This window comes from Equus caballus, chromosome 2, assembly GCF_041296265.1.
Source record: "Equus caballus isolate H_3958 breed thoroughbred chromosome 2, TB-T2T, whole genome shotgun sequence".
Lineage (NCBI taxonomy): Eukaryota > Metazoa > Chordata > Mammalia > Perissodactyla > Equidae > Equus > Equus caballus.
The window spans coordinates 11,802,156-11,943,644 of NC_091685.1; the positions used below are offsets into that span (position 1 = coordinate 11,802,156).

The following is a 141,489-nucleotide window of genomic DNA, read 5'->3' on the forward strand; positions in this document are numbered from 1 at the left end:
GAAACTCTTTAGAGTCTCCTCTACTCATCTAATAATTTCATTCAGTGAATGGTCCCTGAGGTCCCTCTAGCACTGGACCCTGTTCTGGGTGCTAAAGACACGGTTGATAGATGGAGAAAATGAGACTTCCCCGAGGCACACAAAGCTTGCAGCAACTCAGAGGAGGCTGTGTCTGGACTAGAAGGAGAATCCCAGGGGGGGCAACCGTCTCCCCGGCCCACAATAATGCTGGGAACGAGTTGCTGCTTCCGGCTGCCTGCGACCCATCCAGAGAGAAACCATTGTTTAGCTTGGAGCTTGGCCCCTTTCCTACCACCTAATCCTTCCCCTTCCCATTGTCCTTAGGCCTCTTGTCAGGGTACAGGATGCAGCTGCCGGCACAGCAGCGAAAAGGATGGGGAAGGGGCTGGGGGAAGCAGATGAGGCCATCCCAGGAGAGGTAAGGTGCTTCAGCTGGTGTTCCCTTCCCAGATGAGCTACAGACAAAGGCCCCAGGCAGCAGGCTCCACCAGCAGAGCGCTGGCACCGGGTGCAGAACTCAGGCTTCCGAGGTAGACAGATCCAGATTCAAGCCCCAGCATCTGCCACTGATGTGTTGTGTGTCCCTGGGCAAGCCTCTTTCAATCTCTGAGCATCCATTTCCTTCTCAGTTAGAGTAGGGATAAGATGCTTGCCTAGTGAAGATTACCTTACTGCAGTGAGGGTTAACACAAAAATGCCTGATGCTTAAGTATTCTTAAATGTTCATTTCTGTTCCTTCCCTCAACTTTAACCATAGCAAAACACCAAGAAAGATGATGGCAAAGAAGGTTCTTGGAGCAGATGGAAGCAGCATTTTCTATTAGGTAAGTGAAGATGTATTATCACAACTGGGTCATCAAAATCACATTTAATAATTAATAATCACATTAATGGACCACTGACCTTTATTGAGAACTTACTATGGGTCAGGCACATTACTTCTTCATAGCTACTCTGTGAGCTAGGCATTATCAGGGCAGATCCACGGGCGTGTGCCCAGTACAGCTGCACAGAGCCCCTAATCAGAAGGGTGCCCCACGATGGGGGTTTGATGTTCTGCTATCACTATATTGGAATTCTTAATAATTTTATTTTTGAATTTGTGTTTTGTAATGAAGTCTGAATGAACCATGGAGGCTGCGCTAAGGACTTCGGAGCCTCAGCTCCCACGTAGTCCAGCCTCTGGTCCCCTTCCCACTTCCCTTTCCCCAGGATGGGTTCTCCGCTGCCTGTCTCCCACCCCACCTCGTCCCAGGCAGGGGCCTGGATGCAGGCACAGGAAGGGGCAGGTTCGGAGTGTATGCCAAGTCAAGAGGCAGGGCCCATGCCCCTGTGAGTATCTTCATGCCCAAGGGAGCACAACATAAAATAGTGAACAATAAACATGACAGCTTGAGCAGGAAATCACGGAAGAAAGGAAAAGGTTTTTTCCTGCTTTTTGAACAAGGGGCCCTACATCTTCATTTGTGCTGGGCCCCACAAATTGTGTAGCTATTATTAGCACTGTTTCACAAAAGTAGAAACTGAAGCTCAGAGAGGCTCAGTAATTTGCCCAAGATCATACAGCTGCCAAGTGGCAGAGTTCAGACATGGACTTAGGTCCCAGAGGAAAGAGGACTCTGAGATCTTAAAAAGCTTCAGCCCAGGAATTAGAAGCCCTGGATCTGACTTCCCATCACGATCCTGGGCAAGTTTACCCTCACTCTATAGCTCAGTTTTCCCAAGTGAAAGTGCTGTGTAGAGTCTTCCAAGGTAGCACAGGGTGTCAAGATTTGGCTTTGCCACTTACACAGGCTGGGACTTTGAGCACAGGAAAACCATCTTTGCTCACCTTCCCCACAAGAACTGCTAGGAGGATTCAACAGGCTTCTTCCACCCTGCATGACCCTTCATGGCATATAAAGCACTTTCATGCTGCTTCCTCCCATAAAAAGCACTCGGCAGAAAGCTGGGCAAGGAATATTCTTATTCTTACTTTAAAGACAGGAAAGTTGAAGCATCAGAACTGTAAAGCGATAAGCTTTGATAGGGTAATATGGCTTCACAGACTCAGAGTCATAACATAGACATCCCCAAATGAAAAGATGGGTCACTACCTTGGGCAGTCCTAGTGTGGAAGGGCAACATGGGTTTCTCAGTGTAGGAGCCCTTGCTCTGAGAGGGTTGACTTAATCTCCAGCCTTGAGGGTCCCAGGTCTGAGGGAGGAGGCCAGAGAAGTACCCAAGAGCTCCTGAGAGAAGAGAAACACGAGGCCAGCAGCTTTCAAAGGGTGACTCAGCAGCCAATGGGATGTTTACCCAACACAGGAGGGGTGTTATCTATAGACCAATAGACATACAGGCAGACAGAGGGACTGAATGACAGATCCAACAGAAGCATCCCCTTAGCTCTCACCTCTACTCCTCCAGCCTGCCCACCCATGACCAGCCCACTGGTCAGTCCTAGGGGAGGTCTTGACCTGCAGAGAGGGTAGGGTCTGGCTGACCAGAAGTCACTGCAACTGGGTGATGCATCCTTGGCCCTGCCTCACTCCCCTGGGTTCCTCAGTCCCTGGTTTCCTTGGTGAGGATGTGACACCTACAACACAGGAGGGCCATGAGATGGGCTGTCCTGGGCCAGGGCCCTCTCTTCCCAAGGCTTCTCATGATCACGGGATATGTTTGTGAAATGGTTCCTGAAATCAGGACCCTTTCCTGTCCATGCCAGACCTACAGGGAGGTGCTAGTGCAAAGTTGTCCAATAAAACTTTCTATAATGATGGAAATGTTCTGTTCTGTGCTGCCCAATGGCCACTAGCCACAAATGGCTATGAAGCACAGTGGCCAGTGAAACTGAGGAACTAATTTAAACTTTTATTTAATATTAATTAAGTTAAATGTAAGTTTAAATTGCCATTCGTGGCTAGTGGCTACTGTATTGGGCAGTACAGCCCTAGAAACAAAAGGAGACAATAAAAACAGAATAACTATACCATGCTTTCGGACTTCAAAAGCACTTTCACAAGCATCTTCTCACTTGTCTGCCCTGTGAAATAGATGTTTATCCCCATTTTACAGAAGGGAAAACTGAAACTCAGATAATTTAAATGGCTACCATGCTGACAAAGATAATAAGTATTAAAAGATGATTTAATCCTGGATCTCTTGATTCCAAAACTCCGCCATACAACTCTGCCCACTTATGCAAACATCGCATAGTTATCAGATCATTATTTTTAAGTGCCTACCTCTGGGACAGACACACAAAGACAAATAAGAGACAGGACCTGGGTGGGTATCCCTAGACAGTGTGATTGCCACAATGAGAATGTAGGTATAAAAACTACTTTGTGACTTTCTTGCAAGTAGCTCAAAACACTTTGCTTATAATACCGTCTACATCTGATGACTCTTAAATTTATATTCCAGACCCCAAACTCTACCCATAACTCCGAATGCATACACCAAACAGTCCATGTGACTATTGAATTGGCTTCTCAACTTTGCTCCAAACCTGCTCTTCCCCATCTCAGTAAACGGCAATTTCCTTCTGCTAGTTGTTCCACCCTAAAAGCCTCACTCCTCTTTTATTCCCACCTTTCATCTAATCCGTCAGCAGGTATTGCTAGCACTATCTTCACAAAGTATCCAGAATGCTCACCGTCTCCACTCTTGCCACCCTGGTCTATCATCATCATCATGTCTACCTGGACTGACACAAACTGCTCTCCTTCGTCCCTCACCCTCTCCTCATTCTCTTTTCACACAGTAGCCAGAGTGATCTTTTTAAAATCCAAGCCATAGAATGTCTCCTCTCAACTTAAAGTACCAATGGTTTCCCCAAGTCCTTACTGTGGTCCACAAGGCCCTTCACTGTCTGGCCCATGATGCTTGGCTGACCTCATTTCCTACAGCTCGCCTCCTTCTTGCTCTTCAGGTCCAGCCACACCAGGTCTTCCAGGTCACTCCTTCCTGAAGACCATTGCACAACTCACTCCCTCTCTTCCTCCCAGTCTCTAACCAAAAGTCCCTTTATCTCAGAGGCACTCCCCATCCCCTTATCTGGTTTTAATTTTCCTGATAGCACTTATCACCTCAGAACATTTGAAATGCTTGCCTGTCGTTGCTCTCACTAGAATATAAGCTGTAGGAATAGGGTTGGCAGATAAAATACACCACACCCAGTTAAGTTTGAATTTCAGATAAAAAAAAAAAAGAATTGATTTTTTCAGTATGAAGAGGTCCCAGATGCTGCATGGGATATACTTATACTGAAAAAATATTCGTTGTTGATCTGAAATGCAAACTTTACTGGGTAGCCCGTATTTTTATTTGTTAAATCCGGCAAGCCTACGCAAGAACGCAGGGACGGTAGTTATTTTGTTCCTTGCCGTATCCCCAGCGGTGGAACTGCTCCTGACACGGAGTAAGCTCTCAGTAAATATTTATGGAATGAATGAATGTGCTCAACTGAATCATTAATCTGTAACACGCCTAAAGTTTTAATAAACAGCATGTGACTCAGAGGGGCGGAACACCCAGGCTGGCTAAGTCCAGGTCACAACTGGGGACCCGGACGCTTAACAAACTTTCCAAGTAGGTCGAGCAGCTGAGCGCTTCGCCCACTCCGCCTCCCCGCTCGTCGGAAACGAAACCCTCGTCCTCCTCAGGCGAGCGGCGCGGCTCAGGTGGCCTTCTGGGGGCGGAGCCTCCCCAACCGCCTCCCCGCCGCCACCCTCTTCCCGGGTGTGACGTCACTCGCCAGGTGACCAATGGGAGCGCGGCTTACTGGCAGGCGGCGCCGGCGGCCGCTGCCAAAGGGGAAGTGAGCTGGGGCTGGAGCAATGGCCCGGGTCCGGAGCCCGCGGCCGCCGCCGCCGCAGCCGCCAGCGCGTCAGGAGCAGCCGCGGCCGCAGCCGGAGCGGGGGCCGGAGTCGCGGCTGGAGTGGAGGCGGCGCATGTGAGTTGCCGAGAGTCGCCGGTGCCGGAACACCTCAGACTCTAGGTGGGAGCGCTTCAGGTGGCTGAGCCGCCGTCGCCCCTCCGCACCTCACCCCCAGGCCCAGACAGCAGGGCTGGGGTCTCCCCGGGCGCAGGACTGGCTCCTCTCAGCCCGTGCCCTCCGAGCCGGGCTCTGGGTCTTCCTCGGTCTCAGGCTCCCTTCAAACTCAGGACGGAGGACGGCGATCACTCCAGACCCGGGCATCTTCTCGGCGTCCAGGCTGTGTCGGGGTTGTAGCGACTGGGAGCCCCCTCCTGCTGCCACCTGTCCAGCTAGGGAGGGACTAGCGCGTTCCTTGTCTCGCTGTGCACCTCCCCCTCTCCTCCCGTTCAAGAACAAGTTTCTTTTCCCTATCGATTGGGAATCCTGCCCCGGAACTCCAAAACACTCATCTGTGTGTCCTTCCCCAATTCCTGGAGCACGCTTAGAAATATTATCTACTTATCAGGGCTGAGAATCTCTCGTTCTTGACTTGGCTTCTTATCCCCTTTGGGAGACAAAGGTTGCCCCCCCCCCCCCTTAACACCCTCTTAACTAACTGACACTCCATGCTCAGGGCCTTATCCGTTTGGATCACCAGCTTCTTGGCCATCTCTATGTGACTTCCCCCACCCATCTGAGTTCCAGTTTCCTCTGGGCTCCAATCTCCAGCCCTCAGCGGATCTGGTCGGTCCCACCCCTGGGTGGGAGTGACCGGTGGGCTCTGGCCCAGGATCCCTCACCCTGGAAGGCAGCTCCAAGGCAGCGAGAGAATTGGGCTTCGGGTACGAACCTGGCAGCTCCGGAGTGGGTGCTCCACTCACCCCACACAAGAAGATGAAAAAGCGCAAGGAGCTCAATGCATTGATTGGCTTGGCTGGGGACAGCCGAAGAAAGAAGCCCAAGAAGGGCTCAGGCCACCGCCTGCTTCGCACTGAGCCTCCTGACTCAGCCTCTGAGTCCAGCTCAGAGGAGGAAGAAGAATTCGGTGTAGGTGGAAATCGCTCCCGCTTTGTCAAGTAAGTGATGTGAGGAGCGGGATGGGGAAAAGGCATCTCCTTGCACCACCAGGGGCACAAATGGAACGGAAGAAGGGGGTTCTTGGGAAGAAAAAAGGTGTAGACCTTGGAAGGCAAAGAGGGAGAAAAGATGTTAAGGAGAAGATGAGTTCAGATTCTGAATGAAGGATAAGTAGAGTTCTGTCTCCAGCCGTACAAAGAAGAGCTCTGAATCTAGGGTGGTAGTGTGCGCTTGGGGAATGTGCCAAGAGCCCAGAGAGACCAATCTGGGAGGAGCAAAGAAGCTAAGAATAGGGACATAGGAGCAGAAAAGCTTTTAGAACCAGCCTTTTTTTTTTTTTTAAGTAGAAGAGAAACAGGGACCTTAGGACCTGCACATTATTTACTTTTTGCACTCTTGATGAGTCTGAATCTTGGTGATGGGAGAATGTGGTGAGGGACATACTGTAGAAAGTATGAACCTTGAGAGTCATGAAGGGTGGGGGACAAAAAGAAGAGACAGCTTTTCTCCAAACCACTTGTAGGTGGTGCAGCCACTAGACAAATGCAGTAGTGAGCACTGAGGACATTGGGAATTGGGGCTCAGGGTGGGAAAGGGCTGAAGGGACCTTGAAGGTGCCCTTGGACCCTATCAGGGAGTAGATTAAAAGAAAAGAGTATTCTGCTGAGGATGTGGACGCAAGGTTGGAAGCAGAAGTTTGGAGTGCTGAAGAGATTGAATGCTTTGTTTGAGGTTTGTTTATTTAGAGTGTCTGTGTCCCTTATTTTGTTAAAGCAAGAGTTTAGCTTCTAATGAGCTTTGCCAGATAGGTAGTTAAGGGCAATCCTAGTTGTGAAGATTTGATGAAGTAGAATAGTTCCACTGGAATAGTTGTCCTGTTGGGTTAGATAAGACCCCGAGTGCTGGTTGAAGTTTGCTGTGAAATCTAACCCCTTTCTGTGTTTCCTTCCTTCTGAGCCGATAAGCTAGAGTGCACAGGTGTCCACTTAAACCTGCAATTCCTGTTTCTTTCATTCCATTTGCAGTAAAACTTGCTCAAGTTTATGAAGTTTCTATAAACTGAAACAAGGTCCCCTGGAGTGAGTATGTATCTGAGAGAGAGAAATAGATAGGTAAATCCCAGTACCCTGATGGAACTGCAGAGAAGCTGTGGTCTTGACACTTTCCTAACCTGAGCTTGTTTCCAAAGACCTGAATTGATGATGGTGGCAGTGAACTGCGGTGCCCACAGGTGCCTCCTGTGGCCTGCAGGAGCTGCCTCTGTTTCACCTAAGGTTTGAAACCTTTGTACCCAATAGATGAACACTTCATAGGTCATATTACTTAGTCATTTTCAACTTGCTGTTCGGATGTAAGCGTGTTACCCTGTCTTTCCTGGAAAATCAGCTGGTTATTCATCAGAGAAGATAATTGCATGGCAACACATGTGTGCTATTTCTGATAAAGCTGTACTCATAATCACGTTTGTATTCCTGGTTGAATTTGTTCTTATGACCAGGGGAGACTATTTACGATGCTGCAAGATCTGTTATCCCCTCTGTGCTTTTGTCATCCTTGCCGCCTGTGTCGTGGCCTGCGTTGGCTTGGTGTGGATGCAGGTTGCTCTGAAGGAGGATCTGGATGCCCTCAAAGAAAAATTTAGAACAAGTAAGTGGTTGCCCATTTCAGAGTATAATCTTGGATTCTTTTCCAGGTTCTAGGACAAAGTAGATTGTGCTGAATGAAGTTGCCTGCTGATGAAGCAATTATACATTTTTCCAGCATTTGTATGCTCTTTCTTAGCCATCAGTTTCAATGGGGTAACAGTTATTTGTTTTTAAACGCGCAAAGAAAAAAACGGTGCTTATGCACCGTCAGGACAAATAGTGTCTGAAATAATGGCACTATTGTCAATGCTTGAGGTCCAGAAGGGAAGCGCTAAGCTCCAGGAGTTTAGAACCTTGGTTAACCTCCACCTGTTGTCACTTCCCCTAGTATAAAGTAGCAATAGGAACACTGGACTCTTTCCTTCCTCCCCACAGGGTCATTTGAGAAAGAATGTGGGAGTGTGTCAAACAGTTTCCTCCTTGAAAACCATATAAGACCATAGGAATGGGCAATAATAATAATGACATTTATGGAAGGTATACCGTGTGCCACATCACAAATAAATATTTGTCTCATGAGTGAGTTTTAAAGTTTGAGACTTTTCTTGAGCTGAAGAATTTTATATGTTCTAAATTAAAAAGTTATATTTTCACATCCAAAGTACTTTTTCTGAAAAATGTGTCTGCATACTAACTTCTGCCAGATTTAACCTAACCATCTTCCTTTAGCAACACTGAGATCTTTGGTTCTAGGTCTCAGTGAGCTAAGGAACCAGTTTCAAGTTAATCACAAATACTCTAACCTTTAGCAGTATTAGCACACCAGGAAACTGACCACTAGGCTTTCTCAAGGTCATAAGGAAGTCTGGCCCCAGAACTGAAATTAGAGTTGTTTACTTCTCATCTTAAGCCTTAGGAGATCACAACATCTTAGCTTCTCTTCACTCCAGCTTCTCTTTGCTGCCTGCAGTTATTCAAGTTCCGAACTGACCTGGAGACAGCTAATCCTCCTTAGTGTCTTAATGACATTCCTAGTGATGTTGCTTGAAAAGAAATGTTGAAACACTAACTTTGGTTTTCTTCTGAGCTTCTGATTCAGGTAATAACATTGGATAAGCCATAATTCTCTGACAGAATCATCCTGACCTATACGTTTTATCAACTGATGAATCAGAGTACAGTATAAGAAAGCATGGGATTTATATTCTAGTTATTTTCCCTCTAATGGTTGTCCTTAGCAGTATTGCCAGGTGTTTTTAAGGTTAATATTTTCTTTGTAAGTAGTGAGCATGACTTGGAAATGAGGTTCTCAGAAACAATGTTTAATTGTAACTAACCTCTGAAGACACCCATCTGTGCCATCATCTCTCTGTAATTAGTTGGGCTTTCTAGGTTTGCGTTACAGCTTGTTTTGATCACATATAGCAATTATTTGTTTATACATTTCAAAACATTTCTTAATTCTACCCTCCAGGGATTCCTGTCTCTGACTGCTCTGTGCCTATGTTTGCAGGACACTCATGTAATTTATACCTCAGCTGAGCTTTTCAGGGAATTTGTTTAGAAATGCATATTTAAAATGTATACATGTAATAGACCTGGTAATTAATCAGTCAACAAATATTTATTGAGCACTTGTTAATACCAGTCCCTGGAAATACTATATTCAAGAGATGCCAGGAATCATACCCAGGACTGTGAGACCTGCTTTCTATCAGTGAGCAGCATTCTCCTGAGACCCTGACTGCATTTGTCAACCAGCTGAATGAAGCGGATTTAGAATTGTTAGTCCAGCTGATTTTTGGCTTTAGTCTGCTACAATAGAAATTCCAGCACCTGTAATGTGTAAAGCGGAACTTCCTGAGGGAGATGGGAGTGGGGCCTGGGGCATAGTCAGTCCATAGGCTGAACCATTTTGGACTACTTGCTCAAGAGATTTTAGTGAAAACCATTATGTTGACTAAATGAGGTCAGTCTTATTAAGCTTAAATAATCTTTCTTTGAATTATGCTTCTGCTTTAAATATATTTCAACAAGTTAATTTTTATTTCTTGTTTTTCAAGAGGACACTGGAAGTCCTCTTATTGGATCACTCCAATAAGACCATCTGCTGATCTGGCTGTAATTCCTTTTTAAGAAATTCAGATCCCCTTGTTCTTATTGCAATAAATTTTCTGAGACACTTGTGAGGAAAAGCAGGCAAGATTGCTGAAATATGTGAAATAGGAAACAAAGCAGATAGGCTTGATATTTTGCCTTGTGGTCAAGAGTAACTTGATTCTTAAGCTAAAAGTACTGGCTGGCCTTGAAACTCTTAGCTCAGTATTCTTTTTCCAGAACCAGGTACTTCAAAACACCTCCACAGTTATTCTGAGGAAGATTCTATTTCCAACCATCTATCTCTGTCACTCAACTATGAAATTCTAGAGTGAAGGAAAAGAATTTGGAAAAGAAGGAAAGTATTACTAAATCAGGCATCTCCTTTTCTGGTCGTACAGGCAGAGTATCAGGTGGGTCATTTAGTACAGAACTTAAAAATGGTCTTCTGCTAATGAGGACATTAGGATGTACATGTCTGTGACAGCTGGAGCATGCTACAAAGAGTGCTGGTCCTAGAAGCAGAAGATTTGACTGTTAAATCCTGGCTTTCTCATTACTAGCTGTAAAACTTGGACAAGTCGCTTCTTCTTTCTGCACCTTCATTTTCCCATCCATGAAACATAAAGATGTATTTGTGCTACCAAAGCACGTAGAACATTCCTCTGTCGTAACATCTGTCACACTGTATAGTAATTGTGTCACAAGGCCTCGCTTCCCTCTAGACTGAGCGCTTCAGGGTCTTCTGTATGCACTAGTGCCAGATACAGGGCCGGGCACATGGTAGAGGCTCCATAACAAGTGGAATAATTACGTAAAAGTTTATTGCAAACTATAAAGACGTATAAATATGAAATCTTGCTGTCAGCATCGTATGTTCTGTCTGAGGGATGTATGCAGAAATCTCCATTTCCTTATCTTGAAGATCAGGAAAAGAGTTAAGTAAGTTCTTTTAAATGAGTTGCTTTCCATGTTGAAAGAACATGAATTAGTAATTGTAAGTTGTTTGTTTGCTGTACTTCCTCCCGTTTATGTAATCAAAGTGTCTTTACTGGGCTTATCTGTCCTAAAAAGCCCCAAATCAGATAATGACTATGATCCCCTCTTGGCTCATACAATCCTCAGGATCCAGAATGTTTTCAGGGCTTATCAGCTTTATATGTTTATTAGTTAATAATTGTAACCTAAGTTGTTTATGTATTTCTTACTTCGTCTTCCAATTCTACCTTCTATTAATTCATATACACTGCAGGAAAGAGAGAGGCTCTCCCTTGGGATGTTTGACCACCTGAGAATGGCAGACATGTGTGGGATAAGTTTTTCTGTACAACCTAACTGAAGATGTATAGGAAATTCAGTGAAATGCTAAGTGTAGCGTTAATTTAGACTGACGTAAAATGTTCTTACTGAATGAGATAGATATACTCCTGCAAACCATGTGTAAATCAAATGTTACATTAGAAGCACTTAGAGAAGTCTACTATTTATAAAGAAATCCTTTAGCATGTATTTTTGAAAAGTGAAAATATCAAATTTCTTTTAACGCTGAGTTTTCAGATAGTGAGTTTGCTTGCAGTAAGGATACCACTACCACCCCCAATTCTCGTGGGGATTTTTTTTGTTGTTGAGTTTATTTATTTATTTGTTGAGTTTTCTTTGTTTGACTTAATAGGTTAACATTAACTCCATTTCATACCCTGCAGTCGTTTCACTGGACAAGCATTTGAGTGCTTCTGTGTACCTGGCACTGTGCTGGGCCCTGGGAATGCATAACCAAATAAGACCTGGTCCTAGTCCTCAAGCAGCTGTTAGTCTGGTGACGACTAACACCTAATTACAGCACAGTGTTAAATGATTGGTAGAGTTAGGAGTGATAAAGAGGCGGTAGTGGTCCAAGGTAGGCTCAGCTATTTGTGCTGAATCTTGAAAGGAATTAACTAGGCTACGGTGGCAGAAATGAAGAAGGGGCAAACCAAGGGCATCTAGGGAGAAAAAATAGAATGTGCAGGGTCACTGAGGCTTAAAGAGGCTGGTGTGTCAGGAAAATCCACTTGGCTGAAAAGTAGATTGAAGAGGTAGGTAGAGTGATGAGAAACAGGTTTGAGAGGTAAGCAAGGGCCAGGATTATTCAGTCAGTAATACTTACTGAGTGTGTAAAATGTGCCAGGTATATTCTAAGTGCTGACCATACAGAAATGGACAAAAAACTCTTGGAGCTTACATTTTAGTAAATTGTTTTATATCTGTCCTTTATGCTAATTTTTGGTTTTAAAGAAAGCATATATAACTAATCAGGCAGTCTGTGGCTTTCAGAAAAATTATGTAGGTTTTATTCTGGAGGACCAGCCATTATCAATATTTTATTTTCCATGAAAAAGAAAAATAGTCTTTAAAGAAAGAAGAGGAAGCCCTCTTTCAGGCCTCTGCCTTCAAGCTATCAAATCTCCAAACCATTCAGGAGATATTATTTCCCAAAGGAAAGGCCAGATATCACTCTATACCTCACCCAACGTGTTCCTTTATCTTCTATTTCACTTTGAGCTTTTGGGTTGATTTAAGATTTAAGAAAAGATTGTTTGCTGTTTATGAAAAAGATTAAAATCTTAGTTTTCATAACAGTATTTGAAAGGTAGTAAGAACCCACCTTGATTTAACCAATTTGAGATAGAAAAAAATTGATGTCAGCATTTAGAAATAGAACTTATGCTATCACCTTGAGCATCAATAGAGTGAGATTCATAAATCTTCATTGACTAATCAAAAAGCTCCTTAATTGAGTTGGTCAATACTTAAATTTGTTTGTCACTTATTATATGCCTGGCCTGTGTATTTAGAACTTTACAGCCGGTCTTTCACTTAATTCTAAAAGTCCTGTAAAGTATAGTTAACTCTGTATTACAGATGAGGAAACTGAGCTTACACAAATAAAAGAACAGTGTAGTTGATTGATATGTATTCACTTACTGTCCTCCCAGAATTAACTTTTATTAATCTATCTTTTTCCTACTACATGATCATTTTTTCTTCTTGGAGCCATGAGGGAACTTTATGGCTATTTATGATTATTCTTGTTTTTGCCTCTAGTGGAATCTAATCAGAAAAGCTCATTCCAAGAAATTCCCAAACTTAATGAAGAACTACTCGGCAAACAAAAACAGCTTGAGAAGATTGAATCTGGAGAGCTGGGCTTGAACAGAGTCTGGATAAACATCACAGAAATGAATAAGCAGGTAGCAAAAGTGTGATTTTATTGCTATGTAAGCTATGAATAGTTTTGTTTGTTTAGTATGAATTTGTAGGTATAGGGAACTCACTTCAGATTGTTTTACTTTTTGAAATGGTGTTTTGCATATTATGATCCCAACACGTTAAAGTCAGGTAAAATTAAGGTAATAGTTGTGCATTTACCAAATATTTAAAACATTAGCCCTTTCTGCAAAGGAACAATTGTACCACGTAGAGTTGTTTAGAGGGAGCTGGAAATTCTTGAGTAAACTCGTCCTAAGGAGCAGTATTAGTATCAAATAAAAAGAGAGTGTCATCTAACTCCCAAGAAAAGTAAGTAGCCTGTTTTTATTAGGTAATGAGAATTATTTTGTTTAATAGAGTTTATAAACATACAGATTCAGCCTTGCGGTATAGTGCTATACAATATACTAAAACAAATCTGGAAACCATCAACAGCTAATCATAGTTATTCTAGAATAGGATAGGAGGAGGTGACAGAGTTTGTTAAATACCTTGGCCAGGCAAGCAAGCCTAGAGCAAAAACTTTTCCAGTCCCTAAATTGGCCAGATCTCAGTAGGTATTGATTCCTCTGACTCTGCCAGAGGAAAAGGGCTTATTTAAAGGATGTTAACTGAGCATCTTGTATGTATAAGGTACGGTGTTGCTGCTGGGTAACTATAGTCCCTGTCCTCAGTTATTTCAGTTTAGTTAGGAAAGATGTGCATTGCAAAGAAAACTCAAGTACCAAATGGGTGGTATACTTGCAAAGGGCTTAAAAATAGACATGCCATCCTTGTTGGGGCTAGGAGGATATTCTCTTCTTCAGAATGGAGTAACAAAGTTCAGAATCAGTCAGTGGCAGGGAGCACTGTGCTAAAATCAAGTGCTTACAGATATTTCCAAAGCTACCCTCCACCTTCCAGTGGTAGTGCAGGAGTAGAGTAGCTCTTAAGATCAGAGGTCAATGGCTGGGTACAGTGGCTTTCAGATTTTTGCCTGGAACTCACAGTAAGAAATGTTTTACATCATTACCCAATAAACACATCCATATATATGTGTATCTGAAATAAAAGTTTCTGAAAACAATTGCTTACCCTTAGTCTTATGATGCCTTATGATATTTTCTATTCAGTTCTATTCATTGTTTTAAATTATTCATGAAATAATTGATGGGTTATACCACCTAGTATTTACTCATTATCATTTATCTTTGGGCTCTCAGTAATGAGGGAAAATCAGATATTCACTCCTTTTTCAAAAAGAATAGGATAAACTGTGGCCTTTCTTGTATTCACAGAGCAAATGAGCAGTTTGGCCAGAGATTACATCAAGTGAAAATAGACCGCAGTGAAGCAATGAGACATAATTAGCATCTTTGACTGGGGCAAACCATGGATTCCATTTCAATAGTCAGTCATGGAGTTTACTGTTCTGAGGCGAGGATGAGACCTTTCAGGGTGAAGAGGGAAAGTCAGCTATTTCCCATCTGCTTGTAAATCCGCATTATGGGAAGAGTCAAAGGGTAAATTGCTATTTGGTGTGACAGGACACACAGGTTTTCAAATCTTTGCTACATATTTTGGTTCACGTTCGCCTTGACCAGGAATCTGGAAATGAAAGAATCATTTTTTTCTTGGCCTGGCTGTTATTTTTAATGCAAGAAGTACCTGGTAAAATAAGTATACATGAAAGTTTACTTCAATTCTAGGGTTTCATCTATAAACTGGGAGAGATTAAACTGAAACCCTTTCCATTTTAGCTTCAGTAGATCTTTAGAGATGATGGAACTGATTGATGAAACCAACCTGATGCAGAGGAAGTCTCTGCTGGCGTGGGTGCAAAAGGAGAGGTGGTGATGAAGTAGAACTTTGTGTTGGTCCAAAGGGAGCTCATCACTCTCTGTTTGAGTGATTCTCTAAAATTGACATTACACATCTCTGATGGTCTATTCAAGTAAGAGGCATTTGTCCAAACCAAAATAGGTATAAAAATAAAATTAATATTTAACCGTGTTTCTATATCTAAGGGAAACTCTGTCAATTAAGATGCTTTTAGTGGCAAATTTTTTTTTGAAAAAGCAATTCAAAGTGGCTTAAACAAGAAAATGTATTATATCACTTAACAAGAACTATCCTTATCACTTAACGAGAACTGTCCTTATCACAGTGTGAGTTGAAGTTAATGCAGCCTGGAAAAAAAGCCGTTAGTTTGAAATAAGTTAAATCAAATTTTGCATTGAAAATCTTTAAACTAATAGTTAAAATCTCATTTCCTTCTCTGTTTTTTTCATGAAGCCTCTGATTTCATACCCATACCCATTCTCAACCATTGTAGGGAGTCTCATCTCCCTTCTTTGAAGACCGTTAATTCAACAAATTTTTAATGAGCTGCTTTTATGGAGATAGGCCTTGGATTCAAAACCAAAAAAAAAATGTGATTCCTGCCCTCAAAGCTCTTACAGTCAAATGGAGGAGATGGAAAAGTAAACAATTGTAAAACAGACTGATGAGCATTGAGAAGCAGGCCCATGTGAGGACCATGGGGGCATTTATAGGTGTGTATCTGACCCAGACAAGGCTTTTCAGATATCTTGAGCTGAGTCCTGAAGAGCAAACAGGATTGGCCAGGTGAATTCTGCAGAAAGAGAGAAGGGCGTTCTAGGTAAAACAGTACAGTTGATGCTCATCATTTGCAGATGCTGTATTTGTGAATTTACCTACTTGCTAAAATTTGTTTGTAACCCAAAAATCTATACTTGTGGCACTTTCAAAGTCATTCACTGACAGTCATACAGTAGCAAAAAATTTGAGTCACCCAACAGGAACATTTCCAGTTGAGGTCAAACAATGCAACACCCTGCCTTGTTTCAGCTCTCGTACTGTAAACAAGTTTCCTTTTCACCGTATATTTAGTGCCACATTTTTCGCAATTTTGTGCTTTTTGTTGGTGATTCCACTGTGTAAAATGTCCCCTTAGCATAGTGCTGAATGACGTACTATCTGGTATTCGGAAGTGCAAGAAGGCTATGATATGCCTTACAGAAAAAATACATGTGTTAGATAAACTTTATTCAGGCATGAGTTCAGCAATAGATATTAAATAAGATATCTTTAAACAGAGACAGATGTAAAACAAGGTTATATATTAACTGATCAGTTGACGAAAATGTTGTGACCAGAGGGCTCTCAGGAACCTAACCCTGTACTTCCCTTAGGAGCAATGGTTCAGTATTCACTAATGCAATGTTTGCTGCAGCTTTCTAGAACGTAACTACTGTGAATAACAAGAGTTGACAGTATGTGCAAAAGCATAGACAAATGAAAAACACAGCATGTTCAGGGAATTTTAGTAGTTTATTTGTGATAGCTATAGTTTGGTAGAAAGAGGCCAGAAGTAAGGCTGTGTCAGCAAGAGCCATATCAAGAAGGACCTTGAGTGCCCTTCTACAGTCTGCTCTGTATCTCTTTTTTGGCATTTGTCCAGATACCTTATGTGATAGTTATTTGTGTATGCATCCTATTACACTAAAAGCTTGTACACTGTACTCTGAGCTTTGAGCTTGATGATGGCAACAATGATAATGGTAATTAAGATGATAACTACCATTCATTAAATGCAGGCCATTCTTTGCGCAGGCCACTGTTAGATGCACTACATATAAGATCTCCTATTTTGCTTCTATAGTCCTATGAAGTAGGAGATGGTGTCCCATTTTACAGATAGGAAAACTGAGGCTCAAAGAAGTTAAGTAGGGGCTGGCGCAGTGGTGTAAGTGGTTAAGTCCACGCACTCTACTTTGGCAGCCCAGGGTTTGGATCCCGGGTTCGGACCTACACACTACTCATGAAGCCATGCAGTGGCAGTGTCCTACATACAAAATAAGGGAAGACTGGCACAGATGTTAGCTCAGGGACAATCTTCCTCACTAAAAATAAAGACGTTAAGTAGTTTGCCCAAGGTTACACAGCTGTGTAGTCATGCTAGTATTAAAATATTCAAGTCCTGGGAGCCTGTTTTCTTTCCAGTTTTCCATGCTGCCTTCCATCTTTATATCCTCTATAGGATGCAGTATGTGCTTAGTAGATAAGGTTGAAAGGATGTGATGTCAGGTTTCTAGTAGGGCTCATAATCATTCGTCATTGATGAGTGTCTGTTTTAGTAACTTTTTTACTTACTTACTATTTAAAGAACACTTAATTTTAACCCAAAAGCAAAAACGCAGCATCTCAGACTTTATAGTATAAAACAGTCTAATAAGCAAATGGTCTACAGGAGCTATTTTTAATTTTGCTAATGAAAAGTCATGTAATATGCATAAAAGTCATGACTCATCTTTTGGATGGAATGTGGGGTTTTTTCATAATGTCTTCTCCTTAATTCAAATTTTTAGACTCTTTGAGATGCAGTGTGTAACTTTTAAAGATAAGTTCTGTAATGCTTGAATCCAATCTGACATTCTACAATGTGTCTATCGTAGACCAGAGCAGTCCCAGAGATAGTAATGGGGGAGTGCCCCTTGTCTCTCCGTTGTAGTTACACATGTAGCTTTGCTGTACTTTTCCATAGATTTTGGCATTATTCCATTGCTAAGAGAAGCATGCTAAAAGATGGAATCCAGCTTTGTGGTTTATGGGAATGTAACTGAGTCCTAGTGACGAGTGTGTGGTCCATGTCTTATAAGTGACTAAGAAGTGCTGAGCAATGTTTGGTAATTAGGGAGTTAATGGTCAGCTCTTCAGGGTGTACTCTTTCAGTGAGGCAGCTGTTACCCTAGGTGTGGAGTGTTGGGGATGGGGAGAAGTGAAGCAGACCTCACCTTACCCTGTATGCATTGGCTCTCAACTGCTCCTCTGATTTGGGGTGAAATGGTATCTGCCAACCAACTACACTGGCCATTTGTGAAACCATTACTAGTCTTGAGATACTTCTGATTAGTATCCGGCTCTGCCGTAGCCTCAGGATATTGCAGTGCCTGGGAGAATAGTTTCTACCCAGATCGTTCCACCTAGAACAGTTTGTTCCTTTAAGGATCTGGCCAGTTATCAGTGAAAGGAATTTATTCCCTCAGATGGCCAAGAGGTAACCACACAATTGATAGGGCATTTGGAATAACCATATTCTTGCCCATCAAGTTGGTCTAGAGCCAACTATGTACATACTTGAGGCCACTGAGTAAAACATACCTGGGGCAGGAACCCCTTCCTAGCACTTTATCATTGAGCATGTTAACGTAGTCTTAGGAAACCCAGTAGAGGGCATGGAAGAAAAGGCCAGACAAGGAAATCTGTCAGCCCTTTTTAAAGTTTTGTGATATGTTTTACTTATGTGTATGTTCCTCTCCCATCTTTTTCTTTAAAATTTCATGAGTGATATGTGAATGTATTCTTATATAAGATTTAAATAATAAAATACACATAGAGCTTTATGAAAATTCCCCCTTTACCCTCTATATCTCTGTATGTGCCACCATCTCTCACACATATACATACACATACATACACATTCCATGTCCCCGTAGGTATCCTCTGTCAGTAGTCTGGGCTGCATTCTTTTGCTCACCTTTCTCTGCATTTACAAAATCATAGTAGCTTTTAATATGAATTAGCTAATGGGTTAGTGTGTGTAAGTGTAACTAAATGGAGTCGTTCTGTATATATTATTCTACCGCTTGTTTTGTTCACTGAATATTTCTACATCCTTAGTGGTAAACGTTTAGATTGTTGCTAGTGTTTTGTTGTCACAGATAAGGATGCAATGAATAGTCTTGTGCATATGTCTTTGTGTACACGAGCAAGTAATCTTTAGGATAAATTTCTAGAAATGAAATTGCTGAATTAAAATATATAAATATTTCAAATTTTGACAGATACTCCTAGATAACCTTCTAACAAGTCTTCTCCAATTTACATTCCCACGATCTATGTATGAGAATGCCTATTTCCTTATGTCCTTTACAAACCTTGATAGGCATATCTTTTTAAAGTTAAAAAGAGGTTAAAACCTTGATGTAATCGCTACTCTTAAGAGGCTTATAGTTTGCTGAGAGTATCTCTCTGTGGGCAGAGGTTTCTCACCCATTTTGTTTTTAAGTGGGTAGAGTTGGAATGTTGAAGATGAGTCTGAATATTTTGGAGCACTTATGGAGAACTGCATGTTTAAGTGCTTATTAAATTTCACTGTTAAAGAGCTAACACCTATTTGATATTTTGTTTATACCAGGTACTGTGCTAAGAGCTTTAGTTATATATCTCATTTAATCCTCATAGCCTGTTTTAGTCATCTGTTGCTGTGTTACATTTTTCCCAAAACTTAATCACTTAAAACAGCAAACATTTATTATCTGATAGTTTCTGTGCGTTAGAAATTTGGGAGCAGCTTAATTGAGCAGTTCTGGCCAGGATCTCTCTAAAGTTGCCTACGATATAGGCCAAGGCTGCGTAATCTGACGGCTAGACTGAGACTGGAGGATCCTCACTCACATGGCTGTCGGCAGGAGGTCTCAGTTTCTCCCAATGTATGCTTTTCCATGGGGCTGCTTGAATGTTCTCACAACATGGCAGATGGCTTTCCTGGAGCAGTGATCCCAGAGAGAGACAAAGAGGAAGCCATAGTGTTTTTTTATGACCTGGTTTCCAAAGTTGCCCATTGTCACTTCCATTCTGTTCTGTGGACTAAAAAAAAGTCACTAAATGCAGGCCACACTCAAGAGAAAGGGAATGAGGTTCTACCTCTTGAAGGGAGGACTATCAAAGAATCTGTAGGCATATTTTAAAGATTTTATTTTTTTTCCTTTTTCTCCCCAAAGCCCCCCGGTACATAGTTGTATATTCTTCGTTGTGAGTCCTTCTAGTTCTGGCATGTGGGACACTGCCTCAGCGTGGTTTGATGAGCAGTGCCATGTCCGCACCCAGGATTTGAACCAACGAAACACTGGGCCGCCTGCAGCCGAGCACACGAACTTAACCACTCGGCCACGGGGCCAGCCCTTGTAGGCATACTTTAAAATCATCACACATTCCTACGAGATGGCTGTTGTTAAACAGTTGTTATTATTCTATCCATTTTACTGGTGAGAAAAATGAGTTCACTACTTATCTAGCCTTATCACCTACTTCCTGGCCTCTACCCTCTGCTCTGCTTGGATTGGCCTTCGCAATGTCCATCCCAGACACAGAGTGTTCATTCTCGGCCATTCATTCATTCAGTAAATATTTATTGAATGCCTGTCTTTGTGGCAGGCATATTATGGAAAATAAAACAGATATAGTCCTTGATGACATGGAACATACAGTCTAGTGGAAGAGAGAAACCTTATTAATCACACAAATAAACAAATCATTGTCACTTTGAGAAATACCTTGAAGAAAAACTATTCCTGGGCCTGTTCATGCTGTTGCTCCCTACCTGTTCCCCCATGCCACACTCACCCTTCTAACCTAGAAAGAATACCTGCTTTATTTTTATATCTAGAACTCTGTCTTCTCCATCGGAGTCTAATTTGAGTCCTGCTCCGGTGAAGCCTGTCCCTTTCAGCCTGCACTAATATTCTTTTCTGGGAGCTTTATTCAGTATCACATTTAGTACTCAATTGTTTCTCTACAGTTACCCACCTACCTCTACCCTCTCCCTCCCCATCCTCGCCCCTCTGCCTCTCCGTTCTCACTCACATTATATGCTCTTGCCACCAGGCCTTCTTTCTGTTCTTCAGATATGCCAAGCTCTTCCCTGCGCTGGGGCCTTTGCCCTAGCAATTCCCTCTGCCCTGAAATGTACTTTCATTCAATCATTGTTTGATTATTTCCTTCCTATTATTAAGATCTCAGTTTAAATTTCATCTCGTTATAGAGGCCTTCTCTGACCATCCAATCTAAAGTAGCTACCCAGTCACTTATCAAATCACCTTATTTTCGTTTTCTTCTAACATAGCACACTGTCTGATATTTTTCTTATATAAAATTGTCGGTCTCCTTGCAATAAAATGTAACCATCACAAGATCACTGACATCTGTGTTGTTCGCCACTGGTATAAAATAGGGCTCAGTAAACATTTGTTGCTGGAATGGAATGAATGAATGAATGAATGAATGAAAAATGGTCTTCATCCCTCCTAAAAGGAAAGAAGGAGAAGAGAACCTGAGTCCCTGAGTTCCTGGCCTCCTCACTGGACTCCCTTTTTCAGAACACACTGCGGCTGCTCTAGGAGCTCAATTTAAATTCTTTGTGTAGTACTGATTACTACCCGATACTTTACTTCCTTTTTTTTCTGTCACCTTCTGCTAGGGTGTAAGCTCCATGAGAGTAAAACCTCATGGTTTTGTTTGCCACTGTCTCCTCAATCCCTGCACAGTGCCTGGCGCAGGGAAGAAGCCAAGCGTTTGCTGAAGGAAAGAGCAGGGATCGAATTGACTTTGTCTTATATCTGTCTGGTGCCTACAGCAGTGTTCAACATGTAACAACTGCCCAGAAACTTCAGTGGTTACTCTGTGAGGTCACCTTGAATACAATTGCTGTTGGCAGATTTGTGTCCTCATCCTAGAATTTGGGACAGGAAAGCAGTTTGGAACTAAGACTCTTTTAGGCATGTTTTGAACCAAACTGCAAGGTTGTTAGAATATGATCTGCAGCCTGAAAGTGCGTATTATAAAGGTTCCCTCAGTCCCCGTTCAGGAGAGAAGTCCAGCTATTTAGAATTCTACCCCTAAATAGCAGAAGAGAAGACACATTTTATTTTGATTCAATTCCTATTTTAATACAGTCAGTGCATCAGTCAGCAAGTCAGTGGGTATTTATTGAGCCCCTTCAGGGTACAAAGTAGTGCTTTGGTTGAGCTATAGAGTTTGAAATATTAATCACATTGTTAAACCAAAACTAAATCTCCAAGTAGTTGAAAGTGCTGCTCAGGTTGTCAGGGTGCAGTTCCTGTAGACTGTATTTTGTGGTGATGGGCTTTTACTTTCTAATATATGTTCCCACTTGGGCAGGAACAAAAGTTCAGTAAATAACTGAGGGGTTATTTTTTACTAAAATGAAATCTTTCAGGGGTCCTTGATCATTAGTTTTCTTCCTGTCAATTGTTGAAGGATTGTGTTGTAATCACTGCATCTTTTGGGTAATTTAAGATTTTTGGATCTTGTAACTGCCAGGAGTAAAATAAAGAATAATCCTTGCCTTTCCCTCTTTGGCACTAGTGTTTAAATCGGGCAGGGAAAGAAAGGGTATTATTGCTGCCTCCCAGATCTCAAGTCTATCCAAGGTACTGTAGTTCCTCTGCTGCTGTGAGCTAACGGGTATAATGTCTGGATCACAGAAACACGTAAAAGCCAAGGGTGCTTTGACATCATCAACTGTAGAGTTTGTGAAGGAAGCATTCACTCTACAAATTCTATTTTCATTCTTTGTTACTCTTTTCCTTTCAGATTTCTCTGTTGACTTCTGCAGTAAATCACCTCAAAGCCAATGTTAAGTCAGCTGCAGACTTAATTAGCCTGCCTGCCACTGTGGAGGGACTTCAGAAGGTAAGTGATATGTGTGGGCGGTGAGATTAACCTACTGTGGTAATTCTAGATTCTTACAAGTTTTCTTTGACAGCCTGGCATTTGAAATCAACTGTTCCACTAGGGTAGTACTAGAGCATATCACTGTGTTCTGGAGAGTTCATCTGTTTTGTTCTGGTTAGTTGGGCCTTTCATTTGTAACAGGTGACTTTAGCTGTGGTTTGAGATGGACTCAGACCTTTTTATTTGGCTCTGCAAGTTCCAGGATTGCTCTGCTGGGACTCTGTCTTAACATATACGGGTTTGCTTTTCATCACTCGCTTTTTCAGTTCATCATCCACAGTATCTTCATGAAAACAGACCAGTTGTACATGAGAGTTGCTCTAAATTGCTTTTCTTTTCCATGATTGAGAAAGAGGTTTTTTAAGAAAAAATTAAAAGGATAATTTGAGGAAATGCAAAAATTAAAAATTCAGGATATAAGTATTGGCAAGGATGTGGAGCAAAGGAAACCTTCAAACACTCCTACTGGAGTATAAATTGGTAAAAAGCATTTTAGAAAACAATATATATTATTTTATGAAGGTAAAAGTGCACATCCTCTAAGCAAGTCACTCCTACGTTACATACCCTACAATCTAGGGCCTAGGCAAACAATAATTTGGAATTTCTGTTTGTTTGATCCCTAGAATTCAGGCCTAGAGCAAGAGGCAGTGACCAACCAGATGAATAATACGTAGAGCCGGGTGGGGTGAGTGGATAAGGTAGGAAGGAGAAGGTGCCTAATTGGAGCATAAGCAACACCAGCCCCTACAGCAGGAAATGGAAGAAGGGATTCTGGAGCAAGGGAACCCCAAACAATGGGTATCAAATCTAGGATCTTTGACTTTTAAAAGATAGTGTGTGTTAAGTTTGATTTGACTATATGCCAGGCTCTCTAAACATATAAATTGTTTCCACAAGGGAGTGAGAAATTCCTAAGGCACAATCAGAAACAAAACTTGCTATTTTTATAGCCACACCTAGCTGTGTGTTCTCAGTCTCCATAGTTTGCTATTTGTCCAATATGGTCATCTGCTTACAGCTTAAAAAAAAAAGTAGGGACAACTTTGATGAGGCCAAATTCTCCTTGCCATTGTTCCCAAGGGCCTAGTGGGAAAAGGTAGGCCTGTGTAGCCTTTAATACAGAAACAATCCTGGTGGTCTTGCATTAGAAAAGGAAATGGGTTTATTCTTGCATTCTTTCATTCAGTAAACATTTGTGGAGGTTCCTCCACTATGTGCCAGGCACGTTGCAGTTGGTGAGAGTACTAGTTTCAGGATTTGCTCTAAAGTTCACATGGCTCTGTCAGCTGCTTCCTTAAAAAAAATCTTAAACAAGAGCTTACTATCTTCTTGCATCCCAGTTGGCTCATACATCCAGCTAGTGAGGCTTCTCTAACAGTAGGTGTCTTTGAATGCCTGTAGCTTCTGTAACAACAGAGCTGGCATAGATAACATCCCAGCTTAGAGCCTTCTACCCAGTGTGTTGTCTCTTTGCAAATCTGTGCATTTATAGTGTCAGGCACTACTTTTATTACAAGTGGCTCAGTTTTGAAGTGGTAAGTCATCTCAAATACTACCTAACTTCAATGTTGTTTGTTGTTAGTGCCGTTGAGTTGATTGTAACTCCTAGCAGCCCTGTGTACAGCAGAGCTGAACCCTGCCTGGTATTTTTGCACCATCCTCTCATCTTCTGGCACTATATCAGACAATGCTCTGCTGCTATTTGTAGGACTTTCTTGGCCAATTTTTTCTTAAATGGGTGGCCAGGTCCTTCTTCCTAATCTGGAAACTCCACTGAAACCTGTCCACCATCAATGACCCTACTAGTATTTGAAATACCAGTGGCACTGCTTTCACTGTCACGGCAACACCCAGCCACTACAGTATGACAACTGACAGATGGGTAGTATGGTTCCCTGACCTGGAAACGAACCCAAGCCACGCAGTGAGAGCACTGAATCTTAACCACTAGATCACCAGGTCTGGCTAACTTCAATGTATCTCATGTAATTTTTTTTAAATGTTGAAAATGTCATCTCTTATTCTCTTGGAATCTTGACTATCAGTAGAATAAAAAGGACATTGGTTAAAAATACTGAGTGACACTATAAAATTGTCAGTATATCTTAATAAAAGGCCAACACCCACCAAATAGTAACACTCTTTAGAATATTCCCTTAGGACAGGTCTTTGTTTTTGAGGAAGATCAGCCCTGGGCTAAGTACTGCCAATCTTCCTCTTTTTGCTGAGGAAGACTGGCCCTGAGCTAACATCCATGTCCATCTTCCTCTACTTTATGCGTGGATTGCCTACCACAGCATGGCTTTTGCTAAGTTATGCCATGTCCACACCTGGGATCCAAACCAGTGAACCCTGGGCCACCAAGAAGCAGAACGTACGAACTTAACTGCTCCGCCACCAGGCCGGCCCCAAAGGACAGGCCTTTTTTAAGAGATGGTCTCTGAATCATATTCCCAAGTCCCCAGTCCGCTTGAGCTCCTTGGGCCTAATAAAAGCAAAGTAAGCTATCACCCATGTTTAACTCTGCTCAGTAGTTACTGATGGAATTCTAAAGTAGAAGAACAAAAAATGCTGCCAGGTGGAATTTTTCCTTTTTCTCTGCAATGCTAGATTTCCCAGAGCCAAAAATGGTTCCACCCATTTTCACTCAAAAGTCATCATTTGCTCCTGGCATAGTGGCAGTCTTCATCGTTAGCTCTGGCCATCTGCCTGCCTACAGCAGGGGTAGTAGAGGCAGTCTGGGAGAACCTTATCTGTGGGTCTCAAATTTATAAATTAGTATCTTTGTTTTTTTTAAGGAAAGATTTGGTTTTCCTCTAGGGAAAGTCTTTTAAATTGGGAAAATGGCTTGTGATTTATTGACTGATTGATAGGTAAACTGTGTGTGTGAGTGTATATATGTATATACACATATATGTAGTTTCCTGTTAATTGTGTCAGTATAAGCTATATGAAATTCATAGTTTGAAGATAGTTGAAATAATTAGGAACACTGACCTCCATTAGATCAATGTTTAATGTAAAGTAAAATCATGGTGCAATACCACTACACTCCTGCTGCAACGGCTAAAACTGAGAAGACTGAGAGTACTAGTATTGATGAGAGTATGGAGTAACTGGACCCTCATATGCTGCTAATGGTAATTTAAAGTAGTATAACCATTTTAGAACATGGTTTGGCAGTTTTTTTCTTAAAGTTAAGCATATATCTACCACATGATGAGTCATTCACCTCATAGGTATTATGATGATGAGAAAGCTTATAATGAAGAGAAATGAAAGCATATGCCCACATAAAGACTTGTACATGAATGTTTATAACAGCTTTATTTGTGATAATCAAATACTGAAAACAACCTGAATGTCCATCAGCAGGTGAATAAACAAACTGTGATTTATCCGTATAAAAGAATGCTACTCAGCTACATGCCAAGTAGGTACGGCATGGATAAATCTCCAAACAATTAGGCTGAGTGAAAGAAGCCATACCAAAAAGAAAAGTACCTGCTCACTCACCAGTTCTATTTATATAAAATTCTAGAAAATGTAAATTGATACATAGTGACAGAAAGCAGATCAGTGCTTGCCTGGGGACAGGGAGGGAAAAATTACAAAGGGGCATGAGGAAACTTAGGGGTGATGGATGTTTATTATCTTGATTGTGGTAATGATTTCACAGGTGTATACATGTCAAAACTTATAAAGTCACGCATTTGAATATGTGCAGCTTGTTGTATATCACTTATATCTTAATAAAGCTATTAAGAATTTTTAAAAAGAAGGAACACTCACCTTACTACATGTTTCCGTTCAGAGTGTAGCTTCCATTGGAAATACTCTAAACAGTGTGCACCTTGCTGTGGAGGCAATACAGAAAACCATGGATGAGCACAAGACAACCATGGAGTTGCTGCAGAGTGATATGGTGAGGAAATGTACAAGTGCTACTAGAGTCCACGTTCTCCTGCCCACCGTTTTCGCTGTAACAGTACTGATGCCAACTTTCCAATTATCCACACAGACCCAACTATGCCCCTTTTTAAAAGACATAATAAGCAAAAGTTTATTGATTTTTCTACAGTCTGTAAATTAAGCAGCTAAGGTGGATAGAATTAAAAGCTGAGTCCTTTGCAAACATGCTGGAAGAGATGCGGCATTGGGACACAGTTCCTGAGGGTGGAATGGGTAGGAAGAAAAATGGAAAAGAAGGAAAGGAAAGTAGAGAAGTGTCTCAGTTATTTATTGCTAAAGAACAAATCATCCCAAAACTTAGTGGCTTAAAACAACACATGATTTCTCACTATAATTTCTTGTCTGTGGGCCAGGAATTTGGGCAGGGCCCTTAGGCTGTAGAATGATGAGAGGCCAGATGAAGAGGAGGTCTAGAGGAGGAAAGGCCATCTTGGATATTCTGGTTCTACCGAGCTCCCAATTGAATGCAGCCAGATGTGTGACCTCAGCCTACACCATGTGGAACACAAGCACGCCCACACCCCCCTGAGCCAGGTCAACCCACAGAATCATGAGAAATAATAAATTGTCGTTTTAAGCCACAAAGTTTGGGGATGATTTGTTATGTAGCAACAGATAACTGAGACAGGAGCCAACCCCTGTAGTGCCCAGGAATTGTTTTCAAGTGTTTCTCAATGCTGTGCAGATGTAAGCTGTCTGCAGTCAATCAGAGGCCTTAATTAATCACCTAATGAGTACTCAGCTCCATGAAGGTTTTATGAAGAGTAAAAATGGATGGCACAGCCCTCGCTGTCTTGCTGGGGAGATGAGTTACATGTACGTGAAATCAGGACTCTTCAAGGCACATGGAAGTTCCCTAGCTTCTCCACTAATTTCTAGATCATGCTCTTTTTAAGCTTTGGAGTTTCAAGTTTAAACTGGGTAAATTGTACCAGAGATACCTGGGCTATGTTAGAGCTCTGGAAGGGAGGGGTTTTTATTTTCTTCAAAACCAGTACTGCTCACTCTTATTTAGTGGGGCTCACCCAGAGGAAAAAGCATTGATCTAGGTGTCCAGACACCCTGGATTGTAGTTCCAACTCTGCTGTTGAGTAACTATGTGATCCATAAGAATAAAGACCTCTCTAACTCAGCAATTCTTTTATTATTATTTTTTTAATATCTGGAGCATTTGCTCAAGTAATTAAATATTTTCTAAAATACATTATTTCCTAAATCAAAAATTAAACTTTATAAATTTAAGCTTAAAAAACCATGGGTTTTTTCCCCTCTACTCCTCCTTTTCTCTTTATTGTTGCCTTTTGTTTCTTATAAAGGCAGGATTGGTGAATGTCTAGGATTTCAGATTTCAAGGAAAACAATTTCTTTTCACCAATTGCGTTCTTTTTTTTTTTTTTTAAGATTTTTTTTTTTTTCCTTTTTCTCCCAAAGCCCCCTGGTATATAATTGTCTTTTTTAGTTGTAGGTCCTTCTAGTTGTGACATGTGGGAAGCCACCTCAGCGTGGCCTGATGAGTGGTGCCATGTCCGCGCCCTGAATCTGAACCAGTGAAACCCTGGGCTGCTGCAGCGGAGCACACAAACTTAACCACTCGGCCACAGGGCCAGCCCCAATTGCATTCTAATTAAATCTACCACTTTTAGACTTCCATGGCTACCAGTGTTAATCCTCCTACTGGCACAATTTATACCAAATAAGTTGTAGTTATGGGCTCTGAAAGATTAAGCCATACAAAATTTTTTTCACTAAAGGGAAAAAGTGTATAGAAACATGTTATTCTTCAGTCTCATTAAAGAGAGACTTGAGCAGTGAGGAGGGAATGGGAAGGGAAGGATGACTCTCAAACATAAATCATGGCACGTGCTGTTAAAACTGAAAAGCTAATAATATGCATGAGTGGTGGTTGTGCTCAGTGCCCAAAGCCAGTGATTACATGACTGGCTACTCCTTGAATGTTCAAACCTCTTTAGTCTTGGGGACATGATGACACTAGCCAGGTTTAGACTGAGTTGGTTCCTGGGAAGTTATAGTGACTCTACAGTTTCTGTGGGAGTCCAGGTAATGGGGGAGAGGAGGACTGGTTTCTGGGGAGTTCATTCCATTCGGAGGCTGAGAAACAGACCAGGAAGATCCCAGTTTCCCAAGGTCATCTAGGTATGCTGTCCAGCCCATGCTTCATGCTGGGCATCCCCAGAGGTATCTGGTGCCCTCAGGGCCTAGCACAGAACTGGTCACACTGTAGGTTCCCAGGAAATCATTGTTGATAAATCTGTGGATGCTCCCTGGAAGAGGCTGCAGTGTTCTGAGACCGTCCCAGATGGTTAAGTAGAACTAGTAATTACTTATTGCCTATACTAACTTCCATTCCTGTTAACAAATCAGCAGTTCTTGAAGGAGACCAGTGGAAGCAACCAGATCATTCCATCACCTTCAGCTACATCAGAACTTGACAATAAAACTCACAGCGAAAATTTGAAACAGGTACTTTTTGTCTCTGGCTTAACTCCCTGTGACCACAGTGGACTCTGGAGGCCACTTGAGTAGTTTGGGCTTAGTGTTGTGGTGCCTTGGCAGGCTTCTCTACATATATTTGCCTGCCTAAGAACTGAGCAGAAAGGGATATGTGTTACTATCTTAGGAAACAAGATGCTGTCCTCTCTCTTCTTTGGCACTCTGCTTTTTTTCCCTGCATGTTGATCAGTGGAGTAAATTCCTTCTCACCTCTTGAAAGACATAGAACAACCAGATTATCCTGAAACTCTTTATGAAAAATAGCAATCTGAGCAAGTTAAAGGTGTCTGGATAGCAGATTAATTCAGAGTGATGGCTAGTTTGAGCCATAGTAAATTCTAAGAATATTAGAAAGCATACCCTTGAAAATCAGGATTTTCTAAAGACTAAAGACAAGAGGGAGGAAAAGGATATTGAATTCAAAGTCACATTAAAGAGAATAAAGGAAATCTTCACTAAGAATTCCTGTCCTGAGTTTAATGTCCTTTAAAACCTATAGTCATCATTCCTTTTTAAGTAGCAATCAATACTAGAGGATGTCAATAAAAAGAATTGAATCTTGTACTAAATAATGCACTACTTGTTATGGTTTTGCCACACAAGCCAATTCAGTAATTGGTATTGCTCCTAAGGTAGTTTTGTTCTGACAAATTAGGTTGATGAGCATTTCAGTTAATAACCCAGCCAGCTCTCCCGCCAGCAGGTGAGGTAAGCATTGGGAAATCAATTCCCACGCTCTCAGCTTTCTGGGACCAGAGAGTGAATCATGTAGGTAGTCCTCTTCCCTCTTTCCCCCTCCTGTCTAGCTGAGGTCAAACAATTCCAGAGGGAGTAAACTGGGAGCAATTTAGAGTGGAGGGACAAAGCAGAGACAGACAATCAATGGTCTAAACTAGGAAAAAGACTTCACTTCAGGAACTTGACATAATTATGGTTGTTCAGTGCTGCTGGCCTGCTTGTCTAGTATACATCTTTAGCTGGATTCCACAACTTGATTTATTTCTGCTCCAGCATAGCCTGTACCTTAACAACTCTTTAGAGGAGGGAAACAGTGCCCTAGTAGGATACCAGAGACAGAGTGATCTTAAACTCGAGGGGATGAATGAGACAGTCAGTAATCTTTCCCAGAGAATCAACTTGATAGAAAGAGATCTGGTTGCTATGGGCAAGGTAGAAAAGCAAGTGAACCTGTCCTCTCACTTTCACTAGAAAGCATGGTGAGCCTTTTCCCATCTTCTGTGACATGTTCTGTGTTACAGTGTGTTCTGTGTGTATCTAGGTGACATGCCACAACCTTTTCAGACGCAGTCTTCTGGCATATTTGAGAGGCTGCACATTTGTGTCATACTTAATCCTTGTCTCCTTTAATCCCTACACTAGCTCTGTGATGTGAATGGCACAGGCGGTGTTAGTCCTGATTTGAAAGGGAGATGTAGAGAGATTCATTTGCTTGCCAAGACCTCACCACAAGTTGTTGGCAGAGATGACAAGCCTCATATTATGTTACCAGTGCCCCATCTGGTAGGGAAGCTCTGGCGTGTATTTCCAAGTGAGATCTTGATCTTTTCTTTTTTAAGTTGTTATGGGTGGGAGCAATGATAGTGACAATAACTAAAGAATCTTTTGTTATTTCTTGAAGCCTGAACTTGGCTTTCAGATTTATCCTGATTCATCTGCATATTAGGGGGATCCTATTGCATATAATGTCAGGAAAGCCATTTAAAACTGATCAGATCAGACCAGCTCCTGAACTTGAGACTCTCCATTGAGTCCAGCCTCTCATTTTACATGAGGAAACTGAATGACCCAGTAAGTCACTAACACTGGCAGACCATAAAATATACTGGTTTTCATGTTGTTGTGAAAAAAATGTGGCGTTTTCTTATCAACATTCACATATACGTTGTGCTGAAATCCATATGGATTATTTTTTAATAGTTGCAAGCCTTACGCTTAAAGATTTCATACAACAAAGACACAGGCATATATAGAGAAATACAAATACAGGAAAATTGTACTATAAATTCAAGTAACCACCAAAGCTGGAAGCAAGCCCACAAATAAAGTCAGACTCTGGCACATGGAAAGCAGCGTTTGAACTGGCTGTGCCGCAGTGGAGCCTTGGCAAGTTGCCTCGACTTGGCTTTGAGGATGGAGTAAGAAGACCTGTTCCTCCTCCTGCTATGCAGGGTGTGTAATTTACTACAAAGCTGTGAAGATTAAAGGAGCCTTATTGTAAAAAGCCCTTTTGAACTCAGCTGAACTAAGTAGAGGCTAGGAATTTGGGATGATTTGATGAGTAGGAGGCCTTGAAGGTTTTAAGGCTTATTGTGAAAACTTGCCACCCCCAAACTCCCTGTACTGTCCTGCCCCTCCTCACTTATTCTCCAGAAGAGGAAATTGTTAATAGTACCATCTGTCCTACTCTTTCTTTCCAACAGCATCATACCCAGCATGTTTCTTGGTAAAAGTTCTCTCGCCTTTTATACTTCAAGTTCTAAAGTTTGTGACTGAAACCACTGGAAGCGCTAGTTTCAGCTTTGTGTCTCAGTGGCCTCCCTCCCTCCCGCCTACTGATATTTCTGTTGAAAGTGTTCTGAGACCCTTTAAATAAGTTTGACCAGTTTATTTCAAAAGTGCGAGATGTTCAAGTTTTAATATTTGCCTTTAATCTTCTCTTGTTCTTTTTTCTCTTTAAGATGGGTGATGGAGCTGCCACTCTCAAAAGAGAGTCTTTGCATCAAGTAACCAATGGAACTGAAACAGTAAAAACCCAAAGCATAAAGGTAAATAACAGGAGACTCACTCTGAAGTAAAAATAGATGCGTCAGCATCTTTGTGCTTTTAAGCTATTGCGTCTTTCTCAAAAGGAGCACTTTGGTCTCATTTGCTGAAGCTTCAAAACAAAGTAATTACTAAATTAGTATATTAGTGAAAACTTTATCAGGCACCTCCCCTGTGCCAAGCACTTTGCTGGGAGCTTGGGTGACCACAGTGAGCAGGATAGACATGTGACCCCTGTTCTGGTGGAGCTCAAAGTTCATCAGTCAGAAAACCATTAACACATAATTGAACACATAATGACAAGTATGATAAGTGCTACAGGGAAAAGTGTAGGGCTCAATGAGGGCATTAACAAAGATCAGGAATGCTTCCCTAAGGAAGTGACTTTTAATCTAAGTAAGTTATCTGTACTAATGATGAGGAACGGAAGCATAGATGATCTAAAAATGGTGTCTAACCTAAAAGTGATTTATTTTTAAGATTGCAGTCTCTTGGGTGATGGCGGGGGGATAACAGGATTGTAGTCTCAGTACATACATTGTCCCCTTATGCCTCAGCCAGTTCCCATCACCTTGTACTTTCCTATTTTTTTGTTCTTCCCAGATATATTGTCAAGATAAGACAAGCAATCTGTGATATACTTTGATATCCCAGGAAAGAGAGTTCATTTGCAACTTCTCTGTGATCAGAGTGTTGTTTAATATTATAAGACCTGGGCTAAGATAAAGGAAAAGCCAGGAAGACTGTGACTGAGTGGCTAAAACATCATCTCAGATGCACATTGCATTTGAGAAGTTCAAGGATATGAGGTTCAGAGGAAATGAACTTGGAAATGAACCATAGTAGAGGCAGTTTTCAATGTAATGTTTTCCATCTATATTTGTTCTTCCCTAACAATTTTATATTGTCTAGATAAAAATCATATATATTAAGATTTAATGCTTTATAAGCTAGGCTTTTGTTGAGTTTTCTAACTGCTTCTGCAAAGAAGAGTTTTTTTGAAAAAAAAGCTCACCTAGAGAATGACAAAAAAAATTTAAGATCCAGGTATAAATGTTGAGCCCAAAAAAAGTAACAGGTGGTTACTATTGGGAAGTACTAGTGATTTCAGGAACAAGTCAGATTTTGACAGTAAATATCAAAATAAAATACAGCTAGTACACAGAAAGCCTGAATTTCTTGGCTTTACCTTCAGACTCTGTGTTTTTAACTGTCATCCCAATGTATTAGTCCCTTTATCCTACCTCATTGAAGCATCCTAACCAGATGTAATTTCTCCTTACCATACATTCTTGAAGCATTTAGTACCTAGTTTTAGTTACATATGTTTGTATTTTACCTTCCTAAATAAACCAAAAGCAATCTACTATGCAGTAACTGTTAGGGTAGAAATAAAGATAGGAGAGCAATAAGTAAATATACGTTAAATAAAAGAAATGTGTAATGAGTTATGTTCTACTTAAACATAGGATCAGGTCTTTCACCCTAGCCTAAGTAGTTAGAAACTGGCCTCATAGAAACCAGACTTCTTTCATTTTATAATTAAATGTATTTTTATATGCCACTCTACATCATCCCAGGAGTGAGGCAGGATATAGGGAAAAAACTTTTTAAGAAGACTTATGTAAGTAAGACTTTGAATTAGAACTATTCCAGCTCCTTCATGTTCCTACCACCAGTTGCGTCATCCCCATGGAGGCAGAGAAGGAGGATCAGGGAACACTTCTGGTTTGATTGGGTTTTTTTTAAGATGATAAGAGCGTAAAACTTTACCTAAACTAGTCCCAGGTGAAGTAAGATATTCAGGAACATTAGTTAGTGTGAAATAGTTCCTAGAAAACAACATCCTACTCCTTTAGGAAATGGGCGTCGCATAGGCACTTGAGCATGGGTACATTTTCTTTACTGCTGACACATGCATGCCTTCCCCATCAGCCAAATGTTCACGGTGAATCAGATCATCTGAAGCATAATGTTCCCTTAATGGTCAAGCCTCAAATCCAGCTAGGCCCTCATCAGCACTGATACCAAAGATCTCTCTAGTATTTGTTGGGTCATGCCTTCATTGCATTTATAGGGAACCTACTGGGGGCCAAGCACCACGTGCTAAATAGGCTCTGGAAATATAATGAAGAATCAAATGAGGTCTGACTTCCACCTTAAACCTTCTGTGATCTTTGTTTTGAGCAGAAAGAAGATAGTTCAGATTCTCAGGTATCCAAGCTAAGAGAGAAACTACAGCTGATCAGTGCTTTCACAAACAAACCTGAGAGCAACAGGCCTCCAGAGACCGCCAATGAAGGTGAGATATTCAGGGCTGGCTTCTGAATATTTCACGCAGGCTTGGGCAGCTTGCCTCCCACACTGGGAGTGGGGAAAGGTGTTCCAGCAGGACTGATCGAACTGAGTGATGCCTGAGCGCACTGAGATGAAGCTGATACACTTTGCTTTCATTTAGAAAAAGCCCATTTTGTACATGATTTGTACTCCAGTCTATTAAGGGAAGAATGGGTAATGTTTGGCTGGAAATAGACTTCTCCATGCTGTCTGCATCCAATTATAGGCAAAAATGTTACTCTCATATTGTATATTAAACCAGCCCTAAATGTTGTTTATGGGCATCTTTTCATTTCTGTAAGTGCATAAAATTTACTTAAAAATAAATATTAGTTCTTGTGAAAAACCATTAACAAATAATCATGGTATTATTGGGTTGGAAGGGCCCTTGGCTTTAGATAGGGACACCTAACCAATATTAGCAGATGCATCAACCTCCACTGGTTTAAGCTCTGTGAAGACGTAACCAAGGCATAACCACGGCACTGGACTGCATTGGCTTTGACCCCTGCCCCCTACAAGTATTTTTCATTTGGGGAAAACAATACAACCTTTCTTATTCTTTTTTGGGTGGGAGACAGACTACAACAGGAGGCCTTATAGTACATAATCGTGTGGTAGCACTCTTTCAGCACCAGCTGGTCAAAGAGCACTTACCCCCACATCAGGCTTATAGCATGGCTCCTAGGATGTCAGATATCCAATGCTGTCCTCACTTGCGACTTAAACTCTTACCACCTAAACAGGTAAAATGCTAACTTATACATAAGATCTTCCAGTGGGACCACAGCTTCAAACCTTAATGTTATCTACTACTGATTGATCTTCCCTTACCCGCAAAACATATCTCAATCCAAGCCTTTAACCTCACATTAGTCACTCTGTTACTTAATTCTCAGCTGTTTCTCTTAAATTAAGTATGTATACAATTGCCCTAAAAGGTGACCTTCAATACTGGTTTAGTTTGGTGTCAGATTTGATAATACTAAAATTGTATGTGTTTGTTACAGAGCAAGTACAGAGTTTCACATCAAAGCCATCAGCATTGCCAAAATTTCCACGATCTTTTGGAGACCAGGTTGAGAAAGCTGTCCAGCTAAGACCTGTCTCCCTGCCAGGAATTTCAAGCATCAAAGGTAAAGTTTTATACCATGAGGTAATTGGGGAAATGTTCAGAGTTACAACTTTTTAATATTTTTTAACTTTTAAGAAAAAGAGTTGTATCTAACATTTATTGAGCTCTTCCTATGGGCCAGATACTTGATATGCATTTTATCATGTAATCCTGAGAACATCAATATTCATGTATTATACCCATTTTACTGAGAGGGAAACTGCCTAAGTCCACACAGCACATAATTGGTTGAGGTAAAATTCATACCAAGGCAGTATGACACCAAAGTTTGCACTCTTAACCAATGTACTGTGTTATCTCTCTATTAATGTTTTTTAGAGTCTTTGTTCATTCACTGTGTGCCTAATTAGACCCAGTGCTAAGCAATGAGAAAACCGTATAAGATCCAATCTCACTTTCCTCGTGGATGTCACAGTCTAGTGGAGAAGGCACACTAGTGGAGATTAGCAACATAAAGTAAAAAGTTGATTGTATTTGTCAGGGGCCTCCAAAAATGAGAGGTCCTTTGGCTGAAAATCAGCAAGATAAACATTGGTAGGAAAGATATGATTCACAGAAAAATGTTTGCCTCGCTTCCAACAATGTGTCTTCTCGCCCTCCTTGTGATGTTTAGAGACTCTTGATATTGCCTGGAAAGTCACCCCATTCCTGGCCACCTACCTCTGCCTGACTCTCTACCTCAGCTTAGGTATCATTCCACCAGGAAACATTTCCTTACCTCCTGGGTCTGGATTAGATTCCTCCTGAGTCTGTACTCTTACAGTATTTCGTGTTTGCCCTTGTTTAGCATGTGTCACTCTCTTCTAATTTCCTGGGGAGATAGAAAATTTAACTTCACTCCCAGCCTCTAGCAAGTGCCCGGTACATGTGAATATTTGTTAAGTGAATGAGTTATCTGCAGGCTGTAGAAGATTTAAATTTATATTGCCATTTAAATGCATTTACTGTTTTTCCCTATCCTCAATTGTTTCTTTCTATTTTCTGGAGGAAGCGACAGAGTATTGGGTTGTGTTTATTGGCAACACAGTTGCCTCCTCTGACTCTCCATTGTCACATCAAGAATTGATGAGAAAGAATGGAAGACAGACTGTGAGAGAAGATTAAGAAATAGCCATGTTAACATTTGTAGTTCAGTCCCCAACATGGGCCTTATACACTTTTGAATGATTACACTTTGAAATTACCTGAAACAGCAATCAGATTTTTATTCAAATACTGCTGCCAAGTGCATTTAGCACATTTTATAAATTCATGCCCCATATACACACAAAAAACATTTTCCAGCTAGCCACTTGGTGGCAGCCTTTGGGAACAAGCCTCCCACCTGCTTTTCTGGCTCTCAGAGAACTCTTGAGACTTATTGGCTGCTTTGGCCAGGGCTGTCTTAGGAGTAAAAGTAGGGCGCTATTCAGAGGCTTGTCTACAAAACTTCTGGCTGGACTGTACCTTGTACTCTATGCCCTCTTACCTTCAGCCATTTCCATTCTTCCTAAGTAGCAAACAGCAGGAGGCCTTTGAATCTAGGTGTGGAGTTGAATAAATGAAGAAAGGAAAGGAATTTAGGAAGATTTTTAAAGAAACATGTCTCATTGACCATATTCTGGTATTAGAGACTAAATCTACTAAGTCGTTCTGTGGGGACACAATTAAGTCCTTTTTAAATGTTATGTAAATAATTAGCTCTCCTAAGTATTTATTATGGGGCCCTTGAGAAAATACCAGGAGAGACTGTTGGTAGAAATTCTCCAATCCTATTGGCTTAAATAATATCTTAGAAATAAAAAAGAAGATACAGAACAGCTGGTGGTATTGCTCTCTCTCTTAGCTGAGGAAAAAGATAGCTAGCTAGCCTGGCTGCCTCCCTCTATATTTATATAGCTTTGAAGAGATACAGTCCTCTGGTTCTTTTTTTTTTTTTAAGTTAAGATATAATTCACCTACGATAATAGTCACGCTTTTAAAATGTATAATTCAGTGGTTTTTAGTATATTCACAAGGTTGTGCAACCATTACCACTATCTAATTCCAGAACATTTTTATCATCCCCAAAAGAAACCCTGTATCCATTAAGCAGTCACTCCCTATTTCCCCTTCCCCTATTCCCCGGCAACCACTAATCTCTCAACCACTGTCTCTTTGGATTTGCCTATTCTGGGTGTTTCATATAAATGGAATCATGCAACACGTGGCCTCATGTGTGCTGCTTTCTTTCAGTATGCTTTCATTTAGCATAATGTTTTCAAGATCCACCCTTGTCGTAGCGTGTAGCAGGATTTCATTCCTTTTATAGCTGAATAATATTCTGTTGTATGGATATACTACATTTTGTTTATTTCTTCATCAGTTGATGGATATTTGGCTTGTTTTGGCTGTTTGGCTATTAGGAATAATACAGCTATGAGTCTTCGTGTATAAGTTTTTGTGTGGATATATGTTTTCCTTTTTCTTGAGTATATACTTAGGAATGGAATTGCTGGGTCATATGATAGCTCTGTTTAACTGACAATATGCCGTAGTCAGTTTTATAGGCTCAGCTCCTATCAAGCGGTTCTTTAGGCCTCTACAATCCTTTTCACCCCTTCAACATAAGAATACAGTCTGGAAAATTTAAAAGGTAGGCCCTGGGCAAACAGAAAGCCAGTCCATTAATTTCTCTTGTGATTCTCTGTCACTGCTTCTGTTTTGGAAGGATAGTGCCATACGTTATTCCTCTCATTCTTAAAGGATTAAGAATTAGTCTTTCTTATTTAGTGAGATCCTAAACTTTACCTTTTGGAAACAAAGTTTACAAAAGTAGCTTTTTAAAATTCAGTTGAGACTAGTTTTTTAACTGTTAACTAAATTTAGCTATATGTATAGACATATATATTTTTTGTAATTCCTTCTTAACAGATCTCCAGGATTTATTCCACAAGAATGACCAGGACGTGGATGGGAAGCTGACCTACCAAGAAATCTCTAACTCCTTAAGTTCTGCTGTGCCAGAACCAGAGAGCTTGAGAGCATATGATTCCGATGGAGATGGAAGATACTCATTCCTGGAGCTAAGAGTAGCTTTAGGTGTCTAGCTTCATCAGGCATATTTTAGAAATTGATATATACCCTGGACTACCTAATATCTACTCACCTAACGAAAACAACCCTTTTACTTACCCATCAGTTCTCCAGACTACTATAGCAGACACATTGCCACCTTTTAACTTGTTTGAAAAAGCTATATAAAAGTTATTTTTTTAAAAAAGAAGACCATTTTATGTAGAATATGATATTCAGAAATCTCTAATTTCCTGACACCAAGAAGATCTTAATTTTAAAATTGCCAGAAAAAAAGTCAAGCCCTCTTTTTTTCTCTTTTCCTTTTTTTGAGGGGAGGAGACCTTATCTTTTAAAACTGGAAAATGTGTATATAGAGAGAATAAGCCACCTTTTATATTTCACATAAATTTGCCTTAAATTAGCTGCACTTTATACAGAGTCAGAAAATGTGTTTCCTTTAAAAGTTAGACCTTTTCTGTTTGTAAATATTTAAAATGAAAGAAACAATTGTGCATAATTGTGGGAAATAGAATGGTTTGAAACAGGATGTGAACAAATGACTTGTTATTAAAAATCACTAATCTGAGGTGGTAGCAGCTGAAACTCTGTCCACTCCTCCCTAAGGCATCTCCTTTAGGTGCTGCCAGGGGGTTTGGCCTGGTGGCTGGGGGAATAGATTTAGAGAGTGGGCCCAGTGGGGACAGTGTCCTCTCCAGGCTCAGGAAAGTAAAATTCTGGCTCTTTGTCCCTTCTCCTTAGCTAATCCCAACCTGTGAACCAGAGAAGTCTTGTCGGGGATTTTTTTCTCGTTTTTAATCCTATTTTGGGGTTTATGAGCATACAAAGTTATCTAGCAGGGAGCTATATTTCCCCCCTGAGTGAGCTACGTTATCTTCCCCGCCCACCCACTCAAGTCTATCTTAAAGCTGTAGCTGATTTCCACCTCTGATACTGTCTTCATTCTGAATGACAGAGCTGAAGACCCTCGGTCACTGTTAGCCTGGCTACCTAGGAGCTTTAGAGGAGAGCTATGCCTCTAACTTTGACCCAGGAAACTCCTTGAGACTTTACCTGGAGGCTAACCAAGAATCTAATGTATCCCTCTTTTGGCTAAGGCCAGAAAGGTTGGGAAATGAAACACAGGAAACCATATTAGGTTTCCTTACAATTACTAGCCCAGGAGTAGCTAGAGGCTTTCTGTCCAGAGGATGCCAGACGATAGCGGGCAGGCTTGGAGCCGGGGGCTTCATGTGATGGTAGGAAGTTTTTTCAAATCTCATATAAGCAAGTGCAATACTTCTTCCTTTAAACACTTCTGTAGGCCTGGTACTAAAGGTCCCTGGACTGGAAGGAATTATACCTCCATGTCACCTATGTGTGTGCTGTGTTGCTGTTAGAAGCAGTGTTGGGGCATCACAAAAGGAAAAAACTTTGCAAGACTTAACTGTGCTGGAGGCCAAGTCAGGGAGAAACCAGAGAAGCTTTCATGGCACAGACTTCTTTAGTAGAGCTCATTTACATTTTAACTTTTCCCAAGTTGTCCTGTTAGCCACAAATGCAGTTGAGCACCCTTAAATATTTAAGGGCTGGTGTTTTTCTTTATATCATGTTCAGCTTGGTGTTGGCTAAGCTTTTAGAAGCTTTTTTTCCTAGAAGTATTAAAATTTAATTAAAGCAAGATGAAGTCTTTTCCCATGAATGTGTCTGCTTACCTCATTATGGCTTATGCTTCTCTTTCTTTTAAAAAGAAAATTTCCCAGCCCACCTGAGCTTTCTCTTTCTTGGAAAGGTTAACATATAGTGTAAAATTAACCTGGCACTTTAGGTAACTTGAAGATAACTCTTACTCTTCTGGCTGCCTTCCATGCCCCTCCTTTTTTTAATATATATGCCCTTACAGATTTTGTAACAACCAAATAAAATTCTAGCAATAAATTGAATTATACTGCTATATTTGTATATACTGTACCATAAATAGTATGTCTGTACCTGGAAGGTATTTTTTTGAGAACTGATTTATATGAAATATACTTGAGGGTAATGTAGCTTGTCCTTTTTACTTTCAAATTCTTATTCATAGGCAGATACTTTGAGAACACCTTAACTCTTTGTTGTATGTACTTTTCTTTTGCTTCAGACATCTACACATGGAGAAGGCAGTTTTGTTCTTTGTTATCTGTTCTTCCCACCTCGAGCTTGTCTGGCTAGCCTCATCCCTGAGCCAGCTGTATTAGCACCATCCTTTCCCCTTCCCAAATTTGGCAGAGGTGTTCATGCTACACTCTTAGACTGGTGAATACCTTGTCATACTGCCTAAGAAAGTATCCCATGTCCCAGGCAGAGCAAGGGCATCTTGAACTCCTTGGTTCTAAGTTGAGCAGACTCGTTGGCTTAAGAAAAGAACTCCGTAAGCCTATTATCCAGTGTTAATTTGGGATCTTTATTTGTATGTGGCTTGACTTACCCAACCTGTGACTTGAGCTGTAGTCAAGCCTCACCTGCCACATCTCAGCTCTAAGAGGGAGGTTGAGTCGTGGCGGTGAGTTTGATTTTGGTTTTCATTTCAGATACTTTTACTTTTTCACTTTGGCAGCTCCTGCTGCTGCTTTCCTAAGTTATCCCAATCACTGCTTCTGGGTCCTTTTTTCTTTTGCCTTGTACTGTTATACTGTTTACTTAAAGAGCCTCTTCATAAATCAGAGAAGCAAAAAGGAGAAGAACCAAAAGAAGAGAGAACCTGGTTTAGGGATGACTAGTGTCATCTTAAGGGCAGAGAAGGGCCTGGCACTTAGGAATATGTCTGATACAGCAACACCGAAGAGTGGACGCCCTTCATCTGCTACCGGTTACCGTCTCTTCCATTGGCGCTTCCTCACTTTACGTGGCTGGACTTAACCCAGTCAGCCCCCCTCATTGGTCTTGCTGGTCACAGTTGAAGATTTTGACTGTGATGGGCTCACACTCCTAATGACCTGCTGTTGAGTTGTTTTTAGTGACAGCTTTTGTTTGCTACACACCTCATTGGCTTGCTTGCCAACACCAGCTAGATGTGGTTTCTCCTCTCATATCCAAACCAGAACACATTTGGGTATTCCTGAGATTTTACAGAGCGTGTATTGTTTGTTATACGAACCTAAGCTACCTTGTTGTTTTCTCATATTAAGAAATGTAAATCTACTTTGCTTTAGTGGAGCTATTTTGGTAATGTATAAGCAATTTTGGTTCTATTTAGGGAGTGAATTCAAGGTTTCCATGACTTGATTTGAGCTTTGCTTAGTTCATATCAGTAATACAGACATTTTAATTTATCTAAATAAAACATTTTCTTTTTCTCCCACTGTGTCTGTGACTAAGAGCTCCCCGCCCCCACCATTACTAAGGAAAAAAAACTTATCTGCTTTGATCCATATTTTTATGGATTCCTTCCTCCTTTTGAAAGCAGGGACTAACAGGTGGTGGGCACAAAGCAATGTTGAAGAATGTGCCTGAAGAACCACGGGCTTTGGCCTGAAGAAGTGAAGCCCGTTTCTCTGGCATCTGCAGGGTGGGAGGGGGCAGGCTGAGGGAAGAGTGAGCCCCTGCCCCTTATCAGTCAAGCTCCACTTAGGCATGCTATGTATTTTGAGATTCAGTATAAGAGCATGTTTACAAGAAATGTTCCACTGCATTTTAAAAAACAAAAAAGCTTGAAGTCCATTGCAAGAGGAGTCCTTTGGGTGCTGGGGCTTAGCTCTACCTGTTTGCTAGATTCTGGGATTACACACACACACAATTTGGGTGGCCTTTCCTTTCAGGGACGACTATACATAAAGCTTACTCATCTACCTATGGTAAGATGATTTCCTCATTCCTCACATTTCCAAAGTAAAAGAGAAAAATTTATATCCTGGGGCAGACCTGGACTTTATCTTTAAACTAGAACCAAATAGCCACTATTATCTTTGTCTTTCCTTTTAGGATTGTTTCCAGAAGGTACAAAAATTAATACTCCCATATAGTGTATCTTAACTTGGAGGGGCCATGAATCCCTTTGGTGAAGATTTTAAAAACTGGATCTATTTCGGAGTAATTAAAGGGTGTTCACTGACCATCCCTTCCCCAAAGCCAATCTGTGGAGCAAGTTAATTACACCCTACACACACACACACACACACACACAATCTTGCCAAGCGTTTCCTAGCAAGACTTATCATTAGGGAAGGGACACCATGGTGTATGGTGGGGAGATCAGGAACTTTGAAGCCAGGCAGACATAAATTTGAGAACTAGCTCTGTAAAATAAAAACAATATGGCAAATGCCCTTGGAACCTTGTCTCATCGTCTGTAAGAGGGGGATGGTGATAGCCATTTGGCAGCTTTCTTGTTAGTGTTAGGAGTAATGTACAGAGACAACCACGTAAGAACTCAATACGTCAACAAAGATGTTAACAAAGAACGTGATTCAGCCAGCAGTGCAGCGTGGCTCATGGGTCTCATGATGACTTGTTTTGCCTGCAACATGGCCACTATGAATCGCCATAGTTCATGCACCCTCAGCAGCTATCACTCTTGTAGCAGCTGTGCTCAACATCCCACAGAAGGGCAGTGCCTTTGGGTACCTAGCCCAGGGTCTGGCACATGTTTTTGGTCTTAAACTCTAGACAGAGAGATGTTGAGCCCATCACGAGTACTGGTTCAGTGTGTCTCCCCACAGCCAACCCTCCAGTTCTCACTTGTGACTCGGCAACCTTCAGCTTCGTTTGGAAAGTGCCCCCATCAAATGGGAGGAACATTTGCCCTGCTAACAACAAATGAGACACAAGGAAACCTTGAACTTTTTTAATCTTTAATGATGTGACATCCAGATGGGCCCTGGCCTCTGTATCAATACCACCATCCTGAGGTTAACTCCATTTCCTGTTCTGCCCCTGATACCTCCAGCTCCCACCTTCAGTGAGAGGAGGCTACAATTCTGAAGCAAAAGGCTTGGCATTGAAGCAGTGGTCCCCAAGGGCCAGTGTGGGAAGGGAATAGAAGTAGGCGTTGCCTTCAGGACAGGTGGCCAAAGGGTAGGAGGCCGAGTGATTCAGCATTGGGGGTATATGGCACAGAGAAAAGTCAAAGGGAAGCTCCTGAAAGATGAGAATTGGGAATGGAGAGCTGGCCTGGGGCTGCAGCATTGGGGAAGGTAGGAGCTGCTGTGGGCCCACCTGCAATTCAGGTTGCAGGGGAACAGGGGCCTCCACCTTGGGGCTGCTGCCTTGAGCTGCATAGCTCCCACTCTCGGAGATGTCCAACTCCCACAGAGGAGCTGAATTCTGGACCTCAGTCTCAGTCTTGATGACAGCAGGGGGAGGGCCTGTGTTAATGGCTGCATTCATGCCATAGTGCCGTCTCTTGTTGATCCAGTACAACAGCGGGCTGTAGGTGAACGCAGTGGTTCTCATCACCTCCATCCACTCCTGGGCACGTTCTTCCCGCCGCAAGTTCTTCCTCCAGTGCAGAAGGAGAATGAAGCCGCCGGTTGCCACAGAACACAGTCCCAGGAATCCAAAGTACAATGAAAGCCACACTAAGGCAATAAGAAAGAAAAAGAGGCAAACTGGCTGATAGCCCTAGCTTGAGGCCTGAGCTGTTTCTCATTCCTCTCCTTAACCCATTCATCAATCATTCCATCCACTTAACCACTCTCTCCATTCCTTCCTTCCCTCCTCGTTGACTTGCCTTGTCATTCTCTTATTCAGTCAAAGCTAGATTTCCAGGGAGCTTAAGAGGCCACCTTTTGCCCTTTGCAGATAAGGAAAGCAAGGTCTAGAGAGGGGATGACCTGCCCCGGCTTAGTCAGGCCTCTGGTTCCCAACCCTGGACACATCCAATCTATCAGATTGAGAAGCCTCACTCAAGGCAAGATCCATCAAGGAAGTAAAAGTTTACCAGTTGACAGGGACACCAATGTCCCATCCCATTCCACTACAACCCCTAACCATCCAGCTGTGATGGTCCTGAGGTATTCATAGTGCCCCTTTGGTTGGGCAGAAAGACATGGTCTCTGCCCGCAAGGAATCCTTAGTTTTCTAGAGGAAACCATATCCTAACTGCTTAGCAACCTCTATGCGAGCAGCCACCACCCCATCCAGGTAAAAGCTCTTCCCTGAGTATCTGCCCCCTACCTAAGGGCGCAAAGCAATGGGCAGGGATTGGTGGGACATTTACCTCCAGGGAGGCTCATGTCCTCCTGTTGGGAATCCATAAGGCTGAGCTTCGGTACCCAACTGATGGCTCTGGGGAGAGGGAGCTCAATTATCTATCTGTCCAGCCAATAGGAGTCCCCAGAATGCCCAGGCCCATTGTTCCCTAAAGGCAAAGTCACTGGGTTCTGAGCCTTGAGTATTCCAGGGGCAGTGATTGTGAAGTCTTAGGTTAATGGAAGGAAGGGACTCCATCCAATGGTGTCTCATGGGCATAGTGTATCTCTACTGCTTCTATCAGGGACTGACCCACCCACTGAATTGTCTGCCCCTACCCCGTCATGGTGAACCCACAGAAAAGCCCCAAGGAAAGGGCTCTAGGTCCCTCAGGGCTTATTTCTGTTGCTGAACTTTAAGGAATGGTTGATGGATACCTGGCCCCAGTGGCGAGTGGGAGCACACACAGCTTTGGGCAGCCCTGCCCTCAAGACATCTATGACCAAGTTGTCAGGAGAAAACCTGCTCAAGAGAACTAAGTGATCAACCCCAACTCCCTCGGCTCTTACAATCTCCCTTTTGTTTCATTACCTTCCTTCAGCAAGTGCTGGCAAGTGTATCCTGGGCATCAAGTCCTGTAGGAGCTCCCTACCATCTGGCCCTACATCTCTTTCCAGCCTCACCTTCCTCCCCATCCTTCACACACTTTCCCTTCTGACCAGGCCAGACTCCTTAACAGACCCTGCTTGTTCACATCTCTGGAGTTTTGCTCACACTACTTTTCCACCTAGGAGTGCCCCTCCCACTTTTCCCCCCAGGGAACACCTGCTTATTCTTCAAGGTTCAGCTCAACCTCCTACTCTGTGACAGTTGTTTCAACCTGTCAACTTGTCAAACAAGCAGTTGTTTCAGTTGGCTTCCCAGAATCACATCATCTCCAGTTTGAAGGGACTTTGAGCGTTGTCCAGTCCAACTCCCATGAGATGCTTGAACCCTGGAGGTAGATCTCCCCTACCTGGCAACCAATCCCTGGGATGCGACTGGGTCAGGGACTGCTCACACCTCCTGAGGCAGCTCCATCCATTTATGGGCAGCTCAGTGAGAAAGCCCATCCTTAATTAAGCCCAAGTCAGCCTCCCTGTAGGTTGCACCCCCGGGGCTAGCCCAGCTTCTTGGCATCATTTAATTACTTCCCTCTTTGTGGTCCCCCAGCATGTGACTTGGGGCCCTATTTAGTACAGATTTTTCTCCTGATTCTACTTACCCTTAGCTCTCCTCCCACCTCTCTGGCTCCTGCTTTCCAGTCTGCTTTGCTGGTTTCTCCTATTTTCCCCCATCTCTAAATGTTTGTTTTGGTTTTGGTTTTTTTTTTTAACATTGGCACCTGAGCTAACAACTGTTGCCAATCTTATTTTTTTTTGTTTTGTTTTGTTTTGTTTGTTCTTCTCCCCAAAGCCCCCCAGTACATAGTTGTAGATTCTAGTTGTGAGTGCCTCTGGTTGTGCTATATGGGACGCCGCCTCAGCGTGGCCTGATAAGTGGTGCCATGTCCACACTCAGGATCAGAACTGGTGAAACCCTGGGCCGCAAAAGCGGAGCGCCTGAAGTTAATAACTATTCAGCCATGGGTCCGGCCCCTCTAAATGTTAATAATGTGCCCTAGAGCTCGGACCTCAGCCCTCTATCTACAGTCATCCCCTCAGTGATCTCATCCAGACTCATAGCTTTAAATATCATATATATACTAACAACTCACAACTTTTTATCTCTGTCCCAGACTACTCCTAAGAACTTTAGACTCATTCACCCAACAGCCTGGCTGACATCCCTACTTGCCAGTCTATTAGCTCAAACTAACACATCCAAAACCAAACTCCTGATCATCCATCCTCCGAAAGCTTCTCCAGCCTTCCTCCTCTCAGAAAATGGCAACTCTATCCTTCCAGTTGTTCAGGCCAAAAGCCTGTAAGTCATCCCTGACTCCTTTCATTCCCTCTCACACCCACATTCACTCCATTAGCAGAATCTTTAGGCTTTGCTTTCAAAACATACCCAGAATCTGACCACTTTCCGATCACTCTCACTTTATTCTAAGCACCACCATCCCTCACTTGGATTATTGGTCTCACTGTAGAGTGGCAAACCATCCCAGTTTGCCTGGAACTGAGAAGGTTTCCAGGACATAGGACCTTCAGTGCTAAAACCAAGAAAGTCCCAGGTAAACCAGGACAAATTGGTCACCTTGGGAGAGCTTCCATCCTTGCCCCTCATGCCCTATATTCCACCAGCGGCCAGAATGATCCTTTTTAAAAGTAGATCATGTTACTTCTCTGCTCAAAACTTACAGCGACGTCTCATCTCACTCAGATTTAAAACCCAACTCCTTAACCAAGACCTACAAAACCCTGAGTGATGTAACTGCGCCTCTCCATACCTCCCTCACACCATAACCTCCTTGCCGTTCCACTAGCGGGGCCAGCATGCTCCCGCATCAGGGCTTTAGCACTTGCTGTTCCCTCTATCTGGAAGGCTCTTCCCCCAGATATCCATACAGATCACTCCCTCACTTCCTGCAGGTCTCTGCTCAAGTGCCTCCTTACTTCTGTCTGTCTTAGCCTCCTTTGTTTTTTCTTCATAGCACATACCATCACCTAACATTATATATTTATTTATTGTCTGTCTCACTCCACTAGAATGTAAGCTCCATGAATTAATGTCAACAAGGAAATAAATACCTAAGAATTTCAGACAGTCATAACTGATATGGAGAGAATAAAATAAGGTAATGGGATAAAGGATATAAAGGGATGTGAGGTACATCAAGAAAAGTCCCTTTGAGGTGCCGACTTGTAAAGTGAGCCCTAAATGAGGAGGAGGCAGCCACATGCAGGTCCAAGCGAGAGGATCAGCCAGTGCAAGGATCCTGAGGTAAGTACAGGCCAGCACCCTCAAAGGACTTACTAATTTCAGCGTCCACCACACTACTGCCAGCACAGTCCAGGGCTCCGGGCCCATCTCCATGATGGTAGGTTGGACTGAGCAGAGTTGAAGGCTCTGTCCCTGCCCCTGAGGGGTCCACTATTCAGGAGGGGTTTCTATCAGGTAAGATGCATACAGGAAGGATTTCCACGAAGGCAAACTGATCAGTCCCAGGCAGAGGGCATGCTCCAGGCCTGGCCCTGTCCTAGGAGCAGGTGAGACACAGAGATGTTGATGTCACTGTCCCTGACCCCAGGAGCTCACACCCTTTTCAGGGTATTGAAGAAGATGGCGGCATCGGGTGGAGAGAGAGGAAGGACAGAGCATTGCGGGGATCAAGAATAAAGACTTGTCAAGGACAAATCGAGGTGTCCCTTTGGGGAGGAGAGTAGTTCAGTTCAGCTGGAGCTAAAGGTGGATGTCAGGAAGCAGAGAGAGACAAGGCTTTAGAGGGAGCCGGCATCTTAAAAGAGTTCAGCCCTCGGGCAGAACTAGGACAGGTCTCTTCATGACTCTCAGCCTCAGTTTCCTAATCTGTAAAATGAGGGGAAAAAACCTGCCTCACAGGGTGTGAAGCCGATAGTGTCCCGCACCGAGAAACGCTCAGTAAAGAAAGGCTGCTACTGTGAACATAGCTGATGAAAGGGCCTTCGATGCTGAAAGACGAGCGCAGAGTGTGCAGAGTTTAAAAGGGAGCAAGCCCCGCGAGGACCAGTAGGTCCGAGAGGCTTTCAAGAGGCCACTTGGAGCGCAGAGGCTGCTGGTCCCGAGTAGGAGGGCGTGAACCTGGGCAGGCTCGGGGAGGAGGCGGGCAGCGGCACACCCAGCGGCGGAGCGCGCGGGGGCGGGGCCGGGGCCGGCGCAGCAGCCCCCTCCTCCCCGCCCCACCTTTCCCCGGCGCCCGGAACCTTGGGGGCGCGGAACCTCGGTGCCGGAGCGCGGGCGCGGCGGAGCCGGAGCGTGATGCAGCGGGCGCGCGGGCTGCGGGCCGAGGCCGACGCGCCCGAGGAGGAAGCGGAGGAGGCGGCGGAGGAGGAGGAGGCCATGGCGGCCGTGGCGGCGGCGGCGGGCGGCGCGGGCGCGGCCGTCCTGCAGGTGGCCGGCCTCTACTGGGGGCTGTGCGCCGTGCGCAGCCGCGCCCTGGGCCTGGGGCTCGTGTGCCCCGCGCAGCTGCGCGTGTTCCCGGTGCGCCGCGGCTCGGGCGGGCCCGCGGGGGGCGCCGACGGCAGCCGGGCCGGGGCCGAGCTCGAGGCCAACCCCTTCTACGACCGCTACCGCGACAAGATCCAGCAGCTGCGCAGGTGCGGCCCGGCTGGCGGCGGGCGGGAGCGGGCGGCGCGCCTTGTGGTGTCTCGGGCGCTTTCCGTGCTGCCCACTGTCCGGCGAGGCGGGCGCCGTTTGTGTCCCCGCGCTGCAGGTGATGTCTGTAGGCCCAGAGAGGCAGGCCCCTTGGCTAAGATCACACAGCTAGTGTCCGAGCTGAGAGTCTCTGCAGAGCTCTGGCGCTTTCCCGGCTGTCTGTCTTTGTGCTTTAGTTCTCCAAACGCTGAGGTGGACCCTCCGGACAGCCCTTATGAAGCAGGCAGCTCCAAGAGACCTGGGCTTGTTATACAAATGGGAAAATGGAGCCTTCCAGAGAAGGGACTTCACTTGCTCACGGTCAAATATTGAGTCAGCCGAGGCCTGGCCTGGAACTCGGGTACCCAGGCTCCTAGCTACAGTCGTGACTGCAAGGAAAGGAGATTGGGGTGGGAGCAGGGCATCAAAGACTGACAGTGTCAAAGCTGGATCGTCAGTTGCATCCTTGATTTAAGATGAGGAAACTGAGGGTCAGAGAGAGTAAAAGACCTGCCAAAGGTCACACTGCTGGTTGGGATCCATCCGACTTGGAATCCGAGTTCCTAACACCACCCCTCAGCTTCCAGAGGGAAGGACCTGGAGATTAGAGGGAGTTGAGGTGGATGTAAGGGACCATGGGAATGTCTGAAGAGTTCAAGTGGAAAGAGCTGAAGGAGACCAAAGGTGAAAATTAAAGGGCTTGGGTGAGAATTTGGCAGGGTAGGCAGGCAGTTGTCTTATGAAAGGAAACCAGAAGTGCGTACTGTAACTTCTTTTCGAGTTCTGTCTCTTCGCTACTTCCACACCTTAATTTACTCCTCCATCAGCTTTGCCTGGACTCCTGTGGTCCTCCAGCTAGTCTTCCCACTTCCGGTCTTGGACCCCTCCACCCACAATCATCCCACTGCTACTATAGTGATCTTTCGTCTCTTTTTGAAAGAATAACAGAATAAATGAATGACTATTTTTGCTCTCCTTCCAACTGCATTCAGATATACTTGAGTATTTGTCATCTTAAAAACCTTTCCTTGGCTTTCATCCCTCTTTAGGCTTTTCTCGTTGATCCCTTTCACAGACAAGCATCTCAGAGTTGTCTACTCATCTTCTGAATACTTGACAGCTGCCATTCATCCTTACTCATGAGCAAATGAGTGACTGGTTTTACTCTCCTTCCCTTCTAGATCATTCCTATCAGCATTTACACATGCTGCTACCTCCTGAAGAGTGAGCTTTCCAAGGCACCCCACTGACCTCTGGATAATGTCCATATTCCATAGTGTTCCACACAGGCGTTGAGTCTTGCTTCTCTAGCTTTGCCTATTACCAGAACTTTCTTGGGTTGAGGGAGGATGTTCCAGATAGGGGCAGCAGCAGCAGCAGCAGCCAAGGTACAGAGGCATGAAACCACCTCAACCATTTGGGAATGTTTGAGCAAATTTTCATGATCATCCCTGTAGCCCTTTAATGTACTTATTTACATGTCTGTCCCTCCCACTAGATAGTAAGCTCCTTGAGGTAGGCCCTCTGGCTTGTTTACTTTTGTATCCCCAGAGTCCAGCAAGGTAGCCATCAGGCAGGAGACAGCAAGAAAAGTTTGCTAAATGAATGAAAAGGAGAAGGGAAAGGGTAAGTCCTAGAAGAAGCTGAGTGAGAGAAGAGTTGGGGAGGTGAGAGGGAAAGCTGTGTGGATACAAAAAAAGAAAAGAGCATGAGGTTGAGGTAGATGAAAAGGGAGATTCGAAAGCAGGACCAAAAAAGGGTCAGTTAGGGGAAGATGCAAAACAGGGCCTGGACTTCGGGCCCAGGACCAAACAGGTAGGTTATCATGAGATATTTTTAAAGGCATTACAGTCCTGATTGGTTCCTGCTGGGGCATACGCACTAAAAGCTGAGCTCTTGAGCACCGGCAGCAAGTTCGGTGTGAACCAACAGCAGGACAAGGCTCTGTCCGCTGCTGACCCCATTCCAGTCCAGTGTCTGGGGTTTTGCATCACCTCTCATCACCAAGGAGCTGGAGTCCCTGTATAATGTCTTCACCAAAGTGTACATTGTGTTGGTGGGTTGGGAGGATTTGAGCTAGTTTCAGGCCCACTCTATCTAGAGTGTGGACAAACGAGAGTGTGCAGAGAGCAGGTGCGCAGTGAGGAAAGAGTCACCAATCACATATATGGAAAGGAGCCAAGAAAACTAAGGAAATTTAACCTAGAGAAGAGAAATCTAGGGGGTGACTTAATAATGATTTTCAGGTGCTCATATAAAAGGAATTAGACATTTTCTCTTGTTCCTGAGGGTGAAAGATACAAAGGGATAAATTTAAGCTCAGAGAATTTTAATAATAAAAGATGTCCAAGGTGAGAATGCACAGACTCCACTGCCCAGGCCGCCCCTCGCTCTCTCTGTCCAGTCTCCATGACAGGCCCAGGTGTGGCTGTAAACATTGGCAGCACTGACCCTGGTCCTGGCGCTAGCAGCCCTGGCTGGGCAGGTGCCACACTCCACCAAGCAGGACTCCTGGAGCAACTCTGTACTGAGGAGCTGGCCTGCTATGGAGGGGAAGAAAAGATCTGTTCACATATGTGGCAGTGAAGGGAGTAGTGTTTGATGTCACCTCCGGAAAGGAGTTTTATGGAAAAGGGGCCCCTACAGAGCCTTGACCAGAAAGGACTCAAGCAGAGAGGTGACCAAGATGTCCTTGGATCCTGCACACCTCACTTGTGACACAACAGGCTTCTTCGCTGAGGAGCTGGAGTCCCTGTATAATGTCTTCACCAAAGTGTACAGAGACAAATATTGCATTGCCAGCTACACAGCCGGAAGAATTCTTAACAAGGGCAGCAGCCCCAACCTGGACTTCAGGCCCGAAGACCAGCCCATTTTGACATAAAGGACAAGTTCTGATGTTCCATCTGCAGGAGCAGATTCTTTGGAGAGAGGGTTAGGGAGCTATTCAGGTGCTAAATCTTCTACAAAATAAGCTGCCTGAAGCCTCTGAATCACCTGCATCTGAATAAACACATGTTCTGCCTGGGTCCGGGGAGAAGAAGATGTCCAAGAATTAGATGTGTTCAAGTAAAAGCTTAATACCTAGTAGGAATGCTGTTGGATTCCTGCCAGAGGAAGTGACTCAGGAAGATGACCTCAAAGTCCCCTTCCCATCTTGAGGATTTGAATTCCAAGTACCCAGAGTGTAAGTGCCTGAGGGACCAAGCTCTTTGTCACCTCTAAGGAATGTCCTGCAGGAGAAAGATACTACACAGGCCCTTGAGGTTTAACAATAGTGGAATAACTGAATTTCTTTTTCCACTTTCTTGATTTCTAGGCCTGTGCTCAGGCCTGATGAACTAAGCGAATCCTTCAGCCTCTAAATGCCTGTGTCCTCTCTCTCGAAGTGGAACATGATGCTTTGTTATTTCCAAATCCAAAAATTCCCAGGTGGTTTAATTTCTGGTTTACCTTTGAGCAGGTCTGACCCAGCTGTTTTTGAGTCCCGACTGGAGAAGCGCATTGAGTTTCGAAAGCAGCCAGTGGGGCACTCCAGGCAAGGTGACTTTATCAAATGTGTGGAACAGAAGGTAAGACCTGCCCCTTGGCTCACCAGTGCTCTAGAGCCCCTCAACTAACCCTTATCCTGGGAGTGGGCTGATTGATGGGTCAGCTGGATGAAGTGAGCATAGCCTCTCTCTGTTCAGTTCAGTCTCCACCCATTAATGGTATCCTGCTCTGTCTGGCAAGGTACTGTGGTCATAGTGGAGATAGAGAGGGATGAAAAGAGTAGTACCTGCTCCCAGGAGGTGCAGTCAGGTGGTCAGAGCAAGACACACATGGCGGTGGGCTGTAGAGATCAGGGGGCCAGAAAAGTGCTCAATAGCTATTACTATCCTTAAACAAGAATCAAAGCTGGGGAGAAGCATGTTGAAAGCTGCATATAGGAAAACTTATCTAATGCAGTGCTTTTCAAACTTTGTGACAACGGCCCACATTAAGAAATAGATTTTACATTGCAGTTTAGTTCATACATATGTGTATGATTTAACCGAAACAAAATTTTTGCAAAACAATGCTTATTTTTACTACATGCAGTGCACACTTACTATTTTTCGTCTTTTAAAAAACCTCAGCCACAATCCACTAAATTGATTTCATAACCTATGATTTTAGAAATACTAATCTAGGGTGGTACACAGAACAAATTGGAGTGGGAGAGGCTGAAATCAGGGAGAATATGCAGTAATCCACGTGTGGGCTGCATGGGCCTGAAATAAGGTAGTTACAGTGGAAAATTGGCATTCTACATTGTGTTTTAAAATGAGAGATGTTTATTTTATACTTGGGAAATAATTTTTTTTGCCCTGAGTATCCTAAATTTTAAGAGAATCCACTCAGTCTTTTCATAACTGGTTGAGTTAATTAGAACAAGACCAATAGTCAATGCACTGATCGTCACAAGGTTGGGGAGCAAATTCAACCTCCTGTGACAAACATAGTTTACAACTTTATGTGACCAAACAACTCTCTACTACAAATATTTTAACAAATGCAATTTCCTGTAATAAACATTTATAGTGTCAAGGTTACAAGTCAATAGCTTTTCGAAATATTACTGTATTGTAAACTTTCAGTATTACATGGGAAATCTCTTTGCCCCTTTTTGTAAACAGACTTAGAAATTCAACTTTATGATGACAAGATGCAGAATAAGTGAAGATTTAATTTAAATTATGGCAACACTTGTGTAAATATTCACTTACTGTCTGTCTTGTGTAGCTAGATAGAGGAAGGCTAATGGCTAATGACTCCATTCCCAAAGCCTTCTCTTTTCTTTGAGTCATTGGTTCCCTACCGCATGAGACCCGACATGCCCTTTTTATAATAAATTTTAATTACACCTTTTCTACCCTGAAATGAAATGTAGACAGTATAACCCACCTACACACATAATTTCAGGAGGAAAAAAGTCAATATAATGCCCTAATGTAATATAGAGGAAAGTATTTTTTTATAAAATACGTATTTTAGTATGTAAATTCTAGGGCACACTATGCTGTGAGACCTTATACAGTCTCAGATGCTTTCCCCTACCTGTGAAATCACCATGAATACAAAAGCAGCAGATGCTGCCTGGTACACAGGTGTCGTGTTGATAGTTGTAAAAACTCCCAAACCATCAGCAGTGTTGTTATCAGTGACCCTCGTGAGACTCCGCAACGTACAGTCTTCTCTCAAGTCATGTTGTAGTTACATTTCTGAAAAATTCAGTGTTTATTAAAACTCTGTTGAAAAAGAAAGAAAGAAAAACAGTTAGTTTCTAGGCCCAAGTAATTATAAAAAGGTTTTTCACCTATAAGGATGTCTGGCTAGACATTGAAAAGTTGTGCAGGATGAAGGAAAATTCTTCATTATATGGAACACATCTGCAAAATTGCAGCTCATTTGGCACCACTGCTACTCCCATAAATGGAGGTGTCACCATCCAATTATTGTGATAACAAAAAAGTCTTCCCCGCAGATTTCCATAGCATCTGTAGGAGAGTAGTGAAGTACCCATTTAAATTTTTTATGAAATGCTCTTGAGACTTGGCACATAGTTTCAACTATAATTTTAATTACTTTATTTCATTGGTTCTAAAGCCCACATTTTTTTTTTTTTACATTTTAACATCTCCAAAATTGTCGTAAAATTGATGTGATAGGAAAGTATTATGTTATTAATTGGCATCATTTTCTGATACATAAAATAATGGTATTTCTTAAGATCAGTAGTGTCTTAAATTAGATTAAATGCAATAAGCTTTTATTTAGAGCTTAAATTTTTTATTTCTCTGAGTGAAAACAGAAACAAAGAATGGATTGGAGGGACATTGTGGGAAAAGAATACACTGGGCTTAGTGATTGAAAGGTGAAGGCAGCTGCATGAATGGAGGATTTTGTTTGTTTTATTTGCACAATACATCTGAAGGTGAGTGGTATGAAAATGAAATCAAGTTTTTCTTTTCTGGACTGTTTATATATGAAGGAAAGACTGCGTTAGGATGCGCCCAATGTGTAGGAGTATGACCAAGAAGACCAGAGTGTATCCAGTAGGTTTTTCTACACCAGGCTTTTGTCTAACTTGTGGGTATGAATTCTAGGGGCATCATTTATGAAAGATTTGGATACATTAAAGCACAGAATAACAAAAGGCAGAGTTTTATACAGAAAGTGTTTTCAGCTTCAGAATCCCAGATGTCGATTGTACTCCTTCTCTCTGAAAGGCTTGGTCTTGAGCTAAGAAATTGAGTGGAAGACTCAGAACAACCCTTCCCTATTATCAGAAACAACTCGAAACAGGATTTCCTGACTGTGGCCTTTATGAGAGATAGTGGGCTAGGAGAGAAAATAATCACTTTCACTTATTCTTGACCTTTTTTGAAGAGGAGTCTAATTTTATGGAGGGAATGTTAAGACCAAGTATTTGAAAAGACTCTGTGGTCTGTTGAGGATGTCTGCCATCACAAGTGCTGTCACAGATAAGAAGCAGCCTGGGGAAATACGTCTTTCCATTTCTCACCTCCCCTGTGGCTTACTGTGGAGCAGCTCAGAGGGAAGAGCACAGGAAGCCCAAGCAGGCCTCATTCTGGGAAGGAGCCCCTCATATCCATAGTGTCAGGTATAGAATGGGCTCAGGACTAGTAATTGGTGATTGCTAACAAAGAAGTCCTTTCTTATCTCCGTATCTCAGAATCTTAGTCAAAGAAAGGTCTCACAAACAATAACTCTTAACAGTGTGTATAGTTACTATAAAGAGTAGCGAGAAGTGAATTCTCAGTTACAAAATTACTAAATGAGACATTGGGCATCGCACCTAGCTTGGTGGTCTTTTTCTTATGAGTAAAGTGTAGATTAATATCTTGTCTTATCATGTATTCCAGACAGACACCTTGGGGAAACAGCCTCTGAGAAGAGGATTCACTAAGGACAAGGTAGGTTTCCGTTCAACATACAAGTCTGAAGTCATATGGAACATCTATAACAAGAAGCTGCAAATTTGAACGTATTTACTGTGGTTCAGTGATTCTGTGATTTTCCAACTGTGGAGATAAGAAATAGTTCTATGAATTTTTGTGTCCTTGATATGACCCCTAGCATAGAATGGGTCCTGGCGGGGCTAGAGGAAATACGAAGGAAATATAGTGATACCCTTCCTTTCTATAGGAAGAAGTGTTCAAAAAATCAAATAAAAACATGTTTACTTTGCAAATAAGAAGCCACCCCTGGTAGAATAGCAGTTAAATTAAAGGTAACAACCCAACTTTCTCCTCTTACCAGTGCTCATTAATGAGGATGAAGCATTTGGGAAGTCCCTTAGATACTCCCTGGGAATAGGATGGTGAAACCCTGCCTGGGCTTGGCAGCTGCCTTCTCTGAGCATTTGGGTTTTTTTATACTTGTTCTCTGCTTATTAAAGATATGCTTCACTGTCCTGACATATTCCTTCCCACAAGGCTTAGAGATAGAGTTAAGCTGTTTTATTTTTGTGGGTGTTAATTGCCTGTTATTTTCTCTTTCAGACTCTCAGTTCAATCTTTAACATTGAGATGGTGAAAGACAAAACTGCAGAAGAAATAAAACAGGTAATGAATGAAAACAGATTGGCATACTTCATGAAAGCGTGTGCCCTGTGAACCAAATCTGAAAATAGAAAGGAGCATACATTTTCCTGATGCCTCTTTCTAGAAAGAGAAAGCAAAAGTGATGAATTATGTGAAAAACAGTGGCATAAGAAAACTTGTCTTTCTTGGTCTCACTCCTGTATGTCTCATCAACTCAAATGTCCCCTTTTTTTTTCATTCCTATTGCCCATACCTTATTTGAAATTGTCACTACTCTATACCTGGATTACTGCACTACCTTTCTAGATAGGGTTCCCTGCTCTCATTTCTCCCACTCCCCCTATCATAGCCTCACCAGTTGAGTTCTCTTAAAGTTCTCTTTTCATTATGGAGAGGCATAGTGTGTTGGTTAAGAACACAAACTCCAGAACCAAGCTGCCTGCTTTAAGTCCTAGCTCTGCCACTTATGAGCTGTATGACTTTGATAAGTTAGTTAACCTCTCTGGGCCTTAGTTTCCACATCTATAACGTGGAGATAATAGTACTTACCTCATAGAGTTATTTGGGGAATTAAACAATATTTGTAAAGTACTTAGAACAGTGCCTGGCACAGAGTAAGTGCTATATTTGTGTTTTTAAATAAATGAATAAAAATAAATATTATGTAAGTAACCTGCTCACAAATGTTCATTGACTTCCCATATTCCTTTACCGGGCATTCAGAGTCCTCCATTATTATAGGACCTCCTGCAGGAAGCTTCCTGGACACCTTCCTTCAGAGCATTCATGATCTATCCTGCCTGTTTGGTCATTCCATGTGCCTTGCTTTGCATTGCTATTTAAATTTTCATGTCTATGAATCTTTTCTCTAATTATGCTATAGAAAGCTATTTATTGGCATCCCTTATAGATCCATGAATTACATTTTAGGTAGATTGAGAGAATCAGAATATAATAAAAGCAGTGTACTGTGTGTTAGGAACTGACTTAGTTCTTCATATGCACTATTTCATTAAATTCTAATAGTCATCTTGTAAAGTAAGTGCTGTTATTCCCAATTTACAACTGAGGAAACTGTAACTTAAAGAGATTAAGTAACTTAGTCAGTGGTAGAGCTGGGACTCAACCTCTATCTGTTTGACTCTGCGTCATACTCCCTTACGAGAAGTTGTGCCAGTTGCCATGGGTTTCCTTTGGGTGCTTTATCATTCATTTCATTTCAGCAAGCATTTGTTGAATACCTATTAAATGTCAGGCTCTGTGCCAGACATGGAAACAAGTGAGAGAACTCCCTACTCTCAAGGGGTTTTTAGCCCAGTGGAAGGACAGACACAAAGACAAATAAGGACAACACAGGGTTCTAACTTCTGTTAATAGAGGCTCATGCAAAGTCTCGGGGAGACCTCAACTGTGCCTTTGGGAAGAGTTGCCAGTGGAAAGTAGACACCAAGCATGTCCTTTAGGGGAGGGGGAAGCCAGCCCAGGAGGGCTGATCACATGACAGATACCATTCAGACCTATAATTTTAATAAAAATTTGTTCGTTAAAATAATTTTGAGTAACCAAGGTCAACTATGTTAGGAAACATCCATGAGTCTCATATTCATTGTTGATTCATAAACTATCTACTAATATAAATTAAATAAAAATAAGCAGGATATGCTCTCCTTAAAATGAGAGGACAGTGTTTTAACATGCGGGAAAAAAAAAAAGCAGCCTCAGGCTGCATTGGTAGAGTGATTTGCCCGGGTCTTAGGAGATAACAGTCCTTCTGTGTTCTGTGTTGGTTAGATCACACTTTGATTAATGTCTCCAGTTAGGGCCCCCCATTTTAATGGGGATGTTGACAAAGCAGAGCAACTCTAAAGGAGGGTGACCCGTTGTTTAACACCAGCTCACTCAGGTGTTGCCTTGGCTATGATGCCTGTCCCAACTTCTGTGGCTCTGCTAATGCTGTTCTCTGCTTAGAGTACATCTCTTATCTTCTATCTGTTTATCTCCCCAGCATCCCCATTCACCTGTTTGACTCTTGATCATTCTTTAGGATATAGCTCCAGTGTCCCTTCCTCTGGCACTTGTTCCCTTACTTGGGTTAAGTGCCTCTTTGTTGCCCTCAGAACACCTGGGCTCTGGTTTGCATTGTAATTCTGTTGTGCTAAGCACAAACCTACATTATTTCACCTAGTCTTCACAGCAGTCCTGTGAGGTTGATATTATTGCTATTTTATTGATGATTATATTGATGTTATTTAGTGATTTTCAGTAATTTGCCCAAAGTAGCATAGCCAGCAAATGATTAGACCTGGGATTTGCATCTAGGTCCCCCTGACTCCACACCCTGGGTTCTGAATGACTGATATCCTGGCTCTCTGAGAATGCCCACATGTGCTGGGGAGTATGAGTTTTGGGAGGGAAGAGAGAAGATATGAAAAAAAGAGCTTGTCTGTTACACCCAAGGCACTTCTTAAGAGAAATGATTAATAAGGTCATAGAGTCCATTTCTCTGACAGGAATTTGTTATTAAGAGTTACAGTTTAATCATCTAGAAGAGTAGATGGTATTAAATCTTTTTTGTAATCATGTACCAGTAATAAAAGCATTACATTGGGTTTTCCTCCCTGTTATCAAATAGCATATTACTCTGAGCAATGAAAGCTGTCACCATTTCGTGGCGCAGATTGAAAAGATTACCCACATGTCACAGACACTCTCTCTTTTTTGTACAGATTTGGCAGCAGTATTTTGCAGCAAAAGATACAGTCTACGCAGTTATTCCTGTAAGTAGTTTGGAGGGAAAAATGAAAGTGTTATAGCATGAAGGTCAGGTCTCTAACCTTAGCAGGCAGTTGCCTTTACTTTTCCTACATTTATTGCCTCTTGAGAACTTGCCTTTATAGCTCTGAGGTTTTTTATTATGCCCTAAACACCAAAGATTGGGAGCTCCATATGGTATATTTATAGCTCTTGTTTTTCCTTTCTCTGGTTTAGAAATGTCTCTTTGAGTCAAGTCTCTGACAAGGGAGCCTGGTGTAAGTTCATGTTGAGCAATTTCCAAGCTTCCAATTTCCAAGTCTTTTATTTCTTTTTGCTGTTTTCCAACCGAGCTATTGGAATTTAAGACAGGACCTCTAGCATGGCTTTCTTCCCTTCTTGTCTTAAGTGACCTATACCTGAGCTTACTTGGAACCTCCTCCTAGTCTTTTTCTGGCATTTCCCTTTAGCAAGTGGCATTTTCTTAGTTTTTTTCCCTTTCTCGAAATTGCTGTCTTGGAAATAGTTACTGGCCACTGCTTGACCATTGAGATCTGTGACTAGGAACGGGTGTTGCTGTCTTCTTTTGGTTTAATGTCCTATTGGCTTTTATCATAAGAAAGCATTTGAAGTACTGTACTGGGTTATCAGCTAGTTCTTTAATTGTTCTTCTTCTTCCCTGAAGAGGAAGGAGCTTAGGTTAAGTTTTTATCAAGCAAATAGATAAATATATACATATTATACTGAGCTTACATGTGTAAGTGTAAGATTAAGGGGGAAAACTTACAGACAGAAAAATAAAGCCAGGCCCTTTGGTTGTTGTGAGAGTTGGGTTTTCTGCCTCTTATACGTATATGCCCTTGCCCTGCAGGAGTTCAACAGCCAAAAGGATCTGCACTTTTCTTGATATTTTAGCTCTCTCATACTGATTCATTGTTTAGACAGGCCTTGTTAGCTCTTCCTCAGACAGACTTAGTGACCTGACATCTCTGACATTTGTCAGAATCCCCTGGAGAGTTTGGAATATTTGGAGTATCCACTCTTGAGATGTAATTCTGACATTGAACAGCAAAGCATACATCTTGGTTTTTCCTCTCTGTCGTAAGAGCGATTTGTAAATGATGGAACTTAAGAGATTGTTTTAGTGGTATTTTAGTTCTAGAGTGCAGTACTGGTGAATTTAAATGTGACTCTGGCCTTTTATGTTTTCCTGTTTGTGAATTTTATTCTTTTCCAACCTACAGGAAGAGAAGTTTGATTTGATCTGGAACCGGGCTCAGTCCTGTCCAACAGTAAGTTTCTGTTGACCATGAGGATTGCTTATCAATGCTGCCAAACAAGGATGTTTTCTAACCAACCTCTTCATGCTTCATACTGTCTCACATGTTATAGTGCTCTGTTTATTTAACAAAGATGCTCATATGTTGATTGTATTGATACGTGAGACTTTCAGCCTTATGAAATCACATGGGTTTGGCCCAGTATGTCTCTGCCTTTTTGGCTCTCTGACCCATCTCAGCCCTTTCTGATCTGGATCTTAATCTATCAATATAAGTGAACGTTGGATGCAGCACCTGAGACCTTAATATTTTCAACCTTCTTTAAGTTTCTGTCTTATTGTCAGTTTTCTTTACAGTTTTGGCCGTGCTATCCTGATTGTATGTGCTTAAAAGGAATTATGAGATTGTCACTAGAGTAATAAGTTGCCAGAAGACCTGAAGAAAAGGGAATAGGTGAGGTAGACCAGCTGACTTGATGTCAGTAATAATTTCTAGAATTCTCAAAAACAATTTACAAACATTACTGAGAGAAAATAAAAGTAAATGGAGGGATATATCATGTTCATGGATTGGATGACTCAATATTATTGTCATTTCTCCCCGGTTGATCTCCGTATTGAATATAATCCCAATAAATAATTTTTTAAAGAAATGACAAGCTGATTATACAAATTTATTTGGACATCCAAAGGACCTAGAATGACAAAACAATTTTGAAAAAGAACCAAGTTAGAAAACTTACGTGACCTGATTTCAAGACTTATCATAAAGCTACAGTGATGAAGACACTGTGGTATTGGCATAAGGATAAACATATAGATCAATGGAACAGAATAGAGAATCCAGAAATAGACCGACATATGTGTGGTCAGTTGTTTTTCAGCAAAGATGATGAGGTAATTAAATGGGAAAAGGATAATCTTTCTAACAAATAGTGCAAAACAATTGGATATCTATAAGGAAAAAGATGAACCTCTATTCTTACTCACCCTAGATCCAAAAGTTAACTCAAAACAGATCATAGATGTAAATATAACTTCTAGAAAAAACAATCTTAGATTGAATCTTAGTGATCTTGGGCTTGGCAAAGATTTAAGTATGTCACAAACAGCACAAACTATAAAAGAAAAAAATCAATAAATTAGATTTCATTAAAGTTTAATTTTTCTATTTGTATACCCATGTTCATAGTACTATTAGCCACAATAGCCAAAAGTTGGAACCAATCCAAGTGTCCATTGATAGATTAATGGATAAACAAAAGGGGGTATAAATAAATACACAGAATATTACTCAGCCTTAAAAAGGAAGGAAATTCTGACACATGCTACAGCATGGATGAACCTTGTAGACATTAGGCTAAATGGAATATAAATATACACAAAACAAAAATATATCACAAAAAGACAAATACTGTATGATTCCATTTATATGAAGTACTAGAGTAGTCAAATTTATAGACAGAAAGTAGAATGGTGGTTGCTAGGGGCTGGGAGGAAGTGGGGCAGGGAGTTACTGTTTAATGGGTATGGAGTTTCAGTTTGGGAAGATGAAAAAAATTCTGGAGATGGAAGGCATTAATGTACTTAATGCCACTGAATTGTACACTTAATAGTTAAATTGGTAACTTTTATGTTATGTATATTTTACCACGATAAAAAAAATTAAAATGTTCTACTTTTCAAAAGACATTGTTATGAAAATGAAAAAACAAGGCACAGAGTGGGCAAAGATATTTGCAAGACATATATTGACAACTGACTTGTATCTGGAAGACATTAAAAGCTCTTACAACTTAATAGTGAGAGGACAAGCTACCTGGGCAAAACCTCTCTCACCACTCTTATTCAGCATAGTACTGGAAGTTTTGGCCAGAGCAATTAAGCAAGAAAAAGAAGAGGTATCCACATTGGCAAGGAGGAAGTGAAACTCTCACTGTTTGCAGACGATATGATTTTATATATAGAAAACCCTAAAGAATTCATGAGAAAACTATTAGAAATAATCAACAACTACAGCAAAGTTGCAGGGTACAAAATCAACTTAGAAAAATCAGTTGCATATCTATACTTTAATAATGAACTAACAGACAACTCAAGAATACAATCCCATTTACAGTTGTAACAAAAGGAATAAAATATCTTGGGGCCGGCCTGGTGGTGCAGCGGTCAAGTGCACATGTTCCGCTTTGGTGGCCTGGGATTTGCCGGTTCGGATCCCGGGTGCGGACATGGCACCGCTTGGCATGCCATGCTGGGGTAGGCGTGCCACATATAAAGTAGAGGAAGATGGGCATGGATGTTAGCTCAGGGCCAGTCTTCCTCAGCAAAAAGAGGAGGATTGGCAGATGTTAGCTCAGGGCTAATCTTCCTAAAGAAAAAAAAAAAGGAATAAAATATCTAGGAATAAATTTAACCAAGGAGGTGAAAGACCTATACAATGAAAACTATATTATTGAAAGAAATCGACGATGACATAAAGAAATGGAAAGATATTCCATGCACATGGATTGGAAGAATAAACATAGTTAAAATGTCCATACTACCTAAAGCAATCTACAGATTCATTGCACTCCCAATCAGAATCTCAATGACATTCTCCACGGAAATAGAACAAAGAATCCTAAGATTCACATGGGGTAACAAAATACCCTAAATAGCTGAAGCAATCCTGAGAAAAAGAAACAAAGCTTGAGGCATCATAATCCCTGACTTCAAAATATACTAAAAAGCTATAGTAATCAAAACAGCATGGTACTGCTACAAAAACAGACACACAGGTCAATGGAACAGAATTGAAAGCCCAGAAATAAAACCACACATATACAGACAGCTAATCTTCGACAGGGAGCTAAGAACATACAACGGAGAAAGGAAAGTCTCTTCAATAAATGGCGTTGGGAAAACTGGACAGCCACATGCAAACGAATGAAAGTAGACCATTGTCTTATGCCATACACAAAAATAAACGCAAAATGGATCAAGGACTTGAAGGTAAGACGTGAAACCATGAAACTTCTAGAAGAAAATATAGGCAATACACTCTGACATCAATCTTAAAAGGGTCTTTTCAAATATCATATCTGCTCAGGCAAGGGAAACAAAAGAAAAAATAAACAAACGAGACTTCATCAGACTAAAGCGCTTCTGCAATGCAAAGGAAACCATGAACAAAATGAAAAGACAGCCCACCAACTGGGAGAAAATATTTGCAAATCATGTATCCGATGAGGGGTTAATCTCCAAAATATATAAAGAACTCATACAACGCAACAACTAAAAACAAACAACCTGATCAAAAAATGGGCAGAGGATATGAACAGACATTTTTCTTTTCTTTTCTTTTTGAGAAAGATTAGCCCTGAGCTAACATCCGCTGCCAATCCTCCTCTTTTTGCTGAGGGAGATTGGCCCTGAGCTAACATCCGTGCCCATCTTCCTCTATTTTATATGTGGGAGGCCTGCCATAGCATGGCTTGATAAGTGGTGCTTATCAAGGTCCACACCCAGGATCTGGACTGGTGAACCCTGAGCCACCAAAGCAGAGCCTAAGAACTTAACCGCTATGCCACGTGGCCAGCCCCCAGACATTTTTTCAAAGAAGATATACAGATGGCCAACAGAGGCATGAAAAGATGTTCAACCTCCCTAATCATCAGGGAAATGCAAATCAAAACTACAACGAGATATCACCTTATACCTGTTAGAATGGCTATAATTATCAAGACAAAAAACAACAAATGTTGGAGGATGTGGAGAAAAGGAAACCCTCATACACTGCTGGTGGGAATGCAAACTGGTACAACCACTATGGAAAACAGTATGGAGACTTCTCAAAAAACTAAAAATTGAAATACCATACAACCCAGCTATCCCACTACTGGGTATTTCTCCAAAGAACTTGAAATCAACAATTCAAAGAGACTTATGCGCCCGTATGTTCATTGCAGCATTACTTGCAATAGCCAAGATGTGGAAGCAACCCAAGTGCCCACTGACTGATGAATGGATAAAGAAGAGTGGTGTGTGTGTATAGATATATGTGTGTGTGTGTGTGTGTGTGTGTGTATACAATGGAATATTTACTCAGCCATAAAAAAAGAAAAACTGTCCCATTCACAGCAACATGGATAGAAAGTGAGGGTATTATGTTAAGTGAGATAAGCCAGACAGAGAAAGACAAACACCATATGATTTCACTCATATTTGGAAGGTAAGCAAACACATGGACAAAGAGAACAGATGAGTGGTTACCAGAGGGAAAAGGGGTTGGGAGCTGGACATAGTGGCTAAAGGGGCACATATATATGGTGGCTGACAAATAATAATGTACAACTGAAATTTCACAGTATTATAAACTATTATGACATGAATTAAAAAAAACACACCCAAAAAAATGGCAAAAGATTCAGACAATACACCAACAAGGTGGAATGGCAGATAAGTACCTGAAAAGTTGCTCGACATCATTAGTCATAATGGGAATGCAAATTAAAACCACAGTGAGATACCACTAGAACGACTCAAATTTAAAAGACTGACCATACCAAGTATTGGTGAGGATATGGAGCGACTAGAACTCTGATATACTGCTGGTAATAATGGGAAATAGTACAACCACTAGAAAACAGTCTGGCAGTTTCTTTACAAGTTAAGCATATACCTGCCATACTACCCAGCCATTCTACTTCTAGATATTTTCCCAAGAGACCTGAAAGCATGTGTCCATACAATGCCTTGTACACAAACGTTCATAACAGCTTTATTTGTAATATCCAAATACTGAAAAATATCCAGACCTATCACAGGTAAGTGAATAAAGAAACTGTGTATGTGTGTACATATACAGTGGAATAATATTCAGCAATAAGAAGAAATGAACTCTTGATATATGCGGTAAGGTGGATAGATCATAAAACAATTATGCTGACTGAAAGAAGCCAACGCAAAAAGTACGATTTTATGGTTCCATTTATACAAAATCCTAGAAAATGCAGACTGGCTGATAATGACAAAAATCAAATCAGTAGTTGCTTAGGGACAGTTGGGGAGAGAGAGGTGTGAATTACAAACAGACTTTTTGGAGAAATTTTTGGAGATGATCGATATGTTCATTATGTTGATTGTGGTAATAGTTTCACAGTATACAAATGTCAAAACTCATATAATTGTACACTTTAAATATGTGCAACTTACTTTACTTCAAGTATACCTCAATAAAGCTCTAAAGAAAAATTTTTTCCCTAACAATGGATCAGCTATTAGATAGTCACTGAAGTTATCTCATCTAATAATAGTAAAACAGAGCCTGAGTGGTTGGCAAGAAGGATACGACTCCATGACTAATGCATATTGGTCTGATTATACTTCATTTTGTTCTGGCACCATTCTCTTCTCCACACTCATCCCCAATTCTAAACACCTCAAGCATAAAATTCATCATTTCTTGTGTTTGGAGCCATATTCCAGTATCAGCCTCAGATGAGAGAATATGAAGTGATTACAATAATTGGAACAAAAGTTAATTCAGCAGCATTACAAAGTTTAGAAATTGAAAAAGACCCAAATGTTCATCAATAGAGGAATAGATAAATTATGGTAAATTTCTGTAGTAGAATTCCATACAACAGTGAAAATTACTGAATTGGAGTTATATTTATCAACATGGATAAATCTCAGAAGTATACTGTGAAGTGAAAAAAGCAAGTTGTAAAAGTATACATATAGTTTGATAAGACTTAAGTTTTTAAACATGCAAACAGTACTGTTTCTTGTTTATGGATATACACATACCATACATTAAAAGTATATAAAAACCTGAGGGAGAATGACAGACACAAGATGCAGAATAGATGTTACCCTGGAATGGGATTAGAATGGGTTACAGAGAGCTTCAATTGGATCTCTAACGCTTTCTTTCTTAGATGGGTTGCAAAATATATGCATGTTTGTTATATTATCCCTAGGAATTTCATAATTTTAAAAAATGTTTTAAAAACCAAACATTGAAGAAGTGAATGATCCAGGTGGTTGAACACGGAGCAAATGATTTTATTTATTCATCTGTCTCCTTGTGTGTGTGTTTCCCACAGTTTCTCTGTGCACTGCCGAGAAGGGAAGGCTATGAGTTCTTTGTAGGACAGTGGACAGGTGCTGAGCTCCACTTCACTGCACTTATAAATATTCAGGTAGGTGGCTTGTGCTCATCCCCTAGAGGAAAGATGCCACCCCTTTTGGGAACACGAGCACCTGCTGAGGCTTGAGGACACAGAATATCTACCAACTCCCAGGAGTATTTGCTGTGAATGATTGTGTTTTGATGTTGGGCTAGCTTTCTAGGCCTACTCAATAGCTAAAAATTGGAAAAGACACCAAAACATGTTCTCAGGGTACTTCTGGCTCTCTCCTATCTCTTCCCCAGACATTTCCTACATGTGCCTTGCTTAACAAACATAGGTGAGTTATGATGGTTATCTTTTTAACCTTAAGGTAAGTTCTGTGTCTTGTGTCTTTTTAACCAGGTCAGCACTTTCCAAGGTGCTAGATGCATAGTTTCCAATCCATAGATGTTGGGTTTTTTGCTTCTCTCCTTCCTTTCTTTTTCTTTGTTTTATTCCAGAATATTAGATTGAGAAATTCAATCCAAAGCATTTGACACTTTTAAAATAAGTCAGTATTTTAAATTAGATCATGACTAGACTTGCTATTATTTATTTGGAGGCCAAATCTGGCAAAAACAAGCATATATTATAATGGCTTTAAAGCTGGAGTAAAGAGAGTACAAAATAGAATGAGGGTTTGCTCATGACTATACTCCTTGTGATTGTATCCAAAAATTGTAAAATATTTGTTTAAAAAAAAGGAAGGAAAAAAATAGAATGAGGAGGCAGCTTTCACTTTATTTTATAACTCATCCAACAATACTTTTTTTTAAGTATACTTTTTTTTGGTGAGCAAGATTGGCCCTGAGCTAACATCTGTTGCCAACCTTCCTCCTTTTTTTTTTTCTTCTCCCCAAAGCCCAGTGCATAGTTGTGTATCCTAGTTGTAGTTCATTCTAGTTCTTCCATGTGAGATGCCACCACAACATGGCTTGATGAGCGGTGTGTAGGTCCACACCCAGGATCTGAACCAGCAAACCTTGGGCTGCTGAAGCAGAGTGCTTGAACTTAAACACTCGGCCATGGGGCCGGCCCCTAATCCAACAATCATTTATGGGACACATAGTATAATAACCAATATTTGATGTCCTTACCATGTGCCAGATGTTTTATATACATTATATCATTTAATCCTCACAAATATCCCAGGAGATAGATACTATTCTTATTTCTATTTACAGAGAAGAAAGTGGGCTCAGAGAAGTTCGTTCACACTGCTAATAAATGGTAGAGCTGGGATTGATTGATTCTAAGTTACTGATTCCAAAGTCTATGAACTTAACCATTGTGCTGTTGTGTTGGAAACTATGCTAGGACTTGGAGATCTTGTAGACAAGGTCTCTGCTCTCGTGAAGCTCACATACAAGTATAGGAAAAAGATCCAGAAACCTAATTATGATCAAAATGATCAGTATATTTGAAGTATGTTCGGGAGAACTGAGAGGCTGAACTTTTAAGAGTACCATCGCAACAGTTAGGTACTGATAAATTAAAAAGACTATTCCTGAAATTTTAGAGATGAAACCCAGAGATCTTTTTTTTTTTAAAGAAATACTCTTAAGGGAGTTTCTCTTTTTTTTTAATTTTTTATTTTATTATTTTTTTTAAAGATTGGCACCTGGGCTAACAACTGTTGCCAATCTTTTTTTTTTTTCTGCTTTATTTCCCCAAACGCCCCCTGTACACAGTTGTACATCTTAGTTGCAGGTCCTTCTAGTTGTGGGATATGGGACACCGCCTCAATGTGGCCTGATGAGCGGTGCCATGTCCGCGCCCAGGATCCGAACCCTGGGCCGCCGCAGCGGAGCGTGCGAACTTAATCACTTGGCCACCGAGCCGGCCTGTTGCCAATTTTTTTTTTCCTTCTTCTTCTCCCCAAAGCCTCCCAGTACATAGTTGTACTTCGTAGTTGTGGTCCTTCTGGTTGTGCTGTGTAGGACGCCACCTCAGCGTGGCCTGATGGGCGGTGCCATGTCTGCGCCCAGGATCTGAACTAGCGAGACCCTGGGTCGCCGGAGCAGAGCGTGCGAATTTAACCACTCGGCCATGGGGCCGGCCCCCCAGAGATCTTTTTTGAATGTATAGTTGTTTTCTCCTGCACTGCATGAGGGCTTTAGCTTTGAACCTAGCCTCTCTTCCTAGTCTGAACTGAAGTCTGGTAACCACTGCCCTGTCCATTTTTCCTGAAATTATGGTGTTCCCATTCTTCTTTCCCCGCTTCCTCTCACCAAGATTATATTTTAAAACTGCACATTACAAATCTGGCCCATGTGCAAACTCTCCAGCTGTTTGCTACAGCTTAAAAGAGCTCAGTCTTCAGAGCCAGCCAAGGGTAGTAGATTTCAACTGTGAAATGCAGTAGTCCATAAAAGTGGCAATTACACAGGCACATTGCTTTCTTTAGAACTTGATTTGGTAGCTGCTTGTGCCGTTTTGTTTTTAAATATATGGCCATGATGAAGTATTCACTGCCTACTGTAAACATTTTCTGGGAAAAAAGCCAAACCTTTTTCAATTGAAGACACAAATAACACTGTGCAAACTGTCAGTTTCACCATGCCTTGGCAGGCCTGACCATCCCCCCACATACCAGTCGTCCCACTCATTAGCCACCCAAGGGGCTGTTAGGGGCCAGAATTTCCTCCAGACTCTATTGCTCCGAAATTGCGGTTTTGTTGTGATGGTACCTTATTGAGCCTTGATAAGTGTTCCTTCTTATAGACCCGAGGGGAAGCTGCAGCCAGCCAGCTGATTTTATATCACTACCCTGAACTTAAGGAAGAGAAGGGCATAGTGCTGATGACAGCAGAAATGGATTCCACATTTCTGGTAAGAATCAACTTTTACCTCCTTGGATTTACTGTGTGGCCCTGAAGCTATTCTTCTGCCAAAGTTCATGAAAGGTGTAATTCTGGAGGCCTACGTGTACTTGTTTCTTAAAGTTGACAATAATTTTGTCTTGCTCAGGCTCTTCCAAGTTGAAATTAGTACAGATCTTCAATCACTTATTCACAATTTTGAAGTCCAAAATCTCTGAAAACAAAGTTTTTTTGTTTTGTTTTGCATTTTGCTGAGGAAGATTCGCCCTCAACTAACATCTGTTGCCAGTCTTCCTCTATTTTCTTTGTGAGCCGCCGCCACAGTATGGCCACTGATAGACGAGTGATGCAGGTCTGCGCCTGGGAACTGAACCCAGCCCACTGAAGTGGAGCACCTCAAACTTAACCACTAGGCCACCGGGGCTGGCCAACAAAGTTTTTTGATAACTGAATTGATCACAAAACCTTATCTGACTTGAACTCATTTGGTAGCTAGATCTTCACTTAAACTGATGTGAGGCCACTTACAGTCCTTATTAATCCGACTTGGTATGGAATATTCATGCATTTTACTAGGGAAATATTATGTGTTTGATTATAGTGAGTATGCATAGTACACAGACAGTATCTGCACTATTACCTTTCTAAAATCCAATAATTCTGACTCTGAGCCACATCTGGCCCTAGAGGTTTCAGGTAAGAGACTGTGGACGAGTAAATGGCTTTTTAAGTATAGAGAAGAGTTCCAAGTCTACAGTAGTTATGCATCTTTTATCTTCCTCCACATTGTTCATATGTTCAGCTTTCATCATCCATGGTGATTTCCCTTCCTCCTTTTCCCATTCCTTGGGCTAGAGCATCGACCATATGTCCATAGGTAATGGTGTCCGTTGTGTTTGTTCTCTCTGCGTATCCAGGGCCAAGAGCAGTTTTATGATTACTATACAACCTGTTTGTCTAGTCCTTGCTCATTTCAGTCTCCTCATCTGGCAGGGTTTAAGTTCAAGATATCCTCAAGATAGTGGGGGCACTTTAGTGCCTCTTCCCCTTGAGATTCTTCATTACAACACCCACTTATTTTCTCTCTCTTTCTTACCAGCTGCATATTGGGAATGAAAAAGTGATGACGTTCAGCTAGTATCTCACAGTAGCAGTAAACCCCAAGTCTAGGACACAGTTGGGACTCTACTTCCCTGTCTGTTATTCCTGAAACTGTTCAGCCCCATTTCTCCCATTCTTCCTTCCACCCATCACACTCAACTGGAAGTCACCCAAAATCCTATCCAGAAGAATGGAGTTGCCATTAACTGAGATAGACAAGATTGTAGGAGGAACAAACAGATTTGGAAGGAAAATTAGGAGCTCAATTTCAGACACATTAAATCTGAGATGTCTGTTAAATATCCAAGTAGTAGGCAGTTAGATATATGAGCCTGGAGTTCAGGGGAGAGGTCCAGGCTGGAGATATAAATATGGGAATTGTCAGCATACAAATTGTTATTTAAAGCCGTGAGACTGAATAAAATCACCAAGGAAATAAGTGAAGATAGAAAAGAGAAGAAGTCTAAGAGCTGAGCCCTGGAGAGATGAGGAAGCATCAGCAAAGAACATTAAAAAGATATAGTCAGTGAGGTAGGAGGAAAACTAAGATGGTAGCCTGCCTTGGAAGCTAAGATAAAATGTTTCAAGGAATAGGAAATCTCACTTTCCGGTAGGGCAAAATCTCACTTGCTGGTAGGGCAAATGAGATGAGGACTGAGAATTTACTAGATTTCACAATATTAAAGTCATTGAAAACTTTTATAAGGGCAGTTTCAAAGGAGGGGTAGGATAAAAGCATGATCGGAGTACATTTAAGAGAAGATGGGAAGAGAAATTGCAAAGAGTAAGCATAAATCTTTCAAGGAATGTTTCTGTGAAGGAAAGGAGAGAATGGGGCATTAGCTGGAGGGGGAGAAGTGGGGACAAGAGTGTTTTTTGTTATGAGAGAAATAACGTTCTATTTGTATGCCAACAGAAAAATCCAGTGGAGAGGGAAATAATGATAATGCAGGAGAAAGAGGGGAGAATTGTTGAAGTAGTAGTTTTGAGTGGGTGAGTCTGGGAGTAAGGGGTTGATCTTTGCCAGAAATATAACAAGAGGAGAGAAGCTAGGATATAAGGACACAAATACAGTTAAATGCATAGAGGTTGTGACAGCTTGTAGAAGTTCTCTTCAGATTGCTTAGTGAAAAGAAAGAAAGGCGATCAGCTGAGAGAGTATGGAAGAATAGATGTTGGACAGTTGAGTAGAAAAGAGAAAGTGTGAAATTGTTGTCTAGGACAGGAGTCAGCAAACTACAGTGGGCCAAATCCAATCCACTGACTGTTTTTAGAAGACCCATGAGTTAAGAATGTGTTCTACATCTTTAAATGGTTGGGGTGGGGGGTGAGGAACTAAAGAGGAAGAATATTTCACGGCCTGTGAAAAGTATATGAAGTTCAAATTTTAGTGTCTGTAAATAGAGTTTTATTAGAACACAGCCATACTTATTTACATATTATCTATGGCTGCTTCCGCTCTACAACAGAGAATTGAGTAGTTGCAACAGAGAGTATAGGGCCCACAGAGCCTAAAATATTAGCTGTGTATCCATTTACAAAAAGTGTTTGTGAACTTGCAATCTAGGAAAATGGCAGAGAGAATGCAGGTGCAGGTACAGGCACAGAGAGAAAGGGCTGAGACTCAGTTGGATTTAACCAGGATTATGGTTTAGCCAAGTGGTATAATGAAGTAAGACAAGGACCAGGAACTTAAAGGTGAATGCAAAGGAATGATTCTAATTAATGACCACGGAATGCAAGCTGGATAAAGAAGGAAGTAAAAAAATAAGGAAGGTTAAAGACAGTAGGAATTGTGACTTCTAGTGGAGTTAAAGGATTTTTGAAGTTGGGAGTGAGCCTAAAAAATAGGAAATAGCAGAGCTAGCCCTGATGGCCTAGTGGTTAAAGTTCTGCACACTCTGCTTCAGTGGCCCAGGTTCAGTTCCTGGGCATGGAACTACACTACTAGTCTGTCAGTAGCCATGCTGTGGTGGTGGCTCACATAGAAGAAGTAGAAGAACTTACAACTAGAATCTACAACTATGTACGGGAGCTTTGGGCAGGAGGGAAAAAGGAGAGGAAGATTGGCAATAGATGTTAACTCAGGGCAAATCTTTCCCAGCAAAAAAAAAAAAAAAAAGATAGGAAATAGTAGACAAAATGTGGATATTTCAAATTGAAATTTGGAGGGGATATAGTTAACCAATAATGACAAGGTTTAAGATTTGACCACAGGAGTGAGTGACGTAGAGGTTGTACTTTATTTTCTGATTTTCAACAAAGCACAGCATCTAATCACATTAAAAGTGGACTCTAGAGATCAGAAGAGACCCTTTCTGCTTTGGCATTTTTACCACCTCACTCTAGAGGTCTCAAACTGCTGCACAGTCCCCATCCTCATTAAAATTTGCTTCCTGGCCTTATAACATTCAACAGTATACCAGACAACATACATTTGCCTTGTGTAAGTCAACTTGACTATAAGTTTCCAGTGTAGGACAGAACTAGACATATTAGAATTTATTGTGGAGGTACAGGAATCAGATGGGAAACCTAGAAATTTAATGTAAATATGTGATCTCCTGCATACTCAGGCATTAGTTTGCGTTTTAGGCATGGTATTTCCAAATACAGTAAAGCAAATGAATAGAAATACGTGGAAACTAAAGGTTTCTTCTGAACTAATTAAGTTTAATGCTGAAGATTTAGTAGACTATTCAGAAAACTTATTTGGTTCTATGTCTGTGTCAACAGATGATTTTATTGGAATGCAGTAAGTGCTAGGATAGACATGCACAGTGTGCTGGGGAAGACACCTGGGTTGAACCTCAAAGATGAGCAGGAGTTGAGCCAGATAAAGAAACTGGGCATGGGGAGGTGAATGTTCCAGACAGAGGGAATGGCATAAGTAAATGCTGGGAGGCATAAAATGACTTGGGGTATTACAGACAGTTTGGTATCACTGGTATATAAAAAAGGAAGTTTAGTGGATTGCGTTTAGAGGTTTGGCTTTATTCTGAGGACACAAAAGAGTCATTAAAAGGTTTTGAAAAGGGAGTGACCCATACATAAAGAGTTGGATTTCAAGACCATTAACCTTAATTATTTGCTTCCTAAACATTTTTTAGTTCTAGCCTGGTCAGGGTGATCATTTAGAAGACAGTTGCAATAATCTGGGCATAGTGAAGACCTGAACTAGAGCAGTGGTAGTAGGGATGGAGGAGAAAGAATGACCCCAGAAATATATAGGGAGTAAAATGGGCAAGACTTGGTGAATTGATTGTAGCTATGAAGATTGAAAGAGAGGGAGGAATTGGGTTTGTTACTATACATCCTTATTGAGCAACGCAGGGAATTAATATGTTTATCTTCTTGGGTCTTGGAAAGGGAGGAGACTACTGCTTCATGTTGAGAGTTAAGAGAACAAAAGGCAGGGGTGAATAAGTGGGAGTGGGGGGGCTTCTATAACCCTCCATAAGAGACAGATGCCCATATCTCCCTGGGTCTTACCTTCCTACCCACTATACTAGTGGTCTTCAAACTAGTGGTCAGAACCCTTTATCCAAACAAAATCTTTTTTTTTTTTTTTGAGGAAGATTAGCCCTGAGCTAACATCTGCCAATCCTCCTCTTTTTGCTGAGGAAGACTGGCCTTGAGCTAACATCCATGCCCATCTTCCTCTACTTTATATGTGGGATGCCTACCACAGCATGGCTTACCAAGTGGTGCCATGTCTGCACCCGGGATCCGAACTGGCAAACCCAAGGCTGCCGAAGCAGAACGTGCACACTTGACCGCAGCGCCACCGGGCCGGCCCCACCAAACAAAATCTTATTATGTAAAACCACAGGGTATAACAGCTGAGACAGAGGTGAAGGACCTGACGCACCTCCACAGAGCGCCTAGGACTCTGCAGTTTGAACAGCACTGTTCTAGAATGAACACAGCCAAAATTACCCCTACCTTTGCCATCCTAAGCCTGAAATAAAAGTTGATTGTCAGAGGCCCTACAGTTTAGGGGCTCAGAGAGTGATGGTGTCTGCCTCAGATTATGGCAGTGCACTTGCTTTAGAAACAGTTTGCTCTTGAAGCATGTTTGAGTATAAGAAAGGTGAAATTGATGAAGTCGTTACCAGCTTTAGTCAATCTAAATTACCTTGCCCCACCAGAAACAGTGTCATTGTTAAATGGAGGGAGTACCAACCTGGAAGTCCAGAGGTCTGGTCCTGGCTCTGCCACTTGCTAGCCACATGACCTTGGGCCCATCCCTGAACCTCATCTGCTTTGGTTTCCTGGCCTATTAAATGAGGACTGGCTTATCTCTGAGACCCCTTCCAGCTCTAAAAGTCTATGAATTTAAAATAGCCAGCATTTTGGAAAAAAGGCTTTTGATTGAAGATCCAGTCTCAGAGATTAGTGCCTGCTTGTGAGAAATGACGTGAAAGCCCCACAGGAGGGAATGGAGGTAAAGCAGCCTATGGTATTTATAAACCGTTTTCATCATTCGTAGCTAGACATAACACACTTTTGACAGTTAGCTTTAGTGGGAATTTTCCATTATCTTTTGGGGTTGAGTTTTGGCCATAGGAACATAGTGATAATGAATAAGTGCCTCTGACCAGCTAGAACTAGAGAATGTGTAGGAAGAAAAGTAAGAGTTGTTTGAGGTAATTCTTTTGTAAGGTTTCGGGAGTGTTGCCTGTGTCCTGACCCCACTCTGTTATAGAGTGGTTTGGTCACCATTTCTCTACTACTGAGCTTTAGAGAAAGGGGCCCCTTCTCTTCCCTGTGGCTTTACTAGTGGATCAGTTATAAAAAGCTCCAAAGCAAATTACTCTAAAACCTAGCGGCTTAAAACAACAAACATTTATTACCTCACAGTTTCTGTGAGTCAGGAATTGAGGAGCAGCATAGCTGGGTGGTTCTGGCTCAGATTCCCTCTGAAGTTGCTGTCAAGATGTTGGCTAGGGCTACAGTCATTTCAAGGTTGATTGGTCTTGAGGATCCACCTTTGACCCCACTTGCATGGCTCTTCGCAGGAGGCTTCATTTCCTTGCCACGTTGGCTTCTCCGTAGGGCTACTCGAATGTCCTCATGGCGTGGCAGCTGACTTTCCCCAGAGCAAGTGATTCAAGAGAGATAGCAAGACAGAAGCTACAGTGTCTTTTGTGGCTTAAGAGCAGAAGTCCTTCTCCACCATTCCACCATAGTCCATTTGTTAGAAGCAAGTCACTAAGTACAGCGTGCACTCAAGGAAAGGGAAACTAGGCTGCATCAAAGGGATGAGCGTCATAGAATTTGTGGACAAATTATAAAACTACACAGCTGGCTTTGGCACTAGTTTTCTGACTGAGGTAGTATCAGGAACAGGTTTTAGTCAAGAGTATGTCTGGTTAGTCAAGAACTTAGTGCTCACAAACTGGTTCTTGGAGCTAGGTAACCATTGCTCTTTTTTCCCCCCTTAAGATATATTTAACAGTTACTAAGGAACTGAGCAAAGAGGGAATTTTGAACGTATGCATTCCTTTATTCAGCAAACATTCACCAGATATCACTATGTGCGGGGATATAAAACAAGCATGTACTTTGAGGAATTCATACCAGGAAAGGCAGAGAGAAGGGAAAAAAAGGACAGATACAAGACAGTATGATAAATACTATGGTAGAGGTAAGCATGGGGTCATTTGGGTACACAGACAAGGGGCAACCAACCAAGACTTGAGATGTCAGGGAGTCAGGGAAGCTTTCTGGAAGCAGTGACTCCTGGGTGAGGGCCCCCACCCGCCACAGGAGTCAGACACAGAGCTTTGTGGCCCTGTGCAGGGGAGAACCTCACTATTCTTTTTCCCTTACAGAACGTTGCTGAGGCACAGTGCATTGCCAACCAAGTTCAGCTCTTCTATGCCACCGATCGGAAAGAGACCTACGCTTTAGTGGAGACCTTTAACTTCAGACCGAATGAGTTCAAATATATGTCTGTCATCGCTGAATTGGAGCAAAGTGGACTTGGAGCAGAACTGAAATGTGCCCAGAACCAGCATAAGACTTAGAGCTGTAGGGGTTGGCTTATAGAGTCTGCTCAGCCCTGGATAGTCTAGAGCCCACACACCGCCTTGAACTCTTGGGAGCTCAGCATCTATACTCAGCAGTCTCTAATGAGTCTCTTATTGCAAGAAGCAACATGGAGATGAGCCCTATTACTTGATATTCAGGAATGAAGTACCCAAACATTCTGATAATTATCTCCCAGCATACTTGAGGTTTCATTTTTAAGTGTTTGAGGTCATAACCAGAGACAGCCAAGGATCTGCAGGATGTTTGACTTGATTTTACACAGTATAACAGTGCATTTGCATTCTGACCATTTTGACTACACAGCTCCCAAATGATTAGGTCCTTATCTTTATAAACTTGTGACAGGATAATAAGCTTGAAGACCTGCTATAGTTAGATGTAGGCTTTACATCCTCTTCCCTTGTACCACTTGGCTGGCCAAAGGCACAACACAAATATCCTATTTAGACTCCAGAACAAGCACATATTGCCATCAGGATTAAGACTTTATCTAGATGCCCCCAGAGTTGCCTTTAATGTAGCTGGTTTAGAGTATCAGTAGATTTCAGGTATAGTTAAACACACAGGTATGGTGCCTGCATATTTTTTAAGCCATAGTTTGTGGCACCTGCTCCTCCAATTCTGCCTATTAGAAGCTATGTATTTGGAGGGGGTGAATCAGTGCAGAGTAAATAAATCAACACTTTTCCAAGCAGAGGATCAATCCAGATTTGCATGTTTGTTTGTTTGTTTTAAACAACTCTAAGCCGTGCCAGTATGATATGAAAATGTGGGTGGATTCAAATGTTCCCAGATTGGATATGGGGAAAATGTAGCAATAAAATAAGCCTGACTTACAATCTTTGCTATGATAAATAGTGAAATCTAAGCTATGTGCTGTCCATAGTGTCAGTGCTGTGGCTGATTTGATCAAAACTCATCTTTGGACTCAGCAGTTACTTGAAACGTCAAAAATAAGAAAGGAGCTCTCCAGTGCTGAAAACTCACGTTTGGTTTGTAGTGTCACTGTTGTGTCTCCAAGCTCAGTGAGAGAAGATGGTGGTGGTTGCATGCCAGGCTTCTGGACCCGAGGCCTCACGGGCCCCCAGTATTGCTGTCAACTGCCTGTACTACACCTTTCCTTTTCTTCATCTGGCGCGCTCCACTTTGCTGCTTCTGCCCAAGATCTGGGTTATGACACTGAATATGGTGAGTGGGAATGTGACCAGTACTTGCAGTTTGTGTGTGTATGTTTGTTTTCTTTGTTACAGAAGAATTTTTATAGGTTGGGCCTGTCCCCAAGCTCTTTAAATGGGATTGCACTTCCCATTATTTTTTGAGCTGTGTCTATTTTGTTGTACTTCTGAGTCTGTGTGTAGAAAGAGATAGTGTTTGTTTAACCTGGAAAAGCTGCTGGCCTTTCACAACTTCTCTGAAGGTTGAGCCATTTCCTAATGCAAATTCTGGACCTAACTCTGGTCCTGACAGTTCATTTTTTGAGAAACTTGAGTCTGAATGTTTTGAGTCCCAGGAATCTTTGACGTCAGGTGGAGTTACTTTCGTGAGTACGTTTGCTTTTCCCTCCAGATGGACCCAGTTCTTAACCATGGTACATTTGCATAACACCTCCACCAGAGGATGAGAAAATGATGGGAAAAGAAAGAAGAACTGGTTGCTCATTTTGTTGTTTCTCCCAGCTTTGCCCTAAATCCCCACTTAGCAAAGAAGGATGTATCCATTGTCAGTTACATTGGACGTGATCAAGGTATCATCTGGCTCTTCTTTACATTTACCTGATGAGATCTGGCAAAGAACTAAAAGAAAATTGTAACATTCATCAGTAAATTTGTGCCCTGGTGCCAGATGGTGTTACAGAAAGTGGACAGTCTTTAGAGTTAAGCGAATCTGGGTTCATTGTTGGGATTCATTAGCTCTATAATGTTGAACAAATTATTTAAACTCTCTAATTCTGTTTCTTCATCTGTAAAATGGGGATAATATCTACCTCACAGGATTATTGTAAGAATTAAATTAACTTAAATATAGATTAAAGTAGAGCTTAGTAAACGCCTGCTCTCTTCCTCTTCTCTACTTCCCCTTCCTTTCATTAAAGACCAACACAAATTAGCATTTCAGATGTGCAGATCATTCTTCATTCAAGTTTAAAAAGCAAACCTTATCTCACAGGTTCTCGCACTTTAAGTTGCAGTAGAATTACACAGAGCACTTGAAATGCAGATTCCCAGGCCCCAAATCCCCAACCTGCTGAATCTTAATCTTTGCTGAAGGTGCTGGGAATCTAAATTTTAATATGTGCTCCAGGTGATTCTGATGTGGATAATTAGCCAGCCATACTTTGAGAACCATTGCCTTATCTATTCTTCACCAAAAAAAATGCCCATTAGCCAATGGGTAATGTGGACATTAACCACAGGATCAGATTCCCCTGCTGCTTGCCTCCCATAGTTGGTCCCCTTTGCATCCTCTCCATTATATTTATTTATGTATGCGTCTTTTTTCCCCACTAGACTGTGAGCTCCTTGAGGGCCAGGGTTTATCTTCATTCACAGTGCCAAGGATATGGCCTAGAACATAGAAGATGCTCAGTTGTTTGTTGAATAAATAAATGACATGGATTTTAGCCAAAACGTTATCTTGTTGTGTGTGCCTGTATTTAAATGCTCTGAATTTAGGAGAATCTCTTAACACACATAGATCAAGAACTTACTGAGTAGGAATATTTGCAAACCAGGATACCAAATTATACCCAGAGTCTCTGTATCTCACCCAATCTCCCGCATTACCTGTGGTAGGCTGTCTGCTCAGTGCAATTCAGCAGTCGCTCACAGAGCACCAACTCTGCAACCGCCCTGTCAGGTCCTGACAGGAAGATGAGTAGGATGATCCCTGCTGTCAAGCTCTGTTCCAGCCGCCATCCTTGTCTCTCTTGCCTCTGGTTCTGTGCCTCACATCTAGCACGTGGTCATCGTTTGCCTTGTCTTGTTCTGAGGATGTTTATGCTGCTACTTCTTTCTTCTCCATCCACTTTGGAAGTAGGAGCTGCATGTTCTGTTTTTTTGCAGCCTCTACATTACTGACCTTTTGCTTAGTCTTGGAGAAGAGGTACAAATGCCCATGCCCTGTCATTTGATTTTGCATTGATTCAGCATGCATTCATATTTATTGAGCACCTATTATTTGCCAAGCACAGTTATAGGAAACTGGGGAATGCAGCAATGAACAGGACAAATAAGGCCCCTGTTCCAATGGAGCTTATATTCTTGTGGGGAAGACAAATAAATAATGAGTATTTCAAATACGGGTAGTGCTATGAAAATTTTTTTTAATGTGATAGAATGTGGAGTGGAAGCAGTAACTTAAATGGTCAGGAGCACCATCTCTGCAGAGGTGACAGCTGATGCTTGAGGTGGGGGAAAAGTACCAGATAAAGAAAAGAACAGGTGCTGAGGCCTTGAAGCAGGGCCAAGCTATGCACGCTGGTCTCTGGGCACAGATTTAAAGGTTCAGTCCCTGCCCTTGAGGAGCTCACAGTTCAGTAAGGCGAGACACTGACGTGAATAATTACAAGGCAGACTGACCAGGGCCATCTCAGAAGAGGGGCAAGGAATGCTAAAGAAAGCTGCTGGATGCTGTGGGGAATGCAAATCTTGCCAGACCATGGTACCCACCGTGAAGCGCTTATAGCTTAAAAGAGAATAAAAAGCAGACAATATAAAGTCTCAACGTATTCTATTCTGTAAAGAATGAGACGGGAGGCCCTGTGAGTTCAGAGTTGGTCTCACAATATATGCGTGTTAACAGTAACCACTGACATTTATTACTGGGGGCTTACATGTGCCAGCCCCTGCGCTAAGCCCTTTACGTGGATTATCTCAGTCTTTCCCATGACCCTCTGAGGTCAGCAGGAACCTGATAGTTGGTGAGATGTGGCACTGCTCTCCTTGCGCCCCACCTCCCGCCCTGCCCTGCCTCCAGCTCAGAAGAGAGGGCAGCCTCCCGATCACCCCTAATCCCAGCTCCAGCAGCCAACTCAAGGCTTAAGAAATCATGAGTGGCTCTTGAACCAGCCCTTGCTTTGAGAAACTAGTGTGCCGGTTTCCTTGCTGGCAACTCAAGAACAAAATGCACACCTTATACATTTCCGATTCCTCCAAACTTTGTTTCAAAAGCCAGCGTGTTCTACCTGAGGAGGATTTTTTTGTGCTGTTTTATGCCACATGGAGCACTTTGGTCTTGGCAATTCTCCTAATGTGACAGGCTGGTGGCAGCATTTTTAGCCCTATTCTGCTAAAGGAGAGACTTGGTACACGAAAAGGAAAGACATGACTTGAAGGTCACTGCCTGCATCAGGAGCCAAGCCAGGAATAGAAGGTGGACTGTCCATGCCCCGGACTTAATGGTATCATTTGTAATGTCCACTGAGCAGGCTCATCCCTCAGTGTTCACAGGGCCACTTCTGAGCTCTTCGGGCCTCAGGAACTGGACGAGCTATAAGAAAAATTGGTTCGAACCACTTAGGAATATTCCCAGGCTCCTCAGAGCTTTCAGAATAAAGTCCCTTTGGATCTGCTCACAAGAGCTTTGGGATCTGGTCCATGGTGACATCTGTAGGCTCATCTCTTGCTAGGCCCCTACCCACTCCCTTAGCTCCATTCATTCTGGACAACTTAACAGTTCCCTGAACACACTGTGTTCTTATCTCTGTCCTGACCTTTTCAGATACTTTTACCTGCCTCAAATACCCATTCTCCCTTCATCAAGTTAATTCTTATTTGTCTTTCAAAGCTCCACTGAACCATCTCTACTAGAGCCGTCCCTGACACCTCCCCCAATCCACGCTGACCCCACCCTGGTCATGTGGTCCTCTGTTCCTCCCCAGTGTTTTGTGTTCTGCCTTTACAAGGCTGTCTCTCCCATAGACTGGACACTCTTCTGAGGCCGGGATCTTACCTTCCTGGACATTATATTCCCAGTGTCCAGCATGAAGCCTGACACAGAGAGACAAGATACCCAGTGAATGTCAAATAAATTCCTCCTGGATGATTGCTCAGCTCAGACCGCCTGTGTCTACAAACATCGCGTGTACAATGAGACCAGCCCTGGAAAACACATTGTGCTTATATCCCAGCCCGAGAGTGGCCATTTTGCTTGCACTTATTGCAGAGGCTGCATGTGGAAAACAAAGGGCCATCAGAGGAGGCAATCAGGTCCAGGGTTTGTAGGCAGAAAGAACCAACAAACAATGAACGAACTTTTAGAGCAAGACGGTTACTTTTTTGGCACATTCAAGCTCCTGTCTTGGCTTACCAAGTCTTACCATTAAAAAGGACCTTAGAGACTGTCCAGTCACTAGTTTTCAAGTGTGAGTCAAGAAATCTAACAGTTCCTTACAGGTAGGGACCCTGTAAGCCTGGTCCTTACCTCTAACTCAACCAGAGAAGCAGTGTGTTATTTACCGAGCATCCCATCAGTTGTCATTTGAAGAAACAGTTTCTAAGAAGGAATGAAAAAAACCGTGGTCTAGTTTAACCTCTCTCCCACCACAGCAGCTCTCTCTACAGCATCTCCAAGCCATTGGGCAACTGTCTGAAAACCCACAGGGACTGGGAGCTCTCTGCTCTGCCAGCTGACCTGTGCCCTGCCTCTCCCTCACAGAGACACCTCTGAGTGACAGCAAGTTCTTCCCTCCCCTGCAGTGAAATTTCGCCGCCTGTCACTCCCTTACAGGCCTTTGTTCTGCCTGACGTAGCTGAAGCCTCCCAGAAAAGTCTGTTCACTTTTCTACCTCACAGCCTCTCCTGATGATGTGTGACGACAGCTCTCAAGTTGCCTTGGAGACTTTACAGCAGATTACACAGCCTTCTGTCTTTCCTCATATGACCGAAAACCCCAACCCCTGCTTCTGGACAGACTAACTCACCAGAGCCTGCCTCACAGTGGGGACTTGAACCCAACATAGCCTTATGGAGTGACCAGAGGAGATTTAGGATGGCAGTCCTTTGGGAAGCAGCATGGCCCACCTGGCAGTCATCTCCCCACACTGCCACTACCTAAGGTCACCTTACTGACTCCTCCACCTTGCCCTTGCCTCACTCTGGAACTCTTTGATTTTTGGCCTCTACACATATCCTGATTTCATTTCATCTGGCTGGTTTCAGCCCAGGGTTGTCATCACATCTTGACTTGAATCTTGACTGTCGCCCAGAACCTGTGTCCCTCCCAACAGATGTGAGTTTCCTTAGTCTTCTACATCTGCCACGGCAATAATCAGAGGTAAATGGTGTCCCCTCAAGTGTTCCACTTACCCACTCACCCCCAAAAAAATCCTTCCCTTGGTTTGAAATATCACTACTGAGTCATGTTTCACTTTTGGTCCACTGTGACCCTGAGATCCTTTTTGTTGTTATTGGACCTATATTCATGATTTGGCATGAATCCCCGCCTCGCATTCTTATTTCTTCAACCCTCATTTATTCTCCCCTTTTGGCCTTGCCTCTGGTCAGATGGGAAGTAGCTGACAGATCTTATATTTTGACGCTGATTTTGTAGGGGATGGGAGGCAACACAGAGGTGTTTTGCTGAGCCTCATTTGGTGCATGACTCCCAGCGGACTCTCTGAGATGTTTGCTTCCACTGCCTAAGTTTCTTCCATTTGATCTTCCTCAACAATACTATGAGGATAGCATTACTCTCGTTTTATAAATGATATCCCTGGGGAGACAGCATCATAGATGTTAAGAGTAAGTTCTAAATCCCAGCTCTGCCTTTGGACCAGTTACTCAATCTCTTTGAGCCATTGTGTTCTCATCTGTAAATAAAAAATGATAGTCCTATCTGAAAAGTTAAAAGGATTAAGTGGTATAGTATATGTAGCGTGCTTAACACTGTGCTTCACACAGAATAAAAGTGCAAAATAGTAGGCACTAGATTAAGTACTTGGCCTTTTCGAGGCACACATCTCCCATGTAGAGGAGGTGGGATCTTCTACTTCTGGAACATAGATCTGCTTCTAGAACATAGACATTCTGCTTCGAGAGCACAAGTTTCTGTGATGCTATTTTTCCTGTACTATGTTGACATTTTCAGAAATCCTGGCATGGCACTAGGAATTTGGGAATCTCAAGGCTGGATTCACAAACCGGTGGGTAGGAGCAAGGAGGGGAAGGCTGGGTTAACCCAGACCAGAGCATATAGGTTGGAGTGAGCACTGTTTCTCTCTCCTTAATCACCAGCTGGCTGGACCCAGTGCCCACACCTGGGTAAGGGGAGCAGGGAGTGAGGGCAGGCAGCTAGGCAGACCCAGAGCCTGGGAGTGACAGCTGGGTCAGAAGCCAGGTGACACTTGAAGATCCAGGCCAAGGTGCAGGGCCTGCCTGATTATTTGTGGATGGCTTATCTGTGACCAAGGTACTCCTGATTATAGACCTCTTCTTCTTTAATTCCAACTCATTAGAGGTAACAGTTTATAGCTTAAAGAAACCAACATAATTTTCCCACCTGGCTGGGCCTCAGAAACACCTGAAAACTTGTCAAAGATGTGCATTCTTGGGCCCCACCACTGAAATATGGATTCTTTTGGTCTAGGGTGGGACCTGGGAAACTATTTACTAAAAAAAATTCTCTGGGTAATTCTGAGGCTCAGCCTGGTTGGGAACCCCTGCAATAAGTTAGCAATTTTACAGATGAGGAGAAAAGCCGCAGACCAGGTGAAATGACTTCCCCAACGTCACACAGGGTGTTGGTGGCAACATTCCTCCTCTCTCTTTGTTGCAAACTTTCTCTGTACTTTGGTCCCAGGCAACCCAACTGGAAAATATCTGAAAAACAAGGATTAGATTATTGTCTGCTTCTAGGGAAGATTTCTGGGATGAGACTAGCTGTTCCTAGCATGTCTTGGATGACAACCTTGAGGGACAACAGAGGACAGCAGAGGCCTTCCCAGATTCTTAGAGTCCAGATTCTTAGTTTGATTGTGAGAGCTGAGAATTCCCCGGGCTCATGACCCCTGGAGCCAAATGCTGGCTTATCTGTTGCACTGGATTATCTGTGCCTGGCTCCTGCAGCTGCGTGGAGAATTGTGTGTTGCCTGTGTAGGCTGAAGCTCTCCACCCCGTGTGCGTTTGTTCTCGTCTGTGGTGAGGGAGTGGAGGTGGATGATATATGGAGAGCTGGGCTGGCAGCCATATGGGGAATGGATGGGAACTCACTACAGAGCTTGGCTGGGAGACTCACACCCCATTGGAGCTGGGATTGATTGGCTGGAACTTTCTTGCCCTTCTCAGTTTGTCTCAGAGCCAGCAGCCTGCAGTGTGTCCTCCGAACGCCCCTGTGGAGAGGGAATTGCTGTCAAGGTCAGGGAAGCTCTGGGTATTTCAGTGGTGGTCTACCATGTGCCTTCTTCCCAGAGGTGGGCGACCCTCTACTCTAGAAACCAAGTGACCCTCAGATAGCCTCTGTTTCCTGAACCCCTTCTCCTCTCTGTACTTGGTCTCCTTCCTATCTCTTTCTCCTTTTCTACCCTCAGCTCACATTAAATGACTTTCTCTCTGTCTGTAGACTGTACGGGATAGGACCTGCCCCAGCAGATTTTCCAAGGGTATTGAAAGAGTGAGCGAGAAATCTAAGGTGGTGTCAAGGTTACTGAGGATGGTCAGTGAACTGAATGCTGTTAACTGCTTTAACACGGATCAGGCACAACTGTCTGCATTATCATCTACTCTCCCAGGAGAACATTTTTAGAAAAGTGTCTAGGGTTGGTGGCAACATTCCTTCTATCTCTTTGTTGCAAATTTTCTCTGCACTTTGGTCCCAAGCAACTCAACTGGAACATATCTGAAAAACGAGGATTTGATTATTGTCTGTTTCTAGGGAAGAGTCCTGGGATGAGGTCAGCTTTTCAAACTGATCTGTTCTCCTTCCTGGGTGGGTCATGGGAGATAGCTCCTAAGCAGTGTATCTGCTAAACACTCAGGCACTGTGGGGCATGGCAGGGGGCTGGGGGCACGCATGATTGGAGTTAGGAGGCCTGGGTTTGAGTTCCAACTCTGCCATTTTCCGGCCGTGCCTCTTGGCTAAGTCATTTCACCTCTTGGAGCTAATACTTGTCTCCCAGGGTTGTTGCAGGACTCAAAAATGACCAGAGGGGTGAAAGCACTTAGTAAACCAGAAAGTTCCTTACAACTGTCAGTTGTTGCTACAGGGTTCCATGGGAGGAGGTAAAATAAATAAGAACCCACTTTTCAGGGTTTACGGTCCAAAAGGGAAGACAGAGTCTCGTGGGCTTAACCAAGGAGCATATCTGCAAGCACTAGGAACTTTCTGTGCCAAGGGCTCCCCCCTGAGGAAGGTTGGTTCCAGGCAGCTGGTGTATTTTAGGAAGACTTCCCGGGGAAAAGAGGAGCACACCATTCGTTCCCTTAGCCTTGGGCAAAGCTGCTTCTTGAAAAAGCCCCAGATGCAGCCCCATGACAAGCGGGAAGTCACAGGCTGTACTTGCTGTGGAATCCAGATCCACAGGGTGCAATGTGAGTCTCCACCAAGTGAGCAGGCCCCGCCCACTGCCTGCATTGCTGCTTCCTGACTGTGGGGAACAGTTTTCCCACCTCCAGAAAATGAAGCCAAGATGGGACCTACGGGTCCTCCTGGGAGCACTGCAGGGCAGAGTTTGGGGTGTCATCCTAACACGTCCAATCCCTGCTTCCCCTTTAGTGGGACTGTCTTTTTCTTTCCCGCCCCTCCATCCCTCCACCTGGAGAGGACAACTTAACAGCTATGGAAAGACAAACCCTCCTTCCAAGGTTGATGAGACGAAGAAATGAGACAATGCATCTCAAGCACAGGTATATAGAAGGTTCGCAGAATGGTTTTTATTATCATTATTGACCCTTTTTCCTCCCTGTGCCTCAGAGTTGCCCTGTACTCTGAGGAGACTAGACTGATAGCCAAGGACCCTTCCCCTTTAAGAGCCAGTCCCTCCCTGCCCTGTTGCTGGCTCGTGATCTTCCACAGCCTCAGTCTTAGGAGCTATGAAGTGGGACACCTGGTGGAAGTTCCTCAGAAGACCGAGGGCTTTGTCATCACCCGCAAAACAAGAGCAAGGTCAGCACCTGGCCCAGAAACAGTGCCTGACATCTGATGAATGAATGAATGAATGAACAAATGAATGAAACAGGTGTGCTGTTTCCATCCCACCCAACTGTCTCTGTAAGATGGTAAAACTATACTAATTTACTACTACTATTACTAGAAGACATCACCCCTCCCCTCTGGGAGGCCCCCATTTTTATCCCCCCTCGAGTAATAAGGGGAACAGAAAGAGGTCGTTTTAGTCCATTCGGGCTGCTATAACAGAATACCACAAGCTGGGTGGCTTATAAACAACAGAAATTTATTTTTCACAGTCTGGAGCCTGAGAAGTCCAAGATCAAGGCACCCACAGATTCGGTGTCTGGCAAAGACTGCTTCCTGGTTCACGTGGCCATCTTTTCACTGTGTCCTCACGTGGTGGAAAGAGAAGGGAGCCCTCTGGTCTATTTTATAAGGGCATTAACCCCATTCCTGAGGGCTCCACCCTCATGAAGTCATCCTTCCCAAAGGCCCCACCTCCAAACATCATCACACTGGGGCTTAGGTTTCAAAATGTGAATTTGGGGGGAACACATTCAGTCTATAGCAGAGGTTCTCAAACCTTAGTCTTCCATATAAGCATCACCTGGGCAGCTTGCTAAATAGACGCCTGAGCCCACTCCAGAGACACTGAAACAAAATCTCTATGAGAGAGGCCCAGAAATCTGCCTTTTGTGTGTTTTCTTTTCTAAACTTTTTATTGTTGAAATTTTCAAACATGTGCAAAAGTAGAGCCAATAGTATAATGAACCCCAAGTCCCTATGACCCAACATAAAAAATATGCAACACATGACAATCTGGTTTCATTTATACCCCCACCCACTTTCCCTCCAAATGCTGGATATTATATTGTTTCATCCGTACAGACTTGTGTTTATATTTCTAAAAGATGAGAACTTTAAAAAAAATTCCTAAAGGGGGCCAGGCTAGTGGTATCGTGGTTAAGTTCACACGCTCTGCTTTGGCGGCCCAGGGTTCACAGGTTTGGATCCTGGACACGGACCTAGCACCGCTCATCAGGCCCTGCTATGGTGGCATCCCACGTAAAACAGAGGAAGAACTGGCACAGATGTTAGCTCAGTGACAATCTTCCTCAAGTAAAAAGAGGAAGATTGGCAAAGATGTTAGCTCAGAGCCAATCTTCCTCAAGCATACAAAAAAAAATTCCTAAAATAAATAACAATAATTCCTTAATATTATCAAATGTGCAGTCATATTCACATTTCTCCAGTTATCTCATAACTTTTTTTTTAACAGCTCAGTTGTTCAAATCAGAATTCAAACAAGATCCACACCTTGCAACTGGATATGTCTTTTAAATCAGTCTTTTTTAAAAAAAGCTTTTGGGGCCTGCCTGGTGGCACAAAGGTTGGGTGCGCACGTTCTGCTTCGGCGGCCTGGGGTTCGTCAGTTCGGATCCCGGGTGTGGACATGGCACTGCTTGGCAAGCCATGCTGAGGCAGGCATCCACATATAAAGTAGAGGAAGATGGGCACGGATGTTAGCTCAGGGCCAATCTTCCTCAGCAAAAAAAGGAGGATTGGCAGCCGATGTTAGCTCAGGCCTAATCTTCCTCAAAAAAAAAAAAAAAAAAAAAAACGCTTTTATTTTTTTAATAATTTAGACTCACATGGAAGTTGTAAAACTAATACAGAGAATTTCTGTGTACCCTTCACCCAGCTTCCCCCAAAGATAACATCTTACATAACCATAGTATAATTATCAAAACTAGGAAATTGACATTAGTACAATACTATTAAAACCACAGACTTTATTTGGGTTTCACCAGGATTTATATGCACTCATTTTTAAGTTTTTCCTTTTGTACATAGTTCTATGAAATTTTATCACATGTGTAGGTTTGTGGAACCACAATCAGGATACAAAACATCACCCAGAGAAAGCCCCTTGTTCTCTGTCTTTATAGTCACACCCTCCTCCCAACCTTAACTCCTGGCAACCACTGATCTGCTCTCCATCATTATAATCTTGTCATTCTGAGAACTTACATAAATGAAATCATACAGTATGTAACCTTTTAAGACTGAATTTTTTCACTCAGCATGACATCCTTGAAATCCATGCAAGTTGTTACAAGTATCAAATAGTTTGTTTGTTTTTATTGCTGAGCAGTATTCCATCTTAATTCACTTTTAATTTGTAGGTGTCCCCTCATCTCTTTTGTATTCTTGCCACTTATTTGTTGAGAATCTGTCCTACAGAATTTTCCTCTTTCTGGATTTTGCTGATTTCATCCCTCCGATATCATTTCACTTGTTCCTCAATTCCCAGTCCTTCCTGCAACTGAGAGTTAGATCTCCAGGCTTGGCCAGAATCAGATGGTACTCTGTAAGGAACCCCCACTGGTGACTCTAAGGCAGGTGTTACCGAACACACTTGGAGAAGGGATGCTGTGGAGGAAGGAAGAAAGCACCAGGGAGGCTTCCTGTAGGAGACGGGCTCTGAACTAGGGTGGTGCTCCAGGCAGGCAGCCCCAGAAGCTGAATTTGAGGCACCACAGTGGCAGAAGAGGGGTTAGGGTTGGACAGAACTTCCTGTGCAGGCTTTGTGGTGGGTTCCATGGATGGCTGAGCCTGGACACTGGTGAGCACCCCCTGCACACACACAGCTATCACCTCCTCTCCTGGGACACCCTGAGCTGGGAAGTGGTTGGAGAGCGTGCACCAGCGGGAGAGAGCAATGCCTGCCAGGCCATTTTGGAGGTCAGGTCAGGAGGACTGTGAAATCGTCCTAAGGCCCTTATGCACACCAGACTTCCACCAATCTCCTGAGATCTCCTTCCCAAAATGGAAGGCCTGAAACCTGCATAGGTGAGAGCAAAGCCTCCCAGGTGGACCGGGAGCCGGGAGGGAGGAGGAGCTTTGAGCACAGAAACGAGTCTGAGGTTCTCAGGGTCAAGAGGGCTCTCCTGCTCTGCAAAGGGATTGAAACCCTCTGAAGCCCGTGTTGCAGGGGACTTTGCCACTTTTGCTTGCACACTTCCCTCCTGAGAAGTGGGTCCATCCACCCAGGCTGCGTGGTTGGACAGCTCTCATGTGCTGAGTTTCTCCTCATGTACTGTCCTGGGTGTCTGCCCCCTGCCCTCCAAGACCACAGGAATAGTGCAATCCCTCTTCTACAAAAAAGCCTCTGGGTGCTTGAAGCCAGCACCCCCAAAAAGACGGGCCAGAGCCTTCTGCCGTTTACCAGGGCTCTCACATTTGATCCTCACAGCTCTTCTGTGGGGCACATATTAGTGTCGTTGTTTCTGTTTTACAGAAGGGGAAATAGGCTCCGAGAGAATAAAGGCCTTGCCCAAGGTCGTGCAGAAATTTAATGTACATTCTTTTCAACCTTGTCTTCCCCTGCCACATTCCCTTGAATTTGTCTTCTTTAAGCGAAAGGAAGTCTAAGCTCAATTCTTCTTACCGCCACGAGGGTATCCTTCGCTTTTTCCTCCATGTGCCAGGATAAAAGACCCGGGATGGGAGATCCTGCCTTCTGGGCAGGGAGGGGCAGAAGCTGAATGGAAACTTTTTCTTGGGAAAGAGTGAGGAGAAGGTGGGCCTACATGCTACAGGTGCTGCTGGTGCCTGGTAGGGCGAGCTGGGGATATTGTAGCTCATTCTGAGAGCGGTGTGGGGCTGGGGGGCTTTTCCTGGCAAAGGAGGGCCTGGGGAGTCCCCAGGGAGAGGCCGCTCTGTATCAGTGGAGTCGCTGTACAGGCCCACAGGGGCAGAAACACGGAGTTGGACCTGGTAAGGCACTTGGAATGGTATGGCTGAAAGATGCTTTTGTGGTACAGATGGGGAAGTTGAGGCCCAGAGAAGGGCAGAGGCTTTCCCAGAGGCACACAGCAGGGCAGGAGCCCAGGTCTGGATGCCACCCTGCTGCCACTTGGAGCTCCCATGGAAGAGTCATGTGCCAGCGCTGTGCAGTGGAAGAGGGTATGTCCTCAACTAGATTCTCCATGGCTTCCACCAAGCTTGCAAAACAGGGCTTTATTTGAGCCACTTATATTGAGTACACAGTGGCAGAGAACAGTGCCTGTCCTGTGTGGGTGTGCAGTGCTGCAGGGTTACAGCGTGTCATCACAGAGGACAAGAGTAACCCAAGGTCACACGGTTAGTTAATACATGGTAAGGCCAGGACCTTGTTCTCCGAGGCCTGGGTCTCCTCAGCCCCAGCAGAGCCTCCTGAAGGAACAAGGCCTCTCTAGCCCAGAATGAGAGCCGCAGTAAGGGGGTGCAGGTGCTTGCAAGATCTGGGCTGTCTCTGGCTTCTCCCAACCCTTCCACCTGCCTGCCATCCCACCTGCCAGCCTGTCCACTTTTACTGACACCCAGGGGCTCTGTGGCTGATCTGGGAACTCCTGAAGTTCCTTCAAAATAGATCATCTGTATTTCCTACAACATAAGATTCTGTGCTTTTCACTCTTCACCAGGCAAACTCCTGCCCATCCTCTAAAACCCAGCTCAGACATACAGCAAATGACCATGGACAAAGCCACAGAGGGAGTCACATCACATTCCAAAGAATCTTACAGACCATGATCTCCAACCACAACGCAACATAATTAGAAGTGAAAAAGAAAAACACAAGCCTCCCACAGTCCAAGAAACTAAAAAACACAATTCTAAATCATCCATGGGTTAAAGAGGAAATGACAACGAAATTATGAAATATTTAGAACTGAATGATAAGGAAAGCACAAGCAGTTTCTATTTCCTTTGCAAAGTTAAGTCCCTGAGCCCATGCGCCAAGTATCTTCTGTTGCCCCCAGATGTACCCTTCTCCCCCTAGCTCTAGGCCCAGGAGGCCGACCTCTAGGCACTGCGTCAACAGACTCCCTCGTCCTTGGCTTCAAGGGTTGGATTGGGCCAGTGGGGAAACCTGGCCAGAGATGGGAGGGAGGGAGAGAAGTGAGGCCCCTTTTCACCCCCAGTCCTTCGCAGCATGATCGCTGTGGGCTGGGTATGCCCCTCGACCTCGGGCCACAGCTCCCATCAGCAGCCCCCTCCTCCTCACTCCCACTTTACCCCTCCCTCTCAGCACTCCTTCAGCCTGGGGTAGACAGCGAAGGGCTGCTCTTGCTAGCCCTTTGTGCAGTTTCCATACACCCTCGCTGCAGCTCTAAATAGTGCCTGCCTTAAACTCTCCTCAAAGTGCCCGGTTTGGGTGTTCCACATGTTTCCTGTAGATAACCCCACTCTTACAAAGAGCTCATTAGCAGTCTCTAGCCATGTTCTCACTTCTGGAAAACTGAGCTCTGACCTTGTGTTATCTCTGTGTGTTGTCCCCCGCTGCTGACCTGTTGTCGGCTGAGGTAAGGGGCTGGGACAGCTTCATCAGCTGATCCCCTGCTCTCAGTGCACAGAGTCATGCTCAATAAAGGCTATTGATTAGGATATCAAACAAATGAAGGACTAGATTTGAATTCCTTCTGCATGCACTAGAGCACGCATATGTTTGTTTATAGGGGACTTGGGGCAGTGTTAAGACTCAGACAGCCAAAAAAGAGAGAGCTTTAGACTGGGGCAAAAATAGATGCTCAACAAAAGAATGAATCCTCAGTTCTCTGAGCTGGGATTCTTAAGGATCCAGTGTGTTCTCACGCCATTGAACAACCAGAAGATCCAGAAACAAGGGGAGCTCAGTGAGGCATCTATGCCACTGTAAATGCCCACCTCCAGGTCTCCGCTACCTCCCACACCCCTCCAGAGTGACTTCTGCAGCCATCTGTCTGCCTTGGTCCTCCCACCCCCAGAAGGCCTCCAACCTTCCCTCCCATCCCAGGACAGAGCCAGCCAACTGGACCCTGGGCCTGGGGCCCACAGTGCGCACTGAGCTGGTGCGGGATATCTGTCTGCCCTCAGGGGAGGAACCCAGGCAGACAAGGAGGGAGAGCGGATCAGGTCTTGAATAGTTTGGATTTGGTTGGTAGGAAGGAGGGGGAGAAGACAGCCCACAGTGGGAGCAGCTGCAACAAAGGTCCGGCAATGGGAAAGGGGGTGACTTCCGCTGAGGGAGGGGAACGTCTGTGATGTGAGCACTCCTCACTGCCACGTGCTGGGGTGAGGGACTCACTCATGAGTCCCAAGGCATTCATTCATTCATTCATTCATTCAGCAAGTGGGCATTAAGTGCCTGCTACTGCCAGGCACTCTGCCAGGAGCTGAGGGCATGAAATTGTATAGGGCAGACCTGATCCCTTATTGAGCTCAGGGACAAGTGAGACACATTTGATTCTAGGAGGGCAAGGAAACCACCATTATCTAGCAGCTCTTTTGTTTCTGCTCCAGACGGAAGCTGAGCTTGGCCCCATTTTACAGTCGGGAAAGCTGAGGCTGCTTCCTGGGTAAGTCTGAGATAACTGAGAGTGCCAGCTAGGGAAGCCGGGAGCACGACTTTGCGGAAAGGCGACAGAGAGTGTGTCTGTGCATTGGGGGGAGGAGGGTCCCCTTTCCCCGCCTCTTCCCCGCCCCTGGGCCGCGGCGTGGCGGGGCCCGGGAGGGACAGGGCGGAGCCGGCGTCGCCTTGGGGGCGGGAGGGCGACAGCGGCCCGGCGGGGCAGGCCGGCGGACAGGCGGACAGGCGAGAGAACCGGCAGGGTGGGAGGACCGGCAGAACAAGGCGACCCAGGGCGCTGGGGATGTGACCCGGCAGCCAGACGAGGACCCCGTGAGTGAGTGCCCGCGCCCCAGCGCCCCCGCCGCGCACGCGGCCCAGCCTTGCTCCCACTTTCATTTCTGCGGCTGTCCCTGGAGTGGCACTGTCCGGAGGCGACCTCCGCCCGAAGGCAGGCTGGCCACAGTCTTCGGTCCGGGGTCCGAAACTAAAAGCTGCGAAAGTCGGGGTTGAGGGGGTGGCGGTGTTTGAAGGGGGCGTGTCTTCAGGAGCGGAAATGTCAGGCCTGCTCCTCTGGGTCCTACGAACTTCTCCCCTGGCAGCTGGGCGAGGGAGAGTGGTGGGAGTCAGGGGGTCCAGCAGGAGGCCGAGGGGTGGGCGTGGGTGAGCGCTGCGAGGAAGAGCATGGAGTTTCTGCCTATACTTTCCTCTTGGATCTCTCCCCTGCAGGGCGCCCCGACATGGCACCGCCCTAGGCTGGATTCTGAGTTCAAACTGGGGCCATCCCCTGGCCAAGATCCTGGGCCAGGCCTGGAGAGTGGCAGGTGTGGCCCTGGCGGGGGGCTAAGTGGCAGAAAGAGGCAGGGCCACTCTGGTCTTCATTTGGGAAGCCAGAAGTCCACCCAGGATATGAGCCATCACTGGCTACTTTAGGAGTAAAAGGACATCCAGAGTTAGAAAACGGAGACTAGGAGGGGGAATGGCCATGGTTCAGGGAGGGGACAGAGGCTCTGTGAGGGACAGAAACTCAGTAGGGGCTTTGGAGTGGGAAGTGAAGAGACAAGGACCATGGATAGAAGGGCACCTATGGATCCTCCCGCCCCCAAGCTTACATTTTCCTGGGGAAAGACCGAGGCCTTGAAATTCTGCCGCAGGAAGGTGGGACTCTGGGTCACTGGTCAGGACATCCAACTTGCTGTGAGGGTGTGGGGGAGGCTCAGCATGCTGGGAGAGCAGGAATCAGGTTGGTCTAGTTGGTGAGAAGATGCTTCCCCTCTGCCTCCACTCCCCTCCTGTCCCCTCATCTCTACCAGACCAGCGACCAGCCAGTGCAGGAAAATGGCCCTTTGCTCATGGTCATGGTTATCCCACTTCCCAGTTCTGCCTTTGGAGATCCCCTGCCTGTAACTTGCTGTGTGAACACAGGCGCCTCAAGTCCCCTTTCTGGGCCTCAGTTTCTCCATCTGTACAAGAAGTGGGTTGGACCAGTTGGTCTCAGAACTATTTCAACCCTGAGATTCTTGATTCTAAGCTTTTAAAGCCTGAGCATCAACTATGTGCCAGGCCCTGACCTAGGCTGTGGGGTGAGGTGGGTGAGGACAGCAGTGACCGAAGAGCAGCCTCCATCCAAGGAGAAAGTGCTCTGGGTTCAGAAGAGGGGGCTGTGGGGGTAAGTAACATTCAACCTGACCATGTGTAGTCAGGCAAAGGGACCAGTGTATGAAAACACACAGAGGTAGGAGGATGAGGGTGTGTTCAGGCATCAGGAGGAAGCCCAGGGTGGTGGGTGTAGGGCAGTGGGGCAGAAAGGTGGGGTGCAGTGTTGAATGCCGGGAGGGGGGGGGGGGCTTGTTGGTAACTGTCCGTAAAGGGGACTGTGCGGAGGTGGAGAGCCAGGAGCCCCACCTAATGGCAGTGTGAATGATTTTGGAAGCACCTGCCCAAGCAGAGTTTAGAACGCAGGTGGCGAGTGAAGCCTGAAGACACATCTTCTCTTGGGTCAGGAAGCTCGGGTCCCACTCTGGGGACTTCTTTGGGTGAGAAGTCAAGGGGCAGGGGATGGATAAGATGACCTGCCACATCTTTGGGGTTTTTTTCAAGAAGACAAGATTCTGCCGGGAGACCTGCCCCTACCCGCCAAACTCCTCTCATTTTACTTCACTGTCCCCTCCTGGCCTGCCTGTTGTGGGTACGGGGAAGAACCTCCTTCGAAACTTCTCTTCCACTACCTTGACTTGTTGCCTGATGTGACACCTCCCAGCCACCCATGTGTGCTGTGCCTTTGGTTACACCCTGTTGTCACCCTGTCCCATCCTCCCGTCCCCAGTCCTGTCCCAGCATTACTAGCAATGTGAGAAAGGAAGAGGCTCCAGTGTCAGCTCTGAGGTCAAGGCCAGGCTTCGTGGCTGTATTCAAGCCTCAGCCTAGGGCTGGAGTCCAGGACTCACAGTGACCGGGGTCAGGGCCAGGTCAGAGTTCAGCCTAGAGCCAGAGCTCAGTGCACAGTCTGGAGCCAGGGTCAGTGCTCAGTTTGTGGCTAAATTCCAGTCTGAGCAGGCACCTAGGTCTGCATTTCCCAAGCGCTCACACACTCCCCGGGGAGATGAGATGTGAGCTGACTGCCGCAGGAGTCCCAGAAACCTGGCCTGTATCAGAGTGACCCAGGAAGTTACCTGGATCAAATCCATGCCTACTACAGGGGTCACCCAGCCATGGTAGAGCTGGGACTAGGACCCAGGACTCCTGCCTCCAAGCCTGGGGCCCTCATTGCTGTCCCCAAAGTCTGTTCTGAGTCTGAGATCCTTCAATTCTAAGAGGCAAAGCAAATTTGTCTGAATTCTAGATGCACCCAGCTGGGTGGATCTGACTGCATTGTCCTATCTCCCAGTGCCAGGCACATAGTAGGTACTCTAGAATGTCTCCTGAATGGCAGGGGCAGGGGCAGGGGCCAGTGGCTCGTTCGGGTTTGGGTTTGGGTTTCTGGCTGGAGGAGGCTATCTTGGGGTGAAGGATCTCCAGCCACTGTTGGAGGAAGTGGCATCCTTCTAGACCCGCCACCCTTCCCCCCTTCTCCAGTGCCTGGGGCCACACTCAGAGGCCACCCAGCTGGCCATATGAGGGGTCCTTCCTCTTTCAGGGTAATAAAAGGAAAGGACATTTTTGGTAGAAAAGTCCCTCCTGCTCCCTGGGAATCCCCGGTGGCCGGTGGCCGGATGGACTACGGGATATCCCAGAGGAAGCCGAAGGCGGGGCCCTCCCCCTATCCCCTGTCCCTAGCACAATGCAGCCAGGCTCTCCCACGCTACACCAGCTGGCCTGTGGGGCCCCCACAGGTCATCATGTCCAGGCAGTTGCCTCCTGGTGGGCCTGCAGGAAGCCTGTGCTGCCTCTCTACTGGTCAACAGCAAGTCTGAGGAGCACCTGTTGGGAGCCCAGGCCCAGCCCTCTGTAAGATGCGATGAAAGTGGAGAGGAAACAAAACAAGATGGGAGGGCTGTGGGCGCTTGGCAAGGGGAGCTGGGGTAGCCTGGAAATAGGGCTGGGGCGCTGGACCGAGGGGATGAGGAGCATTTAGGTCCCGGACAGAGGCTGCAGAGGTTGGCCAAAAGCTCAGAAGTGAGAGGGAAATGATGTGTTGGGAAGTCCAAGGCCTTTTGGTAAGGACCTGACCACTATGCTCCCCTACCCTTGGCTCCAGCAGGGCATCCACAGGTCCTGCCCCTGGACACTTGGCCCTCGACCCAGCCTGGCCATGGCGCTGTGCCTGAAGCAGGTGTTCGCCAAGGACAAGACATTCCGGCCGCGGAAGCGCTTTGAGCCCGGCACACAGCGCTTTGAGCTGTATAAGAAAGCTCAGGCATCGCTCAAGTCGGGCCTGGACCTGCGCAGTGTGGTGAGGCTGCCCCCGGGGGAGAACATTGACGACTGGATCGCCGTGCACGTGGTGGACTTCTTCAACCGCATCAACCTCATCTATGGCACCATGGCGGAGCGCTGCAGCGAGACCAGCTGCCCAGTCATGGCCGGCGGGCCCCGCTACGAGTACCGCTGGCAGGACGAGCGCCAGTATCGGCGGCCGGCCAAGCTCTCGGCGCCGCGCTACATGGCCTTGCTCATGGACTGGATCGAGGGCCTCATTAACGACGAGGATGTCTTTCCCACGCGCATTGGTGAGTGCCACCTGCAGGCGGGGGAGGCCTGGCCAGGGAGTTTAATAGAGCAGTTCTGTAGCAGGGGTTGTGATTTTTATCCCTGTTTTGTAGAGGAGAAAACTGAGGCGCAGAGAGGTGAAGTGTCTGCTCAACATCAGGCATCTCCAGCTAGGACTGCCTGACTCCAAGTTTGGGGCTCTTCTTGTCTGAAACTTGAAGGGACCACCTGGCAAGGCCACTATGGTTCTCAGAAACTTCCAGAACAGGTGCCTTAAAGTGCTCCTAGCAGGTTGCCCTGCTTGGGCTGATCTGACTTGCAGCCTCCTGGGAGTTCCCTCTGATTCCTGGCCCAGGAAAGGGAAGGGGTGGGGATTGCATGGGCTGGGTGGGATCTCCACCTCAGAGGGCTCTGAGGGCAGAATTTTCCCTTGTTAGGCCCAAGCCATGGGGCCTTCTCTTATCTCAGCTGGGCAGCCTGGGCAGGTACTGGTAGGGAGGAGAGATGAGTGATGTCATCCTGGCCCTGCTTCACCACCCAAGGGCAACAAGAGGGGGTGTTGGCCAGGAGCTGAGCAGTCATGACACCATGTTCATCACAGCAGCCGCACCCCCACCTGGCCTCATGTTCATCCTTGTTAAGGCTACTGGAATCAGAGATGGGTGGGGCAGGGTGGTCAAGCCCAGAGGGGAGAAGTCTGAATGCTGAGAGAAGCTGGGCACTGAGTCACAATTGAGTACCCACGGCCCCTCCCCAGCTGGTGTCCTGCCATTTCTTGCACTGTCATGCCCAACAATGGGTATTTTCATTTCACGTGGGAGGAAACTGAGGCCAAGAGAGGGACAGCGCAGTGAATCAGAAGGGATTCAGAATTGCAGTTCAGGTCTCTTGAGGCCCGGGCCCCAAGTCCAGATGGGCAGGGCAAGTCTGAAGGACCTGGGCAGGGCCTGGAAGCGTTCACAGGAGGCAGGGCACAACCCCACCTAAGCGCAGTGAGCAAGGAGAAGGGCGCCGTGGAGCCGGGTGGGCCAGGGTGGCGCTATGGCTGGGCTCTTATTCCCTTCTTGCCTTGACTCCCGGACCGGTGAGACTCCAGGTGCCTGTGCCTTAACCTTGGGATGGCTCTGCTACAGCAGAGAAGAGGGCGTAGCCACTAAGAGCTCCACCCTGAGTGTCGGGGCTGTGTAGAAATTTGCCTTTTTCATAGGTCCTGGAGCTTCTCTCAGGCTGGGTCCGTGGCATTTATCTCTGAAGGGCGCTGCAGTGCAGTGCAGGAGGCTTTGAGTCGTGCCTCCGGTCTGTACTAGTGAGTAGTTAGGTGGCCTCGGGCAAGTGGCCCCACCTTCATGCACCTCCATCTTATCATATATAGAATGGCTACCATCCCAGACAAGAGGTGCAGCGGGCCCAGCACAGGGCCCAGCTCCTAGATGGAAGGTTCTTTGTGAGTGTGATTGAATATTTGAAGGAATGAGAGATGCTGAACTAGTTCTTGAAGATTCAGTAATTCTCGGGATTGGGGATCTGGGGCCTGCTGTGTGAATGTTGTGAAGAGGAAAGAGCCAGGTAGGGCCAGAGAGGGAGGTCAGGATCAGATCATGAAAGGCCTTGTGCAGGTGCTGTGCTGCAAAGTTAGGACTTAATCCTGAAGGCCCGTGTTTTTAAAAATGGACCCCAGGGGCCAGCCACATGGCCAAGTAGTTAAGGTTCTGCACACTCTGCTTTGGCAGCCTGGGTTCACTGGTTCGGTTCCCAGGCACAGACTTACTCCACTCATCAGCCGTGTTGTGGAGGCATCCCAGATGCAAAGTAGAGGAAGACTGGCAGAGATGTTAGCTCAGGGCTAATATTCCTCAAGGGAAAAAAAAAATAGAGGAGGATTGGCAGCGGATGTTAGCTCAGAGCAGATCTTCCTCACCAACAAAAAAAGAAAAAAAAAGGACCCCAGATGTTGATGAACTCCCCTTGGAATTGTACCCAAGGACATCATTTGAGAGCATCTGCAGATGCACATATCTCTGGGGAGAATTTGGGCATAATTTTCATAATAGTCTAAGAATGATTGGTCAGTGACCCCAACAAGGTTGCAGAGTCCTGCTCAGGGAAACGGGAAAATGTGGAAGATGATTTGTATTTCAGCAAGAGAGAGGCACAATCAGATGTGTGCTTCCTTAAAAAGGGAAGGATGGGAGAAAGCCACCACCTTCTCTTTCTCTCTCCCTGTCTCCACAGGGAAGTGTGCTAGGGAAGAGGCCAACCTGGGCTAAGACTGCCTATGTGGGGGAGGGCAGGGCTGGGCTGAGTTTCATCACCAGATGCTGATCCCCAACTTCTGCCCATCTCTGCCCCTAGGAGTTCCCTTCCCCAGGAACTTCCAGCAGGTCTGCACCAAGATCCTCACCCGCCTCTTCCGCGTCTTTGTCCACGTCTACATCCACCACTTCGACAGCATCCTCAGCATGGGGGCCGAGGCGCACGTCAACACCTGCTACAAGCACTTCTACTACTTCATCCGCGAGTTCAGCCTGGTGGACCAGAGGGAGCTGGAGCCACTGGTGAGGCCAAGCCCCCTCTCTCCTCCCCGCCCAGGGCTAGCCTCTGTGAGTTTTCAGATCCAGAGGCTACCTGCTTTAAGAAAATCCAGTACTCAAGTGGATAAATTAGGGGAAGGCAACTCTTTTAACCATGGATTCTGTACTTTAATAGAGAATTCATTCAAGTGTCAGCTTACAACCCCAGATCTGCAGCCTGGAGTTGGGGAGGGGGCCAGGCTCAGGCAGAAGACCAACCAGGCCCTGGGGTTTGGGAAGGGGCTACCTGGCAGGGTGAGCTCTGACTGACTGTTTCCCACCTTGTGTCTCTGCAGAGGGAGATGACAGAGCGGATCTGTCACTGAGCCCAGGCCTGAATGTTGTTGCTCGTCAGATGGATCATCTGAACACAGAGTGGCTAGGGGAAGGGACCCTCAGGAGTCTGGTGACAGAGAAATCTGCAGGCCCTGGGACCCCTCCACACACCCAAAGCCCCTGGACTTCTGGTCCTCAGAAGTCCGCCCACATGTCCCCCTGACTGCTTGTGAATGGTGAAGGGGATAGCTTAAAAGTGGGCAAGCAGAAGGGAAGGAGGAGCTAACCCTCTGGCATGAAGTCTAGGGGCAGGGTGGGCTAGAGGGTCTCTGCTCTGACGCTTGACCCTTCCATGGTAGTTCCCAAGCATATTTGGGAAATGTGGATGTGGCTGAGTTGATGGCAAGAAAGGTACAAGAGAGTGATCAGCCTGTGTGTAAGCACAGATGACTGTGTGTCTGTGTGTGTTTGTGTGTGTATGAAAGTGATGTTGACTACGGGGTGTGTTTGTGAGAGCTAGCTGCCTTAGACCTCCCTGGCACATAGTAGGCCCTCCATAAATGTTATGTAAATGGATGGAAGGAAAGAAGGAAGAGAGTGAGTAGGGTTTAGGACCATCAGACCATGACCACTGTAGGATGATGACAGGTCAGTGTTCCCACTCAGTGTGTCTGACCATGTGTGTAAGTGCACAAAATGTCGCTGTAGACGTAGCTCTATGTTTGAACCTTCCAGGCTACCGTCTTCCACAAGCATAAGTTCTGAGGAGCTGGGGGCAAGCAGGAAGGGGAGCCTTGCCTTGGGTACCTAAACCCCTGGCCCACCACAGATACAGGTTCTGATTTGCACACAGGTTCTGATTCGCTCAGCCAGATGTGCCCATCAGCTGTCATTTCACTCATCCCTCTGCCTCTAGGAAGGCCTGATTGGAGGCAGCTTCCTGGAGGAGGGGGGTGATCCCTCATGTTTACGAAGGTCTCCTGGTCCTTAAATTGGGAATCACACGCTCCAGTCTAGCTCCTAGAATCTATCGACTTGGCTCCCAGGATCTGAAGCCCAGTACAAGATAGCTCCAACCTGAGGAGCTAGTGGAACTTGAATTGGGAGACTCTGGAGACTTGTCTCCCATCCTGGGACATTGAGGACCATGTAGCTAGTGAGTAGACTCTGCCGGGCTTGGAGAACCTCCAGCCTGCAAGTACCTGCCTCCTTCCCAACCATTCTTGAGACATTCCAGCTGGTTGGATCTCAGAGCGTAGCTGCCCACAGAGAAATTGGGATGTTCATTCAGCACTCCATTACTCAGCACCCCATGCCCAGCCCTGAGCCCAGACCCAGGGGTGGGGAAACTGAGGCAGGGACAGCCAGAGCCTCCACGCTGGGAGGCCAGGATGGAGAGCCAGAAAGGACCTGAGCATCATCCAGTCTCACAGAATCATCCACGTACAAAGGAGGAAACTGAGGCCAGGAGGAGGGCAGGGAGAAACTGTCCAAGGCCTCACAGCAAGGCTTTTGTGGAGCTGGAGTTACTCCCACCCAGGGCCTGTGGATGGCTGCAAAGGGAGATGAGATGCACATGGAAAGAGGGTTTGACAGGCCCTCTCCAGGACACAGCTGTTCCTGCTTTGAGCAAGGATGTCTAGCCTGATGCCAGAGCGCCCTACCACCCCTCAGGTCTGCTGAGGTTGTCTGCTGAGCCAAGCCTCCAAAATCATGCCCCTCTCCATGGCCCAGCAGCTGCCTGATCTCTAGGGAAGCAGATGGGGCTCCCGGGGCCAGCCAGCTGCACCTGGGACTGCTGCCTCCGGAGAAGTTCCCAAGGGAAACACACTGACCCAGCAGCTTTGCCAGAGACTCTGGAATGAGGGGGTGGGTCAGACATTCCCCCAGGGAGGACTGGATTGGGAGATGGATTCTAGGCTGTGGCCAATGGCTGATTGCAGAGAGGGGTGGGGGGAGGGGGTAAATCTATTTTTGCGAAACAGAGGGAAGACTTTATTGTTGTTATTTTTGGTAAAATAAAGGAGGCAAACTAAAGTGGCACTGGTGGGAAGCTGTGGTCTGAGTGCCACATGGTTCCTGGGCAGGCTGTGGAAGAAACTGGGCCAAATGGAGCAGGGAGGGCTTTTTGTCCTGAGATCCTGGGCCATGTGGAGGGTTGATCGGTGTGGTCATGTCTGGCCGAGCTCTCCAGGGTAGAGACACCCAGGTTTTCCCAGGGCTCTGGGAATTCTGGACCCAGAATTCCTGGGCTGGGCTAGGACTCCCAGAGTAGGGGGTGCTGGCCCTTGCCTTCAGGGAACTCAGTCTCTTGGGAGAGTCTCCTTGTTTCAGCTCAGGTCACCTGGCACTGGCTATTCCTACCCCACCCCCTTAATCTGGGTGGTTTAGTGGAGCTAATGGGTTAAGGGAGAGAGCAGAAACAGTCTTAATCCTGATCACAGCAGAGGAAGCCCTTCTCAAGAGAAGGCTGTTTGTTGGGTGTTGGCTAGAGCTCAAAGTGGGGGTGGCAGGACATGCAGCGGACTCCTGAGCTTATTCCCAGAAGATACCTGAGTCTCCTAGCTCAGGTCTTGCTGTCATTCCACTGCCCCTTGGCGTCAAGTACCCAGACAAGAGCTGAAAAACAGCTTGGTTCTTAAGAGTCACCAAAGGCCCACCTAGAGCTCTCTCCTCTACCTAAGAAGGAGACAGCCTGGCTTTGTGCCCTCCTGGGAGGCAGAGGCCTGAGTTTCAGTCCCAGCCCAGCTCCCCAGGTGCTAGGGCAGGCCCCTTTCCCCTCTAGACCTCAATTTCCCCATCTAGTTCATGACCAGGTGTGGGAGTGAGGAACTGATTGATCTCTGAACTTCTTCATTACTCACGGTCTGTGGATCATTCACAATGGTAACAATAATTGCTAATACTCACTGTGTGTCAGGTACACACATATAATAGTGCTAAATGCTTGACATATAATAACTTATTGAATCAAGTTTGTCTCTGACTCCCTTTCTGGCTCCCAGTATCCCTCCTGTCACTGCTCTAGGATCTACAAGGCCCTCCACTCTGCTACCTCTTCTTCTCGCTCACCAGAGGAGGCCCCAGTCCAGCATTCCAAAAGGTGGCTCTGCTTGCATACCTCCTATGACAGGTCACTCACTACCTCTTCAATTACTGGACAGCTCAGCCTCTTAGAAAGTTCAGGCTCTGGGCGGTAGTTGTGAAATACACTATGGCAGTGAGGATAAGTTTCTCTCCGAACTGTGTGGCCAAGGCCTGTGCCTTACAAAGGAATGTCTGAATACATCAGGAAGTCGTCACAAAACGGCTTGGAGAAATTCCAAGAGGGATGCTTAGAGAAGACTAGACAGAGGTAAAGAGAAAGGAGGAGCTGGGGTCTCAGCGACACAGAGAAAAGAGTCCTTTGTAGGTCAGAACTTGGCAGGAGAGCAGAAGGTCCTGGGAGAAGCAATGTATTGGGGGTAGAAGGACAGAATGGGCAGCCAGGCTGCGGAAGGCTTTGTTTTCTTGTTGGATCAGGATCCATAAAAATATTTGGAGAGGGGGGACCAGCCTGGTGGTGCAGTGGTTAAGTTCGCACATTCTGCTTCAGGCCCAGGTTCTCAGTTTTGGATCCCAGGTGTGGACCTACACACCGCTTGTCAAGCCATGCTGTGGCAGGAGTCCCACATATAAAGTAGAAGAAAACAGGCATGGATGTTAGCTCAGGGCCAGTCTTCCTCAGCAAAAAGAGGAGGATTGGCAGCAGATGTTAGCTCAGGGCTAATCTTCCTCAAAAAAAAAAAAATTTGGAGCAGGTAACAAGGAAGCGAACCACTCTCCCACCTTGGGGCAGAGCATCCACCTGTTGAGTCAAGGTTGCCCTCCCCACTTGGCCCTCATGAACACTGCAGTTTCTTTAAAGTTTCCTGCTCCTACTCCCAACCCTGCTCCCAGGAGCTGTGTGGAGCCCTACCTGGCTTGGGGGAGGCCTGCCTGAGCCCTTCCTCCTCTGAGGCCCCCAGAGCCCTCATCTCTGGTGTTAACTGAACTTGGTTGCCATGTGGGAGACATAAGAATTTTGAGAACCTGCATTGGAACATAGGCCTGAGTGACTCAGGGCCAGCTGGCTACTGAGACATTTAGGGAACAGAAAGGGGAACAGACCAGCATGGCCTCTGAGGACATGAAGATTGGGTGAGCCTGGAAGGTGATGGTGGGAGAGGTCAGGCTATACAGGGGCCTTCAGGTTGGACTGAGGGATTCTGGAAACTTAGAAGAAGGCCCCCCTCTCCAGGTTTCACCCAGACTGAGAAATCTAGCAAAGCCCTGAATGTTCCCTAATGTTCCAGACTTCCCTCCATCAAACAGATAAGAAGACTGAACCCAGAAGGGGCAGGTCGACAAACACTTCTCAGGTGATGATGGGAAGGAAGTCCAGGAGGCCCTTTAACTAGCATTGTCCACCAAACCCTCACAAAAACCCTGAGACAGGCGGGGAAGGGATATTTACTTCCATTTCACAGCGTAGGAAACACATTCTGAGTGAGGACCTGAATTAAACTCAAGTCAGCGCTCTCATTCCCTCAGCACACTTGCAGCCTAGAGGAGGGATGGGGCAGGGCTGAAATACTAATTATTTGCAGTTAGTTTTCTCCAAGAAATGAACTTTTAAGTTTTTTATTTTGAACTACTGGGGGTAATGTTTTACTCAAGGAGAAACTCTCATGGTGAAATCATAGGCACCCAAACCTTTTAAGAAATTTTACAGAATTAGCTCGTGTTTTAGAAATCTCTGGCAGCATTTCCACATATGTAAAAGGCATTTAAAAATTCCTTTCTGGCATGCAGAAGCTCTCAGTAAATGTTAATTACACCTGCCGCTGCTGGGCCTCCTCCCTCCTAGCGCTTGCAGACCTCTCTGGAAAGACAGCATCGGAAGGAGCTAAGCCCCACCCGCTCCCAGCGATCTCCCCGCCCCTCCCTATCACGCCTGCGTAGTTTACTGAGCTCGCCCCACCCTCTCCCTGGGCGTAGCCGTCAGGGCGCAGGCGCAACTCCGCCCCCTCACGCCCCTCTTCAGTCGGGCCCGCCCCCCGGGTCTAGTACCGCCTCTTCCGCGTTCTCGGCGGAGCGATCTGCGGGTGGGGGTGCGCGCGGCCGGTCCCGCGAAGAGTCAGCTGCGGTCAAGGCGGGACGGCGAGGTATCCCTCCGAGCAAAATGGGGCGGGGGTCTGAATGAGTCGGTGTGCTCGGGATGGGGCGGTCACGGCCTTCAGAACAGCCCGAGGTCACGACTTGATTCTGTCCTGGGGGGACAGCCCAAGGGGATACTCCTTTAAGGCTCTCCTCTGGGCTCTGTCTGTGACGAGCTCAGGGCGCAGCATGTGTGCCCCGTCGAGGCTCAGCCCGTGCCTGGGGTCGGGCGTCTGTCGGGACAGGTGTCAGAGGTCGGAGCTCAGCCTGTGGCCAGTTTGGGACTCAGTCCCTAGCAGTCTGTGTGGCTGGGCTCACGGCTCAGGCAGTCCAACATCGTGAATAGTTTTTCACGTGAGGAATTTATAGTATCTGTGTACTACATTGTTTTAAAGTTTACTGATTTCATTTAAAAGCTCCTGACGTGCGTGTGTGGCTATCCAGTGAGGAGAAGTCTGTGTCAGGCGCAGTCTCTGGCGGGGGGAGTTTCCAGGCCACCTGTCAGATGGCCAGTAGCAGATCCGAGGCTCGGCGGGTGACAGGAATGAGGTGCTGGAAGTGCTTGGCTTCGGGGCAGGCAGGCCTGGGTTCGAGCCTCCCTTCTGCCACTTCCTAACTGTGTGTCCTCCGGCCAAGTCATTTCCCCTCTCAGAGCTTTAGTTTCTCCTATAAGATGGCATAGTAGGGTCCTTGTGAAGGTTGAATAGGATCTACATGTGTCACCTGGTATGGCACCTGTCACAAAATGGGTGCTGAATGCTTGGTAGCTGTGATTCCTAGGAACTAGATCATTTTGGACTGGGGTACCCTAGAGAGGCGCTGGGGGAGGGGAGTTGAGGTGACCCAGGGCCTGACACTTCAGTGGGATTTGTAGGTGGAACTGACCTTGCAGGATGGGAAGGGAACAAATGCTTATTGACCATTGTCCATGTGCCAGGCGCCGTGCTGGGCAGTTGATGTGTATCGTCTCACTGGATCTTCAGCCAACAGCCAGATGCTTTCAGCCCCATCACCCTTTGCTTCAGCCCCTCTAAAGAGGCTAGGCTGGAAGAGATGTAAAGAGGAGACCCAGGGTTGGGTTTTTATATGAGTTGGGCCAGCTGGAGACTTTGATGCCCCCCACCCCCAACTTCTCCCACCTCGGCTCTTCTCTTTCTGTGATCCACAGGGCTAATTGGGTTCTTGACTTTGTCTGGGAGGCCTGTTACTCTAGTTCTCCAGCAGATTTTGATGGTTAGAGGGCCTGGCAAATGAGCGCCTCTTAAACCCCAGTTGCATGAAGCTGAGCCATGGGAGAGAGAAGCTTGTGAATAGGAGCAGCTGGATTCCAGCACATGCTTAGGGGGCACATGTGTCTCCTGTAATGTGTTCCCATAGTAATCTAGTAACTTGGTTCCTTTTGCATCTTCTTTATAGGTACCTATGTGACCTTCCTGAGACAACATTCTTGTCATGTTATATCTCTGCTCAGAAACCTTGGTGGGCTTTGTCGTCCACTATATAGAGTTAGGACTCCTCAGTCTCATAGACAAGTCCCTCCATAATCTGTTCCCAAACCTGTCTTCTGCTCTGTTTCCCTTTGTTCTCACACATCTGCACCCTGTGCCCCAGTCAAAATAATCTAGTTTTCATTCCTCAAACACTCCTTGCATGTTCCTTTGCTTGTGTTCCCTCTTCCTGGAGTTCCATCCTCCTTCTCATCTTTCAAGTCCCATGTCTCACGTGACCTCATCAGTGAAGCTTCTCTGATCACCCTACTGGGTTAGTTGCCCACCGCCCCCATCTTCTCTAGCAGAGGCTACACTTCAAATATAGCACTGATCACAATCTGCCTTGGGGTATGTCACCCCATATATACTCTGAGTACATTGGTGGCAAGGGACCAGATCTGTTTCATCCTTCCTCTGCCTGGCACATAGTAGGCCACTGCAGTGTTTGTGGTTGAATGAGTCAGTGACATTTTTTGTTTATTCGCTTTGGTCTTTGTTTTATGAGCTTTCAGGTTCAGAGTGGGCCTTTGTGTTTTTCCTTCTCCTTGTGTCTAAGGAGAGCCCTAGTTTAGATTAATGATGCCTAATTACAGGCATGCAAGGCACAAAAGTACAGGAATTCTGCGCAAGGCAGGATTCTTCACTGCTGCTATCGTTTTCAGGCTCTTGTCTTGCCTTTGCTGTGAGTTTTGTTGGAAGGAAAGTGGTGCTCTGTTCAGGGACCTGCGCTCAGTGTGATGTAGTTCACGCAGGGGAAAGCACACAGGTGGTTTACTGATCAGTTGTCCTGCCCTTGGCCTTGGCCTTGGCGCCTTCCATCTGGAAAACCAGCAGCTACAAGTGCACATTTTTCCTTGCCAACAGCTTCAGTATATGGAACAGAAGGCTCTTTGTTGATCAGAGAAAAATACACATTGTTAAAGGTAGAAGGAGTTTGGGAACCATCTGGTTCTCTCTCTTTAATTTTACACATGGGGAAAGGCCCAGAGAAGGGAAAGGACTTGATCAAGATTACACAAGCAGTCAGTCAGTGGTGGAGATAGTACTAGAAGTGCAAAGTCCTGACTCTTTATTTTTCTCCAGTGTACTTCATTGTTAATATAATATCTAACATTTATTGACCGCTTACTATTTGGCTCTTTTTTTTTTTTTTGAGGATGATTAGCCCTGAGCTAACATCTGCTGCCAATCCGCCTCTTTTTTTTTTTTACTGAGGTGAGGAAGACTGGCCCTGAGCTAACATCCGTGCCCCTGTTCCTCTACTTTATATGTGGGATGCCTACCACAGCATGGCTTGCCAAGAGGTGCCATGTCTGCACCTGGGATCCGAACCAGTGAACCCTGGGCCACCGAAGTGGAATGTGCACAGTTAACTGCTGTGCCACCAGGCCGGCCCCGAGAGTTTTAGAATAAATTGAGTCCACGATCTTTCTGTAAAGATTACCAGTCAAGGGTGGCAAGATCCAGTTCAATAAACACCTGTTGAGCTCTTGCTGTGTACAAAACCTTAGTATTGAGAAGTACACAGAGAGGAAAACACATTTCCTGCCCTCCTGTAAGTAATTGTCTTCTCAGAGCCTTCTCCCTTCAGTGTAGTTCGGAAGACAGATAAGTACATAAATAACTAAAATCAGACTGACTATGGTAAATGTAGTGAGGAATGTAAACAAAGTGGGAGCTTGGGAAAAGGAGAAATCAATCCTAGTATGACCACAGGGGGTCCAGAGAAGAGTTCCTGAAGGTGGAAAATTTATGCCTTGGAGGAAGTTGATTCCTGTGAGAAGGAGCAGCTTGAGCAGTGGTCTAGAGGTGGAAATGAATAGGGGGTGTGTGTGTGTGCATGCACGTGTGTATTGGGGAGAGGAATGGAGTTGGCGAGGAGAGGAAATAAGCTGAAATGATGGATTGTGGCCAAAACGTGGGTGTGGGGAGAAGAACATTAACATTTATTGAGTGTCTGCTCTGCTCTGTGGCTTACAATATGTTAGATGCTTTACACACTATAATTTATTTAATCCTCACAATCCTTTAATATGGGGATATCTATCCCCAATTTAAAGATGAAGAAACGAGACGTCAGAAAGATTAAAGTGACTTGCCCAAGGTCAGGTAAGTGGCAGAGCTCGGTCCAAACCAAGTGTTGGATTCAAAGACCCATGTTCTTTCCATTATGCTGCGAGGCTCTGAATGCCATGACTAGGGCTCTGTGGACTCTGGCTGCAGAATGGAGGCTAGTCTGGAGCAAAGAAAATCCCAGAATGGGGGCATCGATGAGGGGGCTGTTGGAATAGTCCAATTCAGGCTTCAACTGAGAACCACTGACCTAGTGTGGAAGCTGCCTGGTCTAGGTCTGCTTGAGTCGTTTAATATGTGAGTTTTTGACAGTTCTTATATTACCATAAATCAGTGTATTGCCATCCTTAGCTAGGAGAACCTTAGGATCAGATTACAGAGGCTGCTGGCACTCTTGTTTTCAGGCATAGGTTCTAAGGTGAGATGAGCAGTTCAGTACAAAAGTGTCTGGGGAGGGAACCCATTGGCACATTCTGTTGCTTCGTTTTCTCACCCTCAAATTCAACAAGAATCTATAGTGGAGGAAAGAGGACGACGCTTGAAGTCAAGAGGCTGGCATTCAAGTCCTGGTTCTGCTCCTTATCATCTGTGAGTCCTCAGTCTCAGCTTCTTTCTCTATAGTATAGGGGCTGTTTGAGCTCGCTTTGAGATCTCTTTTCTCGCTAGTGTCATGTGTTGCTCTGCTCTTCCTGGCTGGGGGCAGTAGAGGGAAGCAGCTGAGAAAGTGAACCTGGATTCAGGGAGACTAGCCTTTGGAGTCCAGCCTCTCGTCCTTCTTGTAGGGAGACGGTAGTTAGGTGTGTAGACTCTAGAGTTGGGCTGCCTGGGTTTGAGTTCTGCCTCTGTCGCTTGCTAGCTGTGTGACTTGGGCAAGTTATTTAACCTTCTGGGTCTCAGTTTCTTCATCTGTAAAATTGGGATAGAAATATTACCTACCTTGTGGGGTTGTCATCAGGATTGAGATAACTTATGTTAAACACTTAGTGCAGAGCCTGGCACATAGTAGGTGCTCAATGAATGTTAGCTTTAATGGGAATAATAGTAGCAATTATTATTAATGTCCACTTAGGTGTTGATTTTATAGAAAGTATATTTATTAGGGCCATTTTCCCTACTGTCTTACTCTGACATTGTTACCTTCTCTTTCTTCCCATTGCCCCATCAGGAAACTTTGAAATACTAGATTGTTCCATCACAGGGTTGCAAAGCATGACATGACAGAAAGTGCCTGTAGGAAAAGGGTCAAAGTCGGTGGCTTGTTAGAAAATCTTACCTGACTTGTGTTTTCACCCACCTCTCTCCACAGTAAACAGGAACAGAGCAGCGTATTCATTCCCTTTTGCACAGCCTTCAACAAAAGTACTAAGCAAGACGCCTCCAAGTCACTAGCCAAAAAGCACAGTAACGGTATCTCTGGAAAGTGGTGCCTAATTTGGTTCTTCTTTCTCTCCAGCTTAAACCGCTCTGGCCGTAACTTAAGCCATTTCTTCTTGTTCCATTTTCCATGAATATGGAAAAGTTCCTTCTGATTATAAAGGGAGGATGAGATCAAGATTTTCTCGGGAATCCTTTTGTGTACTTAAAGCCAGAATCGAGTTAGGCCTCATCTTCTCTTCTCCAGGCTAAGCAGCCTTGGTTTCTTTTACCTCACTCTTAAAACCTATTTTCCATTGCTTGGATCACATTGGTCATGCTTCTTTTCTTTTTCTTCGGTCTTTCTACTTCTTGGCGGTGACCCAGACTGTGCTTAGTCTGCTAATAAGAGTCCAACTAAAACAGTTTAAGGGAAGAATAACTTCAGGTGTTTCTATTAATTCATGAACATTTCTTGAGTGTTTGCCCCTCGCCAGGCCTGTGTGGGGTGTAGGGGACCCAGAGATGAATCAGACTTAGTCGCCACCCTGTCCCTAGCTCACACTCTAGAGGGAGATGTCCAGTAACGTGTTACTAGTGCTATGATTGAATCATGCACAAGTGTGGGAAACTGGAACTTGTTTAGGGCAGTTAGGTAGAAACAGATTGTCTGTTCCGCCTGGTCAAGGCTTCTATAGAGGAGTGGTAAGACGTAGTGCAGGAGGGGTCATCTGGGGCAAGATTGTGGAGGCCCTGAGTGACAGCACAGGAGCTTGGTTATTCCAGAGGCAGTGAACACCCATTAGAGATGTTGGAGCAAGAAAATGACAGCCTCAAATCTGGCTTTTTGGACCAAGAGCAGAGATATCACAAGCCTTTGTCTTATCTTTCCTCCACTGATGTTTTCTGTCTTGAAAAGTATGATGAATTCTTTATATACTTGGGTTTGTTGCTCTAAAACTTCTGTAGAAAGACTAATTCTTGAGCTCTGTAAAAATTTCATCCCCTACCCAGCAGGCAACTCATGAAGAATTGAGAGAGAATTGGGTGCCTAGCCTGTAGAAGACCCAGCGGCAGGCCCAGTTGTGTAGGTTTGGTCTGGCCACATTCACCCTTCCCCAGCCCTATCCCAGGAAGAGGTGCAGGAATGAGGACAGGGTTCCAGGGCTTATCTGTGTGTATGGTAAGGAATGCTAAGACTATTCAGGCAGAGTGAGAGTCAGAAGTTCTTGCTGAGGAAGAAAAGAGGCCCAAAGGAATTTGGAACGGTGCCACAGGAATCAGGGCTAACTAGGCACTTAGAATCCCAGCTCATGTATCTGAGAACCTCCAAGTTCTTTCTCTCAGCCTTTGTACTTTACTACTAGTTAATTCTCTCCTGCTGCCCAGTTGTAGTTTACAGAGTAGCTGGATTGCTTTCCAGGACCACAGCTGATGTGGGGAAGCCATATCCCAAGCTAGAATAATAGTTACTATTTACTGAGCGCCTAACTATATACCAGGCATTACGCCATGAACTTGACATACATTAGCTCATTTAATTCTCACAGCAACCCTGTGATGTGGTTTTATTGCCCCATTTTATAGATGATGACAGTGAAGCACAGAAAGGCTAAGTATTATGTTCAAGGGTACCTCATTAGTAGAGGGTAGGCAGAATCTGAATCTAGTCCCTAATGGCTTGAAAACCCATGCACTTTCTACCTCCCCAGCCATAGAGTAGTTCCAAACAGCAGAATAACACAGTGCATAAAGGAGTTCTGGGGGTTGTTTTACTGGTGGACATGAAGAGGAATGCGAGTGTGTGTGTGTGTTGGGGAGAGGAGTGGAGTTGGTGAGGAGGGGAAATAAGCTGGGTTGGTAAACCATTGTCTACAGGCTTTATCTGGCTCACCACCAGTTTTTGTATGGACTGCAAGCTAAGAATGCTTTTTACATTTTTAAATGGTTGTGGGGGCGGATCAAAAGGTTAATACTTTGTGGTGTGAAAATTCAAATTTCAGTATCCATAAAGAAAGTTTTATTGAAATATAGCCACATGGGCCAGCCCCGTGGCCAAGTGGTTAAGTTCATGCGCTCCACTTCGGCAGCCCAGGGTTTCCCCTGTTTGGATCCTGGGCATGGACATGGCGCTGCTCATCAGGCCATGTGGAGGTAGCGTCCCACATAGCACAACCAGAGGCACTCACAACTAGGATATACAACTGTGTCCTGGGTGGGGCTTTGGGGAGAAGAAGAAGAAGGAAAAAAAGAAGCTTGGCAACAGATGTTAGCTCAGGTGCCAAAATTTAAAAAAAAAAATATATATATATAGCCGCAATCATTCATGTATGTATTGTCTATGGCTGTTTTCAGTCTACAAAGCAAAATTGAGTAGTTGCAGCAGAGACCATGTGACGCACAAAGCCTAAAATATTGACTGTCTGTCCCTTTACAGAACAAATTTGCCAACCCCTACTCTAGGCAACATGAAGGGTCCAAGGGATTTAAACCTGTGGCAAGACTAAAGGCAGAGTTGAAGTTCAAGGATGTTCAAGCTTGTCCCTGGAAGTGTTGTGGCCATAAGGAGAGAGAGTGTAACCTGAGCCTCTCTGGGCCCTGGAAAGTTTCCTTGGGCCACAGAAATTTGTTTGGAAGTAAAAAGCACAATAGGAAGGATTATTCTATGTGCTAATACTCCCTATGGGACAATAAAGAAATATTTTGTGGATGAAGTATTTCGTTCAGATACTTACTGGAGCCCTTCTTTGTTCCAGATACTATGTTAGATGCTGGAAATGCAAAGAGAAGAAAGATGTGTCCCTGCCTTTGATGAGCTTATGGCCTCGGGGGAGAGCCACATATGCTTGTGTATAACCAACTCTAAGTATAATAGCATGCTGTGGGTTCCATTAAATGCTGGATGAAGTAGAAAAAAGAGTCTAGGACCGCTTCTGTAGTTTGTGGGACTACTTTCAGTAATTTGCGATGGGCCTTGAAGGGTGAATAGGTGTTCTTTTTCAAGGAGCTACATACCAGCCTGAGGGAAAGCCTGACAGTGTGAGTATATGGAGTTTATGAGGCTGGAGGAGAAAGAGACATTAGAAATGACTTAAAGGTTCTGTGGCTAGGAAACTGGCAGGATGATATCATCTGAGAGAGAAGAAGAGAAAGGAGGAAGGAGGTGGTGGGTGGGGGTTGGGGATGAGTCCAGTTTGGGACATGTGATTTGAGGTAATGGTGAAACACATCCGGCTTCCAGTTAGAAAACTATTTTAGAAATCTTGGCAGAAGGACCCAGAATTGGGTTTTAAACTGCATTTTCAGAACTTTTCCAGTGGGAAAAGAGGAAGTACATTTTCATTTTGTAGAGAAATTGACAAACCAAGTTTGATACGTGATAGCTAGGGCCACAAGATTAAAAATAGCAGTGGACATCCGGAAATGAAGTTGCATCAGATGGAAAACTAGCAATTAGTATGTATTTGGCATAAAACCTTGTTCCCGTTCATGCCACCTCCTGCTCTCAGCATCTACTTTATCTTTCTGGCTCTGTTGCCTCCTGCCTGTGAGAATGGGACCCGGCCACTAGGAGGTAGAGACAGGGTCTATTCATCTCTAAAAAAGTGGATGACAGAGAAGTGTTAGTTTTACATTCCCGGTGAGACTCCTCAGCGAACAGAGGTGTCCGTGTCTGTCATCCAGGTCCAGTTGCGTCTTTCTATGCCTGGAATCCCACACTGGAAACAGAATCTGAAAATCTTTACTCAGACCCTTGTTAAATCTTCAAATGCTTAGTGTCAGCATTTTCAAATGCTCAAATGTCTGAATTTTTTTTTTTTTTTTTTTTGAGGAAGGTTAGCCCTGAGCTCACTACTGCCAGTCCTCCTCTTTTTTTTTTTTTTTAAAGATTGGCACCTGGGCTAACAACTGCTGCCAATCTTTCTTTTTTTTTTTTCTGCTTTATTTCCCCAAACCCCCCCGTACACAGTTGTATATCTTAGTTGCAGGTCCTTCTAGTTGTGGGATGTGGTACGCCGCCTCAACGTGGCCTGATGAGCGGTGCCATGTCCGCGCCTAGGATCCGAACGCTGGGCCACCGCAGCGGAGTGCACGAACTTAACCACTCGGCCACGGGGCCGGTCCCAGTCCTCCTTTTTCCTGAGGAAGTCTGGCCCTGAGCTAACATCTGTGCCCATCTTCCTCTACTTTATACATGGGATGCCTACCACAGCTTGGTGTGCCAAGCACTGCCATGTCCGCACCCAGGATCCGAACCAGCAAACCCCAGGCCGCTGAGAAGCAGAACGTGCAAACTTAACCGCTACGCCACCGGGCCGGCTCTCAAATGTCTGATTTTAAAGACTAGGGAAATCTGTGATTGCCTTGTGCAAATCTACTTACCAGGGTAATGCATAGGTTTGGGGAACGCTTAGGTTGGTTTTTATCTTTCCTGATTCTTTTAAAGAAGTCAGCATTTTGATATCCTTTCTATTTCTACTTTTCGAAGATTTTCATGCCAGATACGATGAAGCAGAGGCCGATGGAGAGTTGAGGAATGTCTGCTACGTACAGAGGCCATTGAAACGCTTCCTGCAGCTGGAAGACAGCAACCTCCTGACAGAAGCATTATTTTATTTGGAATTTCAAGTTTACAGAGGATTCGCTTCTCAAAAGTTGGACAAACTATAGGTAAGATTGGATGTACATTTTACTTAGCCTTTTAGATTGCTTCAGGATGAAACTACCTGATATTTCCAGAAGGGGTGAGTCCAAGATTTCACTATTCAGCTGGGCAGCTAGGATTAGCTGGGCTGCCTGGCATGCCTAAAACAGCTACTTAGTAGGGAGGAGCACATTTCTACCAGAATAAAATGGCAGAGAGAGTCATAGGAAAACCATGCAGTAGATAAAACATACTTGTTTATTTTTAATTGTAAAAGTAAAACAACTGTATCATAACAAAACAAAATCAAATACAACAGAAGTATAAAAAGTAAAATTCTGTAACCACCCATTTTCATTCTCCCAAAGTAGCCATTGTTAATAATAGCTTGAGATGTATCTTTTCAGGGTTTTTTTTTTTCATGTTTTTTTAATTTATGTGTGACATACATGATGATGTTTTGAAGTGTTGTGTATGACACTCTAACCTGGGGTTTCATCATGCCTGCTAGGTTATAAATAATGCATCATTTATAAATTGGGTCAGATGAAGGCTGGGTGAGAATGGTTTTAGCCTATCTGTGAGTTTTTGTAGTTTGCTGCTCTGTGGTCACCCTTCATCTGAAGCTTCGCAGCAGCACACTGTCTCCCCGGCTCCCCACCCCCAGCCAGCTTCCCTTCCTGAGTTCCCCCCTCCTTTGATGGTACTACTGCTCTTATGGTTACCTGGCTTTGCTTAATGAACATATATTGAGGTCCCCCTCTGTGCCTGGTTCCATACTGGGCAGTGGGGAGAGAGAGAAATTAGACCCTGTCCCTTCCTTCAAGGAGGGTACGAGTCTTTGATTCCTCCACCGTCTCCAGTCGTCTGGCGGGACCAGCACGAGTTCTGCCTCTGTGACTTCATTCCCTCGCCCCTGTCTCTTCCTTTCTGTCCCTGCCTCAGTTATAGGCCTTCCTCAGGTTGTTGCCACAGCCTCATTCCGCCCTCCAGCCTCCAGTTTTTTCTGCTTTCACAGCTAGTTTGATAGCCCTAAAGCGCAACTCCAGTCGTACCCGGTCCCTCCTCATTGTCTAGAACAGTGGTTTACAAGGGTGCTCTGCAGACCTTGGGGGTCCGTGAAACCCTTTCAGGATATCTGCAAGGTCAAAACGATTTTCATAGCAGTACTAAGATGTTATTTGTTATTTGCAAAGCAACAGTGGGCAAAACTGCTGGTGCCTTAGCACGAATCAAGGCAGTGGCACCGAACTGCGCTAGCAATCATTGTGTTCTTCACTGCCACACAGAGTTTTTAAAAAAGTGCCATTTTCACATAAGAATGTCCTTGATGAAGCAGTAAAAAATATTAGTTTTATTGAATCTCAACCCTTGAGTACACATCTTTTTAATATTCTGTGTGACAAAATGGCAATGCTCATAAAGCACTTCTGCATACCAAAGGACGCTGGTTGTCTCAGGAAAAGCACCTGTGGGGTTGTTTGAATTGCAGGATGAACTAGCCACTGCTTTCATTTTTACTTGAAAGAATCGCTGACTGTTTGTTGGTGAGGCTGGAAAGTAGACGGGGACCAGATGTTGGAGGCCCCTATAGGCTGTACTGATAAGCTTGGTTGATCTCACTTCAGCCCGCCTTTTTCAGCTTTTTATACTATCGTGTTCACACAAATCCAGTCCTTTACTCCTGTTTGCCGTTTCTTAAGCACACACTTCCTTTACCCCCTCTACACTTCCTCTTGTCATTCCTTCCACCAAGAGATGCAGTGACAGCTCTGAAGTCTGCTTGTGATCCCAGAATCAGAACAGAGGAAGAAGATGGGCCTAAATCTAGACCTTTTGCCTCTGGAAATCTGACTGTCCCAGCCCAGTTTGAGGCCTGTTGTGAATCACCACCCAGCCACCTTAGCTGGCCTCAAACTGCTTTCAGTGCAGTTGAATGAGACACTGGAATCTGCATGATACTGCCCGGCCTCACTACACACAGGACTCTTGGGAGAAACCTGTGAAGGACCTTAGCCCCGTGGAATCACACTCACAGACAGACCATCCTTTCATTGAGCTGATTCCACAGGTGGCTCCTTTCATCCACCATGCATTAGATTTGACTAGCTTCTGTTTGAGTGCACCCTTTCCTTGACCTTGTCCCCTGCGTAGCAGTGATACCATCAGAAACCAAATCAACCAACTAGTAGGTCACGTAGAAGAATGTAGCCTTGTACCTGAGACCAGAACTGCCATGAAATAATGTGGTTGGATTGGTTTGTAGCTCGTCGTATGTAATGTGCCAAAACACGAAATACAGAGCTATCTCAGAGTGAGAAGAGGAAACTTCTGATAAATCAGACTTTAATATAATAATGATAATATGGTAATAATGCTCTTGTTTTAATGTAAACTAGAGCAGTGCCACTTATTACCTTTCTGACATGATAGCATGCACAGAAATGATACTGTTCAGCCTGATGAGAGGATCCGTATCTCATTCACAGCACATTGGTAGGGAAGCTCTGTGCTAAGGTTTCTAAATAAAAGTATTCTTGCTGGTGCCTGACTAACTCTGACTGGCTATCCCCTATGCCTTTCAGCATTAATGTGTAAATATAGTATAATAGTTAAAAGCTTGAATTCTGAGCCAGACCATCTAGATTTAATCCCAGCTCTGCCACTTACTAGTTGTGTGACCATGGCAAATTACTTAATCTCTTTGTACCGCAGTTTCTTCATCTGTAAAATATGGATAATAATTATACTTACCTCACAGAGTTGTGAAGATGAAAAAAGTTATATGTTATAATAAATAAGTTAAATAGGTATGTACAAATGTGGTATTTGTAAAGTGCTTGCAACACTGCCTGGCATGTGGTAGGCACCATAACCGTGTGTGTGTGTGTGCTGTCACTAGCAGTAGTGGTGTGTGTTGTAACTACTACTACTACCACTTTAGAGAAGGCAGTGTCCAGCCTCAGTCTCCCCAGACGCCTCCTCATTGCCTCCTCCTCTGCCTCACGTTTCTCAGTCTCGGCTTCTGCCTTAAGAGTGTCCATCCCCCTTCCTTTCGCTTCTTCACTTTGCTTTCATTTTCTCAGTTCTCCATTCGTTTGGGTGCCCTCAGCCAGCTGATGACTGAGAAGGCAGCTGAATTGATCATTGTCCTCTTGAGCTTCCTCTCACCGCTGCTCCTTCTCTAGAAAGCGCTTGTGACTGAGGGAAGTAACTCTTGCAGGTTTGGAAGAGGAGTGAATCATAGACCTTGAGGAGAATGCTAGAGAGGTTAGGAGAGGAGCACGAGCTAGGCCGGCCGAGCTGAGTTAGCCAGCGAAGTCGTGCTCTTAGGGGAAAAATGATCATCTTTGCTATCACATACCAGATGTGGGAGCTGGTTAATTCTCTACAGACTCTACCAAAATATGGAAAGCACATCTAGTCACTTTGGGGGCAATGTGGCTCATAGACTTCATGGAGAAATGACACAGTTCTTTCAGAAGGCAGGCCTTGGGGTTGCCTTGCAGGGGAACCAGAAATGGATCGGTACTCACATGTCAGGAACATCTGTTGCTGTTGAAGTCCCACTGGGTAAGACTCCTCGGCCCTCCTCATCTGTGAGTTCTCTCTAACTCACACTGGCCAACCAGGCTGCCTCTCCTTCAGGCCTAGCAAATACTCTTCCTCTGTCTCCCTCCCCAGCCCTGCCCTGGCCAATTCCCATTCATCCTTCAGGTGTCAGCTTAGCTGTCCCCTCATCTAGTTCCCAAACTGAGTTAAATGCCTGTTGTCTATCCCACAGCACCTGGGACTTCCCTGTCACAGCACTTGTCCTACTGGATTGGAATTGTTTTACATGCCAGTGGATTTAAATTCCATAAGGGTAGAGACTGTGTCTTCTCTTATATTCTCACTGTCTAGCACTGGACAATCAGTAGGTGCCCAATAACTATAGTGTTTGTTGAATGAATAAGTCAGCAGTGCCGTCACATCTAGTTTCTTATTTGACCTTCACAACAGCCTAATGATATAGGCAGCCCAGTCCTTACTCTGCCCTCATTTTCTATATAAGAAACTGGTGCCTGGAGAAGCTAAGCAACTTGCCAAAGCTCACACAGGGGTGGAGAGCCAGGATTCAAACTGGTGTTTCTCAGGCTTGAATGTTCAATACGTTGTTGTGTTTTGTTTTTACAAAGTTTTTCATTTTTAAAAATAGCATTTAAAAAAGGTGAAAATTAGGGCCGGCCCTGTGGCCAAGTGGTTAAGTTCACGTGCTCCACTTCGGCGGCCCAGGGTTTTGCCGGTTTGGATCCTGGGCGCCGACATGGCACCGCTCGTCAGGCCATGCTGAGGTGGCATCCCACATAGGACAGCCGGAGGGACCTACAGTTGGGATATACAACTATGTCCTGAGGGGACTTTGGGGAAAAGAAGGAAAAAAAGAAAAGATTGGCAACAGATGTTGGCTCAAGTGCCAATCTTAAAAAAAAAAAAAAGATAAAAATTAAAATAGTATTTGTTGTTTTTCAAGGTTATAAAAATAATATCTTCAAGGCTTCAATATTCCTGAAACATTTTTGCTCACTGAATGTCGAATTTCAATACACAGAAATCTAGATATAATTTTAAATACTGTATAATCAGATTCTAAATTCTGATGTGTATTGGAGAAAAATTGTGTATTTTATTGAAAAATAAAACTTGACTAAAACAATAATAGCATAAAAAAGTAATAAATTTCATTGTACGCAATTTGGGGAATACTGAAAAATATAAAGAGGAAAATAAAAATCACCTCCTCACATAGACAGGACTACTACAGGTTAGAAATGGCCTGGACTTGCAAGGGCAGCACTGATTTTGAATCCCAATTAAACCACTAACTAGACGTTTGGAGTTCAGTAGATTATTTAACCTTTGAGCCTCAGTTTCCTCACCTGAAATAGGGTGAAATATTTACCTTTTGGGATTATTGTAAGAATTAGAGATAATATATGTAAAATACCTAGCACGGTGCCTGGCACATAGTAGGCACTCTTTCAAATTGTTGTAGTATTAACGTTTTTGTATATTTCTGTCTAGTGTTCTCTCTGTTGTGTGTGCATACATACCTGTGCATACACATGTTTTTTGATGTGCATTTATATTAAGTATATCACTGGGTCCTCACAGGGTTGCCGGAAAGGGCAGGTATTATTTTTAAACCTTTGCAGTAGATAAGGAAACAGACACTGTAAGAGGCAAAGTAACTTGGCCTTGGTGCTACATCTGGTAATATCTGAAGCAGGACTTTCACCTTGGTCTCCTGATGCCAAGCCCATGTGCCTTCCCTGTCAACAGGGTGCCTCCTCTCCAGCTCCTCCTCCACCATCTCACGAGTGGTAGGCCACCAAACCCTGCCCAAAAGAAAAGCAAGGGCTGGAGGCAGTGGAAGTGCTGGGAGCCTCTACAGCAGCTGGAGACTGTCTAAAAACTTAAAAGAAGTCCTCACTTCCTCCTCTGAAATAACAGACACATTGCCAAGTCGTATAGCAAGGACCAGGCTTCTGGCTAGAAAGTTAAGATCATAGGACTTTTTTTAGAGGGAGTTTGTCAGGGAAGTCATAGAACTAAATAGCATTACTCTGTGTTGTCTGCAGGGCAAAGATGTACCCACATTTCTTTCAGTGTGTGCACTTGGAACTTAAAGGGCCTGGGTGACATGCACTGCATCAAACGTTAAGCACGGTCATGTGCCGTGTAACGTTTCAGTCAGTGGTGGACCACATGTCTGGTGGCGGTCCCATAAGATTAGTACCCTGTAGCCTAGGTATGCAGTAGGCTGTGCCATCTAGGTTTGTGTAAGTACACTCTATGATGTTCACACGATGACGAAATCACCTAACAACGCATTTCTTAGGACATATCCCCATTGTTAAGTGATGCATGATTATGTGCATCATTTCATATTTTCATTTCAGTGCGTGTTTTCTGATGGCTGGTATGTGTCTGACGCTGTGCCATGACTTATGGGAGATGCAGCGATGAACAGGCGACAGACCTGGCCTTGGGGAACATTGGGGAGAGCTCAAGGCCAAATAAAATCAGAGCTCCAGTAGAGCTCCTACAGGGGGCTTGGGAGCAGAGGAGGGAGCACTAACCATAGTTCTGTGCGGTCGTACCGTCTGTTTGCGTATTGCCTAACTGTCCACAGTGTTTACTCAAATCTTAACTCACTGCAAGGGGAGGAGACTTTCGAGCTGGGTTTCGACGGCAGCGAAGAATTCTTAGGCCAAGGGAAGGAGGTGAGCCGAGGAGCCTGATTGCAGAGGCTTGCACCCTAAGGAAGCTTTTATCAAATGATTGCGTGGATGATAAATTCAGGTCCTCAGACCCTGCTGGTGGACTGTCTGTGATAAAACAGAGTGTATGGACAGGCTTCAGATGGTGAACTATCGAGCGCTTGGTAAGATTATGACACCTCTCCCCCCTCCTCCTGTGAAAACAGGGAAGTTAGGGATATTTTTGCACTTCACTGTCTTCCTGCATTTTTTTCTTCCTAGTTTCAAAAACAGTTCTCCTTCAACAAGCTCTGTTTCCAAGGAAAGTCTTAACCATTTGTCCCTTCCGGCGTACTCTCTTCCATTGAAATCCATGCAGAATAGACCAGGTACTCCATCTTTTTGTGTGTGAAGCCATAAAGTCTAATATTGAGCGTGCGGCAGTGCTCAGAGGTGTGCTTCTTCCACAAGAGGCTCCCTCAGCCCTGCCGTGGTAAAAACCAAGTGTAAATTGCCGCTAACAGGGTTTTCTAGCTAGAGTCGTAAGTATGTCTGAGCATCCCCTGTGAATTATAATGCCACCCGCTCTCTTGCTGCTCCTCTACGTTGCCTGCCTTTTGGCTGTTTTGCTTGTCCTTAGGCCCTCCATCAGAGTGTGGGTAGGGAAAGGAGAAAGAGAAGTGAATCCAAAATCTGTCCACTCTGCACTTGGCTCGCAGTACTGGTGAGAAAACAGACGGAGACGAGAGTTGACACTGGACTGCACACAAGGGCAGAGCAAGAGGGACAGAGGTCCCTCCTTCTCAGCCTGCTTTCCCGATGGCCAGTGCCCCCTCCCTGAGCTCCAGAAGATGAGTGACCCTGTGTTTTATTTCTGTAGAATTTCTCACTATGTTGGGCAGCTTTTTTCCTTTTAGTTTGCCTTAGTGAGGGTGGATATTTGGCTGCTGATATTTAAATTCAATTCTTTGCATTCATAGCATGTTGCAGTCCCCAGATATATCTTGGGTTTGAAGTTGTTGGCTAGAGTAATATTTAGAGATCCTCTGAGGATTCCTTTTATCCGTGTGTTTGTTCTCTAATGTATAATTGAAAATCTGCTGTCATCAGATCCTAAAAACGGAAGGAAGAATGCACCTAAATTGAGCTGTCAGACACTTGGTTGCTTAAGCATGCTTTCTGGATTGTGGTGTTGAAAAGTGCCATTGTTCTGTGTGCTTTCTCCTAATGGCTGTTGTGTACTTGCTTCTGAGAACAGTGTATGGGAGACATGCATCGACTCTAATCAATCTTCCTGAGCAGACTTGCTGTTTCTCTGATCGTGTTCAGCCAGGGTCCTCTGAGAAGAGCGGGCCTTTCCCCTCAGTGGGCAAAGAGCCAGCTTCCATTTCAAAATCTCTCAGAAAAAAAAAAAAATCCAACAACCTAGAGCCTGTGTTTATTGAAGGTTGGTCTAAAAGTCTCTCACGTCATATGCCCCATCAGCACTCGAGTGCCTCTATTTTAGAAGGATGTAAAGGTTTAATCACCCTGGTGGGGATTTAGACCCAGAGACTTCAGAGAAATCTTATTATTTCTAACTGCAGGCAAAGCGTATTAAGGCTCCACTCTGGATCAGGGGCATGACATGTTCTATAAGTAATTTATCTTTAACAGGGGAAGGCCCTATCTAGAGTGTCTTAGAAACAGTACTATGATTGGGCACTGGCTCATTATTCCTCCTCTTCTCTTCCCCGTCTCAGTCTCCTGCTTATTCTTTCTGTCCCTGCCCTTTCCTGCCCAATCTGTCCAGTGTCTGAATGTCTGCCTCACAAATCCTCCCTTTAACAGGGGGAGCCAGGTGCTTGCCAGTGAGAGATAATAATGTTTTTGCAATAAACGACCTCATCCAGCAGCCTGCTGTAGACCTGTCAACTGCAGACTCCTGGGTGGGCCCTACCTGCAGCCTTTCAAATAAGGAGCTGAGGAGGGGAGAGTACACTCTGGGCTCCACAGGCACTCACGTCTGTGCTCTTGGACGTGAAGTAACAGGGCCATCCTCAAATACCTTCACAGAAGCAGCCTCCACTGAAGGCCTTTTGATCCCCATGCGCTTCCACAGGGAGGTCACTGCGCGTATGATTTCATTTGCATGGACCTCTCCCAACCACACCCCCCACCTTGCTTAACTCCCTCAGTCCTGCCTTTCTGGCTGTGAGGCTGGAGGATGTCACAGGTGGGACTCTGCTCATGGGTTGTTCTATTTGGGGCCTATAGTTTGACTGGTGGCAGATCTAAATCCATGTGCTAATAAGCTTGGTTAAAACAGACTTCTGCTGTCCTCTTTTAATCCAGCCTCTCTGCCAGAGTTCCTTTCCACAGTTAATGATCTCCTATAATGGTTTTGCATTTAGTTTTGCCTCCCGGGTCAAAACAAATCAGTAATCCTCACAGATGTTTAGAAACCATCAATGTAAATCTCCTGCCCCACCCCTTCTTCTGGGTGAACTTATAGCTTGATCAGTACAATGATATTCCCTTACATCTCCTCTTTTCTCCAGAGATGGGCAGCAGTGAACCCCTTCCCATTGCAGAAAGTGACAAGGGGAGGAAGAAGAAGAAGCGGAAGGCCCGGGCCACTGACTCCTTGCCAGGAAGGTTTGAAGGTTGGTCACACACCTCTCTCAGATCTGGGCCTGTGGCTGCCCAAGCATGGGAGGAGCATCCTGGAAGCCCGTGGGTCTCGATCACAGGCTGCATCATCTTAGAGCCAGCTCATGATTATCTGGGTGATAGGGATGAAAGATAGGGTTTACACAAAGGAGTGACAGCGAGCAAGAGCAGAGATGGAAAAACTCTCAGATGATGTGCGGCCTCCTTTGAATGGTTCGAGCATCTCATCCGTGTACAGAGAGACCAATCTGTTAGAGTTGTACATGGAGTGAGACTGCCTGGTGTGTTTCAGCCCCTTCTCACGCATGACCTTTCCCTCAGCTGTTCCTTCAGGGGATGCTGAGAGGCAGCACAAGAATGTAAGAGGATGAGAGAACACCAAGGGCCATGGCTGCAAAGGAAACTTCAGTCTTCTATAAACAGAGAATTTGGCTCCCAGAGATTGCAGCTGCTTGTGCTGTCTGGGTTTGACTCCACTTTAAGAGTGCGTGTTGTGATCAGGGGACGCAATGTTGGGTCATCAAACATTTTGAACACACTCTATGTGTGAGGCACCAGGCTCAGTGCTGCTCCTGTTATCACTGGGCATGTGATGGGATGAGGGGAACATTGGACACTTGTGCAAAGGACCGAAAGATCAGTAGCCACTCCCAGGAGTGACATGCCCCTTTTGTCTATTTTGTTTCTTTCATACGAGACCTGAAATAGCTTCTCCTCGTGGTCCCTCTTTCCAACACTGCAGATACACTAGTGAATTGATCGTTTTGTAGAGTGGTTCTAAGAACAAGCCCTTTATGAGTCAGGAATACTGGACCTCCAACAACCAACCTATCCTGGCGTGTAAAAGGCTAATACCAGAGCGTCCGTTGTGAGAAAGGAACATCATTTAAAATACTTACAAACAACAGTGTGCATTCTTATAAACAGCTGCAAGACCAAACTGTGATGGAACCAGGAAGATGCTTAGTGCAGGGTTTTGTCTGTTTGTCTTTAACTCAAACAGTAGATGTGTATGTATAGGGGGAGGGAAGGAGGATGGACAAAAGTCCCAAGCTTTTTAGAATAGGTTCCAAATCAACAATCTTGTTCTTTCGATGAACACAAGAGTATTTCCTGTTATTCAAGGATAGCTTGTGCAATTATAGGGCTTCTCATGACTAAGAGTGATAAAATCTAATTTCATGGTTAAAAAGTATTTTGCTCATTCTGTGGGTTTAAATGCTAGGCTGCCTCAAGAGGAAAAAGCTGAAGAATGGAGGCCAAGGTTGGAGGAGGTCAGCTGGCAGAGGCTGTGACAGAGCGGTGGCTTCCTTTGGAAGGGGCTCAAAGAGCTTGTGCTATTTGTGAGCTTGGGCAGGTCACCTAAATGTTCTTTCAACCCAGGCCTATTACTCTGTTAGACTCAGTACCCTAAAAACCTTGAGGCGTCTATTTGCATCCTACTTCTGTCCCTTATTTCTGTGGGTGACTTATGGAAACTTCTCAGAAACCTCCGATGACCTCCTTTGTGTGTGATATAAAATAAAACAGTGCTTTACTTCCCTTTATGTCATCAGTGCCTAGCACAGAGCTGGGCACATAGTAGGTACTTGGCAAATGAGTAAATGAATGAATGATGTCCATTCAAATCACACCCCCGTCTGTGAGGGTCTCCCAGAGTCCCTGGACAGAGTTATCTTTCCCTTCCTCTGCTCTGTTTACTGTGCCTTGTCCCTCTGAGATAGTAGTCACCACTGCCGGGGTTATTCTGTGGTCACTTCTGTACATGTCTGTCCTCCCCACTGGACTGTGACCCTCAAAGGGCAGGGACTGTATTTATTCCTCATTCTGTCCCTATTAGGAGTCTAATGTGCTGTCTGGCACATGGTAGGTGCTCAGGAATTGTGTGCCAAATTGAAACCCTTTCACTGACCTCATCTCTAAACTGAGGAACAGGATGCCTTCGATGTGGTCTGCTTGTTGAAAATCTGAGCCCTGAGATGGCTGGGAAAGCTAATGGTCTTCCTCATCACTGAGTGCTATGGGGTCATCATGTGCCTGTGTTGTCCCACCGGGGAAGCTGAGTCACAGAAGCTCTTCTCTCCACCTTAACTTGCAAAGGGGTGACTCACCTTGTTATTCCTCTCATCCATTTCACCTCTAGATACGTACAAGCTGACCTCTGAATTGCTTGGAGAGGGAGCCTATGCCAAAGTTCAAGGTGCCGTGAGCCTGCAGAATGGCAAAGAGTATGCTGTCAAAGTGAGTTTCTTATCTGGATGCCAGGCTTTACCTTGCAAATAGTCAGTCCCAGCTTGTCCTAAAACAAATAAATTTTATATTCCCCAATACTGTAGCTCAGTAAGAATGGGAGCTCTGAAGCTATAGTCTCTGGGTTCAAATCTTGGTTTCTCTACTTATTTGCTGTGTAACCTTGGTCAAGTTACTTAACCTCTCTGTCCTTCAGTTTCCTCATCTGTAAAATGGGTGTAACCATAGAACCTATATAGTGTTGTTGTGAGGATTAAATAAGTTAACATGTGTAAAGTGCTTAGAACAATGCCTGGCTCATAGTAAGCTGTGTCTTATTATTCTGACAAATGAAATTAGCTTCAGGGAGCAGACAATCAGATTTGGAATTAGAAGGCCTACCTGAATTTCTGTTTTGACAAACTACTGCTATTTGACTTTGGTCAAGTCACTGAACCCCCTTGAGCCTCAGTTCCCACATCTCTCAAATGAAGATAATGATCCCTGCCCTTCCTGTCTCGTGGAGTGGTTATGAAGATGAAAATAAAAAGGAACTGGTAGAAGTAGAAACACTTCACAAATTACGAAATGCTGTACAAGTGATGTACAGTATCGTGATAATGAGGACTGAGCGCTCCGCTTTGGAGCAGGAGAGGTGACTTCTACTTGCATGACCTTGGAGCGGCTCACTTCACCCCTGTGTGCTTCTGTTTGCCGACTCCCCCATGGACAAAGGGGTGGATCGAGAGCAGTGGTTCTCACAGTGTGGTCCCTGCACCAGCAGCATCAGCATTGCCTGGAACTTGTTAGAAATACAAATTATCTGGCCCTACGCCAGACCTACTGAGTCAGAAACTAGGCATCGGCCCAGCAATCTGAGTTTTAACCAGCTCTCCAGGTGGTTCTGACACTTGCTAAAGCTTGAGAAGCCCTGACGTAGGACAGATTTAAACTTTCGTGTGTATCGGAATCACCTGGAGGGCTGAGAAAGCGCACAGAGACCCTGGTCTCCTAATAGAGGAGGGGGGTCTTTGTATGTTTACCAAGCTCCCCAGGTAATTCTGATACCCACCAAAGTTTGAGAACCATTGACCTAGAAATAAGGTCTTATTAAATCCAAGGAGGCAAGTCAAGCTTATTTCAAATCATCCACCTGAGCCCCCAGGTCCGAGTGCCGCCTCAGATGGGCAAACCAGTCAAACTGGCTCCTGAAGGAAATGTTTCTTCGTTTAGCCAACTGGCCATAGTCCCAGCTGTAGATTTCTAAAGGAGAACACTTCTGCTAAGCTGTGTTCCTTTTTGCTGGAGTGTTGCTTCATGTGGTAACAAAAGCACTACCACGATTCCTTTTTGGAAACAGATCAGTATAGATTGCGAGTAATTTTTTAAAAATATGCCTAAATATGGTAAAAACTACAAATGTAAATTGATTCTCAAAAGTTTGAATACATTTATGGATAACAGACCTATTTCTTCAAGGTTGGATCACAAGAGGAAAACCTGGCCCTTCCTCCATGCCCGCTGGCATTTTGGGCAAGGACTGGCCCCTGGCCTGGAGATGCTTTAGTTTCTGCCCACATCTCATGTCTCTCTGGTTCTTTGAAAGCTCCCTAGAGATGGGCTACTTCTCCCAGCATGACTCCACAATTCTTGGTTGTATTAGGGCTTTCCCTACAGGCATCCAACTGGTGAATCCTAGAGTCTCGGGGTTGGAGTGGAATTTCAAGATAATCTGGTCCTCATTTTCCTCTGTAACTCCTCAAATAGTTGTCCTTGTTCTGTTCCCCTTCTCTTGTAGCAGGGGTCTATTACCTCCTCAGAGAAAATTGTCCATTGCTGGATAGTTGGCCTGCTGGAAAGTTCTTCCTGAGTTTGATCTGAAACTCTTGGTAAAGAAACAAGTTGAGTCACTTCTTTGCCCAGTACTGCCCCTCTCTGACTGCTCAGAAAATGTGTCCACAGCGGTTTACTAACAGACGTGGACTTGTTTGGGAAATTACATTTTGTCATGGATGTTTGTGCTACAACATGTTGAAGAAGTTTGAAGTGTTCTACACAGCAGTCTTGGAACGAAGGAACAGGATGTCATCATCTCTGCTGCCCACTCTACACGTGGGGCTGTAGGGCAGAGCCAGCTCTGCAGGAGACTTGCCCGCAGGCTCTACGTGCAACAGTTTGTGACTCTGGATGGGTCTGTAGAGATGTTCAGAGTCAGCCCAGCCCTGTGTAAACCAGCTGCTTCTCTGTTGGCTCATCCATTCCTTCACTCAGTGTTTGCCAAGCATCTCCAGGAATAGGTGGGGAGGGGGAGCAGCCCACAGTGTCGTAGGGGAGACAAAGCCTATAGGTTCCCTGAAAGAAGCCCTGTAGGACATAGGCAGGTACAGGATAGCAAGGGCTTTGGAGGCAACTCTGGGCTGAAATTCCAGCCCTGTCACTTATCAGAGCTGTGAGCAAATATTTTACCTCTTCCTGTCTTTTGGGATTTGTGTTGTAAGGGTTAGCTCAGACTGTGTACCCAAATGACTCAATACAGTGCCTGCCCAAGGGTAAATTCTCAGAAGTGCAGAGGTGGCATCTGAGCTGGGCCCTGGAGCTTTAGTCTCTCTCCACTGTGTCCTTCATCCCCTGGCTCTTCCTCCAGCACCAGAAGATCCTTCCGTAGAGGTGGTGAATTCTTACCCGTGAGGCAGAAAGAGATGCCCTCTGGGTCGGAATGGGTAGATGTAGCTCTTTGTCTTGCAGGCTCTTCAGTCTCCCCTGGGCAGCTGGGGGGCAGCTGGGGGGCAGCAGCCTCATACGCTTTCTTGGTGTTGTACTTGGCAGAGTGGAACAGGCCCAGACCGGCTGGAAAGCCCTTAGGCCAATCTATTGCTTTGCTGACAGAGCCACAGTGCCTGTCATGAAGGCCTACTCCAGACTTGTGCTTGAAACTGGATTTGGGCTGTATTTGGCCTTGCGTTCTCCCAGGGGGCCCCTGCTGAGGTCAGGGGGGTGTATGTGACACATTTTATTCTTCCCACAGATCATCGAAAAACAAGCAGGGCACAGTCGGAGTAGGGTATTTCGAGAGGTGGAGACGCTCTATCAGTGTCAAGGAAACAAGTGAGTACAGGGCTGCTACTTGCTGCTTCTCTGGGGAGGATTCTTGGCCACAGAAAAGGAGGTTATTTCTTATCATCCCTGACCCAGCATTTAGCTCCCACTCCTTCCCCCGTAACTGCATATAACTCCTTGCATCTTTCAATGTTTGAAAAAGGGGGAGAGGAGAAGCAGCAGCAGCAAAGAAACTATCTTCCATTACTGTAAAAATATCAGCAATTCAGCCAAGTTAGAAGAGTGAGCAATTTGAATCAGTGGCTCATTGGGAAAAAATGGAGTTTTCTTTCTTTCAAGCGCCTGTGGAAACTAGGCTGAGTGAGTGTTGCCTAGTGGAAATCTTTAGGGACCTGCTTTACTTCATAGATGAGGATGACGAGGACCATTCAGAATATTTGCTGCTTTCTGATCCTAGCTTATTTACATATGTGCAGCTACTGCTGAGGGTCCTGAAACCTGCTCTAACACTCTGCTTGATAACTGGGCCAAGGTAGTCTCCAGCCCCATCTTAGTCTGCTCACCTCCAGCTCCAAATGAGTGGCTGTCCCACTGTGGCTTTAAATCAGGGTCACCTCTAAGACTCCGCTTCCCCCTCTCCCTCCATGGCAGGGTCGGCAGGGAGCCAGTGGGCTGGTATTGATGGCTTTGTCATTAAGCCTGGAGGATGGGGGCTGCTGCTGATTTAACTCCAGGCGCTGCCTCTACAATCTTCTTTCAAATTAGGCCATTTTGGCCGTCTTATTTGGATGCCTTCACTCTAGTGAAAGCCTGGTCTCTCCCAAAGTGGCCAGCATTTTTTTATGAGGGACAGATTTTTATTTTCAGCCCTGCAGCTTCTGAGTTCAGCATTAGAGACTCTACTTGGTTTATTTCGTTCTTTAAAAGAAAAAAAGCCGCCAACGCCTCCGATATCCAGGCTGGTGGCTTCCCTACTGAGTTACAAGGCGACCTTGTTGGCAGAGCACAGTAATGCTCAGGCAGACAGAGAGTGCTCACCGGGGAAGGCCACAAGTGCTATGGCGGCGGGAACGTGGCCGTTTCATTAAGCAGCGCTTAGCAGTTAGGGTCTGGCGGTGCCCACGTTAGGCCCCAAGTCTATTTGACAGATGTTTCCATTTTCTCCAGGCAATGTAAATACTGCCCCGTGATTTATGGGCAAGAGGGAGGGCAAGTAATTATTTGCTGCTTGCCTCCAGGACACACACCTACTATTCAGTGTTATTAGCCGCAATTGCTTCCAGTCGGCTGCAGATTTTATTCAGTTTAATGTGACCGGGACTTTTTTATAACTCTACCTAGTGGGTTTTAGGATTGGGGTTTGACAGCGTAGACTTGGTGAAAACACCAGAGACTAAACATTATGGAAAGATAAGGTGACCTGAATCTTGCTAACACCATTGGCTACTTCTCAAACATGAGTCTTTAATAAGCATTCTGATTTCAAGTTGATTTCTGTCTTGCTACAGGGCATTGTATATTTTTTTCATTTAATATTTGTAAGTGGGCTTTAATATATAATACCATTTCCCCTTTTTTTTTCCCCTTTCCTCCTATTTTTTCCTATTTAAGGAACATTTTGGAGCTGATTGAGTTCTTTGAAGATGACACAAGGTTTTACTTGGTCTTTGAGAAATTGCAAGGAGGTACTTACTGTTGAGTATGTGTTTGGACTTCTGATTAAGACTCAGAGTGGTGATCATCCATCATGAATCCCAGAGACTTCTAAAATGAGTCAAGCTAATAAAAAGGATGAAGGACTTAAAACTGCCCTTGATTTGGGAGAAGGGAGGCCGGAGGGAAGGATGATAATTAGCATTTTGCAGAGCTTAGAATGTCACCTGTGTGGGCATTCTAGAAATGCCTCCTCATTATAATAGGACTCAAATATAGATACATTTCGTCATCAATTTATCAAACCATTGTTTTGACACATTCATTATTTAACTAAATTAATTATGGGGTGGAAACTGTTGCATACACTGTGAAGCCCAGAAAAGCTCACTGAGGGAGAGGAGGGTTCCATTGTTTAGGACACAGACCCAGATAGAGAGGAGGCCTGAGAATGTGCCATCCTGCTGGTAGAAAGATGCCATTCTTGACCATTTACCACTCCTGCCATCACTCCCACACATAATCACTGGGATGTATATTCAAGTGGCTTTTCGGAGATAGAGAAGGGGATAGAGAAGCCCTTTCCCTAGCCATGACTCACCCAACCCTAGGACACATTTGCAAGGTGAAGGTTAGGGAGGATGTCGGAGCTGAGTGGACGACTACACAGAGGAGCTTGGTGGTTAAGGGAGTGTGTTTTAGAAACCAACAAAGCTAAGTTGAAGTCTAGCTCCATCACTTACTAGCTTTGTGACCTTGGGCAAGTCACTTAACTTTTCCAAACAGTGTTCTTATCTGTAAAACAGGGATAATGACAACACCTACCTCCTTGGGACACTGTGAAGATTAAATGAGATAATTCATATGAGATGCTTAGCATAGTGCCCAGTAGGCACTAAGGGTTCAATAAATGTCAGCTGTTAATATTAATAAAACAGGTATGCTAAGGGCTAGCTTGGAAGTACGTAGAATAATTCTTTCCTCCTTCCCTTTTAATAAATTTGAAAACAAGAGACCCACTGCAGTAGAGCAAGCCTGAGACCTAGCCAGGAGCCAGTTTTCTCAGAATGTTCCCTAGCATGTTGAGATCCTTTGATTGTTTAATCTGGCAAATAAAAGATCTTTCATCCCCTCCCCATGCCCAAAACCAGAGGTAAATAAGTAAACGTGCCATTTTTAGGACACAGAGATGACACCTTCAGCCCAGAAATACTAGCTTCCAGTAGTGAGCATAGACCCAGCTGCACGTTTATGCCCCTGCCTGTCCCCGCTGCACCCAGCAACGCTAGGACTGTGAATTGCATGTCTGAATGCTGGATGCAGCTGGGGTCGTCAGTGACCATATCACTTAGAGTACAGCTCTACCGAGGCCAGACCCAGTAAGTAAAGAGAGTGCATTTGGCTCAGGGCAACCCAGCCCCCTAGCAGTCAGACCACAAGTCCTGCTGAGAGGAAGTCTGCACAGGCTCTGAAGCCAGACTTACTGGGCTTAAGTCCACACACACTTACTGGTGTGTGATCTTGAGCATGTTGCTTAACCATCCTTGGCTTCAGGTTCCCCATCTAAAAAATGGAGATGAGATAACTATATTTTGTACGTTTTGTACAGTTGCAATGAGGATAAGAGAATCTATTTAAAGAGTATTACATAGTGCTTGGCACATAGTAACTACTCAATAAATGTTAGCCATTGCCAATAAAATTATTATAATAATAATAATAAATGAGAAAGTTCAAGGGAAAAAGCAGTTTTTTCCTTTTTCTAGACCTTTACATCTCGATGAGGGTGTGGTATTCCCACATGAAGCCTCGTGCTCTTGTTTGGGTCTGGGATCAGATGTAGAGGAGAGAAAGTTCCTGCAGACAGGCCCCCAGCCCTGTGTGGATTCACTTTTAGTTCTTTTTGATTTCAGAAGCCAAATCTCCCCCATGACATTAGTATTTTTTGCTCGTTTAAATAGTTGTTCTCTCTCCCTTGTGTGCTCATCATGGTTAGGTACAGAAGACGGCAATCCAGTTCTGTTTAGTCCAGTCTTGTGCTGGTACCGCCTCTGCGCTAGGTACCACACTTGCTAGACATTTAGTAATGAAGAAGCTTCTGTCACCACCCCAAACTTGTGAAAACTTGTCCTCTGAGAAGTTATACTTAGCAGAGCAGAGCCTGAAAGGCATTCCTCTGTGTGCCCTCTGCTCCCCAGGCTCCATCCTGGCCCACATCCAGAAGCGGAAGCACTTCAATGAGCGAGATGCCAGCCGAGTGGTGCGGGATGTTGCTGCTGCACTTGACTTCCTGCACACCAAAGGTGAGCCAAGCCTTTGCCTTGGCAGGTGGGTTGAGCTGGCCAGCCTCTGGGGACCAAGGGAGAGGAGCAGGCCAGGCAGAGGGCTGGGCCAGGAGCAGGTGCAGCTGCTGAGGGTGAGGGGGCAGGCCAGGATGGCTCCTGGGCTTCTGGTGTGGACGGTGGGTACAGGTGGAGCTATTAAGCAGGCTGGGGATACAAGAAAAATAGCAGGGAGGAAAAAGAATGTCATGTTGAACAGATGTGTGTGAGTGTGTGGATGTGGATAGTCTTTCCTAATGAAGAAAGTAAAACTTACGCATAATACGACTTTTCGTATTTCGAATAACTCTTTGAGTGTTATTCAACCTGGTCTTTTAAAATATATCACCTGTATCTCTCTTTTCAAAATTTGCATGATGGTACGTATGAAGTTTTATATCTTGCTCATGATAAATGGAAAATGCATTTTTCTACTAACATCGTACATTTGAGGTATCTGTTGAACATCATGACGGTAAATAGCATGTTGCTATTGTTTCAATTACACTTTGCTTTACAGTCTTTGATCTAGGACTGGTTATTTAAGAATGTTTGTAGTATATTAAATCTTTTTGCAAATTAAACATTTTTGCATTTCCATAAATATGTTTGACTATTACATACATTTTTTAAATTTGCCTGACAGCAGTGCCATGGAAAAAAATGAATTCTGGCTTCACCTTTTTACCAGCTATGTGCTCTCTCAGTAATAATGCCTACTTCGCAGAGCTATGGTGAGAATTAAGAGAGATGATAATAATAATCTCATCAACAGTATTAACACTTAACACTTATGTGTTAGACACTGTTCTAAGCCTTTTATATAAACTCACTTACATAATTGTGTGTATCTTATGTATATTGTATATGTAAAACATAGTTGGAGCATAGTGCCTGGCACACAGTGTTTCTTCAAAAATGTTATTTCCTCCACCCTTATCCCTCACTAGGCAGAAAGTATTTTTTATCCTAATATTAATTCCCTTAAAGTAAAGAATTCTGACTGGTGGGGGTGGAGTGAATAATTTGTGACTTAGCTCTGCTCCCTTCATTTTTGTGGACACTGCCACATCGGTTGTGCGTGCTCAGGACCAATTGTAGGCATGCCAATCACGGATCCCACGTTGTGCCGGCAACACAGTGCAGCCTGGTGCGGCGTGTGTGCGGGAAGTTCAGGTGTGTTGATTCCACCTCGTTTCCTCCAGTGGCTGAAGAGACATCTCCTGATGTACCCATGTTGGGGGCCTGACTTACACGTGGGATGAAAATTCCTAGAAGGGGTGTCTCTGCTTTCCATAGCATGATGAATAGCAGTAGTTCTGTTTCTGAAAGCCGGGATGCATGTAGGTAACACCTGTTTGACAAAGATTTACAACCGCTCCCCAAGCTGCCTCTGTAGATTGCAAAACTGGGTCACACTTTTTACAAGATCCATACCTTGGAGGGGGGTAAAGGCGGTTTTATTTTTTATTTATTTATTTATTTTTTACAAGAATGCACTAAAGGGAACAAAGGCTGGTGGTGTCTTAGGAGTTCTGAAGTGCTTGTTAACATCTAGCTGGCCAGCTGCCCATGTGACTAGAAGTTGGAGGGTATGAAAAACGATTTCCAGCCGAACTTGGCTGTTTTCTAAATAACTTCATGCTGGGAAGATGAATTGGGCAAGAATGGGTCAGCCCTGAAACAAGTTCCATACTTTTAAATACTGGACACACTGCCGCTTGGCCTCTGGGAAATGAACGGGAGCGGCTCGATGGCTGGTGCGCTCACAGAGGCAGACCCATTACTACAGCAGGGCTCTCAGTTCTCAGGCTGGGGGACGACCGGGCCACGGGCACCTATTTGGAGAGCAGGGCTCCATGTGTGGCTCATGATCCTTCTGTGGGAACACTTGCTGTAATAGAAAATATCTTTCACTTTTAGTGTGGCGGGCTGTAGCCCGACTCAATTTGTGCAGCCTGGACTGAGTTGCTCTGGGTTCTCATTCAATTAGGCGGCTGATGAAGTTACTGAGCCTGCTGGAGCTCAGGTTTTTCCTCTCTAGTGAAGTGCCACCAGTGGGCTGCCTGAGAAGTTGGGCACAGGGGAGTTTTAGGAAGGCTGGTTCTGCTTTCCCTGTGACCCCACGAACAGGGTACTTCTGCTGCTGCCCAGTACTTCCTAGCAGTAGCTGTGCGGTTTTTACTCGACCTTCCAGCCCTCCTGTCTCTGCGCCGCACATTCTGCGGGAGGAAAGAGGAATGGGAGGTTTCTGTGTCTGCCACTAGGACACCATGGCCCTGTGAGCTGCTGCTTTGTCCCTATCTTTGGCTAGAAGGTCTTCCTCCAGGTCCCTTCTTGGCCAGGTCAGCAGCGTTCAGCCCCTCATGGGGTAAGCTGCTGTCCGCAGTCTCCTTCAGGAGGTCTGGCCAAAATGCAGGGGAGGCTTTTCTTAAGGACAGAACCCTGAGGCCAAAGCGGTCCTTGCTGTGCTTCTGGCGGGACTGTCTCAGACTATGCAGAGCAGGTGAGAAGGGAATCGGACATGCTTTGGGAGATTTGTTAACACTTGATCCTTTGAACATTCAGGGAGTCCCACTGAAGGAATCTTTTTTTTTTTCAATCGGCCACACAAGAAGAAATGAGGTAGAGCAGTCTCGGCCCCCTGAGATGCTCTTAAACAAGGCACTAATTATTTCTGCATTGCTGTTCCAAGCATGGCCCTCTGCAGAGCTCTTTGCTCTGCCTCGTCTTAGGCTTCTTCTTGGTCGTCACTGCAGAGCTGAGAGGTAGGCTGGCTGGGATTCATTTAGCCCTTCATATCCCTGCCGGACTTCTAAAGCTTCTGCTTCAAAAGAACTTGCAGAGTCAACTGGGCTTTTGGTTTGTGTCTCTGGTTACTTCTGCCTCCTGCAGCTCGTTGATTTTTTAATGTACCATAATTGGGAATTAATCTGCGAACAACAGCATTTGGAAAAAATTAATTGTGTGTGGAACGTTTGATAATTATGTGCATACGGCAACCATTTCTTTGCTCTGTCATTTCAGGCATTGCTCACCGTGATCTGAAGCCAGAAAATATATTGTGTGAATCTCCAGAAAAGGTACTTAGGGCCTGACTTGGGATGTCACAGTTGACAGTGATGCCAGGAAGCCACCCTTGCTTGCAATATAGGTCGTTAGCAGTTCTCTCCACCTCAGGTACCAACTTGAACTGATTATTATGGACGCGTGAGAATGTTATACCTGATGTGGAGTGTTTCTATAATCCAAGTAGCTTAATCCTTGTCCCTTCTTTGCTCTTTATCAGCAGTGTGATTGGATTCAGCCTGAGAGTTTGTAAAATATGAGACCTGCACAAAATCAGTGTTTTCTAGTGCAAGTCACCTACCTTTAGAACAGTTGACGTGCGTCATAAACAACAACTCAGTCTTATAGGAAGCAAATCTCTGCCCATAAGTGATGTTTCTGTTATGGCATATATGCCAGCTGGTATCCACCACTAGAGGTAATAATTAGAAAGCAAGTTCTTGAAAAGGGTCTTTGTTTCCATTTTTATTTCCAAAGGTGCTTATTAAAAAGAAAACATTTATGCTTGATGTTGAACAAATGCAACCTATTTTAAACTGTATCTTAACTCAATCTATTAGTAAATGGAAGTGTTTGTATTTCCATAAGCATTATAAATTTCACAAATTCTGTGTTTATTAGAAGGGATTTAGGCCCTGGTGGTTTGATAGCTGTGTGTGTGTATATGTGCACATTTGCATGAACATACATCTTGCTCTGAATTAAGGGATAGCTCTTAAATTAGGAATGGCTGTGAGTGAATTTTATGACTCAGCCTGCTACTTACAACTGTTTTGTGGGGAATAGTAATGTATTAGTTCAAATAAGATCTTGTGATTTCCTATCTGGCATAAAACTTTATAATTTATCATTGTCATAATTATAGGTCACATTTCTTGAGTGCTTGAATTGTGCCAGGAACTTACTTTATCGAGCGTTTATAAAATCTCACGAGGTAGATACTATTATTATCTTCATCTTATGGATGAGGAAACTGAAGCTTAGATTAAGACACTTGCCCAAAGTCACTCAGTTGATATGTGGTATAGATTGAAACCAAGGCGTCTGACCCCAGAACTCCATGGCGCTCTGAACTACTCTGTTATACTGCCTCTGGTTTACAATTTACTTTCATGTCCTTTGTGTCATGTGATCTTCATGGCACAGATTGGTTGCCTCCTTTTTATGGTTGAAAAACTAAAATTAAGAGAAGCTGAATGTGGGGCTGGCCCCGTGGCTGAGTGGTTAAGTTCGTGCACTCCGCTGCAGGCGGCCCAGTGTTTCATTGGTTCGAATCCTGGGCACGGACATGGCACTGCTCATCAAACCACGCTGAGGCAGCATCCCACATGCCACAACTAGAAGGACCCACAACGAAGAATATACAACTATGTACCAGGGGGCTTTGGGGAGAAAAAGGAAAAAAAAAATTTTTTTTAAATCTTAAAAAAAAAAAAGAATCTCTCCATATTCTTTAAAAAAAGAAAAGAGAGAAGCTGAATGTCAAAAGACATTATCAAGAAAGTGAGAAGACAACTCATAGAATGGAAGAAAATATTTGCAAATCATATATCTGATACGGGTTTAATATCCAAAATATATAAAGAACTTCTAAAACTCAACAGCAAAAAGAAACCTAGTTAAAAAATGGGCAAAGGACTTGAATAGACATTTCTCCAAAGAAGGTATAAAAATGGCCAGTAAGCACATGAAAAGATGCTCAACATGCTTAGTCATTAGGGAAATGCAAATCAAAACCACAATGAGATACCACTTCACACCTTCCGGGATGGTTATAAAAAACTAAACAGAAAATAACAAGTGTTGATGAGGATGTGGAGAAATTGGAACCCTTGTACATTGCTGGTCGGAATGTAAAATGGCACAGCCACTGTGGAAAACGGGGTGGCAGTTCCTCAAAAAGCTAAACACAGAATTACCATACCTCTCAGCAGTTCCACACCTATGTATATACCCAACAGAACTGAAGACAGAGACTTGAACTTGAACACCAATATTTATTGCAGCATTATTCACAATCAGCAAAAGCTGGAAACAACCCAAGTGTCCATCAGCAGATAAATGGATAAACAAAATGTGGTATATACATACAATGGAATATTGTTCAGCCATAAAACAGAATGGAATTCTGATACATGCTATGTCATGGATGGACCTTAAAAACGGTATGCTAAGTGAAATAAGCCAGACACAAAAGGACAAATATTGTGTGAGGCCACTTAGATGAAATATCTAGAATAGGCAAATTCATAGAGATGGAAAGTAGGTTGATGTTACTGGGGCTGATGAGTTGGGTAATAGGGAGTTATTGCTCATTGAGTTCAGAGTTTCTGTTTGGGATGATGGAACAGTTTTGGAAACATACTGCTAATGGTTGCACAATAGTGTGAATGTAATGCCACTGAATTGTACACTTAAAAATGGTTAAAATAGTATATTTTATGTTATATATATTTTACCACAATGAAAAAAGAGAGGCTAAGTGAAAAAGAAAAGAAGAAAGAATGTAAGAGGGAGGAAAGAGAGAGAGAGAGGGAGGAAGGAAAGAAAGAAAAGAGAAGTTGAGAGACTTGCCCAGGCTTCCCCAGCAGGGAAATGGCTGAGCTGGGACTCGCGGAGCCAGCCTTTTTGACTCGCCCTCTGTGCTGCTCCCACCACACGGGCCGTCCTCATGTATGCACACAAACTGCCCTCCTGGTTGCTCCAGAGGTGACGTGTGCTGTCTGTGGTCTCAGGTGCAGCATCCACTTCTGGTGGGCTTGGCTGCTATGTTGATGCTGCCTAGAGTGACCAACCATCCCAGTTTGCTCAGGCCTGAGGGGTTTCCCAGAACACAGGATTTTCGGTGCTTAAATTGACAAAGTCCCAAGCAAACAAAGACAGGTTGGTCACACTCAGCCACCTGAGGTGGTCAAGCGTTTTACTCAAAACTCCTTTGCCCTCCGCTGAATGGGCTGCAAAGAGTCTTTCAGGAATGCATACTAACTTCTCTAACCTCTGTGGTGCAACCTACACCATCGTTTGTCAGCAAGGGTTCCATAGGTTTACTACTTGTTTTATACTAAGTTCACAACAGTCTGACACCAGGTAATGCACACATTTTCTCTTAGTCAGGAAACAAGGAGAGAGCATGGGGAAGGTGACACCTTAGGATAATTCCTCAGGTGATTTCTAGTTAACCCAAGGAGAGTAAACATGAGCTGACAGATAAAGCTGGGCTTCAGTGTGGCAGCCATGCAGCTGTGCACCCATAGAGTCATGTTGGGCTCCTTGTGTCCTTTGGGTTCTTATATTTGTGACCTTTGGTTTCTGCTTTCCTTTTCAGGTGTCTCCAGTGAAAATCTGTGACTTTGACTTGGGCAGTGGGGTGAAATTGAACAACTCCTGCACCCCTATAACCACACCAGAGCTGACCACTCCGGTATGTTTGGCTGGGCACCCTAGGCCACCTCAGTCTGAGCTCCTGTACGTTTGGTGTGCCCCTGACCCAAAGCTCTGGAGTCCAGAACAGAGGGCTGAGGAAGGAAAACCGAGCGTACCGACACCACTTCCTGCCTGAGTTATCATTTGCCTCACTGCTTTGTGTTGATAACCTCCCCCACCCCTCACCCCAGCGCTTAGTTGCTAATGAAACTGACATTAGAGCTTTTAGTTTGGGGTGGGTCCTCTACCATTGATGAGACAAATTGTTTCTATAAGAACAGGCTGAGCCCTGACTCTTGACCCAGGTAAAGACAGACACTACTCCCAGGACAGCCCTTTTGCATATGACCATGTGGAGAGCTCTGAGAGTCCCATTCCCACTGCCTGGGTCATAGCGCATCCACCTTGTGACAGAGGATAGGGAGTGTGGTCTCCCTCGGGCCGGAACTGAGAGGATGCGGGCTCTCTGCACAGAGGATCGCTGGCTAAGTTATCCTGTTGCTTCTCTCACTTCACATTTCATGCCCAGATGGTGCTGCTGGGAGCTGCGTCTTCCTAAGATACCTCTTGTACATACTGAATATACTTATTTTGATTCTTTTGAGATTTGCATGCTTCATAAGTGAATTTTCCTAATAACCTTCTTTTAAGGCATGCATTTGTCTTTTAAACATGCCCTTGTCTTATTCTGAGCAACATTATTAGAAATGTTTCTGTATTAGCTTCTACGACACTGATCTACCTTGTTCTCAAAGTCATTAACTCTAATTGCCAATAACACAGAAAATGTTGTTTCTCCACTTACCATCTTCCCATCAAATTAGTTTGTGTGTCTGTGTTGTAGGGGGAGGTTGTCTCTTGGTGAGCCTGAAATAATGAAGAGAGGAGCGAGAAGAATCTTTGTTTTTATCAGCAGTTTTCTGTGCAAGGATGGGAGGAAGGAGGCCTGGATTGTTGTCCTGTGTTTGCCACTGACGTGCTTGAGCAGATCCCTGCCCCAGTCTAGTCCTTAGTTCTCCCATCTGTAAATGGGAGAAGCTGGCAGATTGGTTTTGCTCTAAGACCTCGCCTGGCTTTGATGGTCTCTTCATTCTAAATTCTTCCACTTCCTTGCTCTAAGCTAGCAGGGAAGCTTGGCAGGACTTCACTTTAAGAAATCCTCGCTTTATGGAGTCAGATCTCCACAGATCTCCCTCCCTGAGCCGTGCTCCTGTTACATTGAAGTACCTGTACATAAACTGGCTGTTTACAGAGCACTGAGGCAGGGCTTTCCCTGGAGCTTCTTGACCAAGGCTCTCTGCCTACTGGAGAAGGACCTGAAAAGATAAGAAGGTGACCTGGATGGTCACATGGGTCCTGGGGAATGACAGGACAAATGTTTAGGTGGCCCAGCTTCTCTCACTGCCTTGGTGGCATCAGGCGAGCTCTCTAGCTGGCTTTCCTGACAGCTTCTTGCTCTGCAACTCCATCCTTTTCCTCAAGTCCCATTACATTCCAGTCTTTGCCATCCCCTCTCCCTGTGACTAAACTTCTCCCTCCTCTGCCCTTTTCCCACCCCAACCCTGGTTTCCACAGTGTGGCTCTGCAGAGTACATGGCCCCCGAGGTGGTAGAGGTCTTCACGGATGAGGCCACATTCTACGACAAGCGCTGTGATCTCTGGAGCCTGGGCGTGGTCCTCTACATCATGCTGAGTGGCTACCCACCCTTTGTAGGTCACTGTGGGGCCGACTGTGGCTGGGACCGGGGAGAGGTCTGCAGTGTGTGCCAGGTGAGCACAGCCCCAGGACCCGCTGCATAGGGCCTACTGGGGGGTCAGCGTGGCTGTGGGATGCCAAGCAGGCTTGGACTTGGGGATTGTTCCTGATCTGGAATGCGGTTTATAGTGCACCTTCCCTCTTCTGTCCAAGGGCAGCCACGAGGTGGGGTTAAGCTAATCAGGCACTCAGCCCAGCGAAGAGTTCAGGGCAGGATGGTTAGAGAAGATTTTCCCTGAGCTGAGTCATAAAGGATGAGTCTTGCCCCAGGGAAAAAGGGGCAAGAAATACAAGAGGAGGAACAGCACAAGCGAAGACGTGGAGGTTTGAAGCAGCTGCGTGTGTCGAGGGAAGAATAGTGGAGTAAAAGGCTGACGGTGGGGAGAGATGAC

At 44.6% G+C, this 141,489-nt stretch overlaps 5 protein-coding genes across 25 annotated transcripts in view; 4 read left to right on the plus strand and 1 right to left on the minus strand.

Moving 5' to 3' along the window:
* Positions 1-250: 250 nt before the first annotated feature.
* EFCAB14 (EF-hand calcium binding domain 14) lies at positions 251-41,585 on the plus strand. Of its 3 annotated transcripts, XM_070248264.1 has the most exons (12): positions 251-439; positions 779-845; positions 4,601-6,000; positions 7,500-7,648; positions 12,769-12,914; positions 22,330-22,428; positions 26,288-26,398; positions 28,828-28,926; positions 31,656-31,742; positions 33,931-34,042; positions 35,088-35,213; positions 38,105-41,585. In XM_070248264.1, exons 3-12 carry the CDS (start codon positions 5,819-5,821, stop codon positions 38,278-38,280), a joined length of 1,287 nt encoding a protein of 428 aa, XP_070104365.1. In that variant the 5' UTR covers positions 251-439; positions 779-845; positions 4,601-5,818; the 3' UTR covers positions 38,281-41,585. The 3 variants fall into 3 exon arrangements, with proteins under 3 accessions (XP_070104365.1, XP_005607132.1, XP_005607133.1); XM_005607075.4 differs by lacking the exons at positions 251-439; positions 779-845 and having other exon boundaries at positions 4,524-6,000; XM_005607076.4 differs by lacking the exons at positions 251-439; positions 779-845 and having other exon boundaries at positions 4,749-6,000; positions 28,831-28,926.
* A 1,471-nt stretch (positions 41,586-43,056) lies between these two features.
* On the minus strand, positions 43,057-47,492 carry TEX38 (testis expressed 38). Of its 2 annotated transcripts, none has more exons than XM_003364387.5 (2): positions 44,442-44,600; positions 43,057-43,800 (listed from the first exon to the last, which is right to left on the minus strand). In XM_003364387.5, the coding sequence occupies exons 1-2, from the start codon at positions 44,476-44,478 to the stop codon at positions 43,193-43,195; spliced, it is 645 nt and encodes a 214-aa protein (XP_003364435.3). In that variant the 5' UTR covers positions 44,479-44,600; the 3' UTR covers positions 43,057-43,192. The 2 variants fall into 2 exon arrangements, with proteins under 2 accessions (XP_003364435.3, XP_070104381.1); XM_070248280.1 differs by lacking the exon at positions 44,442-44,600 and adding an exon at positions 47,375-47,492 and having other exon boundaries at positions 43,063-43,800.
* An 808-nt stretch (positions 47,493-48,300) lies between these two features.
* On the plus strand, positions 48,301-79,114 carry ATPAF1 (ATP synthase mitochondrial F1 complex assembly factor 1). Its single transcript, XM_023630543.2, has 9 exons — positions 48,301-48,693; positions 52,194-52,302; positions 55,639-55,689; positions 56,278-56,340; positions 59,046-59,096; positions 60,315-60,362; positions 66,442-66,537; positions 69,232-69,339; positions 76,268-79,114. Exons 1-9 carry the CDS (start codon positions 48,356-48,358, stop codon positions 76,460-76,462), a joined length of 1,059 nt encoding a protein of 352 aa, XP_023486311.1. The 5' UTR covers positions 48,301-48,355; the 3' UTR covers positions 76,463-79,114.
* Positions 79,115-93,123: 14,009 nt separating this feature from the next.
* On the plus strand, positions 93,124-101,993 carry MOB3C (MOB kinase activator 3C). Of its 4 annotated transcripts, none has more exons than XM_005607077.4 (4): positions 93,124-93,298; positions 96,662-97,130; positions 99,463-99,665; positions 99,977-101,993. In XM_005607077.4, the coding sequence occupies exons 2-4, from the start codon at positions 96,713-96,715 to the stop codon at positions 100,004-100,006; spliced, it is 651 nt and encodes a 216-aa protein (XP_005607134.1). In that variant the 5' UTR covers positions 93,124-93,298; positions 96,662-96,712; the 3' UTR covers positions 100,007-101,993. The 4 variants fall into 4 exon arrangements, with proteins under 4 accessions (XP_005607134.1, XP_005607135.1, XP_005607136.1 ...); XM_005607078.4 differs by having other exon boundaries at positions 93,136-93,298; positions 96,659-97,130; XM_005607079.4 differs by having other exon boundaries at positions 93,138-93,294.
* Positions 101,994-102,929: 936 nt separating this feature from the next.
* Positions 102,930-141,489, plus strand: part of MKNK1 (MAPK interacting serine/threonine kinase 1) — a 43,000-nt gene continuing 4,440 nt past the window's right edge. For 2 of the 15 annotated variants that reach the window (XM_070248294.1, XM_070248357.1), the window contains exons 1-11: positions 105,016-105,142; positions 114,540-114,721; positions 121,220-121,326; positions 123,478-123,582; positions 125,733-125,830; positions 128,844-128,923; positions 130,487-130,560; positions 132,727-132,831; positions 135,877-135,932; positions 139,244-139,339; positions 140,917-141,111. In XM_070248294.1, coding sequence (XP_070104395.1) covers positions 121,311-121,326; positions 123,478-123,582; positions 125,733-125,830; positions 128,844-128,923; positions 130,487-130,560; positions 132,727-132,831; positions 135,877-135,932; positions 139,244-139,339; positions 140,917-141,111 — 825 coding nt within the window. In that variant the 5' untranslated portion in view covers positions 105,016-105,142; positions 114,540-114,721; positions 121,220-121,310. Of the gene's footprint in view, positions 103,090-105,001; positions 105,143-112,806; positions 113,090-113,681; positions 114,438-114,539; positions 114,722-120,891; positions 121,123-121,219; positions 121,327-123,477; positions 123,583-125,732; positions 125,831-128,843; positions 128,924-130,486; positions 130,561-132,726; positions 132,832-135,876; positions 135,933-139,243; positions 139,340-140,916; positions 141,112-141,489 lie in introns of those variants that run through there. The other 13 variants (XM_070248297.1, XM_070248367.1, XM_070248373.1 and 10 more) reach the window with 13 other exon arrangements.

Coding starts and splice junctions, on each gene's coding strand:
- ATPAF1 (XM_023630543.2), top strand. CDS start 48,356: ATGCAGCGGGCGCGCGGGCTGCGGGCCGAGGCCGACGCGCCCGAGGAG. Junction 48,694..52,193: donor AAGATCCAGCAGCTGCGCAG/GTGCGGCCCGGC, acceptor ACCTTTGAGCAG/GTCTGACCCAGCTGTTTTTG. Junction 66,538..69,231: donor CTGCACTTATAAATATTCAG/GTAGGTGGCTTG, acceptor TCCTTCTTATAG/ACCCGAGGGGAAGCTGCAGC.
- EFCAB14 (XM_070248264.1), top strand. CDS start 5,819: ATGAAAAAGCGCAAGGAGCTCAATGCATTGATTGGCTTGGCTGGGGAC. Junction 7,649..12,768: donor CAAAGAAAAATTTAGAACAA/GTAAGTGGTTGC, acceptor TTTTGCCTCTAG/TGGAATCTAATCAGAAAAGC. Junction 28,927..31,655: donor ACAGCGAAAATTTGAAACAG/GTACTTTTTGTC, acceptor TTTCTCTTTAAG/ATGGGTGATGGAGCTGCCAC.
- MOB3C (XM_005607077.4), top strand. CDS start 96,713: ATGGCGCTGTGCCTGAAGCAGGTGTTCGCCAAGGACAAGACATTCCGG. Junction 97,131..99,462: donor TGTCTTTCCCACGCGCATTG/GTGAGTGCCACC, acceptor CTCTGCCCCTAG/GAGTTCCCTTCCCCAGGAAC. Junction 99,666..99,976: donor AGAGGGAGCTGGAGCCACTG/GTGAGGCCAAGC, acceptor GTGTCTCTGCAG/AGGGAGATGACAGAGCGGAT.
- TEX38 (XM_003364387.5), bottom strand. CDS start 44,478: ATGGATTCCCAACAGGAGGACATGAGCCTCCCTGGAG. Junction 43,801..44,441: donor GGACATGAGCCTCCCTGGAG/GTAAATGTCCCA, acceptor TTATTGCCTTAG/TGTGGCTTTCATTGTACTTT.